The sequence below is a fragment of the Giraffa tippelskirchi genome, chromosome 7 (assembly GCF_054371585.1).
Source record: "Giraffa tippelskirchi isolate mGirTip1 chromosome 7, T2T-mGirTip1v1.2.pri, whole genome shotgun sequence".
NCBI lineage: Eukaryota > Metazoa > Chordata > Mammalia > Artiodactyla > Giraffidae > Giraffa > Giraffa tippelskirchi.
The window spans coordinates 21,485,502-21,629,680 of NC_137281.1; the positions used below are offsets into that span (position 1 = coordinate 21,485,502).

Below are 144,179 nucleotides of genomic sequence, written 5' to 3' on the forward strand. Positions count from 1 at the left end.
TCTTTTGGTTGCAAGTGATGGAAAACACAACTCAAACTGGCTAAAGGGAGGGGAAAAAAACGGAGAGCTCTCTTGTCTCAGGTATAGTCCCAAACATTGCTGGATTCATGAGCTCGTCTGATATCCTAAGGGCTTGTTCTCTCTTCTGTGCTGGCTTCAGTGTCAGATAGGCTCCCTCCAAGCTCTGGCCCCTGCCGCTCCTCCCAGGTCACGTCAGCAGAAAAAGGCTTCTCTTCCCTTATGTTTCTGGCAAAACCCCAGGATTACACCTTGACCATGTTCTGCCTGTGAGTCGATCACAGGGACTAGAGGATGGAGATCACTGCTGGCAGGCCTGGGTCACATGCCCGCAGTCTCAAACCTTAGAGACTGTACGTGGGGGTAGAGAGGCTCTTCAAAGGAAACTGGAGGTGCCACTATCTGAAGCAGGAGCACGCATGACATACAGGAAAAGGCAACATAATTTCTGCTTCGTTTCTGTGCTCCCCAAGCTTAGGAAGGGTCCAGCATGAGGCCTGGGACATATTCATACCTCATACATGTTTATAGGATGAATGGATGGATGGGAGGGACAATGTCTCCCATTTCCTCTGGTGCCCCAGTTGGGATGTTTGGCCAGAGCTGGGCCTCACGTTACAGGCTCACTCTCTCCCCAGAGCTCAGATTCTGGCACACAGGGCAGAAGTGCAGTGTCTGGAGGACTAGAAAGGAAAAGAAGGCAGAACAGGAGAAGGGCCAGCAAAATGAGTTGTGAGGACTGACAACCTCCCCCAATTAAGGGGACGCTTGGGAGCTACCCTGAGATGAAGCTGCCATCCAGGCATATGTGGATGCTGGAGTCTCTGATTGCACAGGCAGAGGTGCCTGGTTTGAAACAAAGCAGGGGGTGGACTCTGCAGGGGAAACTCCCCTGTCTGGTGCTGCCTACTTGCTTTGGCCCAGCTTCCAGGCCTGGAATCTCCCACCAAGACTCCTCACAGCCCAGGGCCTGGGACTCCCAGGGACTTTTCAGCCTTCTTCCCTGAAGTGTCATCTAAGGGAGGAGGATGAAGTAGTAGGCAGTGACCCCTCTATCTTATTAGGCCTGGCTTTGTCCCTGGAGTAGGGAGGGAGATACAAGGACAGCAAATCACCAGACCCAGAAAACTCCATCCACCCTCCATCAGATTTCCAGGGATCAGAGACCCCCGACTTACCTTTGCACCAGGCCTTGAAAAAGTCAGAAAACAAAAGATCAAAAAAAGTCTCTGGATGCAAAAGTGAAATACTGGGTCATGAATATGGTAAGTCATCTTATTAGAATTTCCTGATTGATTGATTATAGACTCACTAATCTCCTAGATTCAAATGTACCTGAGGAATATGTGAAAAGTTGCGAAACTAGTCAAATATTGCAGGACACTTCTGAACTTGTTTTCTTTAAAGTGACTTACCCAACAATTTTTGACTTTAACGTCTATATGAATATTTCATTAATATCCCATATATTTAATATTTAAAAAATTTTATACCATATCTACAGTACTTTGGTACCTGACTTGTATATTTATGTGACTATTGTTAGAAGTGACTAATTGGGTTTGATTAGCTCCATCATTAATATTCTGTCCATAATTTAACATGCTTCAATAAAATACCCTAAAGCAGTGTAATGATTAGATTTCAGGAATATGTGTTTTGCAATTAAGTTCCTCTTGATTTTGATATGCAGATGAAGAAATGGTGGTCTCATTTAAAAAAAAAAACTGCCCTTATTAACTCAGCAGTATCCTCTGAAGATTAGGTAAGAAATCCAAGATTTTCTCTTTGTATATGCTAGTTAAAATGTATTTCAATCAAGCCTATGTGGGCAAATCAGATTTGATTAGTTTAAGTTCACAGTCATTCTATCTAAATGAATAATGTGTCACCTAACATTGCAAAAATTTGATTAATAGTTTATCAGTTAATTAAAAACGGGGTTTAATTTTTCTTTTTTAGGAAAATGCAAGGTAGATATTCCTTGTGTTCATCATAAATGCAAATTATTTCAGCTTGAATCTATTGTTCCTTCTTTGCTTCTTAGCCAACTGGCAAGAAAAATAAAGCTCTTAGAAATATCTCTGGGAGGGAAGAGTAGTGAAACTTTCTTTGCTCCCACCAGGGGCTGTCACTTGTGTCCTGTCCGCAGAGAGCTGGCTCTTGGGTGGAGTTGGCCCCCAGCCTTAGCTTCTCCAGGCATCTCACCTCCTTGACTCACCCTTCTCTCTTCATTCCCCCTGTGGCCACAAAACTTTTCCAGATAACAACTTTGTCACACTGTTCAGTTTAGCTATCTGTAGGGCAGGAGCCGGGGAACCAGAGGAGCCTCTTTCCCCAGGAAACTGAGACTCCCCAGAGCTGAAGGGGACCACCAGCTTCACTCCCAACCCCCTCAGGGCTGGTTGCTCAGGGCAGATAATTAGAACAGCAGGGAGCCTCCTTTGTGGACAGTGGATTCATCACTGAAAGGCTGCTGGGCAGTTTGAGCAAAGGGATAGTTCTTCCTGGTGCTGTTGTGGGGTGGCATGGCAAGACAGGGAAGGGAAGGAAGCCTGCCCAGAGCAGGTGAATGAACAGGTTTGCTGCAGGCAGCCCAACCGCTGGGACCCAGGACTCAGCGCAGACCTGGCGTCAGCCCATCTAAGGGAAAAGGGACTGGGCAATTTATCCACAACTTCTCTTGTCACTGACTGACCTTAATTCCTGGCTTTCCCACCTGTCCTGCACACAGGCAGAGCAGGCTCCTGCTGCCAGAGCTGGTCCCCAGGAGAGTGCTCATCACTTGCTCAGTTGCATGGAATAGAACAGTGAATGCTGAGGGAACAGGGGCAGGGCATCCCTGGAGCCTCCTACAGTGGGTCCTGTGCTTTTGTGTCAGCCCCAGCCACTCTCCTAAATTCACTCTTCGCTTTGGGAGGACCTGCCATCCTCAGCGTTTATCAAGAACAACAATGCCTGTAGGGAACCAACCCTGCCCTGGGCACAACTGTAGGCACTGTGGCCCAGCTTGTGAACAAGTCCGCTCAGTTGCCACGTTCAGTCTTGCATTTCAGGGGCAGGAGACTGACACAGATATGTCAGTTGTGGGAAGGGTGGTCAGGGAGGGCTTCTCAGGGGAGGTGACCTCAAGCTGAGACTTAAAGGGTGAGAAGCAACCTGGAAGATCTGGGAGAATTTTCCAGGCCTAGAGGAGAGCAAAAGTCAAAGCTTCAGGAAAGGAGTAACTCTGGAGTGTGAGGGTCAAGAGAAAGTCTGTGACAAGAGAGTGGGGAGTGGAAGTGACATTGAGAAGGTGGGCAGGGCAAGGTCGCTGAGCCGTCCAGCCCTCCACCCCTCAGGGCCACTGCGGAGCTCCCCACGCAGAGTGCAGCCGGTTACTCCCAAAGGCCCTGAGTCACCAGGGAACAGCAGGCACAGTTTGTCTCACGGCTCGCACAGTAAATCTCGCGAGCTCGAGTTTGACAGCCTCCAAGCCAGACTCAAGGAGTTCTGAGTGTTCAGACCTGTGCTGACAACTTCGGTTCCCTGGGGGTGAACGAGCCCGAGAGACCGTGGCACCCCAGGGTGTTCTACCGGCCCAGTGCTCCCTTTTTTCACACAGAGCCCCTCTGGCCCCATACACGTGAAGAGAGGGCTGTGTTGTGGCAAGGATGGAAGCCACGAGGCCCCTGCAGGAACTCGGCCCACGGTTGTCACCGATTCAAGCAGGCTGGATTTGGAGCTCAGTCTTAACTTGATCTGAAGAAGGCAATGGCACCCCACTCCAGTACTCTTGCCTGGAAAATCCCATGGACAGAGGAGCCTGGTAGGCTGCAGTCCATGGGGTTGTTAAGAGTCGGACACGACTGAGTGGCTTCACTTTCATTTTTCACTTTCATGCATTGGAGAAGGAAATGGCAACCCACTCCAGTGTTCTTACCTGGAGAATCTCAGGGACGGGGGAACCTGGTGGGCTGCCATCTATGGGATCGCACAGAGTCAGACACGACTGAAGTGACTTAGCAGCAGCAGCAGCAGCAGCTTAACTTGATCTGACCACAGCTTCTCTACTGTCTGGAAAGTTCTGGCGACGATCTTGGTCACCTGCTGCCTGTCTCCTCAAACTGGTATTTCTGCTGTGGCTGCACTGGAGAATCAGTCCCTCTCTGGACCTTAATCCTCTTCTCAGGACCCCTCCAGAAGCAGCCTCCGGCCTGGGTTTAGATTCTGCCCTTGTGCATGCAGGGCACCGTGGGCATCTGAGATGTGCCTGGGCCAAGAAACCGAGTGATGCTCTATGTGCCATTGTTCTGGAGTGGGGGACAGGACAGCTGCCAGCTTTATGGACTCTGCCTAGGGGACAGTCATGCATAGCCAGGGTCAAGAAATCCAGGAGCTGGCGGGGTAGGGGAGGTTTCTGAGAGGAAGGTCTTAGCTGTGCCCTACAGACACCTGTAAGGCAGGCCACGTAGGCCGCAAGGAGTCAAAGAGAGACAACCGGGGAGTGGGCTTAAAAGCTAGAGCTTCCTGCCACCATAGGAGCCAAGCACTGATGACATTTATAGAACTGAACACCTGCCACTGAATACCAGGGAGAATGGGGACATGCCAAGAGTTGAAACTTTGAGTTATTTAAGCTGCAAGTTACCTCAAACCATTCTGCACTGGCTCTTGGACAACCCTAGGACCACCGTGGAGGAGGGGATGCAACCCAAGGAGGCCAGTCCAGCCACAGGGCCTGGCCACCTCTCCAACACCCCTCCACACACGCCTGTGCAGGGCGCCTGCCTGTCTTCTCACTGCGGCTGCCCGGGCCAGCCTCTTTGAGCTGCTGTTGTTGTTTGGTCACCAAGTCATGTCCTTCACAACCCCATAGACTGCAGCATACCGGGCTTCCCTGTCCTTCACTATCTCCCGGAGTTTGCCCAAGATTCTGCCCTCTGAATTGGTGATGCCGTCTAAGCATCTCATCCTCTGTCACCCTCTTCTCCTTCTGCCTTCCATCTTTCCCAGCATCAGGGTCTTTTTCAATGAGTCAGCTCTTCACATCAGGTTGCCAAAGTGTTGGAGCTTCAGCTTCAGCATCAGTCCTTCCAAAGAGTATTCAGAGTTGATTTCCTTTAGCATTGATTGGTTTGATCTTACTTTCCAAGGGACTTTCAAGAGTCTTGTCCAGCACCACAGTTCAAAAGCATCAATTCTACCACAGAAGGGATGAGAAATGTATTAAGGCAAAAAAAAAAAAACAAAAAACCCAAACTACAATGAAAAGGATAAGTCCCCAAAGGGAAGTGCTAGGGTTCAAGGTTGGAGGGTAGGTAGGTGATAGTTAGGAAAGATATTCTGGAAAGGAAGAACTCTCATATGGTTTTACAGACCAGGGAGTTCTATGAAGAGTAACCACTAGGCTGTTTTCAACTCTGTTCTTTCTCTTCTGCAGGTGCCTTTTTCTTAATTACACCCAGAGAGCACAGGAAAGTGGATGCCAGCGATATTTATTTTCTGCTCTGAGCCCAGCACAGGTAACTCACCAGGGGCATCTTTCTTAATGAGGGAAGAAAAATGTCAGAACAGCGATCAGCCACGATGCACCCAACGGACTTAAAAATAAGCAAAAATAACATGAACATTCATTTTGCACTAGCTGGCTGTATAGATCATCACCAGATTAGACGAGGAGGATTTCTTTGAGCTGTGGTAAGGTCTGTTACTAGGGATTCCCACGTAAGTGGACATGCCTCGTAGAGGGGATATTTGTTCTGGGCGTTATTTCATCCTGTTTAAAACCAGAGCTGAAGCTGGAGGCTGAGGGCCACATTTGTTCCCCTTGGTCCTCCCGCTGTCTGAGGTCTGCATCCCCAGCCCCTCACTCTGCCACCTCCTCACCCCTCAACCTGGGAGGGCCCACCTTCCATTTGAGGTTATACTTTTTATGTGTGTGGGGGTAGGGGGGACACAGAAGTCCCTGCCTTCCACTTAATAATAACAACCCCCTGTGATCTCGCATCACCCCTAAGCAAATCTGTGACGTAAGGATTGTTACCCCTCTTTCATAGAAGAGGAAACAGGTTTGCATGGGCTTGTCCACTGTGCTACACAACCTCCCCATCTGTTCTGTCAAGAGCAGACACTAAATCCCTCACTGCTATTTATATATCCAGGGTCTGGCCTGGAGCCCATGCACAGTGGTGCATCCTGTCAAATGACTGAGTGAATGGGTGGTGGGGTCCTGCCCCCTTCTGGACCATGTGCTCTGAGCACCGGCATCCAACGGCATTCATGCAGGCTGGGCACACAGTAGGAGCTCTCAGAAAGGGCTGTATGGTGGCTAGAGGTGGTACAAGGAGCAGGGAGCTCCTCCTCGATAATTCCAGGTGAAAGCGGCAAAAGGATGAGAAGTGAATGAGGAAGTCCTTGAAGTAATAAAAGGAAAGTAATGCTGATTGGCCTCATTTAGTGGAGTTCTAAGAAGGCAGAGCCGGGGATCGCATGAAGCCCGTCTCTGGGGCCTGACTGCTCCCCTCCTCTGGCTGAGGCAGGCCACAGTGGAAGGAGCTGTTGGGCCCCCCTGTGAGTGGATCACGTGGGAAAGGCGTCCGGTACCCACCCTACCCTCCCCCTTCACAGAACTGAAAGTGGGGAGGCTATATCTAGAGGCAAACAAAGAGATGAGTCAGTGAGAGATACAGATGGTGAGACAGCAAGAGAGAAATTAGGGCCAGCACAAGGAGAGGCAGGAGGGGGCTAGCAGGGTGGAGAGGCCCCAAGAAAGGGACCTCCCTTTCTTCAAGCTTAAGGTCTCCCTTCTGCCCTGTAGACCCTTCATTACCCTCCCCTCTCTGCCCTGCGCACCTCCCCACACAGGCTCCCCCAGACGAACACATGGGACACATCACCGCCTGCTGGGTGGGTTTGAGCCTGGGTGAGGGTGGTGCCCAGTAGGAGCCTGGGGGCAGAGGAGAGTGCTTGGAGTGGCTGTTCCCCAGGCTCCCCCTCCCGTGGTCATTACACCTGTCACGCGGCACTCTCTGCATGGCCACCTCGGCCTCCAGGGTCAGTAGCTTCTCCTCCCCCAGACCCGAGTGCTGACCCTCCTGGCCAGGTTCACGATTCCTGAATGATGCAGGTGAGTGTGCCACATGCCCCTTGCAGACAGATCCTGCCTGATTCACAGGTCTCCTGGGCTTCTAACTTCAAGAGGAAAACAGACCCATCTGTGGAGGAGAAAGGGCTTCCCTGGTGGCTCAGTTGGTAAAGAATCTCCTGCAATGAGGAAGACCTGGTTCGATCCCTGGGTTGGGAAGATCCCCTGGAGGAGGGCATGGCAACCCACTCCAGTATTCTTGCCTGGAGAATCTCCAAGGACAGAGGAGCCTGGCGGGCGGGCTGCAGTTCATGGGCTCACAGTCAGACACCACTGAACAACTAAGCACAGTACAGTGGAGGAGAAAGGCCTTCTCCAGGCGCCCATGACTGGCTGTTTCACCAATGTGTCCCTACACTGTGATGCCATTGTCCCAAGCAGACAAACCTCAAGATACATAAAAAAAGCCTCCCCTGACTGTGCATGCCAGTGTCCAGACTCTGTGATCTATTTTTAGAATGTAGGACAAGTTTCTCCCAGAATAGACAAGATGCGCTAATCCAGGAGGGAGGCCTGGGAGACATGAAGACGACGAGTCTAGATATGAATTAGTCGTGAGTATATTATTCAAAGAAATGTTGAACAGCTAGGCAAATATTTGATACCTCTGAATTGCAGCCGGTGTTTTCACAGGCAGAATGGCAGCAGCTGCTTGAGATGCCCCCTCCCTGCTGGTCTACCTGGCTGTCACGCTTTTCTTTAGGCGCCACTTGCTGCTCTCTGGGAAGTGATTAAAGCTGTGTGCCTACTCGAACCATGTGTAAGACATGACATGTGCACACACAGACCGGACTCACGTCTCAGGGATTGTGCCTGGTGCACAAATGAACGCAAAATGCTTTTTCTTTTTTAAGGAGAATTTGTTTTCCTTAAGTATTCCATCATATTATCACAAGGGTGAGGTATCTGCTTTAGTGTGGCCTCTTTTGGAAGGAGTCAGAGAGCGTGACCCCTAATCTAGGCCCACTGATCTGTGGTTCCCAGAAAAGGCACAGAGATAAAACAGGTCCTGTCTACAAGGTACAAGTCCCCAGGCAGAGCCTCCAGGTTTGGGCACAGCTGGGAGAATCTTTTCATCCTGGCAGAGAATGGAGAAGTAACCTCTGGCAGCCCGCAGGTGGAAGGCTCAGAAGGCCAGAGACGTCAGGGGCACCTGCACACAGAGAGGTGGGGTCATCTTCGTGCCAGGTACCATGCCCAGGAGTGGAAGCCAGCACTGGCACCTCCACTTTACAGATGGAGAAACAGAAAATTCATGGTATGGCCAAGGTTTCACATGGCGAGTGGCAGAATGACATAGAGGCTGTGTGTGAGAAGCGGTCTGGGGTTTTATGAGCCACAGCTATGGGTCTGGGGCTTGACATAGGTCTGCCAAGAAGGCAATCCGAAGCCTCCTCGAGATCCGTAATCCTTTCAGCCTCACTTTACAGATGAGAAAACGCTGTTCAGAGAGCAAAGGGACCCTGTGAGGCGGGGCAAAGCTCCACAGTCAGGTGCGGGCATTCAAGTCCAGGCGCCGACCACTGCACCACACTGCCTCTCTTGGGATGCCAGCCATTCCTGTTCTGCCTGGGAAATCGGAGCGGCGCCAGAGGGCAAAGGCGTGGGGCTTCCTGGATGTGTTTCGAGGCTTCGGCCTCGAGAGGCTCCGGATGAGGGTGTTCCTAACCCTGCCTCCCCGCTCCGCGCCGCAGCTGCCCGGACGCCGCCACCAGATGGCAGCAGACGCTTTGCGATCGCGCCGCCGGGAGGGAGCGCAAGGCCCGGCCAGGGCGCAGGCCCGCGGAGGCCACCTGCGGCGCACTCCCGGGGAGCGGGGCGGTCTCTTCCAGCCTCCCGCCAGGCCTGCGCCGTCCGCGACCCGTAGCTCAGGAGTTGGCCCCGACCCCCTGCCCGGTCCTCGGGCAGCCGTCTCCCGCGGTTCAGGCGCGGGCGTGCTGGTTGGCTTGGTCCAGGCCGGGGAAGCTGGATGAGCAAGCAATTCCTACGGGGAGGCCGCCGGGGCGGGCGGTTGACAGAAGGCTGGAGGACAGGCCCGACTCGCAGCCCTCCCTCGGCCGGCTGATTCACACTGCTTGCTCTGCGCAGCCCGGACTCTGTGGGAGGGGAGCTGTCACCTCGTTTGACCCCCGAGAAAACTGTGGCTGGGACAAGACTGGGGCCTGGCTGAGGGCGCACTGGTGGTTGTTGACAGAGTGGAACCCTTACCAGATCTCCGCTCCAAGGCCCAAGCTGGTCTCCACATTGACGGCGCCCAGAGCCTGGAGATGAACTAGAAATGATGCATGGAGCCGTTTGGTCAAGGGTGGGTGCAGGCCCCCTGGGGCAAGCCACAGGCACTTTCTGAGCCCGGCCGAGGCCGCGTGCAGTGGGGTGGAGTGGCGGCAAACGGAGGGAGGGCCTGAAGAGCTGGAGGAGTTTGCCATGGGAGCCACGTGCGCTGGCGCAGAAGGGCCATGAACTGGGAGCAAGCATCGTCTGCGCCAGAGAGGGGTTCCGATGAGGGGCGCTTGGCGCTCTAGGCGGACCCTGGACCCCTCAGATGAGCAATCAGCCGCGGGGAGCCGCCGCACTCCGAGCTGAAACAGCCAGGAAGCTGGCACTTGCTGAAACCTTTTAAGGAAGCTGGAGATAGTGTCTCACAGTGAAAGTTGTGAAAGCCACTCATAAGAAAGACCTCGGACCTAGCCATAAAAGCCCACCTGGGCCGCTCACACTTATGTGCCAGCACTAGGCCTGCACGCGGAGGGGGTAGGGGTGCTAAAAAGTAAATAAAATCTAAGAGATTTTTCTAGGGTCTTAAGATTCCAGATAAATATGCTAAAATCAATGGTTTTCTCTATGCCTACTATAAATGATTAGAAATAGAAATGGGACATGGGCAATGCTCACAAGATCAAGAAAACAATCAAGAATAAATTTAACAAGGAAAGTTCAGCATTTATAACAAGACAGCTCTTAGATATTATTAAAAGAAAAGTAAAGGAATTATTTGTAAAACATACCATGTTTCTACATAGGAAGATTTAATATAATAAAACATTAATTCTTCCCAGAATTGTATTTCAGAGTAATTGGAATTACACTGGTCTGTTCTGTCTTTTCTGCCATTAAAGTGGTATCATTTGCATATCTGAGGTTGCTGATATTTCTCCCGGCAATCTTGATTCCAACTTGTGAGTCATCCAACCCAGCATTTCCTAGGATGTACTCTGCATATAAGTTAAATAAGCAGGGTGACAATATACAGCCTTGATGTTCTCCTTTATCAATTTTGAGCCAGCCCATTGTTCCATGTCCAATTCTAACTATTGCTTCTTGCCCTGCATACAGGTTTCTCAGGAAACAGATAAGGTGGTCTGGTATTCCCATCTCTTCAAAAATATTTCACAGTTTGTTGTGATCCACACAGTCAAAGGCTTTAACGCAGTCAGTGAAGCAGAAGTAGCTTTTTTTTTTTTTAATATCCTTGCTTTAATGGCAGAAACTGAAGAGGAACTAAGGAGCCTCTTGAAGGTGAAAGTGGAGAGTGAAAAAGGTGGCTTAAAACTCAACATTCAAAAAACTAAGATCATGGCATCCCATCTCATCACTTCATGCCATATAGATGAGGAAACAATGGAAACAGTGACAGACTTTATTTTCTTGGTCTCCAAAATCACTGCATATGGTGACTGCAGTCATGAAATTAAAAGACGCTTGCTCCTTGGAAGAAAAGCTTTGACAAACCTAGACAGTGTATTAAAAAGCAGAGACATTACTTTGCGACAAAGATCCATATAGTCAAAGCTATGCTTTTTCACTAGTCGTGTATGGATGTGAGAGTTGGACTATAAAGAAGACTGAGCAGCAAAGAATTGAGGCTTTCGTACTGTGGTGCTGGAGAAGACTCTCGAGAGTCCCTTGGACAGCAAGGAGATCCAGTCAGTCCATCCTAAAGGAAATCAACCCTGAATACTCTTTGGAAGGACTGGTGTTGAAGCTGAAGCTCCAATACTCTGGCCACCTGACGCAAAGAGCCGACTCATTGGAAAAGACCCTCGTATGGGAAAGACTGTGGGTAAGAGGAGAAGGAGGCGACAGAGGATGAGATGGTTGGATGGCATCACTGACTCAATGGACATGAGTTTGAGCAAACTGGTGAAGATAGTGAAAGACAGGGAAGCCTGGCGTGCTGCAGTTTCATGCGGTAGCAAAGAGTCAGATACAATTTAGTGACTGAACAACAGTAACAACTTCTGTCTTTTATATATGCTGTTTGTTTCATTTTCTTCTCAGAAACAGTGTAGAAAATAAACCACCTCCTAAGGGCAGTATTTTTGTTGCTACCACTCTTCCCTAATTCTTAGTTGGTTTAGGTTTTTTTTCTATTGTTGGTAGTCTATCTTTCTCTAGAACTTATCGATTTTCCTCTAGATTATAAAGTTTACTGCCATAAATGTATATAGCATGGGGTCTGTGCTTATAACTATTTTTTCATTTCTAATATTTTTGGCTTTGTTGCTTTTTTTTTTTTTCCAAAATCAGATTTGAAGGGAGTCTTTATTTGGGTGTTTTTAAGACTCACTTTTGGGTTTACCTTTATATTATTTTCAGTTTTCTAGCTCATTATTTGCAACTTTTACTTTATTAATTCCTCCCTGCAATGCACGTGTGTGTGGCGTAGCCTTTTTCTAATTCATAAACTGAATACTTAAATGAGTTTCTTTACTTAATTTTTTAATATTAAAATATTTTATTTACTGTAAAATTTCCTCTGATTTTTCGCTGTCCTTAAGTTTCGATGTGAAGTGTTCTCCTCAATTCCTTTTTTGACCCAGATAATTCAGGATAGAGTGTTTAATTTCCAAATAGTACAGGCTTGTTTTCCTCAGTGATTTTTTTTGAAGGGTTTAAAAAAATATTATTGCTTTCTGTATTCACTGGGATATGATCAGAGAATGTGATGTGTAAAATCCTGATTTCATTGAGATTGCCTAATGTTTTGCTTGTGGGCAAGAACATGCTTTATGTTTGGGACTATTTAGGAGACATAAGAGGACAGTGTGAAGTCTCCATTTATAGAATAAAACCTACAACAATTAACTATATTATTCAAATATGCTGTATCTTTGACTACTCAGATCTACCACTTTCAGAAAGAGATACAGGATATCATCATTCAAGAACAAGTGAACAAGGGAAAAAAGAAAAAAACATTTTGAAGTGAATCCACTGAAGGAAAGGCAAAATTTCATGCAAAAAGTAAAAAAGGTTTTATTGGAACTATATGGTGAGAAATGAAGCAAAATATTCTGAAAAAATTTATTCAATATTTACTAAAATTTAGGTGATAATTGTGCTCAGTCCCTCAGTCATGTCTGATGCTTTGAGACCTCATGGAAGCCTGACAGGCTTCTCCATCCCTGGAATTCTCCAGGCAAGGATACTGGAGTGGGTTGCCATTTCCTCCTCCAGGGGATCTTCCCGACCCAGGCATCGAATCTGGGGCTCCTGCCAGATCTGAATTGCAGGCAGATTCTTTACCGCCAAGCCACCAAGGAATCCTAGTAAGGTTATAGTTGCAAGGATGTAATTATGTTTGAGAACAAACAAATATAAATCTAATGTACTTTTCCATATGTGTATTATACTTAAATGAAAAGTGTGCTTAAAAACAGTAAGCAGATAGTAAGTTGACTTTTTGGAAGTATTGTTGTTCAGTTGCTAAGTCATATCTGACTCTTTGCAACTCTATGGACTGCAGCATGCCATGCATGAGTTTGCTCAAACTCATGTCCATTGAGTCAGTGATGCCATCCGACCATCTCATGCTCTGTTGCCTCCTTCTCCTCCTGCCCTCTATCTCTCCCAGCATCAGGGTCTCTTCCAATGAGTTGGCTCTTCACATCAGGTGGCCAAAGTACAGGAACTTCAGCTTCACCATCAGTCTTTCCAATGAATATTAAGGGTTGATTTCCATTAGCATTAACTGGTTTGATCTCCTTGGTGTCCAAGGGACTCTCAAGAGTCTTCTCCAGCACCACAATTTGAAAGCATCAATTCTTCAGTGCACAGCCTTCTTTGTGGTCCAACTCTCACATCCATACATGACTACTGGAAAAACCATAGCTTTGACTGTGGACTTTTGTTGGCAAAGTGATGTCTCTGCTTTTTAATACACTGTCCAGGTTTGTTATAGCTTTGGAAGTATAAAGTTTCCAATAAAATTGTGTGATAGCATGACAGGACACGCTTCATGTTTGACTTTTGTAATACTGCTATGTTTTAGAAAAGGTGGCTTGAGCTATCATCCTAAGGGCGTCCCTGAATGTGTTGCTATTTGTGTCAGTAAGAATTGCACTTGACAGAAACCCAATTTAGCAATTTAAACAAGCTAAGAGTTTATATTTCTCATATGACAGAAGCATCAAAGCAAATAGTGAGGCTGGGGCCCCACTGCCCACAGGGAACATCACAGACATGACTCCTCCAGCTTCTTGTTCTGGCTCAAGTGGCTAGAGCACCTCCATGCATCATATCCATGTCCCAACGCAAACAAGGGGTGGGACTCAGCACAAAGGTTCACACCAGGTTAGTCTATTCCTTACTTATCAGGAAAACAATAACTTTCCACAGACACCCCACAAGCAGACTTTTATATCTCATTGCCCAAAATGCCATCACAGGGATACTCCTAGCTGCAAAGGAGTCTGAGATGTGAAACTTTTTTAACTGAGCACATCATCACCTTGAACAGAATTGGGTGTTCTCAGTGAGAAGGGAATAAATATTGGCCGGCAATTAACAGTTCTGTCACAATAATTAAACCATCTTCTTCAGAAATATTTTTTTAATTTTTGGCAAAATGTCTCTGTTGGTTATTGCTCTTACTCAGTCGGTGGTTCTGTATGTGATTCTTGCAATTCTCCAATATCACTTTTAAAAACAAAATCCAAATATATTATTTGAAAAAGCCAATTAAAATTATACATATTTATCCTATTCCATAAAGTCTACTTTAAAAAAAAGATTTATAGTTTCACTTTGCAATTGACTTTCATTATATTCTATTAAGGGACATTTTTATGGCCACAAAAATGTTGACGCATTTGTCTAGGATAGATGCTAACTGCAAACTGAAAGGAATGTTTGAATGGAGATTAATTTTATAAAAGCTTGGTTCATTGGTACCTAGATTCAAATCACGGCTTAATCTCGTATTATGTGTGAAAATTTGGGCAAATTATTCAACCATTCTGTGCCTTTGTGTTTTTATTTGCAACATGGAGATTATTTATCAGGTATCTATTTCTTTAAAAGAAACCACTCCAAAAATTTTGTAAACAACAACCATTTCCTTTTCTTATGATTCTTTTGGTCAGCAATTTGGGCTGGACTTAGCTGGGTTTTTCTTCTGCGGTACTTCCATGGGGTTACTTATGCAGCTACAGTCACCTGGTAATTCAACTGGGTCTGTTTGTTATAAGATGGACTCACTCATATGTCTGGTGATTAGCGCTTGGCCACAAGTCCTTGACAGGCTAGTTTACTTCTACATGATACTGGAAGTTTTCCAAAAGAGAAAGAGTGGAAACTGCAAAGTCTTTTGACACCCAGCTCAGAAACCACACACACAAAAAACTTCTGCAACATTCTATAGTCAAAGCAGATTTTCCAGACTAGATTCAATGAGTAGAAATAGACTCTACCTCTTAAAAGGCAGAATAGTAGACCCATATTTCAAGGGTATGTGTACAGAGTGGGAAGGATTATTATAGCTATCATGGCAAACAGATAGTAATAATCATGACATTCTCAGATGGCTCAGTGGTAAAGAACATGTCTGTCAATGCAGGAGACATGGGTTGACATGCATTTGATTCCTGGGTCCAGAAGATTCCCTAGAGGAAGAAATGGCAACCGACTCCAGTATTCTTGCCTGGGAAATTTCACGGACAGAGGAGCCTGGCGGGCTACAGTCCATGGGGTAGCAAAGAGTCAGTGGACACAACTGAGTGACTGAGCATGTAGTTTGTGGGAAGGGTTACTATGTACACAGTACTAGACCCTCAGCTGGCCTATAGTAAGCGCTCAATCTCTGTTGCTTTTTAGTAGTAGTCGTAGTTTTGGTATTGTGTTTTATATGTCTTATATAAATAATATCTACTTGGATTTTATTCTTCCCAGCTTGATAGGAAAATTCATAATTTATTGTGATAGACATAAATTTGGTTTAAATTCTTCAAATATATGTATGTATATATATTAACTTCTTCAAATATTATATATGTAATGTATGTATGTATGTGTATATATATATATATATATACATGACCTAGAGAAGGAAATGGCAACCCACTATAGTAATCTTGCCTGGAGAATTCCATGGACAGAGGAGCCTGGCAGGCTACAGCCCATGGGGTTGCAAAGAGTCAGGCATGACTAAGCAACTATCATTCACATGCACACACATGCTGGCAGGAGGGGAGTGATGGTAGGAGGAACTCAGGGAGGACTTCCTGGAGGAGATAATGAACTGAATTCTAAAGTGTGAGTGTATTAGTTTCCTAGGTCTGGCATAACAAATTATCACAAACTTAGCAGCTTAAAACAATGGAAATTTACTTTTCAACAGCTTTAGAGGCTAGAAGTCAAAAAATCAAGCAAGACCAGTTGTGCTCTAAAGGCTCTAGGGGAGATTTTTTCCTAGTCTCTTCTAACTTTGGTGGCCCCAGGCATTCCTTGGTTTGTGGCAGCACAGCTCCAACCTTCACCTCCATCTTCACAGGGCTGTCTTTGTTTCTCTGCTCCTCTTTGAAAAAGACACTTGTTATCAGCTCTAGGGCCTACCTGGAAAATCCAGGTGGATCTCATCTCAAGATCCTAAATTAATTGTATGTGCAAAGACCCTTTTTCCAAATAAGACCACATTCTCAGGCTCCAGAAGGATCTATGTTTAGGGGAGAGACCATTCAACCCACTACAATGAGTAAGAGATAGCCAAGCAAAGACAGGTGGGAAGAATGCTCTCAGTAAAGAGATCGGCACAAAGGCATGACATGGCTTTCTGATCTGGGGAAGCCACAATGTACTCTTACTAGATCATGAACTGTGAGGAGGAATGTGGTAGAAAATGAGTGGAGAGGCAGTCTTGAAGGACAGACTTGGCACCAAGAAGTTTAAATTGTATCACAGTGGTTCAAGATAAAGATGCTGAAGTCCTGAATGAGGGTTGTAGATGGGATGAGCATGTCTGAGAGATGAAATCAGCAAGGCTTGGGGAAAAATTTTATATGGTGGAAAAAAGCAGGAAAGATTGCTGGATTGATTTCTGGTTTGGGAATTGACTAGATGGTGATCTCATTAACTGAATTAGCAATAAGAAGGAAAATAAAGTCATTTGGGGGTGTGTATATGAGGCCAAAAGATATAGGAGATTTATTTAATGTTGGACATATCAATTTTTAAATTCATATGGATACCTCATACGTGAATGCCTAAATAAGAGTTGAAATATGAAACTGACAGTCAGAGATAAAAAGGCCGGTATAAATCTTCAGGGACTGATAGACAATGACCATGGATGAAATCACTTAAGAAGAGCTTAAAGCAGAAGGGCAGGGAACCAAGGACAGAATCCTGGGGGACGCTGATGGGTAAAGACTGGGTGAAGGACATCAACCAGAAAAAGTTCATCAGAAAGTTAGGAGGGAAGCTCAGGACTTTAAGGAGGGAATACTCAGCTGAATCTGCTGTAGGAGAGATCCAGAAAATGCCTAGAGGACTCAGAGGGTACCCTGGGATTGGACATGGAGGTCATCATCAAATTCTGCAAGTTTCTGAAGAGTGGTAGAAACAGAAAGGCGGGCTTGGATTACTTCCCTGACCTGAACTGTGAAGATGTGAGTGCTTCTCAGATGACGAATTCAAACCGCATGCTTGCAAAGTCAGTCCTCCGGGTAAACTACCAGCTGGAGTCGATAAGGGCTATCTTGTAATATAGATCTGCAAGGCTCCAGCCACTGGTACTTGCAGGGGGACAATGGTGGCCTGTCCCGCTCTTCTTTATCATCTGCTAATAATGGGCAACACATAGACAACATCCTTTATCTCCAAGAAACTGTCCTCTTATAGGCACTAAGTGCTTTGCCGATCTTTGATCGTTTAACCCCTACAACAATGAGATGAGTATTATGTTTATTTTACAGAAAAGAGAACTGAGGCTTGAGGAATTTAAGGACACTCAACTCAAGGGCACGTAACCATTAGGTAGTAGAGCCGAATAAAAACTGAGACTGATCTAACTCCAAAACCTGCCATTTCCAGCAGGGTGCTGGTCAGCGCTATGGCTTCCATCCCACTGAGATTAGAAGTCCTGAGAGAGAGTTCTAGCCAAGAAACTCATTCCACCTTCCAACAATCAAATGTAGCTGCTCCATTGTAAAGCAGGGAGGTCAGTTCTCAATGTATTCAATAGCCTTGTAGATTCTCCCTCTTATAGCCCCCAAAGGTGCAAGCTACACAAGTCATCATATATCTGAATTCAATTCTCTCATCGTTTTTTTTTTTAGAATGTAATATACATTCTGAGTAGAAAGATATTCCATGTTTTTGAATGAATATATCTAACATGAAACATAAAATGTCCCAAATTAATAAATGAATTTCATGAAATTCAAAATCATTCCAGAGCTTTCTGTTTATATAATTTTTAATTTGAGTAAAACAAAATAATCTAGACATTAATGGAAAACAGAAATCCGAGAAAAACCTATAAAATGTGAAATAGAACACCGTTGAGGGGCTGGGACAGTGAAGTTGTCTTAGTAGCTAAAAAAACTATTGTGTCACACTAATATAGTTTACATGCTGCTGCTGCTGCTGCTGCTGCTAAGTCACTTCAGTCGTGTCCGACTCTGTGTGACCCCATAGAAGGCAGCCCACCAGGCTCCGCCGTTCCTGGGATTCTCCAGGCAAGAATACTGGAGTGGGTTTCCATTTCCTTCTCCAGTGCATGAAAGGGAAAAGTGGAAGTCACTCAGTCGTGTCTGACTCTTAGTGACCCCATGGACTGTAGCCTACCAGACTCCTCTGTCCATGGGATTTTCCAGGCAAGAGTACTGGAGTGGGGTGCCATTGCCTTCTCCGAATATAGTTGACATAGGAATAGACAAATTCATACAACAAAGAAGATAAACCAGAAAATGACTTAAAGACTTAAACATAAGATATGACACCATAAAATTCCTAGAAGAGAGCATATACAAAACATTCTCTGACATAAATCTCACCAGTGTTTTCTTAGGTCAGTCTCCCAAAGTAATAGAAATAAAAACAAAAATAAACAATTGGGACCTCATCAAACTTACAAACTTTTGAAAAGCAAAGGAAACCACCAAAATAATGAAAAAGACAATGTACAGAATGGAAGAAAATATTTACAAATGATGCAACAGACAAGGGCTTAATCTTCAAACAGTTCATGTAGCTCAACAACAAAAAAACATACCATCCAACTGAAAATTGAGCAAACCTTAATAGACATTTCTCCAAAGAAGACAAATGTCCAGTAGGCATGTGAAAAGATGCTCAACTTCACTAATTATTAGAGAAATGTAAATCAAAGCTACAATGACATATCACATCACATTGGTCAGAATGGCCATCATTAAGAAGTCTACAGATAACAAATGCTGGAGAGAGTGTGGAGAAAAAGGAGCTCTCCCACATTGTTGGTGGAAATGTAAATTGGTACAGCTACTATGGAAAACAGTACGGAGTTTCCTTAAAAAACTAAAAATAGAGCTGCCATGTGATCCAAAAATCCCATTCCTGGACATACGTACCGACAAAATTATAATTCAAAAAGGTACATGCATCCCTATGTCCATAGCATCTTTACTCACAACAGCCAAGTCATAGAAACAACCTAAATGTCCATTGACAGATAAATGCACAGAGAAGATGTGATACAATAGAATACTACTCAGTCATCAAAAGAATAAAAGAATATCATTTGAAGCAACATGAATGCAACTAGGGATTATCATACTAAGTGAAGTAAGTCAGAAAGAGAAAAACAAATACCATATGATATTCACTTATATGTGCAACCTAAAATATGGCACAAATGAACCTATCCACAAAATAAAAATAGACTCACAGACACAGAGGACAGACTTTTGGTTGCCAAAGGGGAGAGGGGGAGAGAGGGAAGGACTGGAAGTATGAGATTAGCTGATGTAAACTATTATATATAGGATGGATATACAACAAGGTCCTTCTGTATAGCTATATTAAATATCCTGTGATAAACTGTAGTGAAAAGGAATATAAAAAAAGAAAGTGAAAAAAGAAGATAAACCAGAAATAGATCCTAATATATATGATAATCTAATATATAATAAAGTTGGTGTTTGAGTCATTGTAATTGAATGAAATATTAAATGGTGCTACTGTTTCTGTATCTCTGTCAGAAAGAAATCAAATCTGACCTTTCAAACTATATTACAAAGTGACAGTAATCAAAACAGTATGGTATCAGCATAAAGAATAGAAAACCCAGAAATAAACCAACACTTATATGATCAAGTAGCCTACAACAAAGGAGCCAAGGATATACAATGGGAAAAGACATTCTCTTCAGTAAATGGTACTGGGAAAACTGGACAATTTTTTTAAATACTCACAATTCCATTTCTGAGTATTTATGCAAAGAAAATGAAAATATTAACTCAAAAAGATATCTGTGCCCCATGTTCATTTCAGCTCTTTACTGTAGCCAAGATATGGAAACGTGTCCATCGATGGATGTATAGATAAAGAACAAGGATATTCTGCTGTTTGTGCATTTGTAACATGGATGGACATCGAAGGCATTATGCTAAGTGAAATGAGTTAGACAGAGACCTGTATAGTAAGGGTGCAATCCTCTATTGAAACAAAGACCTCTTTGTATATAACCTTTGATTATTATTTTTCTATAAATCTACTTAATATTTTTTCCTAGACAAAATAACTTTTATGTAATGAAATATGATTATCTTTTTTGTATGATTTTGGTTGATAAAGTATGGTAAAGTATGCCTAATTTTACTCTAGATTGCACATGAAGTCTTTGCACCATCAAGAACTGAATTTTAATATGTTAAATAGCTAGCTAGTGGGAAGTTGCTGTACAACACAGGGAGCTCAGCCTAGTGCTCTGTGACAACCCATCTGTAGGATGGGTTGGGGGATGGGAGGGAGGTTCAAGAGGGAGGGGACATGTATATCCTTATGGGCTGTTTCATATTGTATGGCAGAAACCAACACAACATTGTAAAGCAATTATCCTCCAATTAAAAATTTAAAAAGGAATTTACCTTTAAGTATCATGTAATTTAGAGGTCTAATTGTATTTTCTTCAATTTTGTAATGTATTTACTGGTTTTATTCATTTTTCTTGTGTTCACTATATTATTGTCACTTTGCTGCTCGCTCCGATTCCTCATCATTCCTTCTCCTATTAATTTGGAAATTCCATGATACTTTTCACTCCAACTGATTGTTTCCTTCCCATCCTTAATAACCATGCTGCTACTGCTAAGTCGCTTCAGTCGTGTCCGACTCTGTGCGACCCCATAGATGGCAGCCCACCAGGCTCCACCGTCCCTGGGATTCTCCAGGCAAGAATACTGGAGTGGGTTGCCATTTCCTTCTCCACTAATAACCATAGAAAGCTGTATTTCTTTACAGATTGTAATAGCTATTTATTGCTATGTAACAAATTAGCACAAAACCTAGCAGTTTAAAACAATAAACATTTATTATCTCACAGTTCTGAAGGTCAAGAGTCCAGGGGCAACTTAGCTAGGTGGTCCTGACTCATCATCTCTCAGGAAGCCGATGAAAGCCCTTTCTTCCTTCTTTCTTCCTTCTTTCTTCCTTCTTTCTTCCTCTCATTGTTCGCCACTCCTCTTCCACTTTCAGTGTCTGGATTTTGCTGATCTTACTGTGAATTAAATTTCAAGTCATCATTTGGTTTTCCTTGCTGTGCCCTGGTCCATCTCTCCATCAGCTTCCTCAAATGTGATACAAGATGTAGTGTACTCTGGAGACTTGTGCCATCGCCCTCATACAGTCATACTTTGTGTGGACATAGGCTTCTTGGGTTACTGTCCTTGCCCTCAAGAGTCTGAAACCAATGGTGTGATTGGGTGGCAGAGCATCGATAAGAAAGCCAATACTACCCTAATTTTTCTTTCCTTTGTGAGTAACCCTCCTTTTTGTCTGGAAGTTTATTATTCAGGAATTACATCAGGATCTAAGTATATGTCTTTTTAATTAATCTTTCCTGGAACTTTATAAGCCCCTTTAATCAAGGCTTTTCTTCAGCTCAAAAAGAGTTCTTTAATAAATTGTTCAGTTATTGTTTTCCTTTCATATGTTCTTTTCTCTTTTTTTCTTTTTCTGAAACCCCTCTCCTTTGAGCATTAGGTTGCCTGGATTTGTCCTCCAAATCTCTTTCTTGTTTTGCACTGAGATGAACTTTACTTCCACTTGAACTCCAAGGATACTGACTTATTTTTCGGCAGTGATCACCCTTTTTCTGAGCTCATCAGTTGAATATTTAAACTGAGAAGCCATTTTATCTTTTTAGTTACGGATAGTCCCTCCCTACCCCCATGCCACCCCCAGTTCATTTTTTAAAAATTTACTTATTTTAATTGGGAGCTAAGTACTTTATAATATTGTGGTAGTTTTTGCCATACATTGACATGAATCAGCCTCGGGTGCACATGTGTCCCCTCAATCCTGAACTATCTTCCCATGTTTATCACCCCATCCCTCTGGATTGTCCCAGAACACCAGCTTTGAGTGCCCTGCTCCATGCATTGAACTTGCACTGGTGATATATTTTACATATGGTAATATACATGGTTCAATGCTATTCTCTCAAATCATCCCACCTTTGCCTTCTCCCACATAATCCAAAAGTCTATTCTTTACATCTGTGTCTCTTTTGCAGTCTTGCATACAGGGTTGTCATTGCCATCTTTCTAAATTCCATATATATGTGTTAATATACTGTATTGGTGTTTCTCTTTCTGACTTACTTCACTCTGTATAATAGACTCCAGTTTCATCCACCCCATTAGAACTGACTCAAATGCATTCTCTTTTATAGCTGAGTAATATTCCAGATGGTGACTGCAGCCATGAAATTAAAAGACATTTACTCCTTGGAAGGAAAGTTATGACCAACCTAGACAGCCTATTCAAAAGCAGAGACATCACTTTGCCAACAAAGGTCTGTCTTGCCAGTAGCCATGTATGGAAGTGAGAGTTGGACTATAAAGAAAGCTGAGTACTGAAGAATTGATGCTTTTGAACTGTGGTGTTTGAGAAGACTCTTGAGGGTCCATTGGACTGCAAGGAGGTCCAACCAGTCCATCCTAAAGGAAATCAATCCTGAATATTCATTGGAAGGACTGATGTTGAAGCTGAAACTCCAATACTTTGGCCACCTGATGCGAAGAGCTGACTCATTTGAAAAGACCTTAATGCTGGGAAAGATTGACAGTGGGAGGAGAAGGGGATGACAGAGGATGAGATGGTTGGATGGCATCACTGACTCAATGGACATGAGTTTGAGTAAACTCCTGGAGTTGGTGATGGACAGGGAGGCCTGGCCTGCTGCAGTCCATGGGGTCGCAAAGAGCTGGACATGACTGAGCGACTGAACTGAACTGAACATTCCATTGTGTGTATGTACCACAACTTCCTTATTCATTTGTCTGCCAAGAGTTGCTTCCATGTCCTAGCTATCCCAGTTCATCTTCTTAAGGATTCTCACTTTTTTGTTGACATTCTCTTTTCCCCCTCAATAGGACTGCTACCCTGGTTTCTCAGTGTGAACATCCTCCCTGAGGTCCTTGTCTTCTCACAGATGTGAAAGTCGCTCAGTCATGTCTGACTCTTTGATGACCCCACGGACTATACAGTCTATGGAATTTTCCAGGCCAGAATACTGGAGTGGGTAGCCTTTCCCTTCCCCAGGGGATCTTCCCAACCCAGGGATCGAACCAGAGTCTCCTGCATTGCCAGGGGATTCTCTACCAACTGAGTTATCAGGGAAGCCTCTCACAAATGGGGTGCTCATTTTCCTGTCTCTTCATGGCTGGGGGTTCCCGGGACATTGACAAAGATTCTCTCCTCAACCAAACTCAACTCAGGCTCCCCTGAACTCTTTTTCAACTAGACTTCGGCTTTTGGACTTCGGTGTTTGTCTCTGCATTGTCCTATTTTAGCAAGAATCCTGCTGAGTCAGTTTAGCCAGAACCCCCACCTTTGATATCTGATCACCCTCGAAATCTGGTTCCTCATCCTCTGTCATCCCCCAGGTGATGTCTAGTCATCCTGGCCTGCCTTCAGCAAGAATCTTGTTGGGTCGGTTTAGCCCAAATCCCCCTCACCCTTGATGTTTGCTTAGTAATTTTCCATCCACTGACCTCCTCACCCTGCTCTGTGGCTATCAATTCCCGTTTTCTCACCGCATTCAGAGTAGAGGTCAGTCTGTCTCCTCCAGTTCAAGACCCCATTGCAGCGGTCCCTGCATCTATCTCAATGCTCCCCCCTGCCTTGAGCAAAATCTTCCGTATCATCTTCAACAAGCACATGCATTAATTTTCTCTTTAACAACATCTGGTCAGGGCAGGCTGCTGCCATCTTTTGGGCAGTGACGAGCCTGCCCTGTAGTTTCAGCCCCAGTGGGCAGCTTTGTGTGAACTGGTACATTGTTATCCTTCCATCAGTGCTGGCCATGTCCTCCCAGGCCTCACAGGTACCCAGGCCTCTCAGCTACCCAGCCCACTAGGTTTCTGGAGGACAGCAAATATACCCAGACAGCCAGTGTCCCATTTAGGGGTGTTGGGAGAGACTCAGGGCAGGGAGGGCCGGCAGTGTCAACCTGTTCCTTCATGCTCCACTGTAGACTGGCCTCGCTCAGAGCTTTGGGGGTGGGGGTTACTTGGGAGGGGGAGGTTAGGTAGAAAGGGCAGGGCCCTGCCTTTGAGTGTGTCCTGGGATGTAGCCAAGAGGTAACCGGGAATCCAGGCTGGAAAGATGACCTGAGGACCTGGGTATCTTAGAATTGCCTGGGGATCTTCTAATTTAGATTAAACCCCAGGCTGTACGTCAGACCAGTAAATCAAATCTCTAGGAATGGGGGCATCAGCATCAGCATTTAAAAACTATGCAGATGGATGCTGCTGGTCAGCTAGGAACAGAAGCACTGGCCTAAGAATATCATCTGAACCAATCTTACCTAGACCTTACTGGTCACATTTACCTGTCTATTTACATGTCTAAGAAGTCACCAACTGCATCGTATCTTTTCTGTGTGCACAGTGCCTGACACATCAATAAATAATTGAATGAATGAATTTGTTTTTTAACTTGACTGGAAAACTACAGCACTAAAAATTCCCCTCAAGCCCATTTAGTCAACAGGCCGCACGCACACACTTTTTCAGATGGAGAAACCAAGGGCTGGCCTGAGTGGAACAGGGACTCCCAGACTCTCTCCCAGCCTAGAAACTGGGCCAGAAGGCTGCCATGGCCATGAAGCCTGTCTACCCATCATTCTGCTTGCCTTATTTTTTATCTCTTTTATATCCTTTATAAACTGTACGTATGTGCGGAGAGGTACACACAGATTGTCCTGCTATAAGCAGTGAGGTAAGGTCACTGCACCCCAATCCTCTCTTGTGATCTAGGAACAGGTGTGGATATAAGCTGAATATGGGCAACTTGAGTCCAATTCAATCATCAAACATTTATTGAACATGTACTTTGTTCCAGGAGTGTTCCAGTGTCCATGTTTGAGATGCAGTACATGGTCTCTAAAGATGGCAGCCAACAGTTCCACTGTGCCTGCATACACACGCCCCTCCTTTCATCAAGAGGAGTCTAATTCTCCTCTCAAATCGGGGCTGGCCTTGCTTTGACAATAGAATATAGCAGAAGTGAGGCTGTGCCAGCTCTGGACCTAGCCATTAAGAGAACTGGCAGCTTCTGATTTGGGTCTCTTGAAGCCCAGAATATAACATACAAAGCCCAACTAACCTGCCCAGAAAGGAGCTGAGCCAGCTCTTTGCCATCTTAGCCACACCAGCTGAGGCACCAGGGGTGATCAATGCCATCTTGACATTCCGCCCTCCAGCCAAGCTCCAAGCTGAATGCAGATATCTCAACAACCCCAGCCAATATCACCTGGGACAGAAGAACTGGCCACTGAGCCCAGTCACCCATGTGGTCACTAAAATTACAATTGCTGTTGCTTTAAGCCACTAATCCGTGGGGCAGTTGTACCAATACATAACTAAAGCATGAGGGAAAACAATAAACAGTAAGCATAATAAATATCATTTATACAACTTACTTTGAGTTGTCAGTGACTCCAGTTTCTTCTGCTTTAGATACGTGAATACCTACCTTCTCATCTCTTGAGGATGAACATCTCCATACTTAGAACCTTCCCCACCCAGATCTTCCTCTTCTGGGCTTGCCCAGGTGGCTGAACAGTCCCCCAGCAGCACGGCCCCCAGACCTGGCCCAGTCTCTCCAGGTGTCTGGTACACCACAGGTGCTTTCTCAGTGCATTAGGCTGGCTGTGTCGGAAAGCCCTCATCATCAACTCCAGCACAGACTATTCCTACCCTGTTTCTCCACCAGGGGGAGGAGTAAGAGATGACAACCCCAGCATTTCTGCAAACTCGGCACGATTTGCTCAAGCTTCCTGCCTCCTATGCCAGGCTTGCCTCCACTCCCTGCCCGGAGGGGCACATGGCAGGGTAGGGGCTCAAGGCAGGAAGGCCGCCAAGCAGCGCATCACCCTTTCTCCTCTAACTCTAGTCTAGCAGCCTCCTGTTCCTCTTTTCTGCCCATATTCACTTGCTCTTTCTGTGATAGCAGCCCCGCGGCATTTCCTGGGGACCCAGCCTCCCAGAGACTGGGTCTATCGGACTCTATTCCCCGCTCTGTGGCTGGCACATTACTAAGCCAAGCCAGTCGGTGTATTCTAACCGTGATCTCAGCGACTGGGACAGGATTTCTCTTTGTAAGGATAACGTAAGCCTGGACCTGCTGGGCTACAACAGGAAGAAAGGTTGCTGGAGGATGAAACCAGCATGACAGGATGCACAGAGGGGGATAGACAGAGGCAGAGAGATGGACAGAGAGACAGGGAAGGAGGTGTTGACAGTGTTTGAGCCCCTGGATCCAGCTGTTCTGGAAAAGTTCTGGTCTCACCAGCAGTAGCAACAGTAGCCTGAGGGATTCATCCTTTCATACTTACATGCCTCCATTTTTAAGAGCACAGGACATATTCAAGGAAACCCAGCATACTTTCCTGGCAGGTATATGCACTATTCAGTTCAGTTCAGTTCAGTCGCTCGATCATGTCCGACTCTTTGCGACCCCATGAATTGCAGCACGCCAGGCCTCCCTGTCCATCACCAACTCCCGGAGTCTACCCAAATCTATTAACAACCATCATTTACAAGAACTAATAAAGTCATTTTATCTGTACATAAGTGATATGATGATGAGGGAGGGGATTGGTTTTGGTCAAGCCTCTTTTGATTACAACAAAAGAGAGAAAATTGATTTCAATTGACTTAAACAAGCAAGGCACTTACTGATCACCTATCCTGCCACAGAAAGAACAGGGGTGATCCTATCTTCAGGAGAGCTGGATCCAGAGAACAGAACACTGTTGAGATGTTTTAGGCATTCTCTTTGCATGTCAGATTATTCTTTCTCTGGAAGTCAGGAACATGGCCTTAGGCAGTCCCCAGTTTACTTCCTTAGAGCCCTATAGCTAGAGAGAACAAAAATCTTTCTCCTCTAACTCCTGTTGGAAAAATCCTGGGGAAGGATTCTGATTAGGCCAGCCTGGGTTACTCATCCATCGTGCGGCAAAGGTCGGAATCTGTTATCACAGAGGTGAGTCCAAGAGCCAGTATTAATCATGTGTCATTGGGGAGGAGGGGAGAACTGGCAAGAGGAGAGGAGGGAGGTAGGAAGACTGTTTACAGCACAAGCAGCCTGAAGTCTAATCAAACAATAATATGGGTGCCCCGAGCCTCAGAACTGGGTTTTGTGGTGGGAGGGGGAGGTCAGCACTGTTAGAAGAGGGGAGGAGAACTTGGAGAAGAAGCTGGCCGCCTTTGAGTTATGCAGAGAGCAGTGTCAGCGTGGCTTTCATAGCATCTAATTAAATATTTGCCACATTTAATTAATTAAATATTTAAACATTAAATAGGGAATCAGATGTGACTTAGTGGACATTCTATCTCAATAGCCATTAACCATTCAACAGAATGGAACCTCTGCAGCCTCAGCCTCCCCTCCCACACAAGAGAGAAGCCTCCAGGAGACACTTGGGGAGAATCAGTAATTAATGAATGATTAAGGCTGTAGTGGGCTTTGCTGTTTTAGAATGTCATGCTCACTTAGGTGGGGGTCTCTTCTGTTGGGTCACAGAGCCAACTTATAGGGAAGTGAAATAGCCAGGAGCCCAGTTCTGGGGCTCACACACACCTACACACACCTGACACCTCCTCCATCCAAAATTAGTTCCAATGCCCCAAATTTCACCATTAGAGATTACCTCCTTGGTTTCAGGCCGTGTCCTGTCCCCTTGACCTACCATTATCCCAGGGATTAGGAGCTCCTTGACAGCCTTAAAAAGGAAAAATGCTTCCTCCAAATGGCCCAGCATGAGATGTGGTGACCTTCAGCTCCCCTTTGGTTAGTGCTCAAGGACCCTCTGATGCACCCACTTCCATCAGCCAGGAGGGCATCTTGAAGACAGCCTCTCCTAGCCCATCTTACAGTGTCTGCTAGGCAGGTCAGCTCCTAGTTATCCTTGGGGTTGAAGTTGCGCCCAGGCAGAGCGGTAGGCTCAGGTTTGTCAGTGCCCTGGATGGGGAGAGGGGAGGTATAATGAGGTGTCAGGCAGCTGCAACCACAGCGACCTTTCCAAAGGACAAATCTGATGGTTTGAGTGGGCTGGGGAATTTCCCACTGCCCTTAAGATGAAGTCCAGACTCTTCAGTCTCACTGCCCTGATCCTGCTTCCCCACCAGCGTCAACCATCATCTCTAACCCCCCAGCCCCTATCCCAATATTCTGTGTCCCAGCCACACCAGCTTTCTGTCAGTTCCTGGAAGCACTGTGTTCTCTGGGTCTTGGCAAACTCTCTTCCCTCTGCCCGAAATCCTTTACTGCCTTTCAGGTTTTACCTAAGATGTCAACTCCTCCAGGAAGTCCACTTGCCTTGAGCAGGACCCAGGGAGGCTAGGGAGGGCAGTCCCAGGCAGGAGCAGCTAGATGGCCATTCAGCTGCCCCTCTGGATTCCCTGCTCATCCCTGATCCCTGCTATGTGGACTGAAAAGCTTAGGGACCCCAGACTGGAGGAAGGCTGGGGTCCAGGAGGGAGGCTCAGAACTGCCACCTACTGGCCTAAGAGGGCTGCCAGGGAAGTGCAAAGGGTCCTTGAGCCCCTCCTTGCCCCTGCTAACCCCTATCTGGGCTTTCCTGAAAGGCATGGAAAGGGGAAGCCGGACTACTCAGAGACCCTGCCAAAAGGTTCTCTGAAGAGTCAAAAAGAAATGCTATGGGAAAAGAATGTGAAAAAGAATGGATATACGCATGAGTATAACTGAACCACTTTGCTGGACACCTGAAACTAACACTGTATTGTAAATCAGCTATGTGCTGTGCTCAGTCACTCAATCGTATCAGACTCTTTGCAACCCCATGGACTGTAGCCTGCCAGGTTCCTCTCTCCATGGGGATTCTCCAGGCAAGAATACTGGAGTGGGTTGCCATTGCCCTCCTCCAGGGAAATCACCTATATCCCAAAATAAAATACAAATTAAATTACAAAAATAAATGTTTAAAAAGAAATAAATGCCACAGTGAGGTTTCGGGAGCCATAGTCTGTTTAAAATATTTACAATGGACAATATAAAACTTTTTAACATATACAATGCAATAATAATTGAAGAATTTATCTAACACAACATTGTAAGTCAGCTATACCCCAATATAAAATAAAAATTGTTCAAACATTTAAAAAGAATGCTACAATGAGGTTTCAAGAGTCATTGCCCATTTAAAGTATTTACAATGGACAATCTAATAGTTTTTAACACCAAGACACATACAATGCAATGATAATTAAATGTATCCAAAAAATATTTGCTCAAAAAGCACAACAGGTGTTGGATGGATGTCAGCTTCTCTCCCTCCTCTGACTCTACACACAACCTCATTTGGAAATGACAGTCCCTGACACCTGGGTCACGTGGCTCCCATGCTCCTTGTATGGTTGGAAAACTGAGGCTCAGAGCAGGGAAGAAGACATCCCACACCAGGCCTGGCAAACCAAGCTACCCACCCCATCCCACCCCGTGCAGCTCTCCTCCTCCCCGCTTCACAGAACTCTGCACCTTCCTCCAGGTGCCAGGTCTGGCCTGAACCTGCCTTCCAGGTTTCTTGGGTGCAGCCACCTCTCCTGTCCCCCTGGGGTGCCAGGCCATCCAGACTCCTTTCCCTTGTATCCCTGTCCTTTATAAATATGCAGTGAGCCAGAGAGATGGGGGGTGGGGCTCTTTTTGAGGGAAAATTAACCACAATGACAAACTTAGTTATTCATGCAAACCATCAGCCTGCTATTCCTGATTATGCAGGACACAAACTGTGAGGATCTGAGTGACTGAGCTTGCTCATCAAAGGCACCATCAGGGCAGCAGCCCAGCCCACCTTGCCGGCCGCCTTTGTACTCTCTTCTCAGCCCCGCGCAGGCCAATGGGCCGCCTCCTTCTGACAGCGCCCGTTCCTGACGCAGGGACCCCTCCATGCTGTATTTTAAAGGATTAATTAACCTTGTGAGATTGGCGGGGAAAGCTCCACCTGGCTATCTGCTGCATGAAAGCTTCCGCTCACCAGAGTATTTTAAGCTCACAGTGCAGACCATATGGTATTTCAAAGAACAGAAGTTGAAAGTACAGTACATATTTATTCCTTCCACAGAGAGCATTAAAGGGGTTTAAGTATTTTATTAAAGTCTATATGTGTGGACATGTGTGTGCACGCGTCTGTGTGTGTGTACGTGTGCTAAGCAAGCGGAAATATACTTGACGCATAGAAAAAATAAATTACACAGATTTATTTTCATCTCTCTGGCAACCCACCCCATAGCAACAGTGAAAACTTGGTCTATGTAAACTTGAGAAAACAAGAAATATTTTATCACATCTTCTCAACTCACGGCCATTGCCAATTTTTCCTGTCTTTTTTGAAACAAGATCAGACTCCTTAGTGTCAGGACTGCAGGCAGAGAGAGGGGAGTCAGGTCGAAGACAATAAAGGGGGCCAAGTCATATCCCAGGTCCTACCTTCAGAAGGCACGAAGTTCAAACACAGGGCCGCCCCACTTCTGCCCCAGGTACTTAAGCTCCCTAAACCTGTTTCCTTATCTCAAACCACACTGCTCTCACAGGGCTGGTGTGTGAATAAAATGAGAAATATGTATACAGGGCAAATAGCAGTCCTGCCTTGAAGGGTCTTAGATCTGGAATTTTGAGAAAAATTTATTGTGGAAGCCTGTTGATTATTTTACGTCTCCCTACTCTTGGAGGCAGCCCCAACATTTTTCTTGAGGTGGCCCCCTTTCTGTCTCCCAGTCCAGGTGGCTAGGTTGGAATTAACCTCACCCCTGACTATAAGGGTTGTTACTGGCCAAGGATGGCCAATCAGAGTCCTGCATTTCCCTGACCTCACTGACAGGGATGGTCATGTTGCCCAAGATAGACAGATGAGGCTTAGTCCTGAGACTTTTACTGGAATTATCAGGAAACAGACTCTCTTTTCCCAACAGACTTGCTAGACTGGGGGCTTGCAGTCCAGTGCCAACCTAGTCTTGGGCAAAACCAAAGCAAAAGGAGAGTCTAGGGAAGATGAAGACTCTGTCCAAAGGACCACTTGTCACTCCTAAACAAGGCAGAAATTAAAATTCTCAAAATAAATTAATAAAAGTTGTTAAGGAAAGAAATGAGACAGAGTTGGCAAGCTGGTCAGGTTCAGCTGCACAAGCTGTCTTCTCTTGACAAAGCCATAAGCCCTTGAAGTCTTGTGTTAGCCCTGCTGCTGTTCAGTCGTGTCCGACTCTGCGACCCCATGGGCTGTAGTCTGCCGGGCTCCTCTGTCCATGGGATTTCTCAGGCAAGAATACAGGAGTGGGTTGCCATTTCCTTCTCTAGGGGACCTTCTTGTCTCAGGGATCAAACCCAGGTCTCCTGCCTGCATCTGCCTGAAATGGCAGGTGGATTCTTTATCACTAGTGCCTACTGAGAATCAATTTGGAAAGAGCTCTAGAAAATACCAAGCTGCCCCTCCCTTCAAACCACTCAGGCTTTTCCTGCATTTCCAAATCTCCCCTGCTGGAAGCAGTACTGAGTCAATGGGAATCTGTCACCTGAGAGAAATGACGCCTTAAACAGTCCTGTTTCTTCAGTTGCTAAGTCATGTCTGATTTGCTGCAATACCATGGACTGCAACACTCCAGGCTTCCCTATCCTTCACTATCTCCCAGAGTTTGCTCAGACTCACATGTATTGAGTTGGTGATGCCATCCTATGTCACCCTCTACTCCTCCTGCCCTCACCCTTTCCCAGCATCAGAGTCTTTTTCAATGAGTCCACTCTTCACATCAGATGGCCAAAGTATTGGAGTTTCAGCATCAGCATCAGTCTTTCCAAGGAATATTCATGGTTGAATTCCTTTAGGAGTGACTGGTTTGATCTCCTTGCTGTCCATGGGACTGTCAAGAGTCTTCTCTTGACAGCATCAATTCTTCGGCACTCAGCCTTCTTTAAGGTCCAACTCTCAAATCCGTATGTGACTACTGGAAAAACCAGAGCTTTGACTATATGGACCTTTGTCAGCAAAGTGATGTCTCTGCTTTTGAATGCAGTGTCTAAGTTTGTCATAGCTTTTCTTCCAAGGAGCAAGCATCTTTTAATTTCATGGCTACTGTCACAGTCCTCAGTGATTTTGGAGCCCAAGAAAATTAAATCTGTCACTGTTTCCACTTTTTCCCCTTCTATTTGCCATGAAGTGAAGGGACCAGATGCCATGATCTTTGTTTTTTAAGTGTTGAGTTTTAAGCTACCTTTTTCACTCTCTTCTTTCACCCTCATCAAGAAGCTCTTTAGTTCCTCTTCACTTTCTACCATTAGAGTGGTATCATCCACATATCTGAGGTTGCTGATATTTCTCCCAGCGATCTTGATTCCAGCTTGTGATTCATCCAGTCGAGCATTTCACATAATGTACTCTGCATATAAGTTAGATAAGCAGGATGACAATATACAGCCTTGACGTACTCCTTTTCCAATTTGGAACCAGTCCATTGTTCCATGTCCAGTTCTATCTGTTGCTTCTTGAGCTGCATACAGGTTTCTTAGGAGGCAGGTAAGGTGGCCTGGTATGCCCATCTTTGCCACAGTTTGTTGTGATCCACACAGTCAAAGGCTTTAGAGTAGTCAGTGAAGCAGAAGTAGATGTTTTTTTCTAGAACCCCCTTGCTTTTCCTATGATCCAATGGATGTTGGCAATTTGATCTCTAGTTCCTCCACATTTTCTCAATCCAGCTTGTACATCTGGAAATTCTCAATTCATGTACTGTTGAAGCCTAGGTTAAAAGATTTTGAGCATTACCTTGTTAGCATGTGAAATGAGTGCAATACTGGGGTAGTCTGAATATTCTTCAGCATTGTCCTTCTTTGGGATTGGAAGGAAAGCTAACCGTTTCCAGTCCTGTGGCCACTGGCGAGTTTTCCAAATTTGTTGACATATCAAGTGCAGCGCTTTAGCAGCAGCATCTTTTAGGATTGATTCAGTTCAGCTGGACGCGCATCCCCTCACTAGCTCTGTTTGCAGTGCTGCTTCCTAAGGAACCACCTGACTCACACTCCAGGATCAGGAGAGGCTGAGGGAGTGGCACCTTCCGCTCTCTGATGCACAGCACTCTTCCGCAAGATGACACTCTGCCAAGGACAGTTTATGGCCTAAAAATTTCATAAACAGCACACGTGTTAAAACATGAATAGCCTTTGAAATCTTCCAGATCTAGTCCCCACACCATTCTACCAATGAAAATACTGACTAACATGAAGATAATAATTACTTTCCACCCAGTCTCTCCCCAATCCCATATTTACCATCTTTATATATATAGGAGAAAAGATATTTTCTGACTGTAAGATATAAATGGAAAAATGCAATTTTCTCTAATATTCTGTAAGTGAGACTTGAACCTCCACTTTACATGATGACAGAAAAGCTAATCTAGTTAGTTTCAGGTTTTCTCAGACACTTGGTGCTTTGTTTAGCCATTTCAGATTAAAGTTAGTTTAGATTTTCCTCCCTACCCTTTTCTCCATGTGAGTTTCATGGGTAAAAGAATTATAGCAGTGGGGACATTGGCAGGAAGAGAGTTCCTCTTGGCCATCCAGTATCATTCCTTGGAAGTTCTGCTCTGCTCAGGGGCAAATAGCTCCTGTCTGACCAAACCTTCTGTAGATAACAACCGCAAAGTCTGACACTAACAGGAGAGTGACTGCAAGGCAGATGTAGGGGGAGAGCCAATACTTAGAGGAAGAAAAGAGCATTGGAAAAGCTTCCCATCTTTTTGGGCTTAATCCTGATGGGAGGCTCCAGTCTGCCCCACATAGAGCAACTAAAACTGATATAGAAAACTTTGAATAGAAAAGTCCTACTGGCTTGAAGAACCAAGGGTCGGGGCAATTATGGGAAGTAAAAAGTGACTGGACAAATCCAAAAGAAGAGAGAGTCATTAAAGAGGAGTCCCAATTCAACACATAAAATAACCAAATCTCATCAATCCCAGAACTACACAGGAGTGAGGCAGTCACCATCATCCCAAGTAAGACTAAAAGAACTTAATTGAGATTTCAGCTGCTATTCTCTGCAGGGAAGAGAGAGTTTACAGTTTGAATTCATCCAAGTTAATTGCCTACTTAAATAAAAAATCAACATTCTTCAGAGGATTATAGACCACCCAGAGTCTCTGTAATGTATCTCCACAATGTCCGAGATAAAATCAAAGTTATCTGGTATATGAAGACACAGGAAAATTTCACCCAAACTCTAGAGTAAAGATAACTAATGGATACCAAACATAAAGTGACCTTGAAAATGAAAAGCGACAGTGTTAGTCACTCAGTCATGTCTGACTGTCACACCATGGACTGTAGCTCACCAGGCTCTTCTGTCCATGGAATTCTCCAGGCAAGAATACTGGAGTGGGTAGCCATTCCCTTCTCCAGAGGATCTTTTTGACCCAGGGATTGAACCCAGGTTGCCCAAAATACAGGCAGATTCTTCACAGTCTGGGCCACTAGAGAAGCCCAAAAGTTGTTGGAATTAGATAATTATTTCAAAGCGGCTATTTTAAGTATGTATATGAGCATAAGGGAAAATCTGATCATGATAAATAAAAAAATTAATTTTCTTAGGAGAGTAATAAAAACTATCAGAGATAAACAAAAAATTGATATCAACTTCCTATGTGTGGAGGGAAACACACTGGTTATAACTGAGATATTTATACCTTCTAGCATCAGCTGAGAAGGCCATTTCTCCATTTGATCCACAGTTATCGAACCACATTAGCCCCTCTTCATCCTCATTTTGCAGGATAAGGGCCCCAATCAACCTATGAGTCCTCTTTTGAGAAATATCTTCTTCCTCTTTTGGGAATGGGAGAATGTGACTGAAGCCCACAAAACATGGGGTCAAAGTAGCTCTCCAAGCTTTTTCCCTTGGCACCCTACACATCTATAGTATAGTAGAGTAGTGTACTCTACCGCAACCATGCCCTGGGACAGGAGAAACATTCTCTGGACTAGATCTTTGAGCATTACGCAGCACAAGTTTCTAGAAAAAGGTAGGTCTTACCCTGGAGCTTTGTTAGAATTCTGTTTGGCTTAATTTCTATAAATTTTTAATTTAAAACTTTATTTAAAGACTTTTGATTTCTACCCATAATGGAGTCATGGAGAATGGATGTACTCTTCTACAATTAACAATTAGAAAATTGGACTAAACATGTGAAACAACTCTTTCCATGCTTTAGACAACAGGCATCAAAGAACCCATCGCTGAGAGAAGGGAAACCATATAAGCCTGTCATATGAACCCCTGGCTTTTTGCACTTTGTAGACAATAAGTGTAGGGATCCAAAGAAGAGTATGGCATTAGAGTTTGAGAAAACTGAAGCAGCTGGAATTTGCAAGACAGAGAACCACAGAATAGGAACTTCATAGAGAAAGAACTTTAGAAATCTGCTTAGCATTCCATTCTCAGTCCATGGTTGAATACTAAGCTATGGTTGAATACCCTATTCCAGGTAAAGAATGACTAGGTTACTGGAAGCTGGAAACTGAATAATTTCCAGAGCTCATATAGGATGAGGAGAAATTTTAATTATGACCAGTCAGAGTAAATAAACAGAAAATCTTTAAAGTGACCAGGAAAAAAAAGGCACCATGCATACAGAGGAACAAAAATAGGAGCAACTATTGACTTCTTACCAGAAACAAATATTTTAGAAGACAATGAAATGACATATTTAAAATGGTGGTGAGGGTGGGGCAGGGGAACACTGCAACATAGAATTCTGTACCTTGCAAAATGATCCTTCAAAGATGAAGATGAAATAAAGATTTCTTTTGAGACAAACAAAAGCTGAGGGGATTTACTACCATCAGACCTACATTACAAGAAGTATTCAAAGAAGTTATTCAGAAGAAGGAAAATAATACCAAATGGAAAGTGAATAAAGCAGAAATGGTTAACATGTGGATAAATTTAAGAGGCTTTGTTTTCACTTAAAAATTTTTAAAAAGATAATTGACTGACTAAGCCTAAAATGTTAGCAATATATTATAGGGTTTATAACATAGGTAGAAATAAGACAGAAAAATGTCAAAAGGATTTGGGGGAAGGAAGAGTATACAATTGTAAAGTTTTTACATTATTTGTGAAGTAATAAAATATTCTTTAAATGTAGATTATTATGATAATGTAACATCATAAACTGAAACAATGACTGAAATGATCAGGAAGAAAACAGAGAATTTCTCTCTTACTACTCAGATTCAACACAGTACTAGAAATCTGGCCAATGAAATGAGACAAAGAAAAAAAATAAAGGACATACAAATTGGAAAGGAAGACCTAAAACGAGCTTTATTCACAGAAGACATAATTGTCTATCTTGTTGTTTAGTCATTAATTTGTGTCTGACTCTTTTGTGACTCCATGGGCTGTATGTAGTTCACTGGGCTCCTCTTTCCATGGCATTTCCCAGGGAAGAATACTGGAGTGGTTTCCCATTTACTGCTCCAAGGGATCTTCCCGACCCAGAGATCAAATCTGAGTCTCTTGCATTGGCAAGCAGATTCTTTACCACTGAACCACTGAGGTAGTCCATCGTCTATGTAGAATAAAAAAAAAAAAGAAAGAAAGAAAAGAAACTGAAGAAACTGTTATGATCAATACATTTAAAATGGCATTTAAGAGAAAACTACTTTGAAATGAATCTAACAAAATACTTATAAGGTTTGTAAAACTCAGCAGTGGCCGCAGGACTGGAAAAGGTCAATTTTTGTTCCAATCTCAAAGAAAGGCAATGCCAAAGAATATTCAAGCTACCATACAATTGAGCTCCTTTCATATGCTAGCAAAGTAATGCTCAAAATCCTTCAAGCTAGGCTTCAACAGTACTGTGCTTCATTGACTATGCTAAAGCCTTTAACTGTGTGGATCACAATAAACTGTGGAAAATTCTTCAAGAGACGGACACACCAGACCACCTTACCTGCCTCCTGAGAAACCTGTATGCAGCTCAAGAAGCAACAGTTAGAACCGGACATGGAACAACGGACTGGTTCCAAATTGGTAAAGGAGTATGTCAAAGCTATATACAGTCATCCTGCTTATTTAACTTATATGCAGAGTACATCATGAGAAATACTAGGCTGGATGATTCACAAGCTGGAATCAAGATTGCTGGGAGAAATATCAGCAACCTCAGATATGCAGATGATACCAGTCTAATGGTAGAAAGTGAAGAGGACCTAAAGAGCCTCTTGATGAAGGTGAAAAAGCTGGCTTAAAACTCAACGTTCAGAAAACTAAGATCATGACAGGTGGTCCCATCACTTCATGGCAAATGGATGAAGAAAAAATGGAAACAGTGATAGATTTTATTTTCCTGGGCTTCAAAATCACTGCAGATGGTGACTGCAGCCACAAAATTAAAAGATGCTTGCTCCTTGGAAGAAAAGCTATGACAAACCTAGACACTGCATTCAAAAGCAGAGATATCATTTTGCCAACAAAGGTCTGTATAGTCAAAGCTATGGTTTATCCAGCAGTCGTTTATGGGTGTAAGAGTTGGACCATTAAGAAGACTAAGCACTGAAGAACTGAAGCTTTTGAACTGTGGTGCTGGAGAAGACTCTTGAGAGTCCTGTGGACAGCAAGGAAATCAAATCAGTCAATCCCAAAGGAAATCAACCCTGAATATTCTTTGGAAGGACTGATGCTGAAGCTGAAACTCCAATACTTAGGCCACCTGATGCAAAAAGCCAACTCATTGGAAAAGACCCTGATGCCAGGGGAAATTTAGGGCAGGAGGAGAAGGGGGTGACAGAGGATAGATGGTTGAATGACATCACCAACTCAAAGCACATGAGTTTAAGCAAACTCTGGGAGATGGTGAAGGACAGGGAAGCCTGGCCTGGTGTAGTCCATGGGGTCGCAAAGAGTCAAACACAACTTAGGGACTGAACAACAACAAAAATATGCTTCAACACTAAAAAAAAAAATTTAGAAAAATTTGAAAAGACCTAAGTAAATGGAGAGATACATCATGTTCATAGAGTGAAAGACTCAATACTGTCAAGATATCAATTCTTTCAAAAGCAGTCTGTAGATTCAATACAATCCCAACTTATATCTCAGCAGGCTTTTTTTTTGTAGTTAATGGAAATCTGATTTTTAAGTTTATAAAGGAATGTGAAAGACTTAAAATGGCTAAAGCAATTAAAAATAGAAGAGAAATTTGGAGAAATTTTGCTATGTGATTTCAAGATTTATTATAAAGCTGCAGTTGTCAAGATAGTATTGGTATATGAATAGACATATAAGATTAGTAGAATAGAACAGAGTCCATAAATAAACTCACACATTCATAGCCATTTGACTATTCACAAATATTCCAAGATGATTCATTAGATAAAGCATAGTCTCTTCAACTTCAACAAATGATGTTAGAACAACAAGAGATCCATATAGAAAACAAACAACACTTGACTCTTACTTTGTGTCACACAAAATTAAATCGAAGTGTTAATAGTTCATAGATCTAAAGATGAAACCATAAAACCTCTAGAAGAAAATACAGAATAAAATATTTATGACTTGGCAGCAGGCAAAAAAAATGTATAATGTCACAAAAAAGCATGAACCATTAAAGAAAAAATAGTAAGTTTACACTTCACCAAACTTAAAACCTACTCTTCAAAATTTATTATTAAGAAAATGAAAAGGCAGGCCACAGACTGACAGAATATATTGTCAGTGTAGGACTGGATCCCAAATACATAAGAACTTTAACAACTCAGTAATAACAGGACAAATCACCCAATTTAAAACTAGGCGTGGGGATGTAATGTGTAGCACAGGAAATATAGTCAATAATATTGTAATAACTTTGTATGATGATAGATGGCAACTAAATTTATCATGGTATAATCTACTAAAACATTGATTCACTATGTTGTGCACCTGAAATTAATATGTCATTTATATTTCAATTAATTAATCAACTAGGGAAAGTTTAAACAACCGGTTCACAAAAGAAGATATACAAATAGCCATGGCCACAAATTACATGAAAAAGATGTTCTGCTTATGAAAGAAATACAAATGAAATTCATAATAGCAAAGTACTACACACTCACTAGAATGGCTAAAATTAAAAAGACTGCCAATACCAAATGTTATTGAGGATATAGAGGAGCTAGAACTCATATACTGCTGGTGGGAGTGCAAAATGGTAGAACTACTTTGGAATATATGGTATCAGTTAAACATAAGATCAAATATATACTTAACCACACAACCCATCGATCCCATTCCTGAACTTTCCAAGAGAAATGAAAACACAGACTTCTACATAAATGCCCATAACAGTTTTATTCACAACAGCCCCAAACTGAAAGCAACCAAATGTCCGTCCATCAAGGGATGAGCAGATAAACAAGTTGTTACACGATGGCGTAACACTCCACAAGACAAAGGAAAGTGCTACTGCTACATGCAACAGCACAGATTAGTCTCGTAGACTTTTTTGCAGAGTGAAAGAAGCAAGACACAAGTAGCTAGTGTAAGTGATTTATATAAAAAGCTAAAAAAGACAAAGCTGACCTACAGGGATGCAAAATTAATCAGTGGTTGCCAGTAATGAGAGCAGGGTTGGAGACTGACTGCAAAAGGAGTAAGAAGAAAACTTTTGTGGTAATGGAAACATTCTGCATCTTGATTGTGGTAATGGTTTCACTGATGCAACCCTTTTAAAAAAACTTAAAATGGGTAAATTTTGTTATAAATTATACATTAACAAATTTGATTTTAAAACATACATATGTTGGGACTTCCCTGTCCATCCAGTGGTTAAGAATCTCTGCCTCCACTGCAAGGGCATAGGTTCAATCTCTGGTCAGGGAACTAAGATCCGACATGCAGCACGGTGCAGTCAAAAAAACAAAAACATGAATATGTTACTTCTTCTTTTTCAAATAAATAGACTTGAAAAAGAAAATAGAAAAACAACAACCTAAAGGCCCATTCTTGGGTAAATCAAATCAATATTCTGCACATGTATAGGATGGAGCTCCATGCAACAGTCAAAGCAAACTAAAAGCACACCTGTGCATAAGGAAGGGTGGTCCTTGTACTTACGGCTTTTCTTTAGGACTGGCTACAAAGCGGGCAGAAAGATGGACTTGAGGGGGATGCGGAGTTGAGTTATTAATACCAGCTGAGCTTAAAGAACACTTGAAGCCTTCTCAGTTTACATAGTGTCCAGAGTCACAGAGGCTTCCCAGGTGGTGCTAGGGGTAAAGAACCCACCTGCCAATGCAGGAGACATAAGATACGTGGGTTCGATCCCTGGGTCAGGAAGATCCCCTGGAGAAGGGCATGGCAACCCACTCCAATATACTTGCCTGGAGAATCCCATGGACAAAGGAGCCTGGCGGGTACAGCCCATGGAGCACACGCAGAGTCACTGGAGGTTTGCAATCCCATCAAGAATCAGGATTGTCATTTATTTGGTGTCAAGAAGGCTCACAAGTGTTTGCTCTAAGTGAGCATCCAAATGTTGAAGACAGGGTTCCCAGCCCCGTTCTGCACTACCTTGCGGACTTCCTTTGTCTGGCCTTCAGTTTCTCAATTTATGACATGAGGAGGTGGGACTAGATGAAAGTTTCCTGCGGCTATGACGCTGAACATTTCCAGGGAAAGTCTGCCCCTTCACTCAAAGCTCAAGGGCTGTGTGTGCTTACTTCACACACACCACCCTCCCAGATCAACCCCACAGGGAGTTTGTGTCCAAGGCTGTAAATAGCTGGCTATTTCTATCCTACATCATCCTTCCCACGTGGGTTGTTGCAGAAATTCCAAATCCTAGTGAAATTTCATAATTAGGTAGGGTCCACATGAAAGGTATATCATGTCACATCAAAAATGTTCTCCCCAAACTATATGCATTGACATCTTTATCACGAGAGTATTTTTAAAAGCACCAATCTATAAACAACCAAACGGCCATCAACTGGGAATGGAATATATAGCCTGTGAAGACTGTAATAACACCAAAAAGTTCATGGTATTATGTAACTTTTTCTTTTTTTGGCCATGCCACGCAGCATGCAGGATCTTAGTTTCCCAACCAGAATCAAACCTGTGCCCCCTGAATTGGGGAGTGTGGAGTCTTAATCACTGGACCAGCGGGGGAAGTCTTTTTTAAAAATGTAACTTTTAGAAAGCGTGTAACACTATGTGTGCCTTATGACTACAACTTAGTGAATATGCATGGAAAGAATGAAATGTTCCAGGAATTTTGATTCTTAGCTGTATCTCAAACTAGCTGAAACCTAAGACAGAATGAAATGACTTGTGCTTCTGAGAGCTGAAGCTGAAGGATCTCACATTATGTGACCAGAAGTCCATCTCTTTCTGGACTATGTTTTCGCAGCAAGGGCTCTCCTCCTGGGAGACAAGGATGGCAGTCAACAGCTCCAGGTTTATCTTTTTATTGATCTAGTAATATAAGCAGAAAGTGAGAGCCTCTTTCTGGCAAAAGTTTTGAATTTCATTGGCAAAACGTGAGTCATGCACCCATCCCAGGGCTGGTTTCAGGGGTGCAGCCTCATAGGACCTTTAGTTTGGTTTAATGCTCTGCTGAGGCATCTTGGAATTCTTAAGAATTTTTGAATGAGAGACCTTGCACTTTCATTTTGTACTGGGCCTTGCAGAGCTGGTCTGGACTGAACCCAGCTCAAATCCCGCAGTCTGAGAACGAGAGGATTGGTCCCTGGTGGAAAATAGAAAACTGTTACCAGGAGGAAGGGAGGCTAAATAGAGAAACAGCGGACATTCACCACAGAGGCTAACAACAGTTGAGCTGGGGTAGTGCTGATTATTACAATTTTTACTGATATTATTACTTTGCAATGTGTCTCTATTTCTCATTTAAATACAAAAAAAGAAAATCCAGTTCCTCCCTTAGAAGTGAGAATTGTCAGAGAGGTGGACTGGGGTAAGGAGCCCAGATCCTACGTGAGGGCTGCTCCAAAGCTTCCAGAGCTGAGCAACATCCAAAATAGTGCCGGTCCCAACCTCATGTTTAGAGTCTGGAGGGGTTGAGATGGAAACATCTGAACCTGATGGATGATTTCATTTGTCACACACTGAGGTACCTTCCCTGGCCCTGGCTTCTGAAAGGCCTCCAGACTGCTATCCGAAGAATAGCAAAGTGTGGTAAAGACCCCTAAAGAATTCTCACTTGTCCATGCTGTTTGAGAAGCAGATAGTTTTCAGATATCTTCTCTCCTTTGACTCCTGTGTTAAGCCTTATTTTTACTCCCTTCTCACTGGGAACAAATCTGAAGTTCACTATGCTGTGCTTTCTGTCCAAGTTCACATCCATAGAAAGTCTAAAAGGGATTAGAACCTATGTATGTAAACTCCAAAGTCCAAGCTTTGCCTTGTAGATCTTTTCTGCCTCAACACAGAAGCCAGATCTTGAAACTTCTGGCCTCTCTTTCTTTACGTGACAGTGAAAACATGCCTAATCCTTCTCAGGTAACCCCTGGGCAACTTCCAACTTTCTCCCTCCCCTGCCAAGACCAAATGCACCGCTTGGTAGAAGGGGCAGCAGGATCAGTGACAAAGGCCCAGAGACCTACAAACCCTCCCAGACAGAAACAGATGTCATCCTGGTCTTGCCTCCCTTGTGAGAAGGTGGATGGAAGTCCTTTTCCTTGCTCTCGGTTTTACTCACCAGGTCCTCCTCCCCACAGAAGACCCTGTCATTATCTTCACTCACCAAATACTGTTTGTTCAGTTCCCTCCTGGGGGATCCTACATAACTGCTGCCTAAGTGAGCTGGAATACATTTCCTAAGGAAGTTTCTGTAGGTACATATCAAGATTGGAACTGTCGAGTCCACAGGTACAAGGCTGGGACCAGACGGAAGCAGTGAGGCACGCAGAGTGCCCGTGTAAGAAGGCCCGGCAGATGGAGAGTCGGCCGGCACAGTGAGGGCCTTACTTTTCTCACCCTGGTCTGAGCCCTGCTAAGGTACTTGCATATTTAATTACGCTACATCTGCCACATACTTCTCCCATCCCTCCATGACAGCACACGTGTCAGTTGGCTGGGGTAGTATGGCACCTCTTTCCTTTACTTTGCCTTTCTCTGATCACCAATGAGGATAAGCCTCTTGAACACCTTAGCCAATCTGATTTATTCTGGGAATGACTTATTCATATCCTTCACCCATTTTTTTAAAAATTCAGTTTCCTTTTTTAGGATTTGATTATTCTAGTTATAGCTTGGAATATAAATATGTTGGTTTAAGACATGAAGAATATCTTCTCCTATCTCATCACATATATATTGATTTTTTCTACAGTAAAGCAACATTTCCCATTTTGGTGTCATCAAATCCATCATTTTCCTCCTCATGGATTAAGCTTCTGAGGTAGTGATAAGTCTTTTGCTATCACAGAGATTTTATCCTATGTTCTAGTTTATTAGCATTATATTCTTACCTTTACAATCAGATATTTAATTGATTTAGAGTTTATATATAAGATCTGAGGTAGGGATCCAATTTTATTTTTTCTGCATTATGGAAAAAAAATCAATATTCCCAGAACCATTTACTGAATAATCTAGATCTTCTCTAATCATTTGTAATTTTTTGTCTATCACATACCAAGTTATATAAATGAATTCATTTTGGGCATTTCAAACTATTCCATTCATCTATTTGTTTCTATACCAATATCACAATATTTTAATTATTTGGTCTTGTAATCTGTTTTAATGCCTGTAGAGCAACACCTTCCCTTTGTTCTTCTTTTTCAGATTTGCTCTTAGCCTATCATGGACCTTTATTTTTCTATATACATTGTAAAATCAGTTTCCCAAGTTCCAAAACAATTGGGCTAGAATTTTTCTTTTACTGGAATTGCATTGAATATATAGATCATCCTTCCAACGTTAAGACATCCCATTATTTATCTACGTATTCAAGTCTATTTTAGATATCTATATACTTGAATTTTAGAGTTAGTGTCCTAAAGATCTTGTGCATTTTTTTGTTAGGTGAATTCCTAAATAGTTTAGTATCATGCAACTTATTTTTATTACAATTTCAAGAAACGTATTAGTATTGCCGAGGGACCCATTGTTGGCTTTATATTCTGATTTTATAAAGTTACCTTTGTTCAGTTCTTTTATTAGGTTAATTAGCCTGTTGATTCTCTTGTTTTCTATGTTGATGGTTTGACAGTAATATTTGACAGAATGGATGAACTTTGAGGACATTACACTAAGTGAGACAAGTCAGACAGAGAATGACAAATAGTGTATGAGAGCCCTTATATGTGAAATCTAAATTTTAAAAAAAGGAGAAACCGAACTCAAGCCCTGTTCAGGGACTGGGGGAATGGAGATGTTATTCACAGAGCAGGAGATCTGGGGGAGAAACAGATTTAGGGAATGGTAGGTTCCACTTCAGATGTTTGTTCAGAGAGGCTTGTGGAACATCCAGTGAGGGGTAGAGTGGGCATCTGGATGGAAGGAAATGGAGCTGAAGGCAGTGGTCTGGGATGTGAGACAGATTTAGGTGTAACGTGTCCAAGCGGTTATTGGTGAATAAGTCACAAAGCACTTATACAAATGCCTAGCACGTGTGTGCTAACTACTGGTAGAACTATCAGGATTACCCGCACAGAAGTGGAAGTTAAAACCAGAGAGTGGACCAGGTCTCCCAGAGTCAGCCTAGAAGCCAGCGGTTCTGAGGCCGGAGACCTGTGCAACATCAACTCTGGAGCAGCAGAGGACGTCAACGAGACAGGAGGAAGGCCGGCTGAGGAAGTCAAGGGGACAAAACCAAGGAGGCGGGAGTGGCTCTACTGAGATTGTAGAGGAATCTGGGAGTGAATATGCACTTCCGCTAGTGACCGAGCTTCAACGAGTTCCACCTCTCCTACAAGGATCTAGTGAACTGCGACCAGCACTAGAGCCGGGAGCTGTTGCGCCGCGGCACAGAAAGGGCCCGCCACGCCCCCGGGGCGGCCACGCCCCCGGGTCCGACCTGGAGGAGCGCCTGCGCAGGAAGGGCCCCGCCCCGGACCCGCCCCGGACCCGCCCCGGACCCGCCCCTTCCGCAGGGCGCACTCTGAAGAGCCCTCGCTCACGGACCCGCCCCCAGTAGCTCCGGTCCCGCCCCTTCCATGGGGCGCACTCCGTAGAGCCTCTGCGCTGGATCGGGCCCCTGGCTCATCCCATTTCGGTGCGGATCCAGCGCAGCGCCCGCGCCCGGCGTGCCTAAAGAGTGAGCAGCCTGCTTAGTCTCCTGGGCAGGCATCGGGGCGGCGTGAAGTCGTGCTCGGTGTTTCCAGCGCGGAGCAGTCGTAGCCGACAGCTTTCAGCCGCGAGCCAGTAGCCTCAGAGGGGCGGGAGCGGGGGCGGGGCCCGGGCACGGTGGGCGGGTCGATATCACGTGGGTAAACACGCCGCACGTGGAGCGCAGCCTGAGCCCTGAAGGTGGTGTCAGCTAGCTGCTCGCAGAGGAAGTCGGGCCGGCTGCCGCGGCGCGCGGCCCGTAGGTTGGGAGACAGAGGCCGGGCCCAGGCCCGCGTGCGCCCCACTGAAGCTCAGTTCCTTCCATTCAGCTAAACCCCTGCTAGCAATGGCGGGCACTGAGGGTCGGCTCAGCGGTGTCAGGCCCGGGTCTAAAAGACGGTAATAAACTTTTGATAACCCGGTGAGGTAGGCACTATCCCATTTCCCAGATGAGGAAAGCGGATCCCTCAGCGGCTAAGAATCTTTTCCAAAGCCATGTGGCCAGAAAGTGGTGCAGCCAAGGTCCCGATGCAGGCAGCCTGGCTCTTTTGTGCAGGGGCCGAGATCCTGCTCCTGGCGTCCTGCTCCCGCCCCTTGGGGCTGGGGCTGGCCTAGGGCACTCGGTGAAGCCTAAGATTCCCAGTTTGTACAATGAGGTAGCAATGGTGCCCGCCTCCAGAGGAGGCTCATAGGCGGCGCTCAGCGAATCGTCACGATAGCTTCCGCCAGGGTGTTGGAGTTGAGGGGATGGAGCTGGCGGGGACCTCTGGCCCTCCTTCTGGCCCACCCTTCTCTTGCCTGAGCCAGGGGTCGTCAGCGCCCCCTGCAGCGGCGCGCTGGGCACTCGGGCGCAGTAGGCGCTCCTTCCCAGAGCCGACTTCCACTCAGGCCCTCCTCCCTCCTTTCTCCTCCTCTTCCTCCTCCGCTTCCTCCATCTCTCTTCCTCCTCCTCCGTCCGCGCCGCGTGACCTGGAGCGCAGCTGGCAGAGTCGGTGGCCGCCAGGGGGCCGGGGTGGCCTGGGAGGGGAGGGCAGAGTGCGCCGGGTTCTTCAAAGAGAGTGTCCTGGGCACAGGAGCTGGGCTGCCCGGCTCCGGGGGTAACAAGCGCTCTTCCCAGGGCCAGGCAGCCAGGGCACCCTAGGGGCCACCATAGGGGCCAAGGTACCAGAAAGCAGATACTTGGGCCCCAACCTTCAGTCTGGTTTTGGGGTTCATGTAAACTGGTTAATGGAATAACCAGATCCCGGCTTTTCATGCAGTGCAGCCACGGACCCCGACACCAGCCTCTCGTACCCCCTCCCCAACCCCATGACCTTGGACAAGTTGCTGAATCTCCCTCTATCTGTACCCTTTTGTCTGAAACGGGGTTGTGGGAGAATTAAATGACTAAACTAGAGCCTTAACAACAGTGCCATACACACTGTTGGGAGCACTCAGGCCAGGACTAAGAACTTGGCTTTCTTGCTGTCTGAATTGAAACCCAACCCTTGAGGTCAGTTCTTTGCTAAAGATCTTTTTATGGAGGGTACTGTGAATGCACCATCGAACAACCACTTGCCCTGATGCAGTCCCTGAGACGTGTCAGGACAGTCACACAAGCCTGTGTGGTGGCCCAGAAACTGAAGCCTTCTATTTGCCTCCTCCCAGCTCACTTACCTGCTAGCCAGCGTCAGCATGTCTGTCTCTGATAATGCTACTTGCTTTGTCCCCACCCCCACCCCAGGACCAAGGGCCACACATGTTTGGCTGCCCCTGTTTTGATAGTGCCTCCTTGAACTGTAGTGGAATGTTGGATTCATACCTTTATTCTACTAAGGAGAGCAAGTCTATGCAGAGTGGTCTTCTGGGTGGCAAACAAACGCTTTGTGCGTGAGAGGCACAGGCTAGGTGCTTTGGCTAGTGAGGACCCTCCTGATCTCTGTCTTTTTTCCTCCAGGCCAGATAGGGGATCTTGGGTGCTGGTCTAAGGAAGAGGAAGATGAAGTAAAACACAGGGAAACCTAGCAGACATCAGAGAGGACAATTGCAGGGTCTGAGGGTGAAGCAGACTTCAGTGTTAGGCTGCTCCTACCCTGAGACTAGGTGTGGGGCAGGCTTTCCCACAGGGGTGTCTAGAACCTCCCTGCATCTTGGACCTCCACAGAGACCAGCACTGTGGAGTCAAGGGCACTGAAGGGCTAAATGACAGTGGCCACACACCTACAGTAAGATGAACATTGTTGGAAGCAGGATTTTTGCAGCTATCTCAGAGCATGCTCACATCTTTGCTGTCAACCATTGTTTGGGAGAGTTTTGTCATTTTTTTCTGTGTTTGCTGCTGTTTTCTCCACACTAGCATCCCTTCATCCTTTCTGTGAGACCAGGTAGTTCACGTGGCACTAATTCCATCCCGGCTGGCTCCTGCCTGGCTAATCAGAGCACTACATCCTCCTGGACACAGTGATTAGAGAAGAGACAGGCATGTAACCCACTGGACCCATGAGACTCATCCCCAGGCCTTTGGCTAGAGATTGAGGAGGGGCTTGCTGGTAGAAATATCAGCTTGGAGATACTGGCAGATGTCACATGGAAGATGAGATCGGCATAGAACAAAGCTAAGCTGAGCAAGGGTATTAGATTCCAGAGGACAGCATGCAAACACCCAGATCCAGCCATGCCATGCCTGAGGCTAAATACGTCCCTGGGCTATCCAGAGGTCTGTATCCAAGAATTTCTTTTTTTCCCCTGGCTGTTTGAATTGTGTTTCACTTGCCACTGACTGTCTTTCTGTCATATGACCCTCCGGTGGAGCCAAGACGGCAGCCACCATTTCTGGATGAGAAAGAAATGTGAGCCTTGGGTCAGGGTCACATGGCTCATCAGAGGTGGACCCAGCCTAGAAGTGTCTCTCCTGGGGTCTCTAGCAGGGGCTCCTGCCTCCTCTGGCCTCTCTCTAGACCCCCTGCTCTGGCCTCCTTCTCTTGCCTTCCTGACCAGTGGGTCTGTGGCCACTCAGCCCACAGGTGACCTTGACTCTGTGTTCACTGGGCTTGTGCCCTCTAGGTCTGTCTTGTCTATAACTGTATCTTCAGGGCCCAGCATAGATGCTCTTGGCAAATACTGGTGGAGAGAATTAATGGGAATTGTAATTCCTGTGGCCTGCTGGGATTTGAAGGTGGGGATTTCCGAAAATCAGGAACCCCCAGAACTTCCTCTCTCAGACCCTGACACCTGCCCTTGATGTGCACGGCAGCCTCATGCCCCCACTTCTACTGACTACCTCAAAATCCTCCTGGTGGCTCAACTGGTAAAGAATGCCTGCAGTGTGGGAGACCTGAGTTCTATCCCTGGGTTGTGAAGATCCCCTGGAGAAGGGAATAGCTACCCGCTCCAGTATTCTGGCCTGGAGAATTCCATGGCCATATACAGTCCATGGGGTCACAAAGAGTCGGACACAATTGAGTGACTTTCACTCAAAACCCTCAACCATTTCCCTGTACCATCTCATGCATGGCCATGTGGCCAGTCTTGAGTAGTTGAGTGAGGAATGAGTTTTCACTCTTCTTCCCCACCTTGGATCCCTCTGCCCGACTCCAAAGGCCCAGGCAGCACAGAAACACCCTGACAGGCCATGACTGCTCCCCACCAGCACACCAGAAGGGGTGAGTAGAATTGTTCAAGAGGTGAGGGCTTTCTGCCCATAAGCAGGCTGTGCACCTCCTGAAATGTGCAGCAGCACATCTGCCCAGAGAAAAAGGGAGGCCCAGAATTGCAAGCTTTGTTATTTTTATTTTTTGGTGTGAGGGGCCATCTGTGCAGTTTTGAGCTTGTCTGGAGGAAACCAGGATTTGTAGATGAAATTCAAATGTAGGACTTCGCAGGCTGTCACGCTGAGACTTTCTCCGGGAACTGGGGCGGCCATGCTGATATTTTTATAGCAGCAGAGTGTGCCAGAGGCCAGCAGCTGCTTGGGGTAAGTGAGCACACAGGGCCCTCCAGCAACTTCTCAGCACTGGTCTTCTCTCAGCGTGGGCTCTACCAAGGGTGCCAGCCTGGGTCACCAGCTATGCAAATTAGCCCCCAATGCCTGGGAAGAAGGGCCCTGGAGGGTAGAAAGACGGGTGCAGCAGGGAGGAGGTTGGCAGTGCTGGAGAGTGGGAGCCAGAGCAGCTCTGACCCCCTCCATCGTCACCATTAGTTCCTGCCAAACAACCTCAATAAACACTAAGTTGCAGATGCATCCTCAGGATATACCACAGCCCCCACCTTCAGCTGCATGGCACTCTTAAGCCCCCTGCTTAGAAATTCCACAACTGCTCTGCCTGAGCTACAGGTGGATATGACTACATTGGGATCCCTTCTAGGGTCTTTCCACAAACCAGGGCTACCTGGCATGGGGATGAAGGTACATGCCAATGTGAAGTGTGCAGGAGAGCCATCCAAACCCCATCCTGAAAGCCCTCTGTGAGGTGTTCCAGGTGAGGGTCTGGTACAGGGCTCTGCAGCTTATACACCGCCCCACGCATCCTGGGCTAATGAAGTTGGTGTTCAGACAATGGCAGAGGTGTCAGGTGTGCACATTTGTCTCATTCATTTGTAACAGGAAACAGTGTTTATCACCTACACACTTTCCTTGGGCTTCTCTCCTGGGCCAGAGGTGCAGCAGCACATTATGGGTTAGCATAAGGAGAAGAAGGAGAAAAAGACACTGAGGTTTATCACACTGGAGTGTGGAAACTCTTTGAGGCCATTGCTGACAACTCCGCTTGGGTTCTGAGGTGGAAGGATGACAGCAGACGTGGGCAAATAAATGATTCATGACAACTTCAGTCACTGCTGTGCCCCCAGCACATACACCCTTTCTAACTGATGCTAAAACAACAAAATTTAGTAATAAGAGATAGGGACTTTGGGAGAAAAGCAACTCAGCCTCCTTTTTTCTTTCTTCAAAAAGAACCCTTAGGTGAGGGATGTGATTTAAGGTATACCAAATAAAGCAAGAGGAATTCCAGAAAAACATCTACTTCTGCTTTACTGACTATGCTAAAACCTTTGACTGTGTGGATCATAACAAACTGTGGAACATTCTTAAAGAGACAGGAATATCAGACCACCTTACCTGCCTCCTGAGAAATCTGTACAGAGGTCAAGAAGCAACAGTTAGAACTGGACATGGAACAACGGACTGGCTCCAGATTGGAAAAGGAGTACGTCAAGGCTGTATATTGTCATCCCATTTATTTAACTTATATGCAGAATACATCATGCAAAATGCCAGGCTGAATGAAGCAGGAGCTGGAATCAAGATTGCTGGGAGAAATATCAATAACCTCAGATATGCAGATGACATCACCCTTATGGCAGAAAGTGAAGAAGAACTAAAGAGCCTCTTGATGAAGGTGAAAGAAGAGAGGGGAAAAGTTGGCTTGAAGCTCAATGTTCAGAAAACTAAGATCATGGCATCTGGTCCCATCACTTCCTGGCAAATAGATGGGGAAACAATGACAGACTTTATTTTCTTGGGCTCCAAAATCACTGCAGATGGTGACTGCAGCCACAAAATTAAAAGACACTTGTTCCTTGGAAGAAAAGCTATGACCAACCTAGGCAACATATTAAAAAGCAGAGACATTACTTTGCCGAGAAAAGTCCATCTAGTCAAAACTGTGGTTTTTCCAGTAGTCATGTATGGATGTGAGAGTTAGACCATAAAGAAGGCTGAGCGCCGAACAATTGATGCTTTTGAACTGTGGTGTTGGAGAAGACTCTTGAGAGTCACTTGGATTGCAAGGGGATCAAACCAGTCAACCTAAAGGAAATCAGTCCTGAGTATTTGTTGGAAGGACTGATGCTGAAGCTGAAACTCCTATACTTTGGCTACCTGATGTCAAGAGCTGATTCATTAGAAAAGACCCTGATGCTGGGAAAGGTTGAAGGCAGAAGGAGAAGGGGAGAACAGAGGACAAGATAGTTAGATGGCATCAATGACTCAATGGACATGAGTTTGCACAAGCTCCAAGAGATGGTGAAGGACAGGGAAGCCCGGCATGCCGCAGTCGTTGGGGTCACAAAGAGTGAGACACAACTGAGTGACTGAGCAACAAAATACTGCTATGCATGCACGTGTGCACGCCCACACACACACACACACACACACACACACACCAAAATACTGCTATGCATGCACGTGTGCGCGCCCGCACAGACACACACACACACACAGACACACACACACACAGACACACACAGACACACACAGACACACACACACAGACACACACACACACACACACAGACACACACACACACACACAGACACACACACAGACACACACACACACACACACACACACACACACACACACACACACACACACACACACACACACACACACACACACACACACACACACACACACACACACACCCCCTCCCTGCCTGTCAGTCCACCCAGAGGACTCATTACCCACATAAGAGTACCTGTACATGAAGTTATGGAGAAGCAGGGTGGAGGAGGGTGGGGGGAGGGCCTGGTTGGAGACACAGCAAATGACCATCGCCAGGCAGGACTGCTGTTAGCATCGCCAGGGAGAGCCAGTGTTCGCAGATGATGGGGGAGGGGCCCAGAGGAGGGCTTCCAGGGCCTTGCTGGGCTCCAGGATCGTGCTGGGCCTGACTAACTGGGCAGACAGACCTTTTCTCTCTCTTTTTTTTTTAACAGAAACAAAAGAATGAAATCATTAGCATCAACTGAGTACATTCAGTGTAGATTACTGACGTGCCATTGTTGTGAGGATAAAAGAAATATAATTAATAAAACCCATCCAGACAGCCTTTTGTGCTTCCCATAAATTCTTTATTGGCTTCTGCATCCATCTCGTCCACAGACAAGCCCTCTCTTTCTGCTGCCCTGGACACCACTAAAATGAACAGTGCAGAAAATCACTCCTGAGATCTGGAAACTCGTCTTTTTCCATGGTAATTTGTCTTCTCATGCCTCAGTTTTCTCAATCACAGAGGCAGATTTAGAGCATTTTTCCAGTAGCACAGGGCAGAATTCCATTCGGGGAAGAACAAAGCCCACCCTAAGGTCGAGGCTTTTGAGGGAGGCCCAAGGTCCCTCCCACTCAAGACCATGTTCAGGCCATCTGGCAGAACCAGGAACTTTTCAGGCACCAGCCTTTGGGTAGAGGTCAATTTTCTGGCAGCAGCCCTGGAATCACACCTGCCCAAACTCTGGCCTTGACGTGCCCTAGCTGGGCTGAAGGTCAAAGGTCACCCTAAGGGTCACCAGGAAGCCTGGAGGCCTAGGAGGAGGTGAGGCAGCTCTCAGCCCCCAGGAGGCTTCTCACCACCTGCTTGCCAGTCTGACGTCTGCCGGCCGCATGCTGTTGCCTTCCTGACATCTAGAGAAATGAAACTCCTTTGCATAACAGGAAGTAGGGGGTGGTTCCCTAAAGTGTGATTGCGAACCTGAAAATACCCTAAACCCATCTCTTATCACCACCTGGAAGACTAGAGTCTGAAGAGAAACAGAAAGCAATTCAACCCTTCAGAGGCACGTGCTGTGGCCACACTGCCTGCTGGGTTGGTGAGGAACCAGAGGCCCAGGGCAGGCAAATGATGAGCTAAAAGCCCTATATGCCTTTGAGTGAGGGCCAGCTGAGATTCTCCTGTAAAATCCAGAAGTCTGAAACTTGCCTGTGGGAGCCAGGCAGATAAAGAACATACCTTTGGACACCAAGACACTTTGTCCTGAAAATTAAACATGTTCAAATATTCTGTGCTTCAGAGAAAAATTTACCCTCTCCACAACTTTTCTTGAGACATTCCACTTGCTTGATCTATACTGTTTTCTCACTTTTGATACAGTCACAGGTCCCCTAAGTAAAGATCAGCAGGGAGTGTGGTGGTGACACCGGTTCTCTGCAGACTGATGGTGCTGCCCAGATCTGGGAGCCGTGTCTGTATGTGAACCCTCCCAAATGTTAAATGTTGGCTCAAATGTTTTCAAACACCTTTTGCAGCCCAGACACAACAAACCCGGCACACCAGCACAGGATGTACAGCCCTGAGGTGGCACCTCTAGATCCGTCCTGTCTGCTGCAGGGACCCACATAGCCTCTGGGAGGGATGGAGGACACAGAACTCCAAGGGACTCACTTCAAACCAAGTCATTACCTCACATAGATCAAATGTTCACTGTTCCTCTCTTAACAAGAGATAGCTCGGTTAGGTACTTAGCAAGGGAGACACAGAGAACCTTCGATGACCTAGGCTGTGACTGTTAGGATATGTTAACTTTGCACTTTTTTTTTTTCTATTAAGGAAGGCACTGCTAGGCTGCTTCACCACAGTCCTGGAGAATGGATGATCTCTGTCTGATGATGCATTGGAGCCTGGGCACTTGCTTGTCATCCCACTCTTGCAACCCTCCCAGGACTCTGTGGCTCCTTTGATCAGAGAAGGACTGTAACAGAGATAGAGGCCTGAGCTTTTCAATCTTAATGTTGGTAGCATATATTCTCCTGGGCATGGAAAAGAAGAAACTTAATGAAAGTGATTATACATGTAAAAGGATCAATCTATGTACACATGGAGAAAATATTTAATATGCCAGACCCTGAAATTATGTGCTAAGCAATGAAATAAATTGGCAAGGCCCCACTGAAAAATAAAAACAAAAGAGCAAGTTCTTATGTGCATTTTAAACTACTTAGAAATGATACAGTTGAAGGAAACAGCAAATATTTTCATTTATGCATACGTTAGTTGTATGAACAGAAAAAATTCTGGAGCAATGTACACTCTTTTAACACCAAAAGAGAATGACATTTCTGGGGAGTTTTCACTTTTGATGTTGTATGTATTTGTAGTATTCTAACATTATAACGAACATGCTCCACTATTGTAATTACAGGAAAACCAATAAAGTTAAATAATAGCAATTTTACTGGGAAGAAAAGATGACATTACCAAAGGTCTGGACCAGATGTGGGAAGGGAGGAACTCTCACACTCCTCACCTTGGAGAATAAATTGGCACAATTTGGGGAAGTAACTGACCACATCTAGCAAGTTGCAACAGCACATGCCCTTTGACATGGCAATTCCATGTCTAGGAATGTGCCCTAGGTAATTAACACACATGGCACACGTGTGCACAAGATGTGGACTGCAGCACTGTCTGTGATGGTGAAAAAAATTGGAAACCTACACATATACATATAAGAGGTATATATTGTGGCATATTCACTCAAGAGAAAGCTCTTATCACAGTTGAAAATGAGTAAACCTATCCTTCAGGTATCAACGTGAGTAAATGTTGAAAATAATGTTGAAAAAGATAGCAAGTGGTATTATGATGTGTAAAGGTTTTTTTTTGTTTGTTTGTTTGTTTTTTGTTTTGGCTGCACGAGCTATTCATTGTGGCATGCGGGGTCTATCTCTAGTTGTGGCTCATAGACTCTAGAGCATGGGCTCAGTAGTTGTGACCCAAAGGGTTAGTTGCTCCAAGGCGGTTGGAATCTTCCCAGACCATGGATCGAACCCACACCCCTTGCATTGGAAGGCAGATTCTTAACCACTAACCACCAGGAAAGTCCTGATGTATGAGATTCTATTACACTTATGTGAATTTTAAAAACACCCAAAGCAGTGTTTCTGTAAATCTATTGCTTATGTATCCAGATATAAACGATAGAATTCTAAATATGTATGTGGAAATCATCCACCTGGACCTCAGGGTGGTGGTTTCCTTTGAGGAGGAAAGAAACACTGTGGGATTAGGGAGGGTTACCAGGGGGCCAGCAAGTGTGTCTGTGTGAGAAGTCAGTTCAGTTCAGTTCAGTTCAGTTCAGTCGCTCAGTCGTGTCCGACTCTTTGCGACCCCATGAATTGCAGCACGCCAGGCCTCTCTGTCCATCACCAACTCCCGGAGTCCACCCAAACCCATGTCCATCGAGTCAGTGATGCCATCCAACCATCTCATCCTCTGTCGTCCCCTTCTCCTCCAGCCCCCAATCCTACCCAGCATTAGGGTCTTTGCCAATGAGTCAACCCTTCGCATGAGGGGGCCAAAGTATTGGAGTTTCAGCTTCAACATCAGACCTTCCAATGAACACCCAAGATTGATCTCTTTTAGGATGGATTGATTGGATCTCCTTGCAGTCCAAGGGACTCTCAAGAGTCTTCTCCAACACCACAGTTCAAAAGCATCAATTCTTTGGTGCTCAGCTTTCTTCACCGTCCAACTCTCACAACCATACATGACCACTGGAAAAACCATAGCCTTGACTAGACGGACTTTTGTTGGCAAAGTAATGTCTCTGCTTTTAAATATGCTATCTAGGTTGGCCATAACCTTCCTTCCAAGGAGCAAGCGTTTTTAATTTCATGGCTGCAGTCACCATCAGCAGTGATTCTGGAGCCAAAAAAATAAAGTCTGACACTGTTTCCACTGTTTCCCCATCTATTTCCCATGAAGTGATGGGACCAGATGCCATGATCTTAGTTTTCTGAACATTGAGCTTCAAGCCAACTTTTCCCCTCTCTTCTTTCACCTTCATCAAGAGGCTCTTTAGTTCTTCTTCACTTTCTGCCATAAGGGTGGTGTCATCCGCATATCTGAGGTTATTGATACTTCTCCCGGCAATCTTGATTCCAGCTTGTGTTTCTTCCAGCCCAGCGTTTCTCATAATGTACTCTGCATATAAGTTAAATAAGCAGGGTGACAATATACAGCCTTGACGTACTTCTTTTCCTATTTGGAACCAGTCTGTAGTTCCATGTCCAGTTCTAACTGTTGCTTCCTGACCTGCATACAGGTTTCTCAAGAGACAGGTCAGATGGTCTGGTATTCCCATCTCTTTCAGAATTTTCCACAGTTTATTGTGATCCACACAGTCAAAGGCTTTGGCATAGTCAATAAAGCAGAAATAGATGTTTTTCTGGAACTCTCTTGCTTTTTTGATGATCCGTTGGATATTGGCAATTTGATCTCTGGTTCCTCTGCCTTTTCTAAAACCAGCTTGAACATCTGGAAGTTCACGGTTCACGTATTGCTGAAGCCTGGCTCGGAGAATTTTGAGCATTACTTTACTAGCATGTGAGATGAGTGCAGTTGTGCGGTAGTTTGAGCATTCTTTGGCATTGCCTTTCTTTGGGATTGGAACGAAAACTGACCTTTTCCAGTCCTGTGGCCACTGCTGAGTTTTCCAAATTTGCTGGCATATTGAGTGCAGCACTTTCACAGCATCATCTTTGAGGATTTGAAATAGCTCAACTGGAATTCCATCACCTCCACTAGCTTTGTTCATAGTGATACTTTCTAAGGCCCACTTGACTTCACATTCCAGGATGTCTAGCTCTAGATGAGTGATCACACCATCATGATTATCTGGGTCATGAAGATCTTTTTTGTACAGTTCTTCTGTGTATTCTTGCCACCTCTTCTTAATATCTTCTGCTTCTGTTAGGTCCATACCATTTCTGTCCTTTATCGAGCCCATCTTTGCATGAAATGTTCCTTTGGTATCTCTAATTTTCTTGAAGAGATCTCTAGTCTTTCCCAATCTGTTGTTTTCCTCTATTTCTTTGCACTGATCGCTGAGGAAGGCTTTCTTATCTCTCCTTGCTATTCTTTGGAACTCTGCATTCAGATGGGAATATCTTTCCTTTTCTCCTTTGCTTTTCGCTTCTCTTCTCTTCCCAGCTATCTGTAAGGCCTCCTCAGACAGCCATTTTGCTTTTATGCATTTCTTTTCCATGGGGATTTTCTTGATCCCTGTCTCCTGTACAATGTCACGAACCTCTGTCCATAGTTCATCAGGCACTCTGTCTATCAGATCTAGTCCCTTAAATCTATTTGTCACTTCCACTGTATACTCATAAGGGATTTGATCTAGGTCATACCTGAATGGACTAGTGGTTTTCCCTACTTTCTTCAATTTAAGTCTGAATTTGGCAATAAGCAGTTCATGATCTGAGCCACAGTCTGCTCCTGGTCTTGTTTTTGCTGACTGTATAGAGCTTCTCCATCTTTGGCTGCAAAGAATATAATCAATCTGATTTCGGTGTTGACCATCTGGTGATGTCCACGTGTAGAGTCTTCTCTTGGCAAAAGGTTTCTGGAGGAAAGGTAGGGTCAGCTGTGCTAAGTGTGGCAAAGATGCCCCATGAGATGAAGGCTATAGGGTACCACATGGCCATTAGCTTTGCCACGTGGCCGTGTTAGGTGGCCTTGGCAGAGTAGTGTGTGGTGAGTGGGCAGAAGCCCCACTGGAGGAGCCTGAAGGAGGAGGGACAGCAGGTGTATATGATACTTTCCAGGAGGCTGCCCAGGAAGGGCAGGAGTGAGATGGAGCTGAAGCCTGGAGAGGGCCAGGGGGCAGGCCTGCAGGGAGGAGCCTACGGAGGCTAAGAGCACCTCAGAGCACCTTCACGTGTTCTTGGATTCCTCACTGCAGGGCTACTCCTGGCTCGGGCCTCAGTCTGACAGCCTACCTTTGTAATACCACCACCAGCACCAGCAATAATAGCAAGGGCAACCATCTATTATTGTTTCTTTTTAACGTTCTAGATTCTAGGCTAAGACTTTTTATGCATTCTCCCATTTAACCTCCTTCTTAACTTATGGAGCAAAGACTGTTATTATCATCCCCATTTCACATCTGAGGATTACTAGGCTTGGAGAACTTAAGCATGGTGCCCAAAATCACATTGTGAAGTGGCAGGGAAAGGTCCCAGCTCCAGGTAACTGCCTCCAGAGCCCAACGAAGAAATGACATCAGTGTGGGTCCAGGAGGGTCCTCTTACTGCAGGAGGTGAGGTTACAGCTGGCTGAGGTTGCAGAGGTGCAGAGGCCAAAATCACTGTTGTCTTGGAGTGATGCAGGGCAGTCCCCACACAGGGCCAGTTGGAAACTACTTTCCTCAATGCCCCATCACCTTCCTGCACACTTTCTTGTGGTACAGACGCATTACTCTGGGCTTGTTTCCTCAACCTCTGTGTCCACACATTGCTCTGAGCCCTCACTCTCCTCGTCTCACACCAGCTCTTCAGCCAGGGGTATCAGCCCCGTCTTGAGCTTAATGTACAGAAGCTCTTTGTGATGTAGCCTCTGTCACCTCATCTCCCTTTGTTTCCTTCCACTCTACTTTTCCAGGACTGCTTGGAAGCACTCAACAGCCCCCCTCCAGGGCACAAGCACAGCTTTCACTCCATGCTCGTTTCACACCGCTGCCCTCTGGATTCCAGCTGTTCTTCTGTCTCCCAGGCTCTCCTGAGCTCTTGGACTCTTTCTGGTGTGCTTTCATCTCCAGAGCTAGTACAGCCTAGCACACATCAGGGGCTCCCATGGGAGGCCAGCTCACTGTGTCATGCCAGGGAAGCCAGCATTAGACACTCAGATGCTACACAATTTTTGGAATTGGCACTGATCAAGAAAATTATTTGAGGGGGCAGAGAGAGTGTTTATTGAATAAAGGACAGCATTGCCCTCTTGTCTGAGGCTCTTGGGAAATAGTACCTGTTAGCTTGTGAAACGGAGCACATTAGTGTCTTCTGAAGTTAAATTTGAAATTGGGATGAGGTAGGAAAAATCTATGCACATTGAATACAAAATGCAATTGTCTGTCATTGCAGGAACTAAAGTATCTGCCACAAATTATATTTAAGACTCTATTGTCACAGGCAGATTAGCTAATGCTTGATTTTAAGTATAGGCTTCTAATGCTGTTACTCCTGGTTAGCTCTGCCTGGCAGGTAACCTTGTGGAACAAATGACTGTATTGCTTGAATAACATATTTGATCAAACAGGACAATTCTTTCAAAAATTGAGTTCTCTGTGGCAATTTGAGACCTGTAATCAGCAAATTAGATGATTACAGCAAGGATAAAAATAGTCTTCTAACAATGTCCAAGGTATAAATGTGATTTGAATTTCAAAATGCTAAACATGTGGTAGGAAAATGCACGGTTGGATAAATATGACTAGACATTATCAGATTTGATTTCTCTTTCCATCCCTGCTCTGAGGTAGAGCCTAATTTTACCCAAATAAACTTCAATCTCTTTTGTGCCTGAGTTGGAGAATAGAAGTGTATCCACACACTAAGCTCCAAGTCTTAATGGACCCACAACTCTGCTTACTGGTTCTTGGTCTCAAGAACAAGTCAAGGTGAAGCTCAGCATCTCTTATTCTCCCACTGGTATAAAATGACCTCTGTGAAACAGGCTGTCCAGGTTCCACACATGGGAGATGGCCTTGGAAAACCTTCAACACCCACCACTTGAAGACCCATGTTTTCTTTCTTGGGCACAGGAGCCATAGACCTGACAGCAGCTGTGATGAGGGCTGATGTGTAAATTCTGTCAGCTGGGGTGCGACATGAGGATGTGGTGTGCTCTACCACAATCAAATCAGTCTTCATGATTGGTTGATAAGTTACCTTTCCCTTCTCTGGGTCCTTCCTGCTGACACATCTCTGCCTCATAGCATTTGTTCACCAGGGGTGACTAGAGCTGCCACTTCCACCCCTGCTATCAAACAGATATCACCTTGCCTCAGTTGGTTTCAGATGAATTGCAGAACAAACATGATCTGGCAAATGGGTATCGAGCCAACCAGTGATGGGCCAAAGTTTGTACTGGAACAAGCTCCTTCAAGAGGGGAAACTTGATTTTACTTACTAGTGGCTTAGAGAGTTTCTGGCAGAGTCACAGAAAATATTGGATACTATGGATTTCACTTACCCATCTGGGATTTATCCTTTATTAGCACAGATTATCAAGAGCTGCCTGTGGCAACACTGCCATTTAAAAGAATACTGATCTCCAGAAATACAGCACTCTGACAATTTACAAGTAAGGCAGCCTCATCTTAGCATACGCAGTAACTAACACTCTTTGCAGTATGACGGCTCGCCAGTCCATGAAGTATTTACCTCAAACATGCTTTTGAGCCAGTGTTTCCTCACATCTGCCAAGCTCTCAAACTTATAAAACAGAAATGTATTTAGTGCCATATTTTTGCACAGAAAATGTCAAATGTAAATTAACCCCTTTTAGGAATTTTCAAGTCACAAATAATCACCATTAAAAAGTCACTACTTTAAAGGCAAGAGTATCTCTGAGATGAATAATTAACTAAGAGTATCATTTGCTAAATGCCATTACATGTATATTTATGATGCATTTAAGAAAACTGCATTAAAATGACAGAACTATAACATCACAATGTGAAAAAGTAGGATCTCTCTCAAATTTCATATAAATATGGTAGATTAAAAGTGGCTATTTTTCTTTCTACTTCAGATAGATTTTTGCAAAATAACAAATACCAAGTTGAAATAAATGATATTTATTTGCTCATTCACCCTCCCTTAATGAACTCATACACAGACCAAAACACTGTGAGAAAATGAAACATAAGACTTGACAAGGCCACCACTTTGAGAATGTCCCACAAAATGTGATGTGAACTGCGCACAATGGGCCTTAAAGTGGACAGTGACCTCTTCTGTTAGCAAGGCACTTGGTGAGTCCATCAATGATCAGGGAACAGACTTTACGAACATCACGGCCTTGAGTTACATGTAATTTTACTTTGCATTTTCTTCTTTAAAGTAGTTTAGGCTACTACATTAACAAATTCTCCAAATAAAGATTCTTTAGGTTAAGCTTTGGATAAGGACGCAAAGAGTATTAAATAACACTAATCACAGATACTTTATGACCTTTGTCCTGTGCTCAGGAAGGAATCACGCATAAGAATCCTCTTGGATGCAGATGCGACTTTACTACTATCACCATAGCCAGCCAGTGAGCCCACCCGGGGTCACCACTGCACAGGGCATTGTTGGAAGATGCCAATCAGAGCCTCATTCTAGCTCAGGGGCCCTTGGGAGGCCTGTGAGGCTGGCACCTGAAGCTCACTTCAAAAGTTTTCTTTTAATATATTTGTTTGAAAGGCTTGAGCTTTGAGAAGCATGAAATTAATTAACAAAGAGAATTTGATACAGCCACATTCAAAGTTGACTCCTAACTTAAATTACCAGACATAGCTCATAAAACCAGCTGTCTCAAAGACAGTGTTTTATCTTTATTAAAAAACGGATAAACATAGCAGCACTTGCAAAAAACAATAGTTCATAAAAGGCATTGTACACTGTCAACTGGATAGTATGGAAAGGGGAGGCCCCCAGCACAGCTGGTGGTGGGCTGTACATCACAACACTCACAACCACCTGTCCACTTAATACGACTTAGCCCAGAACAGCCATGGGGAGACCAACAGCAACATGGCACTCCTCAACTTCAAGCCTTTGTTATTTGTGTGAATAGTCAATCAAGTCAAGTATCACCCTCCTTAGCAGCATCTGGAGCACTCATTGGTGTTCTGGGGGTGGCTGGTGTACTTGACCCACTTATTAAAAAAATCTAAGCATTCAATAAAAACACTTCTCCCTGTCCAATGCCATCCACAGAAACCTTCTGTCGCGGAAGAGACATGCTCTTCCATTTAAATATCTGTCAAAGCTAATGCACGCCTCTGCTGCCGTAGACAGGAGAGAGCCTGGAGCAGGCACTTCTGCATAGCTGTCTTTGGTGAGGATGCTGGTATGCTCATGCTGTTCCCTGCCCACTGCTCTGCTTCTTACTGCTCTGTGGGGGGGTGAGGACTCCAGTGGGGAGAGGAGAAATCCTGTTTTCTTCAGATAATATGGCTTTCTTTGCTTGGGCTTTGTCCTGTTGATAAGAATAAAAGCAAGAAATAGAAATGTTACAATGGAAGAATATATCCTCTGGGCTTCACTTACTTTGTGCTTTTTCCTATGTAGGTGAGTGAAGGAAAAAAAAACAGCAAAGAACAATCTAAAAGCCTGTGGTCTATATGATACTTAAGAGATAGGATCTGTGGATCCCAATTTTTCTTTTCCAAGGAATTAAAAAGAACTGGAGTCTTTTTAGAATTATCTGGAGCCTGTGTGAAGCAAAGTGAAAAGGCTGCCCAGGCAGTTTTAAGACTTTGTCTGGGAAACAAGAAACAGTACTGACCAGCAAATCCAAGCTGTTTATATGGGTCTGGATGTTGTGTGCATCTTCAGCAGGAACTCCCCTGAAGTGCTTAAGTTTTGAACTTCCTGTCTCCCTTATAACTATGGCAAATGGAACCATCCACTTGACACACTTCTCTATATCACACCACTGATACCCTGCAATGAAAATACATGTTACGCTTGATTTGAGACGAACAACGGGTTTGTAAATTTCATATATCTTGTTAATGGACTGGAGAGCCAACATACCTGAAACCTTTTGCATCAGTTCGGATGAAGAGAAATGATACAAGGCAGAAGCAGCAAGTACACCATAAGAAAATTCTAAGCAGCCGACATCCAGGACACAGAGGTCTAAAAGCTATGGAAAAGAACAGAACACTAAGGGACATGCCAACACACATTCCTTCTAGAGTTACTCAGTCTAGTGGTGGGTTAGGGTGCCCCACAGAGGTAGTAGAGCCACTTACCTCTGCAATCTGTATGAAGATTTGCTGAGGGTACTGAGGCAGGAGCACTTCATAAAAATCATTTAGATATGCAACCTGCATGTATACATTCAACCAGGACACAATGGTCAGGGGACTTAAATGCCACTTAAGGGCCTATGGGAAAACAGAAAACAGACCAATGGTTGAAAAGAGAAAAAGACATTTCTATTCCCTTTGGTCCTCTAAAGTGTTAGTTGCTCAGTCGTGTCTGACTCTTTGTGTCCCCACAGACTGTACCCCACCAGGATCCTCTGTCCATGGGATTCTTCAGCCAATAATACTGGAGTAGGTTGCTATTCCCTTCTCCAGGGGAACTTCCCCACCCAGGGATTGAACCCTGGTCTTCTGCATTGCAGGCAGATTCTTTACCATCTGAGCCACCAGGGAAGCCCCTCTAGAGGTGTTTCAAAATGCAGCCATTTCCCCCGCCACAATGTGTCCAGCTGGAGAACACCTAGCCAGATGCATTCATGCTGAATGTAGAAAAGATATTATGTATGTATTTTTGAAAAGAACTGAAAAATTAACTTGTAACATACCTTCATAATGATTAATTCCATGGTAAGAATTTCATCTCCTGAACAAGCCCCATCTGTAACATAAGCAAACTGGTGCAACTTTGGAGGATAGATTTCCTAAAAGGAAATAAAAGAAGATACTACTAGCAAAATGCCCATCTCTTACAGTTTTAACTCATATATTGTACCTCTCAAATTATTTTTTAGTATGCTAACATAGAAAGAAAGAGAGGGTACACTGATGGGATAAATATAAGAGCTACTCTAGTGGTTCAAAATGCATTAATTGTGAAAGAAATGAAACACTCACCCTCATCAATCAATCAACATTTTACTTACTGAAGAGTTCTGAAATTTTCACCTTTTTCAATACCTTTAGCAATGTGTTTGAAAGTTGGGCCCATCTACCCTTCTAATCACACCAAAATTTTAATCCTCTTAGGGAGAAGTTCAACTTTTTTGATTAAAGGAATCACATTAACCTAACCATTTTAAATACTCATACTTTTCTTGTTAATTTCTAGCCTTTTTTTATGTGTGGCTAAACTCTAGAAGGCTTCAAATTAGAAAAATACAAATACAGACAAATAGTTGATCCCTTCCCCTAATCTCAGTGGAGCTCAAGAAAAGCATGTACTACATTAAAAAAATTTGAAAATTTTTTACCTCAAGTTTGGCAGCAATAAATAAAGATGAAATCCCAATAAGTTGTAAAAGTGTTTTTACAACATTTTGTTGTGTTGCCATATACCGATCAAAGAAATCCTGTGCCAAGTAAAATGTCTCTCTGTGAAGTTTATAGACTTCACATACCTGAAAAAACAGTAAATTTTAGAATAGTTACTTGAGGAAAAAGAGAAAGACAAAAAAACTTGCCATGATTTTGGTGAAGGATAAAACCAAAGCGACAGAAGCTGGCTTTTCGTAAAGGATGGTTACCTTGTTTGTCCCTAAGCACATGCACAATGAAAAACTGGAACTCAGGATAAGGATGAAGTGTTCTGTGATCTAATGTAAGAGCAGAACCTCACAGGCTACAGAAAGAAGGTACATTCACAGTCCAGTAAAAGTAGCATTTCAAGGAAAAGCAAAATTTTCTCAAAGAAATATGTCCCCCTTTGTAAGTTTCATTATGATGTGAGGAAAGAACTACAATATTTCTTCACAATGAACATCATCAGTATGAAAGTTTGAAAGCTGGAAGATAGGTTTATTTATTTAAAGACCGCAACACTAAAACACTGTTAATCTAATCACAAGAGGCAAAAGCTTTATTAAAAAGCATTAAATGAAAGACTCAGAGACCTAGGTTCTATCCTAGGCTCCCCTTTAGAAAAACCGATTATAAAATTGAGAAGTTATAAATTAGTCCTGCTTTGTTTACCTCACAGGACTGCTGTGAGATATGGAAAAATGGTGTACATGATGGAGTTGAAAAGGACCAAAGAAATATCTGACCTCAATTAATTACTATCACCAAATGTTTGATTATGCATTTAAAACTGCTATTCCTAAACAGTATATCCCAAATAAGTACACTTCACAGGGTTATAATAAGTAGAAAAGGCACCAGAGGAAACAACAAACAGAACATAACTAGAAAACTCTATCAATCACCAAAGAGTTTCTAAGTCCATGTGGAACCATGTCAGTCTTTATTAAGTAACACAACTACAATCGGATTAGAAGTGAAACCAGAGCTTCTGTTCTCTAAGGAACAAACTTTCAGACCTATTTTACCCAGCTCACCATCAGACACACTGGGTAAGCACTTCTTTTCTTGCTACACACTTCTTGGCTGGGCTGGGGGCTGGGAAAGTTAACATCACTGCAGATAAGACCGCCTGTGAACTGCGGACTCACATTTTGTTCCACTTTAGACATAAAAGTTATCATTCTTTTCTATCCTTTCAATAGTATTACATGACTTTTTTGATGGACTTCCAGAGGAAATCATTTCTTTAAAGTATCAATTGCATCAATGGCATCAATTGCATTATATAAAACAGATCCACTAAGTCACAACACCTTTTGAGATGAAGCCTAAGAGATTAAAGCATACTACATCTAATGCTTCAAGGAATTATAAAAAGTTCCAAAAGGCCCAGGAGGGCTATGTGCCATGGTGGGTCTACAGACAACTGTAAGGCCTATAGTTTTTAAGCAGGCCTGCCAAAGAATCTGTACATTTGTACATTTTCTATGTTGACATTTTCAGGGGCCAATAAAGAAAAGCAAATTAAGAATGATAAAAAGATGTTTTTATGTAATATCTTACATGGCCTACTATGTAAGCTATTGTTTGGTCGCTAAGTCTGACTTCTTTGCGACCCCAAAGAGGAGATCTGTAGGCCACCAGGTTCCTCTATCCATGGGATTTCCCAGGCAAGTATACTGGAGTGGGTTGCCATTTTCTTCTCCAGGGGATCTTCCCTACCGAAAGGCCTCCCAGGTGACTCAGTGGTAAAGAATCTGCCTGCCACTGCAGGAGACTTGGGTTCAATCCCTGGATCAGGAAGATCCCCTGGAGGAAGAAATGGCAACCCTTTCCAGTATTCTTGCCTGGAATCCCATGGACAGTGGAGCTTGGCAGACTACAGTCAAGGGGGTTGCAAAGATTGGACATGACTTAGCAAGCACGCACACACATGTAAGCTGTACTTCATATACACTATTTCTAATCCACACAAACTCTGTAAGGAAAATACTGCTAGAAAACATTACAATGAGGAAATCAAGTTAAGTGACTTGCCTGACTGAGTTACAAAGATGTAAAGTGGCAGCAGGAGATTTGACTCTAGGACAAGCACAGTTAGGGCACACATACCCCTGTCAATACAAACTTTCTGAAGGGTACACAGCACAGTTTGTTTTTAGAGAATACAAAGACACTCAGCTTCCATATATACTTTCATAAAATGGATCTGCCTAAGATACGCTTCCACTCACAGAAGAAAGCTCATTTTGCACCCACCCAAGGTTTACAGAGGTGTCCAGGTATGTTTGTTAGTCACTCAGTCGTGTCTGACTCTTTGCAACCCCAGGGACTGTAGCCTGCTAGGCTCCTCTGTCCATGGGATTCTCTAGGCAAGAACACTGGAGTGGATTGCCATTCCCTTTTCCAGGGGATCTTCCTGACTCAAGGATCGAACCTGGGTCTCCTGAATCGCAGAAGGATTCTCTACCATCTGAGCCACAAGGGAAGCGGTGTCCAAGAAATGTCCCTTAATCAAGCCACTATTGAGACACCCACACTTCCTCCCAGAAAGAGGTGTACTGCCTATACAATATAACTTCTTATATTTAACAATTATTTTCTATAACTTATAATCTTGTTATTTGATCGATTTTTGTATGATAATGTGAAGTATGATAGTATGATCAATAGAAGATTTGAACAATGCATTTTGTTAAGATAAACTTCTGTGGGGAAAGAGAAATGGGTCCCAAGGAGTTAAAATGAAACAATATAAAATTTCTGAGTATTAAAGATAAATTTGCTCATACATTTTTAAAACATTTGGTAGTAAGCTATCAAATAGCTCTTATCCACTTTCTACTGTGTACCCTTATAAAGCAATTTGATTAACAAAAATCAAATACCAATATTTATAATTAATTGGAAAATACAACTTTTGCAACTATTTAAACTTTTGAGAAAAAAAAATCAGATGCCAACTTAAAAACATCTAAGGGATAAAGAGACTTCAGAAATTCTTTTAAGGAAGCAAAAAAGTTAAACCACTGTCGTGTATATACCACAGTTCAGAGACACAGACTATGTCAATGGAATCAAACACATGAAGAGATTACAACATCACAAAAGAATCTAGAAACGGTCAATGCTTCTAGTTAACCAGAAGGCTCAACCTACCTCCATTAACCAATCCAGAAGAACCGCTCGCATCTTAGGCTGCAGAAGAGGGTGCCGCTGCATAAGGTGCTTGTCCCTCAAGTATGTCTTTTCCTTGTTTAACATGATTTTCCACACTTCCTCTCTATTTGCCCAGCTACGGAAAAACAAAACCAAGCAAAACACAAAAGACAGGCGTCAGTATGCATCCAGCTAGCGAAGTGGAAGTGCACACAGGGAGTAAGAGATCCAGGAGGCACTCGGCGGTCAGCTTACTTCAGTACAGGCAGTGGCGACGCTCTGGATGATGATGGCGTGCACCTCTGAGGTTTATACGCAGCGTGTGGGTACAGAAGTTCATCCTCTTCCTTGTCAGGTGTGGGAATCAGGGAGCAGGGGTTTTCACAGGCGGTATTACTGTCCCAAGGCTGTAAAATAAAGACACATTAAAAAACGTTTGATGTAAACCAGCTGTTTTTACATTCATTGATTTGTAAAACAGCCAGTAAAACAAAAAAAAATGTCTTCACACACCTAGAGCAATCTCTAGGCCTAAATCAATATTCCAGCCTAAATTAAGATGGAGATAGCATGGAAGACACAGGACTGACTCCAAGCTTTCATTTTCTCAGGAGTCTGTGCAGTAAGTACCCAAGAAAACTAGTCAGTAGCATTTTATTCTCCATATCATCATCCTCATATGAGGTGCATGAGGGCGCAGGAAGGGTAAGACAAAATGCAAACAGTCCTTATGTTACCAAAAAAGAAAATCTACTCGCAGTTCAGTAAGACACTAAGCATGACTCCGAAAGGGTACTGTGAGATTTGGTCACAATTCAAAGACTTGGGTTTTTTAACAAGCACAACTAACCTAATAAAATGTCTTAAAAGTGAAAGACAGAATTTCCAATAAAAGTATTTACATAAGCACTCCACAACCACAAGTATAAAAGTATAAAACACAAGTATAAAACTGATTGCCATCTATATTTAGTCTCCTCATTTAACAAAAACCCACCAAATGTGACATCTTGCTTTGGTTGCAGGTCAAGCCACATATATCACATAACAAGGACCTTTCGCTTTCCTTAATTCAAATGGAAAAAAAGGAGTATCTGCCTACTTAAAACCACATCAAGCAACAGTCACAGGATTTACTAAGAAGTCTATAGAGATAAAGCCTAGATATTCCTGAAGACCTTTGAAACCCACCCCCAAAGCCTTGTATAGTAATAAATGCTAAACCATCATTAAAAACCCAAGCAATGCTTCTTTTAAAAAGTCCAGACATTTAATTCAATTTTTAATATTTGGAAAATGTCATTTTGCCATTTAAAGTTTTTTCCTTTTAAAGCTACTAAACAACTATGATTGTTTTTTAAAATTATAAAATAGTGAATTTATTGAAGATATGGCATGTTAATCCTGCCAGCATGGAAGCTCTGTTAAAGGTCTGAGACTCGTAGCAATTTTTTTTAAAGCAGAAAGATCGTTAATGTTGACTGGAAAAGAGACAACCAAGAGGACTATAAATGAACATGGAAACTTGGGCTCTCCAAGTGCTGCTTGGAAGATATGGGACAGGGTGGCTATCACAGCACACTGGCCACTTTCGGAGGAAGCCAGAGCACTTTCAGGGTACTGAGAAGAGCGAAGTGGGATAAAGCTCTCCTCCATCCAATGTGCAAAGAATTGGGCATGCAAATTAACCATGACAGCTCTTGCCAACAGCTGTTGGAGAAGGGCAACATCCTCTTCCAGTTCTAGTATCATGTGCTGGTATCATTTCCTTGACTCAAAAGGGTCATGTTACAACTGCCTTAAGTTGTATTCATTCAAGAATGAACTCTAGTTTTGAAAGCAGAAGCTGGGTGTCACCCTCTACAGCCAGATGGCTGAAATAGTTGAGAGCAGACTTTTGGAGATAAAATGGTAACAGTTCCCAACCTGCAGTACACAGACAAATCAGGTGAACCACAAGCAGACAAATGGTCCCCAAAGTTGGTCTTTGACCAGTGTATGAAGCAGAATAATGAAGTCTATATTCTTTAACTTGAATGTATACCATGTCTCAAAGAAAGCAAGATCAATCTGACTTTAGGAAGGAAGGGGATAATAGCAGGGACCAATTTTGATTATTTCTAACCACCTCTGACTCTTTATGCCACTTTTAATGAAGAATGAAACTACCTTATGCAAAATTATGTTCTGAGAAGTAACTAACAGAAATTCCAGGATTCCATTTCAACAAACAAGTTGGGTCTCATGCAAAAAATTGAACAAAATGGATATGTTAAGTAGACTTTAGACAAAAGAGTATTATTTTCATTGGGAAAAACCCAAGGTAAGAATCAAAGGTTCCATGTGGTCTTGATGAAGCTGTATCACGGAGTTCAGCATGAGGGCTACAAGTAGCTCAGGGCTATTGAACAGGGCTGAACTATGGTAATTCCACAGAAAAATTCTGTGTAATTAATTGGCAAAAAGGTTGTTATCCCACAATTCTAGCTTCATGAATACATATGAGAAATACAGAGAAATACATATGACACTGACTGCTTCGTAAATGATGGGTAATTTTCAAGCTATCTACTTTAGACAATGTGTAGAAACCTGTTGTCATTAATCTCTGAACCATGAAAATGCCTTCTAGTGGGAAATAATATGGCTATTCACATATTACATCTATCAGCTCTCTGCAGTCCAGGGACAGGGCCAAAGCCCTGTCTTAGGCTTCCTAGGCTCCGCTCCAGTTATCTTTGGAACTGAAACTACTCTAAAACCCAAAGAAGTCAACAGGGACAGCTTTGCTTCATCCTCAGTTAAAAATTCCAATTTAAAACATAGCTGGGAAGACAACCAATCTTGAATTTCACAAAGTTGAGATTCATTTTAGTAGAGACCCACAAAAATTAACTTGCTTGGTTTGAAGTCTTTACAGGGAGAAAAAAAGAAAAAAAAAAAAAAGGAAAGAACTTGAAATGCACTGTCTTACTTCTTTTCCTAAAGCAAAGTATCTCTTCTTCTAATACAGCAAGTAAATCATCAAGCTGTTGTTCAATATTAAGTGCAATCTCCCCAGAAATGCTAATTACTAGGGTCTTGTGTACAGTAACAACAGCTTTACCATGTGTCCCATGGCTTTGAAGACCTTCACTCTTCCAGACCCAGCTGCTTTGGCTGTTGCTCACTGTCCTACAAAGTGATGTACTGCCATTGCTAACCTCATCAGAACCACTTTCCTTGGCTCAAATACTATTCCTGCTCAGTTTTTATCTGTTATGGTGTCAGAAAGCCTAATCAGTTAGTTTGGAGATAGACTGCTTCCCCTACTGGGGCCATAACTACAGTCTCCAGCCATTTCTGGAGGCAGAGAGATAATACAAGCTTTTTCTGCTAGGAACTTCTGATATTATGATGCTACCATGAACATGCAAGAAATATGGCGGGAACTCCATGAAGGAGGGGCAAGAGAAATGGACTGACTAGTCAATTTTAAAAATATGTTGAGATGAACATATCATTACACAGAATGTCCAACTAATACTCTGGTGGAGGTCAGATCAAGCTCCAGGTAGCAGTTATCACTGTAAGTAATTGCTGAAGAGGCTAGAAGAACTATCAGAAAGGGGGAAAGAGTTTGAAACATGACCTAAAGGGGGTGGGAGCAGGGAAGCAAAGTCCTTAAGCAACATGAGGAAATAAACACAAGTGTGGATGGGGGAGAAGTTGCTTATGAGCACACACAAACCCCCATCATCACAGTTACCCAAAGAGCTCTGTGTCAGGAGCCCTCCCACAGTTCACTAGCCTACAGCCTAGGCTATAGGACAGACTCCGCCCCTGGCTTGCACAGGACTCTGGGTTACTTTCCTCCTCTAACTGAATCTCAGTTTCCTCAAGGGCAAAAGGAGAGGACTGAGTTATGTGAGGTTCATTCTGGTTCTTCCAGACATCAGCGCATATTTGTAATCTCAGGGATGTCAGTCAGGAACACAGTCCTTCCTGGAATCCCAAGACTGGCAGAGGTCAGTGCCCACTGACAGGCACAGGGCTCAGTTATATGAACTGTGGCCATAGTTAGAGAAAAAGCCTTCAGCAGGAGGCAAGCAAGTATGAGACTCAATTTGACCCCAAACAAGGGGAGCCTCAACTTCGACCCAATCAGAAAATGTACCTACCTGACTGCCACACTGGCTTCTCACAGTCCTGTCAATTTTAGCAATTTCTTCATCTGGATCCTGCAAAAACTAACATAAAACAACCCCCATACCCCAAGGAAACACACCAAACAGCCCAAAGACAAAAACACGGACACAGAGAAGAAAAAGAAAGCTAGTAAGGTTATGATCACCATTTCTGCCAAACGCTCCCCCCTTGATCCCTTATCAACAAATACATGGGCAAAACCCATTCTGGTACCCAGGTAAGGTGGGGGGGTGGGGTGGGGGAGGTATCCTCCCCCACCTGTCTCCTTTGTACTCACAACGGCTACATTTGCCTTTCTTTTCCTGGAGCGAGAAGAGACATCGGTGCCACTTTCCTCTTTCATGGTGTCCGGTTCCTTCGCATCCCTGCAAAACCAGGATGGCACAGAGGTATGAGTTCTACCCAAATCTCGGCCCACCCCTCCCCCACCACTGCACACCTTCCCCTTTCCCGCAGCGGCCAGGCCACTCACCTCTCCTTTTCCCTCGGCATGGCGCTGGGCGCAGGATCAGACCTCAAGCCTGGGGGCACGAAACGGCAGTGGGGTGAGGACGGCAGGCACAGGGGTCCAGGGCCCGCCGGCCTGTCCCGAGCACCCCTCCCCCTCCCGCGCGGGCGGCGGCGGCGGGAGCCTCCCGGGCCGGTCGGGAAAATGGCCGATGGGCCCGGGGTGGCCTGTCACCCGCGGCGCCACCAGCGGCCCGCGACGCCGGGTCGGAACCCAGGGTGGGTGGGGGGCTCAACGCCCCTGAAACTCTCGCCGGCCCATCGCCTCCCTGGGGACCCCAGCTGCCTCAGTCTTCCCCTCAACACTTCCCCGTAGCCCGCTTCTGAGTCGCCCTACTGGGGCACCCCGCACTGACGCCTCTGGGGACCCGGCGACCCGGCCTCGCCCCACCCCCACCCAGGCCCGGCCCGACCCGACCCGACCCGGGCGCTCCAGGAGTTCTCGCCCGCTGCGCAGTCCGGCAGCCCGCGGCAGGGTCCTCACCCGAAGCTGTCTCCGCGGCAGGCAGACAGGCGGCACGAGCCGAGGCCGGAGGCAGGAGGCAGAGGCGAGCGGGAAGCCGGGAGGCGGGAGACGGCGGCGGGCCGAGCGCGCGGCGGTGGCGGGATCCGCGCCTGCCCCCTACACCGCGCTGGCGGCCGAGCCGGCTGCTCCTGCGCCCGGCTAAGAGCGGGACATTTAAAAATCCCAGCGCGCGGAACCGGCCCCCGGACCGCCCTCGCGCCCTCCCGCCACCCTCCGCCCCGCCCCGGCCGCCTCGGAGCCCCTCAGCGGCAGCCAGAGGGCCCGGCCCCGCCCAGCCACCGCCCTCAGGACCGCCCTGCGCGGCGCAGGCCCGCCCAGGCGCTCAGGCCCGCCTGGGGCGGGGCCAGAGCGGGGCGGGGCTAAGTGACAGGGCCTGCGCGCCGGAGGGGAGGGGCCCTGGGGCCGTGGCGGGGCCTGCACCGCCCAAGCTGCGGAGCCCGCGCGGGGCGGGACGCGGGGGCCGGCCGGCGCGCGCGGTGGGGCGGGGCTGCGCAGGCGGGACGCGGGGGAGGTTGGCGCGAGTGAGGCGGAGGGGCGGGTCGCGGGGCTCTTGGGGCGGAGTCGAGCGACGCTGGAGCGGCAAAAAGCCGCGTGGCCGGCACTGGTGGAATGTAAACACGGCGGGCGGCGAGACTTCGGGCCCCGACTGAGGGGTCGGGCCACTAGACCTGACGTCCGTAGGCCTGCAGCGCGCGCGCACTGTCTCTCCTGGCACGTCTCCCCCGCCCCCGAGACGCAGGGTTCCGTTCCTGAGTCAGGGTGGGATGTGCCCAAGGTCACAGCGCATCGTCACAGAGCCTAGAACCAGGGCCTCAGGCCGCCAGATCGGGGGCCGCCTGTGGAGCAGCTGTTACTCCTGGACGTGCGTCCATCCATCTGTCCATGCGTGCGTGTGTTCATTCAGCTAATGCTCTAGCACCTTACCTTCCATGTGTGCCCTTCGCCACAGATTTTCCCCTGAGCATCAGAAAACCTTTTTGATGCTGGGATTCCAAGCGGCCCTCTTTACCTTAAGTATTTACTTCAGCAGGCCGTAAAATCCAATCCACATTGCATGCCCTACAGGACTCCGCGTGGACCTACCCTCACCCCCTCTCGGACCTTTCCTTCAACTGCCTCTCATCAGAGCTTCTCTGGCCATCCTCTGTCCTTTCTCATCTCTGGAACCTTGGGACCTTGTAATCTGTTGTCCCTAGCTCCGGTCCCTTCCAGCTACACCTTTCCTGAGAATTTCCAGGTCTTCCCCAGGAGTTCCTCTCCACCGCATTGCCCTGCTGTGGCTCCTTCACAGCACTTGCCGCCATATGTCTCTTGTCGGTGTTTGGTTCTCCTCTCCGTGCCTTGTCCGTGTTGTTCACTGCTGTATCCCCCAGCTCTTGGCATAGTGCCTGGAGGAAGGGAGGCACTTCAATCTTACTTGTGAAGGAATGCTTGAAAAACATGGTGACCAAGCCCTTGTGGAGTTTATAGGCTAAGGAGACAAGTATTGAACTATTATCACTTGAAAGTACCTACTGTACTAAACTTCCAGAAGAGGCATATAGCAGAGGGCTCCTGAACACTCTCAAGGCCCTTCCTGATTTACAGTCTCAGTCTTGGGCCTCCTCCCTCCATGACTGTCTTTTTGAAGTTACAGCCTGGATCTTACTGGAGGACATGGTTTGTGTCATCCTCAGAGGTCCCTGCTAGCAGATCCTTGACTTTCCAGGGGCTTTGAGGTCAAGACTGCTGAGATGTCTTGCTCAGATTGGCTTAGGTAGGCTTAGGTGGACTCCTAAATTCCCAGCCTTGTGCCCTTAGGTAGTAACAATAACGAGTATCACAAACATTTCAAAAATAACAGCTTTGTCCTAAATACTTCAAAGTGTTATCTCAACTAAACTTCACAATAATCCTATGACAGTGAAACCATGATTGTCTTATTTCACATATGGCACTATCTACTTCTTAGGGTCACTGTAAGGATTGTCTGGGTCGTGAAGAAGTTTTTTGTACAATTTTTCTGTGTATTCTTGCCACCTCTTCTTAATATCTTCTGCTTCTGTTAGGTCCCTACCATTTCTGTCCTTTATTGAGCCCATCTTTGCGTGAAATGTTCCCTTGGTATCTCTCATTTGCTTGAAAAGACCTCTAGTCTTTCCCATTCTGTTGTTTTCCTCTATTTCTTTGCACTGATCACTGAGGAAGGCTTTCTTATCTCTCCTTGCTATTCTTTGAAACTCTGCATTCAAATGGGTATATCTTTCCTTTTCCCCTTTGCTTTTCGCTTCCTGTCTTTTCACAGCTATTTGTAAGGCCTCCTCAGACAGCCATTTTGCTGTTTTTTGCATTTCTTTTTCTTGGGGATGGTCTTGATTCCTGTCTCCTGTACAATGTCACGAACCTCCATCCATAGTTCATCAGTATTCTGTCTATCAGATCTAGTCCTTTAAATCTATTTCTCACTTCTACTGTATAGTCATAAGGGATTTGATTTAGGTCATACCTGAATGGTCTAGTGGTTTTCTCCAGTTTCTTCAATTTCAGTCCGAATTTGGCAATAAGGAGTTCATGATCTGAGCCACAATCAGCTCCCGGTCTTGTTTTTGCTGACTGTACAGAGCTTCTCCATCTTTGGCTGCAAAGAATATAATCAATCTGATTTCGGTGTTGACCATTTGGTGATGTCCATGTGTAGAGTCTTCTCTTGTGTTGTTGGAACTATTCCAAATACTGAAAGATGACACTGTGAAAGTGCTACACTCAATATGCCAGCAAATTTGGAAAACTCAGCAGTGGCCACAGGACTGGAAAAGGTCAGTTTTCATTCCAATCCCAAAGAAAGGCAATGCCAAAGAATGCTCAAACTACCGCACAATTGCATTCATCTCACATGCTAGTAAAGTAATGCTCAAAATTCTCCAAGCCAGGCTTCAGCAATACATGAACCGTGAACATCCAGATGTTCAAGCTGGTTTTAGAAAAGGCAGAGGAACCAGAGATCAAATTGCCAACATCCGCTGGATCATCGAAAAAGCAAGAGAGTACCAGAAAAACATCTATTTCTGCTTTATTGACTATGCCAAAGCCTTTGACTGTGTGGATCACAATAAACTGTGGAAAATCCTGGAAGAAATGGGAATACCAGACCACCTGACCTGCCTCTTGAGAAACCTGTATGCAGGTCAGGAAGCAACAGTTAGAACTGGACATGGAACTACAGACTGGTTCCAAATAGGAAAAGGACTACATCAAGGCTGTATATTGTCACCCTGCTTATTTAACTTATATGCAGAGTACATCATGAGAAACTCTGGGCTGGAAGAAGCACAGCTGGAATCAAGATTGCCAGGAGAAATATCAGTAACCTCAGATATGCAGATGACACCACCCTCATGGCAGAAAGTGAAGAAGAACTAAAGAGCCTCTTGATGAAAGTGAAAGAGGAGAGTGAAGAAGTTGGCTTAAAGCTCATCATGCAGAAAACTAAGATCATGGCATCTGGTCCCATCACTTCCATGGGAAATAGATGGGGAAACAGTGGCAGACTTTATTTTTCTGGGCTCCAAAATCACTGCAGATGGTGACTGCAGCCATGAAATTAAAAAACGCTTACTCCTTGGAAGGAAAGTTATGGCCAACCTAGATAGCATATTAAAAAGCCAAGACATTACTTTGCCAGCAAAGGTCCATCTAGTCAAGGCTATGATTTTTCCATTAGTCATGTATGGATGTGAGAGTTTGACTATAAAGAAAGCTGAGCGCCAAAGAATTGATGCTTTTGAACTGTGGTTTGGAGAAGACTCTTGAGAGTCCCTTGGACTGCAAGGAGATCCAACCAGTCCATCCTAAAGGAGATCAGTCCTGGGTGTTCATTGGAAGGACTGATGTTGAGGCTGAAACTCCAATACTTTGGCCACCTAATGCGAAGAGCTGACTCATGGAAAAGACCCTGATGCTGAGAAAGATTGAGGGCAGGAGGAGAAGGGAACAACAGAGGATGAGATGGCTAGATGGCATCACCTACTCAATGGACATGGGTTTGAATGGACTCAGGGAGTTGGTGATGGACGAGAAGGCCTGGCTTGCTGCGGTTCATGGGGTCGCAAAGAGTTGGACATGACTGCGCGACTGAACTGAACTGAACTGCCAATGCAGGGGACATGGGTTTAGCCCCTGGTCAGGGAACTGAGATCCCACAAGCTGTGGAGCAACTAAGCCAGTGCACCATAACTAGAGAGAGCCTACAAGCAGCAATGAAGACCTACCACAGACAAAAATAAATAAATAAATAAATTTATTTAAAAAAAGAAAGAAAAGACAAAAACTGTGGTGATAGCAATCAGACTCCTCTGGGGTGGGAGTCCTAGGTACTACTGTACACATGTTTTATATCTTGATCTAAGCAGTGGTTGCATAGCTATGTTCATAAATAAAAGTTCAATGAGCTATATATTTGTTATTTGTGCACTTTACTGAATGTATGCAATACTTCACTAAAAAATAAAATGGTTAATTTTTTTTTAAATAATTGAAAAAATTAAAGCAAGACCTTAATAATCTTTGCCCACTTGGGAGCTTCCAGTCTGAAAGGGAGGCAGTCATATAGATTGGCAGTTGCACTACAGAGTGATAAAGACTTGGATGGGAAAAATTCTGGGGGCTACGATTTCATGCGGAGTTGGGAGCAAAGGCATTCAATCTACTCTTGGACATGGCTGCTTGGAGGAAGCAGCATCAAGGCCAGAAAGATGAATGAATTCGGCAGGAACGATACGAAAGATATGTTTAAGGCAGCAGAAATTGCCTGCATAAAGACTTGGAGTCTTCAGAAGTCACCAATGGTCACTTGTCTGGAGCAGTTCACCTTTGCCTCTTTGAGTCCATTTCATTTTGTGTCCAAGCACTGACAGCCTTGAGGGAGACTAAGGATTACACTAAAGGTGACAAAACAGCTGTTGTGTAGGGAGGACAGCACCTTTCTTCTGCCATGAGACTTTGGGAAATTTCCTTAACCTCTTGGTGCCTCAATTTCCTCATCTGTAAAATGGGTGTGATTTTAATTATCCCAACCTGTGAGGAATAAATGTATTAATATGTATAATGGATTTGCTATAGTATCTAACATATAGTAAATGTTCAGCATGTAACAACTATCATTATTATTCATAAAGAAATTTGGGGCATTGGCTTAGCTTCATATGTGGTTTAGGCCCTGATGATGGTAGAGGTTAAGGAACCAGGATGCAAGCATTAAGAAGTAAGCCCACAGGGGTTGCAAGAGCCAAGTTCTTCCCAGATAGGATTCCTTAATCCAGAGCCTGCAGACAGCCTTCAGGATCCCAGGAAACTGCCTGCTGGCAGTGCCAGCCCATCAGGTCACACTTTCCTGGGCAGCTGGTGCATAACTTTTACCAGCTCCTTAAAGGTACACACGAAAGTTAAGGAGCACTGTAGAGGTAGATCGAGAAAGGCGTGGGTTGTGACCAGGAGGAGAGATGGCCCATGCTTTGCTTTCAGGCAGAGCTGGACAACTGTGGCTGCCTGGCTGAGCCAAAGGTGTGTGTGGGGGGTTGGGGGTGGGGGTGGTGGACGGGGTGGGGGAAGGTCCTACACAAGGAAAACCAGGAGAAAGAAGGTCAGACTGGCTGCACCCGTGTGGGCTGCAGAGTGGGGGCCAGGCAGGATGAGCAGGATTCAGCGCCAGGGAACTGAGTGTGGGAAGACCTCAGAGGCTTGGCTCCTGTCCTCCTATAGCCCTGGGGACTTATCTGCACAGGCCTGCCAGGTCAGTCGGAGCCCCAGGCCCAGCTATGCTCCCCAAGACTTGCTTACTGTTCAGACCAGGCTCACACTGTGGTAGATTCCAAGGCAGGAGACTGGCAAACCAATGGGTGGCCCAGCCCTGGCCTAACCCTCTCCTGCACTGGAAAGCAAATCCAGTCAACCCTTTAGACAGAAGTTCTGATTAATTAAAAAACTCCAATGAAAACTAAAATTTACCTTTAAACTCAGTGTATGATAGAACAATGATGGCAGCTGACATTTATGGATTCTGTCCTAAGCTCAGAGTTGCAAGGAACAGAGACTAATTTGAAGACATTTCATGGAGTGGGAGTGTGTGACCAGGTTTGTGGGGAGGAGGGGCAGTTATGTAGCAACAAGCAACCCCCTTAGTATGGGCTAAGACACAAGAGAGCTTTGTTCTGTGTCTAACCACCATATTCCCAGCTTTCAGTTAAATCGTCTCATCTTGGGTTTTCTGAAAGCAGTCACAGCTGCAAGATACAGAGCAGGGGCTTGGAGAGAGGAAGCCCTGGAATCTCTCTTCTGGTCAGGGACTCACATTTTCCTTACAGCACCAGCCTCTTGAACTTAATGGGGGAGGGGGACTTGGCCAATCAGAGCCTCGCATTCTTGACTATGTGATTGGGTCAGGGGTAGGCACGTGACCCAATCTGGGCCAATAAAAATCCTCTGGAGTTGCTAAGCTGATGGGAAGAGGTCTGGAACTAGGAGGCCATCTTGCCACTCAAGGCGACCTTCCTTTGAGGGAGGTCCTTTGCTGGGAGGGGGGAGGTTTGCAGGGAAGCAGAGCCAGAGGTGAGGGGAGGCAGCCTTGTGATTTGTTGAGCTGCTGGATCTAATCAAGCCCAAGACCAGATTACTAGGAATTTTCCAGATGCTGGAGCCAATTATTTTCATGTTTATTTAGACAGTAGGGTTTGGATTTCTCAACTTGCTGTGGAGAAAGTTATGGGTGTCATTTGCGCCCACCAAAGAGCCTCTGGTGGTCTCCTGGACTCATTCAGGCCCTTGTCTGTAAGGTCTGTAAATCTGTAGTGGCATAGCTGGCTGGCTGGCATGTGGTTCTGGCAGTGCCAGGGCTGGCTGTGGTCTCAATTCCCCTGGAATCCTGACTTTCATGGCGACCTCCTTCATTACTTGCTGCCACCAGTCACATAGAACTCCTCTTGTTAATCAGCCTGGCAGCCTCAGAACCCCCAAGTGCAGGTTGGTTTGGGTGGACTGGCTTGACTCTGGCCTCCAGGAGCTCCCAAAAGCACCTCACACCTTCTGGAGGCAAGTTAACTCTACCTGAGCAAAACTCACCTAACATGATCAGACAGAGGGTACAAGCTGATGCTCCTGGTCCACAGAATATTAACAAAAGCTTGAATCCTTGTACACATGAGGATTTCCGACTTGTTGAGCAACAGGATGATTTAGCCAAGTTGGGCCCATGTCTGTGTAGGGCAACAGCAGGCTGCTAACCACTTTGGGTGGGGCAGCTTCACCCTACGTCTTTACTCCTTTCGGTATCAACCTTGGCCTCCTACTTGTCTGACTTTGAGACCCTGCTGGGAATTCAGAGCTGAACCAGAGCCTGCACAGCAGGGTCTTGGATGAGAGAGGTCAGGATTAAATAAACAAGAAGGAGAGAAGGAAGAAGGCATTGAGGAGCGGGTAGATTGGGAGGAACCCAGACCTGAGCATTCCCTAGAGACCAGCACAGAGTCTGAACAGCCAGGTTTGCTGAATAAATAAGTGCATGGATGAATGTATAGGGGGCAAAGGTGAGAGGTACAGAAAGCCTTTTCCAGATGGTGATGGGAAGCTGAAGAGCCCAGGTGCGTGGAATGGAGGGCACATTCCTTTGCTGCAGCCTACATGGGGCTGGTATCAGGGTCACAGAGGGCTAGGCATAAGTAGCCTCCACAGTCAAGGCTGGGGCTTCCCCACCTCCCACACTCCCACCCTCCCACCCTCTCTTCTCTATCTGAGAGCCTCTCTACCTTCAACCTTTCACTGAATTATTTTTCCTACTTAAATGTGTTTGTTTAAAAAGGGAAATCTACTGTCCCTATCCTAAATGAAAAACCAACATCACCAGCCACAAAGAGAAGGGAAGCTTCAAAGAGTTGATAACCGCAGACAGGACAATGTGAGACAGGCCATGAGCCTGAGGCCTGGTCTCTTTCTGTTTAAAACAGGAGATGACGTATGATTCCGTTTATACCAGGTAGTAGGGTAGTCGAATTCACAGAGACGGAAACTAAAAGGGCGTTTGCCAGGGCTGGGGAGCGGGAATGGGAGTTATTATTTAATGGGTACAGAGTTTCAGTTCTGCAAGATTCAAAAGTTCTGAGGATGATTTGTGGTGATGGTTACACAATATTGTGAATGTAATTAATGCCACCAAATTAGACATTTAAAAATGGTTATGGTGGTTAATTGTTATGTGTATTTTACAATATTTTTTAGAGGAGTTGAGTAGACATTAGAGAACTGTCAAAGCCATCTCTTTCAAACTGAGACTTCTTGATTAGTCAGAACATGTGAAGAATTGAAAAGAGAGTGACTCACTCACCATGTGATATGGTATTATTTCAAATCAATATGCAAAACTGTGGTCAGAGGAAGAAAAGGGGTAAGCCGGAAGTTTAAGAAGGTGTGCAGAAGGACAGTCCCTCTGCAGTGTGGGTGTCCGTGTGTCCTGCCATGAGGCCCTGAGCTGCTACAGGCTGTTGTGAGCCCGTGCTGACGAGACACGGGTCCCAGCTACAGGGTTCCCAGCTCAGCATGATCTTGGGAAAGCTCTTCACCTCCTGCTGCCTCAACTTCCCCCTCTGGCCAAGAGGAAAGGAAAGGGTGGACATGAGGTTGTAGTGGGGCGCTGTGTGGGAGAGCACTCTGCAGGCTCTGTCCCCTGGCTTCCACAAGGAGCCCCCTTGGGTTCTCTCTGGTCAGTTTTGTTGAGGAGATCTATGAGTTTGGGTCCAGTGTCTGGGACAGTTAGTTGATCAAACTCCCTGCTTTCACGTCCTTCATGATGCTGGCCAGTGGAGGAATCCGTGGTCTTGCCATTGTCTCTTTAAGTGTCCATTGACTGATTTCAGGGATGAATTCTGTCCTAGGAGCGTGAAGGTTGAACAAGCGTCCTGTCCTCAAGACGCTCACGCCCTGTGGAGGAGAAAAGCAGCCCACCTGTCACCACAGAGCAGTAAGAGAAATGCATGGAGGGACACATCTAGCAGAAGCGGTCCTGCTCCAGCTCAGGGAGGAGAGAGGGGCAGAAAGTGGAGTCACCAAAACTGTCTTTGTCAAGGTCACCAGCACCTTCCATCTTGCCAACTCCAAAGGGCACTTTCCAGGCTTCATTGCTCAGGCCTCTTGGGAGTGTTGGCTGTGATAGTTCACTGCACTCCCCCTGAGAACACCACTGCCCTCTCCTGGTTTTCTTCCTCCTTCCCTGGTGCTCTTTCTCACTGCCTTTGCTCCTCCTTTTCTCAGGCGATGTGGTTGTTCTCCCTCCCTGGGCTGTCTTAACACATCCAGCTCACACCTCTGCCCAGCCCCCTGGACCACTGCACATGTCAGTCTCCCAGCCTCTCAGTGTAAGGTTCCCAGAAGTGAATTCTGGTTATCCCCTTCCTGCCTCAAAGTTCCTCCACCTGGTGCCACCATTCATTCAGTTGCTTAAGCCACAGACTTGCTCTTCATCCTTGATTTTTTCCTTTTCTCTCATCCTCTGTACTGCATGCATCAGCCAAGCCCAATAGCTCTCTGCCCCCCAAATATCTCCAATTCATCTACTTCTCTGCTTCTCTACCCCATGCTTGAGGGAGGCCACTGTCTGCTTCCTGGACAGGAGCAATGTCTCCTGAACTACTTTCCCATCATCACTGCCTCTTGCATGGAATGGCTAGTCTTCTCAAATTCACTTCCATAATCTCGATCAAGCATGCCCCTTTTGAAAACCATTTGTCAGCTTCCCACTGATTGCAGCAACACAGGGCCCTGCCTGACTCAGCTCCTGCTACTGCCCTCTCATCCTGCAACCCTGGGCCCTCTTCCCACCTCTTCCTCTGCCCCAGCCTGGCAGGCTCACAGCCCCTTTCTCTGCTATGCCAAGAGCTCAATTCCTTTGGTGTGTTTGCACCTGTTCTCCACCCACTCCCCACAGTCCCTCAGTGTCAGTCTCCTTCTTTAATATCCCCTCCCCAAGGAGGCCTTGCTTAGCTGACACCACTGAAATTCAGTTGTCTCCATCGCAGGACAGATATTTTCAATTTTTTAAATTAAAAAAAAATTTTGGCCATGCTGTGTGGCTTGTGGGATCTTAGTTCCCCATCCAGGGACTGAGCCCTGGCCGCTGCAGTGAAAGTGCCCAGTCCTAACCACTGGACTGCCAGGAAATTCCTAGTACAAGTATTTTCTTCCTCAGTGTTGCCAATTTTCTCTCAGCGTCTTTTTTGTATTTTAGATCACAAAAATTTCACACGTACACACAAGTAGAGAGATAATAGTACAATGAACCCTCATATGCTTGGTCTATAGATTTAATAATTAAGATTTTGCTGGGACTTCCCTGGCAGTCCAGTGGTTAAGAATCCACCTTCCAATGCAGGGGATTCAGGTTTGATCCCTGGTCAGGGAACTAATATCCCACAAGCCACAGACCAGCCTAGCCTGTGCACCACAGCTACAGAGCCCAAGTGCCACAACCACTGAACCTGCACACTGCAACTACTGAGCCCATGCGCTCAAGAGCCCATGCACTGCAAAACAAGAGAAGCCTGCGTGCTGCGGTGAAGAGCCAACACAGCCCCCACCAAAAAAAAAAAAGATTTTGTCATATTTGCTTCTTCAAGCTGGCAGCTTTTTTTCTTTTTCTTTTTGCTCAAGTCTTTTAAGGCATATTTGAAACATTATGTCATTTCACTTTTACATGCTTGAGTATGCATCTTTGAAAAATATGGATATTTTCTTGCATAACCAAAATGCCAGTGACAGACATAGCAAACTGGATGGTTCTTGGTGTCATTCAGTACTCAGTCTAAAATCAGGTTTCCTGGTTATCTCAAATATGTCTTTGAACCACTGGTGTGGATCACAACCTAAACAGGATCCACACACTGCATCTGGTTCTGGTGCCCTTTGCTCTCTTTACTCTAGAGCAGCTCCTCCTTTTCCACGTTTGCCTCAGAAGCCAGGTCAGCCTCCTGCAAGATCATTCCATGTTCTGGTTTTGTCTGTTTGCTTCTCCACGGAGCCATCTTTCATGTTCCTCTCTTCCCTGTACTTCCCGAGGGTGGAAGTAACCTGCTTAAATTCACATCTGTAGGTGAGGCCATGGGCTTCCTGTGTCATCACCCTGGAGGCCTATGGTGCCCCGCTATCCCTTCTCGTGATGCTGAGATTGGCCAGTGGGGTCAGGTGGTGACAGCCTCTTTCTCCCATCTTACAGCTTCCTATCAGCCCTTCTCCTATTGTTTTTATCCATTGATAAATGTTTCCTGAATCAGTTATTTGATGAGGGTTTGCCAAATGGTGATTTTCCTATTTCCTTCATTTCTTCCAAACTAGAGGTGCACCCAGAGGGGATGGTATGTGGGAGCAGTCCCTCCTGAGGCAGGCAACTGGGAGTGCATTTTCCGTAAAGAACTTAAAAAATAATTTTAGTTGTTATTTTATCATCACCATGGCCTTGCCATCCTAAACAACATCAGTGATGGACCACTGCTCCTGGCAGGGGCAGAGTGCGCCTGCCCAGCGCCCCATGACATACACTGCTGTTGAGAATTTATTCACTGGAGTCTTCTGTAAAGAAATTGTCCCTGTCAATTAGGGCTACTTGTTTGCCCTGAAATACAGCTCATACGGTAGAATAAATGTTGAATTCTGAATTCTCTCCTTTTAATTAGGCCCCATATTTTCATTCTTCATAGCACTTGAGATATTTCATAATTGTGCATTTGTTTACTTGTTCGGGGCCCTTCATCCTTCAGGAGGAATCTGCACAAAGGCTCGTGGGAGGCATTCGGTCTTCAGACATTTGAGTGAAAGATTCACAGATGAAGGCTGGGAGGGGTGAGCCAGCAGTGTTAGAGGTGGGGTAGCAGAGGCGAATGTAGGATAGACACAGCACAGCACATTCTGGGAGGACAGGTGTGGAGTGTGTCTGGGGCCAAGGGCGAGGTGGAAAAGGGGAAGTGCTGAGGCCGAGGGGGGCCCAGGGACAGGAGCCAGAGGAGCACCCAAGCTGGACTCTATCCTGGGGCCACGGGGCCCTAGAATCTCTGTGGCCACCCCCCAACACCTGCCCCATGGCCTCCTGGATGGAGCCTGCTCCTCGGGAAGCGCACCCAGTACGGAGATGGGGCTGTGCTCCACGTAAGCACTCGCCTTGCTCTTCTCTCTAATTGCTCTGTTTTCCTTCCACTTCACAAGTGGGTTGGCTAGTAACACTGAAGTCTGTTTTATGTACATATAGATAGCAAACACAAAATGTGTGGTAAGCTGTGTTCCATCTTTATGTTATTAACACACAAAAGCAAGAAAGCTCCAAGTTAGAGCATCTGCAATTCAGCCAAGTATGCAGCAAGCCATATGGTGAAAACTTGAAAAGGAAGACAACAGAAGCGCGTCACCCGGCCTTCGTCTGAAGAGCTCCCTCAGCAAGTGCCCTGCCTGTCCTCTCTGAGGCCCGTCAGCCTTCATCCATCCATCCATCCACCCATCCATCCATCTGTGTATCAAAGCTTCACTGCAATCCTGTCATATGCCAAGTACTGCTCCTTTACTAGCAACGGAAGAACCATGACAGCAGAGATCAGAGGGGAGAGAAGATCAGGACGTAAGTAAGTAAACCAACATGTGAAAAAGATAAGATGTTTCCCAGCTGTTATAAGAGCTCCTAAAGAAGTGATTGGGTGATGTGACAGAGTAACCAGAGCAGAAGCAAACCGCTTCAGACACGTGGCTTCAGGAAGGTCTTTCTCAAGAGGAGACAGGAGCTAAGACCTGAAGCATAAGTAAAATGCAGCAAGTAGAGCTGTGGGAACAGTGTCCCCGGCAGAGGGAACAGTGTGTGCAAAGGCCTAGAAGTGGGCACAAATTCAATGTTGTAGTGGAACAGCAAGAAGGCTGGAGTATAGTGAGTGAGGGGTGTGGGGAGAGAGGGAGTGGAGGGAGAGGAGGCAAGGTGTCGTCAGCTGCATGTAGGTGGGAATTTGGTTTCTACTCTAATGTTATTAGAAACCCTTGAAGGGATTTAAGTAGGAGAGTGGTTCATCTGATTTACATGTTGAAAGGTCACCCTGCTGCTGAGGGGAGTGTGGACGTGGAAAACAGGCGTATCCTGGAGCCTAGGGACCAGTGGTGCAAGCCAGGCAAGATGGCAGCTTGGCCAGAGTTGGGGCAAGGTGGAGTGGACATGGGGATCAGATATGTTTGCAGATAGAGTGAGGGTTGGCTGAGAATGGGCACCTATGGCCTTGGGGCCTCAGGGGCTGACAAGAGCCAGACACGTTAGCTGCGAAAACATAAATCTCTGCAGCAAGGTGCCCCATCTGTGTCATTCTTTGTGGAAAACCTAGCTTTCTTTCCTGTCTCCTCACCTCTGTGGTCATAAGCATAGTGACAGGCCACTGTCCTTCTTCTGGCAGGTGGAGATCTGGGGAGGAGAGGTGACTGCGTGAGACCACACAGTGACAGGGCCACCTCCAGATGACCCTTCTCCAGAGACTGAAGCTAGCCCTGGGTGTCAGACTGCCCTTCCCAGGGCCACCTGGCTGTACTGCACTCCAGCTGGTAAAGAAAGCCTGGCCCTTTCACACCAGCAAGGCCTCATGTTCGTGTATAGCCATAGCCGCAGGCCTTTGCATCTTAGTCATGTGAGTGCCCCTTTGCCTTATCCTAGAAGAGAGGCAAAGGCCTCCCTGGTGACTCAGCAGTAAAAGAATCCGCCTATAATGCAGGACACCCAGGTTCCATCCCTGGGTTGGAAAGAGCCCCTGGAGAAGGGAATGGCAAGTATTCTTGCCTGGAGAATCTCCTGGACAGAGGAGCCTCGCAGGCCGCAGTCCACAGGATCACGAAGACTCGGACACAACTGAAGTGACTGAGCATGCACCACGTAACAGAGGCAAACTGCATGCTGCAGCTTGGGTTCTGTGGAAGCACACGTCCAGAGGTGTGTTAGGGAGGGCCCGAGGGACTAACACCTGGTGAAGGAGGGAGGAAAGCAGAAGTGGGCTTTGGAGCTGCCCGGTGCTGGGCTAAAGCGGCTGGACCTTGCTATCTCTGCTCCATCCGTGACCAGGCTGGTGGCTGGAGGCTGAGGGCCTGCAGCGCTGCTGATAGCCAGGACAACAGGACCTTCTTCGGAGGTGTGTTCATCATACTTCACTAACTCAGACGTGACTGATTTGGAAACCAGCAGTTGGGCTTGCGCTCAAGGGTCATCCTCCTTTTCCTTAAGCAGGGCTAGCCACAGGTCCAAGGCCATGAGCAGCAGGCTCAGTGGGAGCCCCATTTATAATACGTGCCAGCAGCTAGAGGAGCAAAGACAAATGCCCCTTCAATGGAGGCATTGAGCCAGGCCCTATTAGACAGCCCTGGTCAGTCTATTAATAATTCAGTTCTTTAGAACCATGCACTGTGTGTGTTCCCAGTGTGCTCAGGGCTGTCCTGCCCTCATGGGGTCCACAGGCTCGTGAAGCAGGGAGACATCAATCAGATGACCACACCAAGGACCACATCGTGAATACTGATAACAGCAAACATTGCTGCTTTAGTGCATTAGCTACATCATCTCAGCAAGTACAAGATATGACACAAACACCATCAACAACCTGATGCTGGTGCTAGTGTTAGCCTCTCTTCAGATCAGGTCACAGCAGCCCTCAAGGTCACCGGCTAGGAGACAGTAGAGCACAGGTTGTTGTTGTTCAGTCGCTAAGTTGTGTCCGACTCTTTGTGATCCTATGGACTGTAGCACGCCAGGCTTCCCTGTCCCTCACCATTTCCTGGAGTTCTCCCAAATTCGTGTGCATTGAATTTGTGATGCCATCCAACCATCTCATCCTCTGCCGCTCTTCTCCTTTCGCTTTCAGTCTTTCCCGGCACAGGTACCTGTTCTGAAAGCAGGAATGGAGTTATCTGGAACCTGATCTTGTAGTTCAGATGGTAAAGAATCTGCCTGCACTGCAGGAGAGCTGGGTTCGATTCCTGGGTTGGGAAGATCCCCTGGAGAAGGAAATGGCAAGCCCCTCCAGTATTCTTGCCTGGAGAATCCCGTGGACAGAGGAGCCCGGTGGGCTACAGTCTATGGGGTCGCAAGAGTTGGACACTACTTAGCAACTAAACCACCATCACCACCTGGACTGTGGAGGCAGGAGGAGGGTGGAGGTCCAAGATGGCTCCTCTAAGGAGTTGAGATTAGTTGATGCTTCACCCAAGAGGTACAGGATTGGAAGGAATTGGCAGAGAAAGGAGGCACTCCTAGTGAAGGGAAGGGCATGGAAAAGGCCCTAGGACAGGCGCGACCAGGAGTTGGAAGGTGGCAGGGGCCCTGGGTGCTCAAGCTGGGGTTCAGGCCATGGTGAGTTCTCCCTTCTTCATACTGAGAGCCATAGGAGGAAATCAGAGAGGTGTCCTAGAAAGACTCCTTGGGCTGCCCTGTGGAGAATGAGCTTCTAGGGGAGACAGATGCTGGAGACTACAGTGATCATCAGAGAGATGGTGGCTGCCGGGGCCCGGGTATGGCAGGGCTGCGCAGGAAGAGGGTAGATTCAGCCCTGTTTGGAGTAAGATCAACTCGGCTTGGGTTGATTTGTGGTAAGGAGCAAGAGTCCAGAGATCCAGAGTTTCTTGCCTGCAGAGCTGGCCTCTAATGACACCCTTCACTGGGGTGGAGAACCCAGAATTCAAAGTCTGGGGAAGTAACACAAAGATAAAAATGACCTTTTTCCCTCTGACTTTTTCATATCAAATATATTAAAACATTGAAGGAATAGTGTAATGAACACCTAACCTCCACTTAGAATTCCCAGTTGTTAATATTTTGCTATATTTGCTTGTTCTCATTCTTTCTACACACACACACACACACACACACACACACACACACACACACACACACACACACACACACACCTTTTCTGCTGTACAATTGTAGACATCATGACACTTCACCCCTAAATATTTGTACCTTCGAAGAATAAGGACGCTCTCCTCAATAAAACCCATAGCACTTTCAAATATAAGAACACTAACAATTATCTCATAATATCACTTGATACCTAATCCATGTGGAAAAGCCCCAGTTGTCCCCAGGTTTTGCTTTCAGCCAAGATCCAGTCAAAGTCCCTACTGCTTTTGGTTGTTGGGTCTGCTCTTTGTTCTCTTTCAATGCAGAGCAGCCCCTACCCCATACCCACCCCCTTTCTTCCCATGACTTTGGCTCTTTGACAAGTCTGGGCCAGCTGTCTTGTAGGACACTGTGAATTTGTCCACTCTGAATTTGTCTGATAGTTGCAATTCTTTTGCTTTTTCTTTTTTGAAAGAGCTTTACTGTGATATAATTCACATGGCACATAGTTCACCCATTTAAAGTCGACAATTAAATGGCTTTAGTTTATTCACAGATATGTGCAGCCATCCCCACAGTCAGTTTTATGAAATTTTTATCACCTCAAAAAGAAACTCATTACCTATCACCCTTCTAAGCCCCTCTCTTCAGCCCTAAGCAACCACTAATTTACTTCCTATCTCTAGATTTTTCCTAAACTGGCTTTTAATAGACTGGAATCATTATATTAATAGTATATGGTATTTGTATCTGCCTTCTTTCACTTAGCATAAAAGTTTTCAAAGTTCATCCTTTTTATGTTCCTTTTTATGACTGAATAATATTCCATTGTGTGAAAATACCACATTTTGTTTTGGTTTGTTTCTACATCTTGGCTAATAAAAATAATCCTACTATAAACATCTGGGTACATGATTTTGTAGGAACATATGTATTCATTTCTCTTGGGTGTATACCCAGGAGTAGAATTGCTGGGCTATATGGTAACTCTATATGGGTTTCCCAGGTGGTGCAGTGGTAAAGAATCCACCTGTCAAGGCAGGAAACACAAGAGACATAGGTCAATTTCTGGATCAGAAAGATCCCCTACTCCCCTGGAGTAGGAAATGGCAACCCACTCCAACATTCTTGCCTAGAAAATCCCATGGACAGAGGAGCCTGGCAGGCTACAGCTCGTGGCGTCTCAACGAGTCAGACACGACTGAGAACATGCACACATGGTAACTCTATGCTTAATCACATAAGGACCTACCAGACTTTTCCCAAAGCAGTTGCTCTGTTTTATACTCCCATCAGCAGTATATGAGGGTTATGATTTCTCTGTATCCTGACCAACACTTGTTATTATCTGACTTTTGGATGCAGTTATGTTCAGTGTTCCACAGTGGAGGATTTTCTCTAGGCCCATCTGACCATCCTCTCCCGCAGCCTCACCTCACCCCAGACCATGGATGATGCAAATGGTGCACTGGACTGGATGGCACTGCTGTCTTACTTTTGTACTTTGCCAGATCCTGCAGTTACCTAACACAATTTCATTCCATGTCCCCAAAGACCCCCAGGAAGCAGCCAGGGCAGAAGTTCTTAAGTTGGGGAAACTGAGGCCTCAGAGAGGTAAAGGTTGCCCAAGGGATCCAGTGCAAGAGACCAGCTTAGGGCTCTGGGCCTGCCCACTGGGTGCTAAGGCTGTCACTCTGCAAGCCATAGTGGGTAGCACGGGGAAGCTGGCAGGAAAGAGGAGTTTGCTGAGAGCAGATGACCTATAGAAATGAGCCCACCTTTCAAACTGGGTCCTTGAGCTCCTTCCACAGAATGCCTACTGATGTTCCCACTGCTGCTCACCAAGGAGACTGCTCGTGCTGCGGGGGCCTAGAGTCTCAGGAAGTGTCCAGGCAAGGATAAAACAGTCCATGAGCCTGACCTTGAAGGCCGAGGGCTCACCTGGCAAGGAAGCTGGGTCCACATGTGGATCGCAGCCTTTGATGTCCTGTCCAGATTGCAGTCCGGCCCCTCTCCTCAAGATGGCGCTGCGTCAGACTAGGCTGCCTACCTGAGGTGGCTCTTCCTCGTGGTATGCAGTATTGGGGGGTTTGCTTCCCTGAACAGGTGAGGCTACAACAGGCTTATGTTTGCCCTGGCAGGGTCAGCCCCTCCTAGGGCCCAGTCTCCCAGTGCACCCCTGCACCAACTCTGCCACTTGGGAACCAGATGCATCTGAAAGTCTAACCTCTTCTTCTTTTCCCTCACTGCTTTATTTCCTGATCTGTGCATCTGTCCGTCTTCAACTGTCAACATGATTCAAGGCCCGGTCAAATGCCACCTCCTCCAGAGAGCCATCCTGTCTTTGCTCTCCCTGAATGTCCTGTGGAGCAGTACATTTGCACCTCATTTTGATGCCTAGCACTCTGTGCTCTAGGTGGCCTGTAACTCCGGTCCCATCAGATACCATGGCTCTCCTTAAGGACAGGAACCTGGTCCCACTTACCTTGGCCTTCTGTATTGATTTGGTCAGAATTGTTTTGGTTGCCAGTAGCAGAATCTTAGTGCAAATTGGCCTTAGGAAAAGGATTTTCTGATTCAGTTACTTAAAGTATGGGACTTTAGGTATAGCTGGGTTCAGGGCCCCATTCATCAGGGCTGTGTCCACTTCTCGGTCCTGATGCCTGGCAGGCTCTCTTTGGGTGGTGGCAGAAATGGCCAGCTTAGGTATCCCAGCAGACACCCCTGACTTGATGTCCACTGGTCTGGCTCACATTATGTGCTCATCTTGGGCTTCGGGGTGTTGCTATGGACCAAGAGTGAGAGGAGGAGTGCTTCCCGAGGGAAATCCTAGCAACTGGCATGCAAAACAATAGGAGCACCCTGGAGGTAAACTTTCCTCACTCCTTCTTCCCTCTCAGTGACCCATTCAGGGGTGTGCTCGTCTTATTTACCTCCCTCCAGGCTATTTCTCACACTTGTGTCTTATTCTCACCAAAAACGTGTCCCTTTCCCATCTCTTCCCTGGTCTACCAGTCCCTTCTCCCTAAAGAGACAGCTGAGTGGTTTTTCTAAGACATAAGTAGATCGCATCCTGCTTAAAACACTTGATGGCTCCTCATTGTCCCCGGGATGAAGCCTACTCTTCTTTAAAAAGCATGTCCAGCTCTTGGTAATCTGATCCTGTGCCCCTCCAGCCCCATCTCTCTTTGCTCTTTCCTCCCTCTGAGACTTGTGCAATAGGCTCTTCAAACTTCAAGCTGCCCCAAGCCACTGCTTGGGATACCCTTTCCCAGCTTGTCTGACTGGCAAATTCTTCTTCAATACCTAGCTTAGCCATCATCTCCTCCAGGAAGACCTCCAGGACTTTACTGAGCAGTTAAGAGCGCCCTCCGTTGGGTTCCCAAAGCCATTCACCCCCTCTGAACTAGGCTGACTCTGGTGGCACACTCTCTGGCCCCTGCATGCCCTGAAGGTACTTCTTCTGGGCCACCTCCCCAGTGCCTAGCCTGGTGCCAGGCCCAGTGATGGCACCTGGGCAGTGTCTATTGACAGATCTGAGAACTGGAGAGACTGAGAAACCTGGGTGTGCCTTGCCTGCCTTGGGAAAACAGACTTACAGGCTTTCTTCTTCAGCCCTGTCAGCTCTCAGCTTAGGTGCCACCTCCTCCACATGGCCTTCCCTGCCCACCCTCTGACCTGTTGCCCTTCAGTCACCTTATCATAGTACTGGTTTTCTTTTCTTCCTAACATTCAACCCAGCTGTTGTTTTCCCTGTTTATTTTCTTATTACCTCTCTCCTGAACCCCCACGCCCATGATTTTGTCAGCTTCCATGAGAGCAGATTTCAGTACCTATCCTATCCAATACTTGCATAGCCTCCCACACCAAAGGGCCCCAATTCAGTTCAGTTCAGTCACTCAGCTGTGTCCAACTCTTTGCGACCCCATGAATTGCAGCACGCCAGGCCTCTCTGTCCATCACCAACTCCCGGAGTTTACCCAAACCCATGTCCATCGAGTCAGTGATTCCATCCAACCATCTCATCCTCTGTCGTCCCCTTCTCCTCCCACCCCCAATACTACTCAGCATTAGGGTCTTTTCCAATGAGTCAACTCTTCGCATGAGGTAGCCAAAGTATTGGAGTTTCAGCTTCAACATCAGTCCTTCCAATGAACACCCAGGACTGATCTCCTTTAGAATGGATTGATTGGATCTCCTTGCAGTCCAAGGGACTCTCAAGAGTCTTCTCCAACACCATAGTTCAAAAGCATCAATTCTGCGGTGCTCAGCTTTCTTCACCGTCCAACTCTCACATCCATACATGACCACTGGAAAAACCATAGCCTTGACTAGACGGACTTTTGTTGGCAAAGTAATGTCTCTGCTTTTAAATATGCTGTCTAGGTTGGCGATAACCTTCCTTCCAAGGAGTAAGTGTCTTTTAATTTCATGGCTGCAATCACCACCAGCAGTGATTTTGAAGCCCCAAAAAATAAAGTCTGACACTGTTTCCACTGTTTCCCCATCTATTTCCCATGAAGTGATGGGACCAGATGCCATGATCTTAGTTTTCTGAACATTGAGCTTTAAGCCAACTTTTTCACTCTCCTCTTTCACCCTCATTAGTTCTTCTTCACTTTCTGCCATAAGGGTGGTGTCATCTGCATATCTGAGGTTACTGATATTTCTCCCGGCAATCTTGATTCCAGCTTGTGTTTCTTCCAGCCCAGCATTTCTCATGATGTACTCTGCATATAAGTGAAATAAGCAGGGTGACAATATACAGCCTTGACGTAGTCCTTTTCCTATTTGGAACCAGTCTGTAGTTCCATGTCCAGTTCTAACTGTTGCTTCCTGACCTGCATACAGGCTTCTCAAGAGACAGGTCAGATGGTCTGGTATTCCCATCTCACTCAGAATTTTCCACAGTTTATTGTGATCCACACAGTCAAAGGCTTTGGCATAGTCAATAAAGCAGAAATAGATGTTTTTCTGGTACTCTCTTGCTTTTTCGATGATCCAGCGGATGTTGGCAATTTGATCTCTGGTTCCTCTGCCTTTTCTAAAACCAGCTTGAACATCTGGAAGTTCACGGTTCACGTATTGCTGAAGCCTGGCTTGGAGAATTTTGAGCATTACTTTACTAGCATGTGAGATGAGTGCAATTGTGCGGTAGTTTGAGCATTCTTTGGCATTGCCTTTCTTTGGGATTGGAATGAAAACTGACCTTTTCCAGTCCTGTGGCCACTGCTGAGTTTTCCAAATTTGCTGGCATATCGAGTGCAGCACTTTCACAGAATCAAAATGAACGAACTCTGGGTGGTCACTCCAGGTGGGGCATTAGATATACCTTTGGAGGAAATTGTCATGATTCTCAGGTTCAGGGGGCTGATACCAAACTGGGGGGAAGTTCCAACAAGGTTGGTGATCCCTACCCCCCATCCTCCATCTGGGGACCCCTGTTTACTCCAGAGCCCAAGCCTTTAGGTGGCAGAGGCTAGTCTAGAGAGACAAGAAATGGCTCATTCCAGGTTGGGCTTCTCAAGACCTAATTCTCAGCAAAACCACCTATGATACCAGAGCAGAGCATCTGCAGGTAGCAGTGGGAAGGGCTGAGATTTCCAGGGCTCTGCCCTCCCTCCAGCTGACCTAGGCTGCACATAGGCTCCCCCAACCTCACCATCCTGTCTATACCACCTTGGGCCCGATTTCTCTTTCTCCCCACCCCATCCCCACTTCCCTGCCTAGCTCTCTCTGGCTCCTCCCTTTCCTCTTGCTTCTCCCCACCCACCATGCAGCAGGTGGCACACAGTAGTGCAACAACATCTGCTGGCTGATTTCACTGACATTTTCCTCTTATTGGGAAAGGGAAGGAGATGCCCCTCCACCCTTCCCTACCATCTTCCTTCATCCCCAAGATTCCTGATGCAGAGTAGCTTGACACTTAGGTGTCAGTCTGCCCCTTCTGTTTCATTTATCTGTTTATCCACTTGTCCACCCATCCAGCCATCCACCCATCTGTCTAACCATCCAGCCATCCACTGGGCAGGGACTGGCCTGGCCTGGGATTAATGTGATGCATCAGGTCGGGTGGTAAGTGGAGGAACAAGACAAACGCACACCCAGGTGTACTGTGAAGGGAGGACTACAAACTCAGGTGCCCCAGGACATGAAGTGGGCTAGATGTACAACCGGGCCTGGTGCCTGCACAGGTATGGAGCCTCTCAAGCCATCATGCTGACATCACAAAATACCCCTCAGCCTTCTAATTGTCAATTGGCTGCCAGTCTGTGACTCTGGCCTGGAGCTGCTGGCAAGATGCTCTGCTGCAAGGGAGAGCTCATGAGGTTGGGGCAGGAGTGGGGACACTCAGCAGGACTGTCAATAAAAGGGGGCATTTGAATTGGGCCTGAAGGTTGAGCAGAGTCCACAAGCCCATGTCAGGGGCTTTGCAGGAAGAGGCAGTAGCCTGCTGTCAGCCCATTTCCTGGCCAATGTGTTATTTTCATATGCTCAGGGGAAGCCATTTTACTGACCCCTTCCACCTCCATCAACTCAGAGGATGAAGGAAAACAACTGTCTGTTGTTCCTCTCCTTCTCCAGTGGGGCACCCAGTGGGGCTGTGGAGAAGACACACATGCATGAGTGTGCATTTATACACACACACACACACACACACACATAAATGTGTAGTTTGGCGCGGGGACCTTGTGTGTTTATTCAGTGATGCAGCTTAGAACCAGAAGTAACAGTTAATGCTTGTTAAATAAGCAAATAACAGGAGAAGGGTACCTATTGAATGAGTGAACTAATGTATGTATGAATGAAAGGAAGGGATAAATAAGGAGGGCTTCATAATGGTTTGGGTTGGGTGGACTGTCCTGTCTCAGATGATTCTTTTAAAACAATCATTAACTTTTAATTACAGAAAGAAGCATGAATGCATTCCCATAGTAAGTATTATATAGACACTACAGATAAGGCCCAAGCACCCCTTTCTCACCAACTCCAGAAACTCCTTCACCCCAGAAGGAGATATGGTTGATAGCTGGGGGCTTCCTTCCATGCTCTCTGCACATTTGACATATTTGTGTGTGTGTATGTGTGTGTGTGTGTGTGTGTGTGTGTGTGTGTGTGTGTGTGTGTGTGTGTGTTCATGCACACACCTGATCACAGTGTATGGCGTCATTTTGTAAGATTTTTTTTAAAAGTGAAAAAAATTAAGAAAAAATGGCAAAAATAAGTGAAGTCACATTGTGTGTTGTTGGCATCTTACTTTGTCTTAAACGTACTTTCTTTGTCAGGAATAGCATTTCCAGAAGTTTTCTCTACAGGAGAGTGCATCTCAGACTTCTCGCCCACTGCTGTTGTAGCCCATTTCCACAGTTTGTCTGCTGCTCCCCTCCTGCTGTCAATTCAGCAGGTTCCTAAATACTTGTTCTTAGAGAGAGTTTCAGCGATCTCTTCGTGTCATGGCTGGGTCATAGGTTGGCGTGACTGTCACTGTCCTGATGATCCCAATGGAAACAAGACCCCTTCCCTGCTGTCCCTGCCCACAACCCACCTGTTCTCTGATCTTTGGTGCCAGTGAGCCCCCAAAAGAACAGGACTTGGAGATCCAGGAGCTGCAGGGCCTGAACATCAGTGTGAAGGGTCCATTCTCCAGAGGAGTGGTCCTCTGACCAGGTCTTGACTAAGGTTTGGAGGTACTTTTCTAGTACCTGTTATGTGCCAAGCCCAGGCAGGGCACTGAGGCATGTTGCAGCCTCATTCTGCCTGTTGGGCTCCCAGTCCACTATTCCTTGGCTCAGTGCTGGGCTGGAGGCTAAGGCAAGGACCAGTGGGCCTGGAGTGAGTGATTTCTCTGGGACCACAGAGGCTGGGTGCCCGAGGGCTTGATGGTCACCCGGCCCCGTCTTTCCCAGCATCTCCACAGCCTGAGGCCCCACTCTCACACCCCTGACCCTGGATGGCCCGGGGCAGCCCAGTCCGAGCCCTCCAGCCCTCCCCTGTCCTCCGCTCTCCTTTCAGCCCGTGCTGGAAAGCGGCTCTAATTCCGGTGGGCACCACAGTTTGCAGCTCCTCGGGCAAGCTCAGCACAGGTGCCAACTGTTATTTCACTCTCCCAGCTTCCATTTCCACAGCTCGGCACCTGCAAAGCCCCCCATTAGAGTCATGCCAACGAGAGGGGGCTGCGGCTGTATGTACGCGTGCCCGCCTGCGAGCCCACGTGCCCGTCTGCCGGTGCTTGCAGGAAGCCACGAGGGAAATTTCCAGCACAAAGACCGTATGCCTGAGAGAGGGGGGGAATTGCTCAGCAAACTTCAGAAGCGATCAAAATGTCCTTTCCATAAAGTCCCAGCTTAAAAAATGTTAGCAGGTGCGTATACAATAGCGAGTCAGTTGGGATGGGTTACTATAGAATACCATTTCCGCTCACTCCAGATTATGAATTCAGAGCATAATTTTCTGTAAATTGTCATTCTTGTCTGGTAAGGAAAGCTAATTTTTTCCTCATATGGAAAAAAAAAAAACCCACCGCTATCCTGGGCCACTGCTCCCTGGAACAGGGCCTGCTGGAGCCCCCACCTCCAGCCCATCTGGACAGTCCCAGAGGGCTGACGCGGGGTCCCCTGGAGCAGCTGTGGCCAGCAGCATCTCAGGAGGCATTTATTCCCAGGTTCGTCAGAGGGGCGGCCACGGGTTGGTGAGAGGACTTTGGGGATAGAAGAAAGGCCGCTCATCACAGGTGCTGAACCTCTTCTGGAAGAAAGGCGGAGAATGAGGGTGGGTTGTTCTGATGTGCTGCAAGTGAAGACGAAAGATGAGGGTGGGTGAGCGGGAGCCGTGACTGTTGCTGGCAAGGCTTCGAGGCTGGGTTCACCCTAAGGTCTTTCTTTCTTTCTTCCTTCCCTCCCCTCTGTCCCTTCATCCCTCCCCCTCTTCCTCCCCTCCTTCCGTTCCTCCTTCCTTCTACAAGTGTTTATTGAGCGCCCAGTGTGTGAGGGCTCTCGTTCAGGCCCTGTGGTCACAGTAACGCTAATTATCTTCTGTTCTGGGGAGGAAGCAGATTCACAAGGGGTGGTGGGAGAGGAAGGAAATCACAGGGCGACTGGAAGGGCCCGGTCAGGGAAGGCCCCCAGGGAGGTGACAGCCACGTGGGGTGAGCTGCTTTCCCACCATGGGAGTGAGGCCTGGAGGTGGAGCAGGCGGTCTGATTCTAGATGGGAGAACAGGCCAGAGGGGCTGGAGCCCAGGGATGGGAGGAGTGGAGAGACCAGGCTGAGACGCAGCACTGGGCTGGTTGGAATCTAAGTGCAGGGAGAACTGGATGGTTTTGAGCAGGGGAGAGACAGGGCTGGTTTCTGTTACAAGCTCCATCAGGCTGCTGGCTGGAAAATTGACAGTAGAGGGTGGTGCTGTGGTGGGTGAGGGTCCCTCTGGCTGGGAGAGCCACAGGCCCCTCACCAGACCTCTGGTTCTTAACCTTGGCCTCCAAGGCACCCTCGGTGGGAGAGTGAGGGTGTGAGTGGCTTCATGCTAGCTCCTCCTCTCTCTTGATGGAACTCAAGGAAAGACAGTCCCTCCAGGGTGTTAGAGCTTCTCTCTTTGTTGTGATGGCAGGAAAAGTCTTCAAGGCAGGGGAAAGCTTGGTGCTTATTCTACTGTAGATAGACCCATACTCGTCAGGATTCATTTCGGTAAAAGTGACAGAACCCTGAGTCAACAGGCTCAAGTGAAAACTGAAATAACATCAACGAATTATTGGCTCTTGTCATCAAAACATCTATGGACTTCAGGTATGGCTGGCTCCAGGGGCTTGAATTCTGCTGACAGGACTCTTTCTTCTTTGTCCCTGCCTTTCTCTGCATTGGCATTATTCTCGGACAAGTGGTCCCCAAGTGGTGGTAGAAGAGCTGTTGACAGCTCCAGACGTAATCTCCTGTCAGCTGAGGAGATGCCTTTCCTCAAATGAGATTCCTTTTGAGAGTCCAGGAAGTGAAAGAGAACAAGAAGCACTGCTTTGGCTGGAGTCGGAGGTGCCCCTTCTGCTCCCTGTCCTCGTCCCCTTGGACTCCAGGCTCCGGAGACCACACCTGCAGTCTGTGTCTCCCCTGGCATTCCACCTGTCTGTTCTGGCTCCCTCTGCTAAGGACCTGAAGATTCTCCTGAGGCTCCTCACCTGAGGTGGGGACCTGGGCCAGAGCAGCCTCTGGGCATTCCACACACAGCTCACCGGGGTGGGGGATGACCTGGAAACTTGACATGCTCTTACCCCACCAGGGCCCTCACATTCACATAGTAAAGGAGGTTTATTACGGGGAAGTTCACTTCATCCACCTCCCCATTAAAGCATACACCTAGAGCCCCCATCCTATTTCTGCCACTAGGATGCCAAGAAACCACTGTGGTTTGTCAAGTCAGACCTGTGTGCTCATCAAGAATGCAGGATCTGGGCACAGATGGCCTGAGTTGTTAGCTGTGTGACTTTGAATAGGTTACTTAACCTCTCTGAGCCTCAGTCTCCTCATCAGTGAAGTGGCGATAGTATTACTAGGGCCATGTGAAGACTAGCTAAAGTAACAAAGAGGGCACCTGGAACATAGCAGGTGCTCCACACACATTAGCTATGATCATCATCAGGTATCACACGGGGCCATGTTGGTCTGGGGTTTGATTGCAGGAACTGATTCCAGCTATCTCAAACCTAAAAGGGTGTCCCTGGAGAAATTTGACTTCCCAGATGGACATTTCCTTCCTCGTGGTATCTTTCACTCAAGACTCACAGCCCTGGGAACAGGCTGCAAGTCTAGCTCAAGGCCCCTGCCCTCTCCGTCTCAGAGAACCAACCCCACACAGGTGCAGTCTGAGCTGTTTGGTTTAAAAGTCACTTTTTCATTCACCACTCAGCTCATGCTGGCACTGATGTGGTGAAATGCAGGGAGCATGGGCGGAGAAGCCTGGGGCTTGGGTCCTGGCCGGGTGTCCTGGAGTTAGCCCCGAGAGTTCCCCCTGTAAAACGTGTGGGTTGGGCCAGACCTTCAGAGCAGTAAGAGCGCCTGAAGCCGTGATGTTTAATCAGCATTACACTCGGTGTCCTGGCTCCATCCTCCCCCACTGCTGAGCTCCAAGCTCCCGGCACTTGGTAAGCTACGCTGCACAAGGAATGCAGGAAAGGGCCAGCAACAGGCCTTCCAAGGAAGAAGACAACTCCCACCTTTGTCCTGGAGCATTGAGACTCTAGGGGGCATGGCGCTGAGGCTGACCCCTTCAGTGTACCGCCTTCTTTCCATCCCCAAAGTGGAGGTGAGACACCTTGCTCACAGGCCACTGTGATGCCGTGGGAGTCCCACACCACGTGCTCTGAGTGTGATTGGAAAAGACACCAGCACAGCCGAGATGTTATTACTGTTATTATTGACCATAAAATACTTGACAAATGATACTCGATCTGCAGGCGAGGACTCCTCCTCCTTCCTGGGAGAGATTTGAGGGCTGGTTTAAGAGTCTTTTGGAGCCACAAACCCCAGCAGCGGGAGCAGGCTCTGTGGAAACTTTCAGGAGCAGAGCTGTTCGGGGGCTGGGAAGTCTTTGATTACTTACATCTGTTTTTATGGAAACTTCTGGGAGCTGCGGAGGGGAAACGGAAGTATAAACAGTGCAGACGGCAGTGGCCTCCTCACCAGATTGTTGATGGGGAATTGCCCTCTCGGCTTCCCCGCGCCCCGCGTACATTTGGCCCTCGGTCTGTGGCAGGAGTTATTAAATGCTATGAGCACACGGAGAGCAGGATGGAGCCGCAGAAGAGGAATCAGGGTTTTATGCCCCTCGGTTTTGTGCAGTAAAAGAAAATATCCCCATTAAGTGCAAATTAATTGGCTCCTGTAATTGGCGTGTGTTGCTTCCCCCAGCCTCTTGGTGTGCTGGGAGGGAATCAGAGGCCTGTTCGCTGGGCAGCAGAAGACCTAATGCCCTGGAACAAGGTGGGCATCCACGCAGGCCCACGTGGCTGATGAATTGTCTCCTGTGTTCCGCCCCAGGCCGCTTCAAGGAGTGTGCAGCAGATGCATAGAGCTGCCTACCAGGCTCTCAGCTTCTCACCCATCAGCTGGGGGGCTGCCATCCTTGTTCCCGTATTGATGTTACTACAAGAGGCTGCATCCTGGTCAGGCACTGTGGGACACAGAGCTCCAGAGAGAAGGTCCCCAAGCGAACTGACAGGGTCAACCCAGTCCAGACCCGATATCCAGGTCAGGGCTGTCACACACAGTTGTGCGTGTTGTACACAGCACCATCTGGCCAGAACATTTTCTGCATTCGTTCACCATGTCATCTGCCCCTGGACTGTACAAGACGAGGAGGGCACCTTTTCCCGACAGCACCAAGCTAACTGGCAGAGACCTGGTTCCAGTGTCTGGTCCCCTGATTTCCCTGACAGCTCAGTTGGTAAAGAATCTGCCTGCAATGCAGGAGACCCTGGTTCGATTCCTGGGTCAGGAAGATCCCCTGGAGAAGGGAAAGGCTACCCACTCCAGTATTCTGGCCTGAAGAATTCCGTGGACTGTATAGTCCATGGGGTCGCAAAGAGTCGGACACGACTGAGCAACTTTCCCTTTCCTTTTCCCTTTCTCCTGACTGTAGACTCCATGCAGCATACTTGCCTGAGACCCCCTGCCCCAGACATACCACTGGGCCTGTCTATACCATTTTTCCAGCTGTGGCTCTCCTGTCCTCTCCCTGTGCATCCAAGCTGTCCCCACCCTTTGAAGCCCATGCAGATGCCACCTCTTCCTCTAAGCTCTTCCTGTTGTGCTTTGCCTGTTGGCCCCTCCTTCCTTCTGGAAACAGTATCACCGCACCCCAACACACACACACATGCTCTTTTTGGGGAATTGCTCCTTCCTCACTCCAGCCCCGCAGTCATCGTCCCTGCTCCCACCCCAGCCCTGCAGCAGCTGATTGGTTCCAGGTGGCCGCACCACCCAAGCCAGGTCACTCAGAGCTATTCCCTGAGCTGTCTTAAAACTGCAGCTGGAACAAGGGATTTGGTCCTTTTGTGAGAGATAAGGCTATGAGGGCCGGCAAGGGCCGTGCTTCCTTCCCTTGCTGAGAAGGCTGACCTTGGAAACTTACAGAAATGGAAAGACGAGGCAATCCTGGTCCCTCGGGCTGGGCCCTGACATGGAAGAGGCTAAGCAATGCCCTCTCATGGTTCAGGGAGTTGTGCATACCTGAGGACTGTGAGCAGCCCAGGATCCTGAGAGGGTCTAGAGGAAAAGTGAGTCAAAAGACATAGAAGAGGGTGGCCTCAAAACATAGCCCCTTGTCTGCCCACTGCAGCCCTCAGCTTCCCCTCCTGCCTCTTCACATGGGCACAGGCCCAAATCAACCACTGGAAAGAGCCCACAGAATCTTTTTGAAAATTCTCAGGCCACCCGTTCAGGAGTCAGACTGGAGTAAATCATGTGGGCAGGGCCAGTGGGACTGTGAGGTTTGCCCATAGTGGGTGTGGGGGCTGTGACACAGGGACCCTTTGGGGCCATGGGGCCTCAGCCTCCCTGTTCTCTGATCCATTTCTGGGGAGGAAATGGCAGGAGCAAGGTCCTATGAACATTGGTGATGTCCTTGCCCTGGATTCCCAGGGAATAATCTCAAAGTGTGGGATGCTGAGGGGTAAGACCTTCTATGCCCAGCCAAGGTGGGCTCAAGCGATCGCTCTGCCACTTACAGCTCAGTGTGAGTTCATGCAAGCACTTCCCTCTCCCAGCCTCAAGCTCCCCAGCACAGCGGCAAGGGCAGGGTTTCATCAGGATGTGGGGAAATGCCAGCCTCTCACACGCACCTGTCCCTTCATTCAGGAAGCAGGTTCTTGGCTTAAAGCTTTCACCAGCTCACATCCAGATGAGGCCTCCACGTTACCCTTGAAATGCCCCAAGCCAAAGAGGCCTGAGTCACTGGCCAGACAGCCCCTTGGGGAAAAGCCTCCCTCCCCCCCGGCAACTCTCCCTGACCTGGGAGCCCCAGGAGGACTGGCAGCACCTCCCGCATCCCTGCTTCTGCCGCAGAAGCTGCCCTGGTGCCGACTGCCCCGCCCAGTGTGGGCTCAGTTGGATGGAGCTGTTGGAAATTACAGGCTGAGCAATATGTTGAAAAGTGTCCAATTGTGTCTACAATGCAGCAGATGTCTCCATTGCCTCACACAGAAGTAGTGTCAGAACTCTGCTCTATGGCGGCAGGAGCCTGGGGGAAACAGTGTGTGTTCATAAAGGCTGCAGACTCCGGGGGGCTTCCCGGCAGACACCCCTTCTCCCATTGCTGAGTCCTGGAATCTCAGAGCCTTAGGGGCTTTCTCTCACACTGAATGTCCTCCTACAGTTTCTCGCAGTTCTTGGGGTAATATCCAACTCCTTTTCAGGGCCCCTGTTGCCCCTCCCTCTGCTCTCTCAGACTCCCATGCCCCAGACACAAGAACCTTCTGTCTTCTAGAACATGCTACATTCATTTCTACCAAAGGCCCTCTGCATTTGCTGTTTCCTGTCGGAAGAGCTCATCCTCCAGATATTGACATGCCCGACTCTCGCCTCATAAGAGCCCTTCCTACCCCACCCCCAAGGCAGTCTGTTACTCACTCTGCTTTAATCTCATAAGATCACTTTTTTCCACCTGCTCTCCAAGCTTTATTTGGGTCCTGGCCATTGCACCTTGCAGCCAGACGTGGCCTCTGTGACAGCAGAGGTGGGTAGACCCTCATACCTCCAGGTCAGCGGTTGTCCACTGCGTGAAGAGAACTGCATGCGTGCTGCCCCCACCTCTAGGCCGGGACGTGGCTCTGGCACCTCTGATGGGGCAGCCTGGAGCTTCCGTTGTTTCCTTCCTTCTGTCCACTTGCTCACTGTCTCTTGGTGGAGCCCATGGTGTCATCTAGCAGCTCCAACCTGAGCAGCAGCTGGGCTCTCCCCACCTTTCCTGCCAACTGGACAGGCCTGCAGAGAGGTGGGTGCACAAACAGGCTGCCTTCACTAGGGGTGGAAGTTGTTCTTCCCCTGCTGGGAGCAGGTGCCTCTTCCTGGGGGTAATTCCCATCTGAGAAACATACTTCTTCCAGTCCAAGTGGTTCAAGTGGGGCTGTCCCGAAGGCCCTCCCCAGTTTCACGATGAACCTGTAGTGTGATGGTTATGTGATGCAAACTAAGACCAACAAGAGCTTTTATTAGCACTGTGTGTAATCACAGTTGTGATAAGTGTTGCTATGGAGAAAGGTGATGACAGCCCTTAAGGGGAAATCTGAGCTGCTCTGGGGAAAAGGGGACATGTCAGGGAAGGCTTCCTGTGGGAGTGAGCTTTAAGCTGAGACTTGAAGAATGTGCAGGAATTACCTAGAAGAGGGAGTGAAGAGGATTCCAGACAACGAAAAGAATGGCATGTGCAAAGGCCCTGTGGCCAGTATGAACACATAAAGACTGGTATGCCTGGGGTGTGGCACATTGAGACAGAAACAAGGAAAGACTGAGAGGTGGGTGATCGAAACTCCACAGAGCCTTGTACGCTCGTGAAAGGTCTCTGGGAAGGCCCTAAAGGTTTAAAGTGTGTTTGTGCTTTGTGGAGTGGAGGATACAATTTGTCTTTCTGGCTGCTCTCTGTCCATGGCTGCTAAGTGAAGATTCTTCTGAACTTCAGCCTTCAAGGAGATGAACCAAGACTGCTATGGCCCCGAGTGTTGTTCTGGGAGCCCAGATGTTCAGGAAACTGACCAAAAGTGTCCTTCTCCTATCTTCTTTGACCTTCCCCATCTTTTCTGCTCTCAGCCACCTCTCCTCTTAAGGTCACCAGAATCATGGAGAGCTGGACTCCCCATGAGGGGTCCAGGAGGAGGGGCCCTTGACAGAGCTGAGAGAGCATTTCCTCCTTCATAGAAGACATGACACACTCCATCACTTCACCCCACCACCGACTCCCAGGGCTGTAGCTTCCTAACTCACCGCAGCGTACTTACTCAGGCCCCAGAATCCCAGGGGAAATCACAGGGCTGAAATGTATGTGTAGGTGAGTTTAAATTTTTTCTAAACTAGAAGAGGAGGATGGGGAGGGGGAATGAAGAGAAGAGTGGAGCTGACATTGTATCGGCCTGGGGGGAAGCCTGGTCTGCCCCAAGGAGGAGAGCCAGTAGGTGGGCAGACAGCACAGGGGAACACACAATCAGAGGGTCAGCATAGAGAGATATCTCTGTGGGGCTCCTCTGGAAGCCTGAGCAGAGAGGCTCCCCCTTGTGTGGGACACAGAATAAGTTACTTAACCAGGGTCATGTGGCCCCTGTACCCAGGCCATCACTGGCTGGAATCCTGGTGCTAAGGACTGCAAGGCCCTCTGGCTGCAAGAGTATTTCATCTGGGGAGAGAGAAGAAAGGCTTCAGCCTTATCCCAGGAGTGGAGTGAGAGGTGTGGTCGACTCTGAACATATCCCCTTATAAGTCTTCTAGAGCTGCCTTAACAGACCGCTATAGAACAGCAGACACTTATTCCATCACCCTTCTGGAGGCTCTCAGTCCAAAATCAAGGTGTCAACAGGCCGTGCTCCCCCTGAAGGCTCTTGAAGAGGGTCCTTTCTTGCCTCCCACTGGCTTCTGGGGGTTCCCCCAAGTCCCACCACATTCCCCATCCAGAAATCTTCCATGCGGTCTGAGAAGGAGGTGGGGTCAGCCTCAGTGTTTACTGAGTGAAGCTTTTTCTTTCTTTTTTTTTTTCTTTTTTACTATTGAAACCTGATTAAGCAGAATCCACTAAAACTGAAAAAGAGTGTACCAGTGAGGCAGCATTTGCACCTGTCAGTGCCTGAGGGAGGGGAACCCTCCCATGCATGCCAGGAGCTGCCACAGGCAGGCTCACACACATGGGCAGCAGAAGCAGGGCAGGTGGACACATGGCCCTTGCTGTGGGGTAAGAAGGAGCAGGTTCTCCCCTCCTGGCCTGGGATTGAGTGTAAGTTGGATTCTGCCTCCCTAGACACATGTATGTACGTACTTGGAAGTAGTGCTGGGACATTCATCCTCAGAGACATCAGCATTAGAATGAGGAGAAGGGAAAGCAGGGCTCTTAGCCTCATCTATGATATCTTTATTGTTCTACCTGGAGAATGTCTTTAAAAATAATTTTAAAAACCATAATCTCCACTAGCCACAGTGACGTCGGTTCAGGCTCTCCCTTCTCTTATCCAAGGGCTCCAGAAACAGCTGTGAGGTCCAGATCACCCCTCCATGGGGTCTTGGGCCCCAGATGCATGAAGGAGGGGTTTGAAAGGGGCTGGGGGGCAGGCCCAGGCAACCATGGCACATGCAATGTGCCCTAGAGGTCAGTCTCCATTTTTCTCAACCAGGCTGAACTTGATCTTGCAGGTCTTGTGTTGCTGTCCCTGAGCAGAGGCCACTGGAGGGGCAAGAAGTGCAAGATCTACTGTGAGAAGGGGGGTCCACACCCCTCTTGGCTTCTGAGCTCTCACAGTCTGGTTAGTAGCCTTACAGTCTGCGGTTGCAGAATATTCTTGTTGTCATCTGTGGGGATGGCCAGCCTGGAAGGTATGAGGCCTTCTCAGCTGGCTGCCCTGAGGGAGTACCCTGCCTGATGCTAAAGGAATATTTCACAACTATCAACCATGTTGATGTGAGTTTTCGTGATGTTGACACTTTCCCTCCCAGCTACAGAAAAGATATGATATTGATTTTTAAAGTTTTTTTAAAAACATATTTACTTATTTTTTGTTGCACTGGGTCTTTGTTGTGGTGCAAAGACTTGCTGTAGTTGCAGCGAGTGGGGGCTACTCTCTAGTTGTGGTCCATGGGCTTCTCATTGCAGTGCCTTCTCTTGCAGAGGAGCACAGGTTTCTAGGGTGCATGGGCTCAGTGGTTGTGCTGCATGGGCTTAGTTACCCCATGGTATGTGGAATCTTCCTGGACTAGGGATCGAACTCTGGCAGGTGGATTCTTAACCACTAGACCACCAGGGAAGTCCTCCTGGTATTGATATTGGAATCAAGAATACCTCCCCTCCAGAGGTATTCATTCCCTGGCTAGTAGCTAGTTCAATCTAGTTTATAAAGTGCAGGAAAAGGCAGCTTCTCCGACACTCTACGACTCCCAATTCACCAGCATGCGTGCATGTCCACAGTACCACGACAAAAGCCGTGTGACCTCAGGAATCTGCAGGTTTGTGGTGCATCTTCTGTTACTGACAAAACATCTGAAGAGTTCCACATACATTCAGGAATCTATTACTTGCAGAATTAGTGTTTTTGAAAGTGGGCATATAATCCAGTGGCTGTGTGGCACCTCAGAGCCCTCCACTGTTCAGGCAGTCGTGGGCAGCAAGCTGGGGAGGGAAGGGCACTCCTGGTGTTGCCTAATCTCCAAGGGTGTGAATCATGGCTGGCTCCTTGAAGGGGCCTTAGGTTCCTCTTTGACGAATGGAAACATACTGATTAGGGCTGTGGACTTCCCAGGTGGCACTAGTGGTAAAGAAGTGAAAGTGGCTCAGTCGTGTCTGACTCTTTGCGACCCCATGGACTATACAGTCCATGGAATTCTCCAGACCAGAATACCGGAGTGGGTGGCCTTTCCCTTCTCCAGGGGATCTTCCCATCCCAGGGATCAAATCCGGGTCTCCCGCACTGCAGCGGGATTTTTTTTTTTTACCAGCTGAGCCACAAGGGAAGCCTAAGAATACTGGAGTGGGTAGCCTATCCCTTCTCCAGGGAATCTTCCCAGCCCAAGAATCAAACTGGGGTCTCCTGCATTGCAGGCAGATTTTTTTATCAACTGAGCTATGAGGGAAGCCCTAGTGGTAAAGAACCTGCCTGCCAGTGCAAGAGATGCAAGAGAGTAGGATTCAGTCCCTGGGTTAGGAAGATCCCCTGGAGGAGGTCATGGCAACCCACTCCAGTATTAGGTCATGAGGAGTCAATGAGATCAAACTACAATAAGAATCAAGAGTATTGTATGGGACTAATATATACCCACAACTGCATATAAAATAATCAACAGCAGAGGCTGTGTATGCTCCAGTACATCTGTCAGTGTGGAAGGGCTAGTGAGAGCTTGGGGATGTATGTGTGGGTATGGAAATGGGCCAGTTTTGGGGGGTGGGTGCGTGTACATATGGTAGTTGTAATAGTCTGCTAGGCTGCCATGACAAAATGCCACAGACTACAGGGCTTAAACAACATGTATTGATTCCTCACAGTTCTAGAGGCTGGAGGTCGAAGGTCAAGGACACAGGGTTTTTCCTGAGGCCTCAGTCTTACAGATGCCACCTGCTCTGTATGTCTTCACAGGGTCTTTCCTCAGTGCGCAGGTGGCCCTGGTGTCCTAATCTCTTTATGAGGACACCAGTCAGTTTGGATCAGCAACCCCCGCCCCCATACACACCTTAATTTAACTAAGGCCCTATCTCCAAATCGGAGAAGGCGATGGCACCCCACTCCAGTACTCTTGCCTGGGAAACCCCATGGACGGAGGAGCCTGGTAGGCTGCAGCCCGTGGGGTCGCGAAGAGTCGGACACAACTGAGCAACTTCACTTTCACTTTTCACTTTCATGCACTGGAGGAGGAAATGGCAACCCACTCCAGTGTTCTTGCCTGGAGAATCCCAGGGACGGGGGAGCCTGGTGGGCTGCCGTCTATGGGGTCGCACAGAGTCGGACACGACTGACGCGACTTAGCAGCAGCAGCAGCTATCTCCAAATACATTCATGTTCTGAACTATCTGGGTTAGGGCTCCAACATGAATTCTAAGGGTACCGTTCAGCTAACAGAGTGTTAGTCGTATGTGTGGAGTCAGTGTGTGGGCTTCACTCCTTCACCCCCACACTCTACCCCTGCCGCCTCTAGAGCAGGAGCTGCTCTAAAGAATGAGGCAAAGGCCTTGATTATCACAGAGAGGACCCTTTTGTCCCACCTGGGATGTCCCAGCCTTATTTTCTTTGAATTTAATTTAGTTTTATGTGTAAGATTCTGGGTACCCAGCTCACCTGCCTGTGAAAAAGTTTCTGTCCCTTTGGGGCTCCCCGTGCTCCAGCATCATGCAAAGGGTCTGCTGTCTTATGTGATCATTCGAGGGTCCCCTCTAGTTATGCTGAGATTCCTCCTCTTGGCCACTCTCTTGGGCCTGGGCCTTTTGGGGGGCTCAGAGCATCAGGGCAGAGGCCTAGCACCCACCCCCCTCACTGAGGTCCATGGATCTGGAACCTGAGCACCCAAAGTTTACTCCTCTACCTCTGTGCATGTGGACCAGGGGAGTAAGTGGTCTTGCAGGACTGCTACCCATGTAGGGGGCATCAGGAAGTGGTGGGGACTGTGGCAGACTGCAGAGGGTAATGTGTACATGTCCAGATATGTACATGTCCAGAGGTGGCTGTGGACTTGGCATAGTCCAGCGTTACCACATCTTTTCATTTCAGATAAACAGGGAATCTTTAATTTTTAATGTAATTTCTCCAAATTTTTAAACATTGTCAACTATTTGAAATTCTTTTAAACCATTGCTTTAAAACAAGCAAACATGCCCCAAGCAGATGAAGACTTGACCCAGTTTTTCCCACTGGGAGAAGAATTCAAGTTCAGGGCCTGGGAACTCAAGGGGACTTTTGATGCAGGTGGAAGGCTCCACCCTACTTCAGAAAGGTCTTATGAATATGAGGTTGAGACCCAGGCCTCACCCTATGGAGCTTTCCTCTCCCCATGCCCAGGAGAAAGTTAAGGCTGGAGAGGGAGGTGTCTGGCTCAAGGACACACCAGAAGTGGATGGCAGGGCTGGAACTCAGTGTCACCTGGCACCCCCACAGGCCCCTGGTTCATTAGGAATGGACATGTAAATGGTAAAGACGAGGAAGCCTTTGGGGCCCTGATCACAGCCCTCCTGCTGTACACTGGGAGCAGGCAGAAAGGCCCGGTGGCTGAGGTGTGGTGTGGGGAGAGGTCCCAGTGGATGGAAAAGAGGGTTGACATGGGTGAGGGGTGGGTTCTGCCCTTTCTGGGCCAAGTGGAGCCCCCAGGGCCTGGGACACATTATACTCGCCCATCTGCTGTACCACTTTGGGGTGGGGTAAAGCACGATCATGGATCTAGGACTCCAGAGTGGGCGAGGCTGCAGGATGGCCCTGAAGAGATGATGCTTGATATTACTGTCACCCAGTTTAGCTCCAGGCATGGCTGCTTCTGGGCTAGCAGACCCACTGGCCTCTCTATATCCTCTCTCCACACTACACCTCAGCCACTGGGGCTTCATGCCATTCCCAGCCTGTGCTGAGCATCTTCCAAGTCCAGTTTCCCTGCCTGGAACACCCTCCCTCCAGATTGTTACACAACTGGCCCTTTCTCCACATTCAGGAGGTGTCAATCCCAGAAAGTCCTTTCCTAATCCCCCTCCCCTCCTGATCAGTTACATCACTTGTGTTGTTTTCATAGGACTTATTGCTTTACAGAAGCATCTTTTTTACTGTGGCCTAGAAGGTCGACTCCATGAATCCAGGGATCTGTTCCCTGCTCTATCTCCAGAGCCTCAAATAATGCCTTGTACATTGTAGGGGCTTGATAATTATTTGTTCAGTGAATTATTCAAAATGGATAAATGGATGAATGACAGGTGCACAGATGGATGGATGGGTAGATGGACAAATGGTTTCCTAGAATGTGAATGAGTGCATGGACAGAGAGAGAGGGAGAGACAGACAGATGGATAAGTTTGTGGGGTAAGTTAGGTTGAGAGAATGGCCACAGCAGGCATGAGTCCCCAGGCTTGGGACTGTGATGAATAACAGGGATCATAGCTCAGAAGCTGTGCTCCAGCCAGGGGCTGCTTTTCTAAAACAGAGGAGCCAGCCCTGAGTTTAGTGATTTGGGCTTGGCCCCAGTCCTGTTGCCCACTCACCAGCTGACTTCAGGAAAGTCCCAGGGTCCTCTTTGTGGTCCATGAGTTACAGTTCCCCAAGCTGCCTTCCTCACAGGATGGTGGAGACTCAAAACAGACCCACTCTGTGGCAGCTTTGGCAAGCTCAGAGTGTCTGCCTGGAGACACATATGCCCAGGGAGGCAAGAACAAGGATGCTCAATGGTAGATTCATGCACAACCAACAGATGGAAACTCCTTAAATATCCAGCCGCTCAAAGTGCGATCTCTGCATGTTGTAGGGCATTGAACAGCACTCAGAGGCCAGCCAGCCCCTGTGGTACCTGTGTGAGCCTAGAAAGGCGAATCCCTGCCTCTGGACTGACACAGCAGGTCTGGCCAGTGAGCAAGACTGATTTCAGCTCCCACTCACCCCTTTCTTTAAGACACAACGTGATAATAATACATGACAGCCAAAGAAGGACCTTCAAGGCACAAAAAAGAGTAAAAGGCAAATTGAGGAACGATATGGTGCCATGGTGCTAGAAAAAAGCCCCAGAAAACAATTTCTGTGACTGCAAATCTATCTACTTATCCATCCATCCATTCATCTATCTATCTATCTATCTATCATCTATGTAAATGCATAGGATAAAGGTCTGGTAGTGACACCCCAAACTGGGTGATAACAGAAAGGTCTGAAGTACAATGAGGCTGAAGGGATCTTAGCTTTACTGCCAATTTCAGCTATCAACCAGGGGCTGTTTTATATAATAAAACATCACAGGCCTCCCCAGTCCCAGGTCTTAGTAGCTGCTGGAACCAGAAGTCTGTGCTGAGCATTCAAATGGCACCACAAATGTCACTCCTTCTCAGCTAATTATCAGGAGAATTCTGTACCTGCCTGTGAAGATGGAGGAGCTTTGTTACCAGGACCTGTAGGGGGTTTTATGAAGGTTGTTTGGAAGTTGTTAGAAATTTGCTGGTAATGATGCTTTGGTGAAAGAGGCTGTTTTTAAAAATATCAGCAAAGTTGCTGAAAGTCGCATTCATTATGGGAAAGTGAGAACCTAATATGTGGCTGGTGTTACTGCAGAGCTGGAGCTCCCTGGGGTGACTGCATGGGGCGAGTGGATGCTTCCAGCCTGCCCCAGGCCAAGGCCCTGCGGGCAGGAGTGTGAGACACTGGGTGCAAAAATGAGCCCCTGGCAGTCCTCCCACACCCAACCCCACTGCTGCCCTGAAAACCTGGCGGGGCGGGGGGAGACAGGACAGGCCCAGGTCCACTGACCCTTCTTTCTTCCTCTCTCTGTGTTTTCACTTTCACGACAGTACACGAATGCATTCTTCTAGGAAGCAATAGTTTGAACTGGACATGGAACGACAGACTGGCTCCAAATTGGGAAAGGAGTACGTCAAGGCTGTATATTGTCATCCTGCTTATTTAACTTATATGCAGAGTACATCATGCGAAATGCTGGGCTGGATGAAGCACAAGCTGGAATTAAGATTGCTGGGAGAAATATCAATAACCTCAGATATGCAGATGACACCACCCTTATGGCAGAAAGTGAAGAAGAACTAAAGAGCCTCTTGATGAAAGTGAAAGAAGAGAGTGAAAAAGTTGGCTTAAAACTCAACATTCAGAAAACTAAGATTATGGCATCTTGTCCCATCACTTCATGGCAAATAGAAGGGAAACAATGGAAACAGTGACAGACTTTATTTTGGGGGCTCCAAAATCACTGCAGATGGTGACTGCAGCCATGAAATTAAAAGACGCTTGCTCCTTGGAAAAAAAGCTATGACAAACCTAGACAGCATATTAAAAAGCAGAGACATTACTTTGCAAACAAAGGTCCGTCTAGTCAAAGATATGGTTTTTCCAGTGGTCATGTATGGATGTGAGAGTTGGACTATAAAGAAAGCTGAGCGCCGAAGAATTGATGCTTTTGAACTGTGGTGTTGGAGAAGACTCTTGAGAGTCCCTTGGACTGCAAGGAGATCCAAGCAGTCAATCCTAAAGGAAATTAATGCTGAATATTCATGGAAGGACTGATGTTGAAGCTGAAACTCCAATACTTTGGCCACCTGATGGAGAGAACTGGCTTCCTGGAAAAGACCCTGATGCTGGGAAAGATTGAAGGCGGGAGGAGAAGGGGATGACAGAAGATGAGATGGTTGGATGGGATCACCGACTTGATGGACATGAGTTTGAGTAAGCTCTAGGAGTTGGTGATGGACAGGGAAGCCTGGAGTGCTGCAGTCCATGGGGTTACAAAGAGTTGGACATGACTGAGCGACTGAACTGGACTGAGGAAATAAAGTGAAAATATTACCCAGAGGAATTACAGCTCTCTTTGATCAGCACCCAAACTCCCCAGGCTACCTCTGTCATCAGTTTGCTTTGTGTCTTTGCAGATATTTCACTGCATTTAGAGCCAGGTTTCTCAACCTGGCACTATTGGCCTTTGGGCCCAATGATTCTGTGTTTGGGAGGGCATCTTGTGCCTTGCAGCAACCCTGGCCTCCACTAGTTTTGTGCCAGTAACAGTAAGAGCTCCTGCCTAGTGTGACAACCAAAACTACCTGCAGACATTGGCACATGTGCCCTAGGGGCCAAAGTCACTCCCCATTGTGAACCTAAAAGGTTCTTTGTGCAGCTTCCAACATCTGTAAAAGTTGGGGGCAGGAGACTCAAGCAACACCCTGACACCAGCTGCTGTCCTATAATTTAACTCAGCTCTGAGGCTATTACTCTGAGGCAGCGTCAGGTCCTGTAGGTTAAGGGTTCACTCCCTTCCCTCCTTTCCCTCCTCCCCCCTGCCCCCTGCCCCCACCACTTAGGGTGCCAAGTCCAGGCTGTAACCTGTGCTTCTGACTGCCTGGCTGTAAAACGAGGTTCCCACGACCTCCTCCTCGGGTTTGATGAATTTGCTTGAGCGGCTCACAGAACTCAGAGAAACATTTTACTTTCTAGATGACCAGTTTATTATAAAACAATATAACTCAGAAACAGCCAGATGGAAAAGATGGCAGAGCGAGGTCTGGGGAAAGGGCATGGAATTCCCTCACTCTGCATCTCCACGTCAGCGTGGAAGCTCCCTGAACCGGAACCCATCCTTTTCGGGCTTTTATGGGGGTTTTCTTTACAAAGGTAAGACTGATTGAATCATTGGCCATTGGTGACTGATTTAACCTCTAGCCCCTCTCCCCTTCCCGGAGGTCAGAGAGTGGGACCTAAAGTTCTAACCCTCTAATCACTTGGCTGGTTCCCTTGGCCATCAGCTCCCACCCTCAGGTGACCTAGGGGCCTTCCAAAAGTCATTCATTAACACAGCAAAAGACAGCTTTGTAGCTCTCCACACTTAGGAAGTTTTAGGGGCTCGGTGTCAGACAAGTGTGCTCAGTTGTGTCCAACTCTGCGACCCCGGGGACTATAGCCCGCCAGGCTCCTCTGTCCATGAAGATTGTCCAGGCAAGGATACTGCAGTGGGTTGCCATGCCCCCCTCCAGGGGATCTTCCCAACCCAGGGACTGAACCCGAGTCTCCAGCATTGCAGGTGGATCCTTTACCATCTGAGCCACCAGGAAAGTCCCAAGTGTCGAACAAGGGGAGAAATCAAATATTTATTTCTTATTACAAACCATATTGTCATAGAATCAGTGCCCAGAGGATTGGTAGAATTACTTTGTGGGGTTGGTTTTATCTTTAAAAAGTTAATAAAAACAAAAATGCAGTCTTGCGCATGCGATTCTTCAACTGTTTCCAGCCCAATGGTGTATCAGCACAGACAGGTGTACCTCATGCTTCTTCTTTTTTCTTGGTGGGGGTCGGGGGTGGCGAAGGGGCTGCCTTGGGTCTTCACCAGTGTACCAGCTTTCTCTAGTTGTGGTGAGCAGGGACTACTCTCTAGTTGAAGTACGCCAGCTTCTCATCGCCGTGGCTTTCCTTGTTGCAGAGCACTGGCTCGAGGGCGAGCAGGCTTCAGTAGCCGTGGTGCACGGGCTTAGCTGCCCTGTGGAATGTGGGATCTTCCCGGACCAGGGATTGAACCTGTGTCCCCTGCACTCATTTAACAAATGAGGTTGTGTTCACAGGTTCGCTCTCTCCTGGGGGAGCGGTGCCTCCTGGGTCTGTGAAGCCCGCCATGGCGCACATCCCGCCCTGCCTGTACCCGCCAGTGGGGCCCAGAGCACCGGTCCAGCCCTTACCCTCAGCGCTTCCTGTCTAGGTCAGCCACCTCCCTCACAGCCCAGGCTGCTAGTCGCCAGGCAGGGATTTGTCAAGATAAGATCTTTAAGTGAAAACCCTAGATTTTTTTTTCACATGTTTCAAAACTTTTAAAAACACCAAACAAACCATCTGTGGGCCAGCTCTTTGCTCCTTCTGTTCTAGGTAGAGCCTTACAGTGCAGGCCCTGCTCATACCCGCCAGGCCGCTGCTGAACTGACACCACCCCAACTGGGACGATTTTGTTATTTTCGTTCCTCAGGATAAGCAGAGGATGCTGAAAGGTGAGGTCACCTGGCCAAGATCAGGTCAGGTGGAGCTGGGCTTTGAACGCAGGCTGCCTGATTCTCAGACCCTTTGGTGTGAGAGCAAAACACCACAAGACAGCTGAGAATTCCTTGGCAGCATCCTTGCTGGATGCATTCTCTGCCTGCATCCCTAATCTACTTCCTATAGGTTCTGTGATCCCTTGTCCATCAATTCACCATATCTGAGCCTTAGTTTGCCCAGTTACAGTGAGGGGCTAATGTCCCCAGCCCTGTCCACTTCACAGAATACTTCGGGAGCTCCCAGAGCTACAGTGCCTGAGAAAACACCTTGAAAATAGCCTGTGCTGTGCATGGAGAGAAAGGCAGAGTCAGCTCACGTTTAGGGTAGTTCTGTCCCCGCTGTTCCTATTATTAATCCAGGAGGGCTTTAAGGGTTGCAGCACTGATATTTTCTCATCCTCCTTGTCTAATTTTCTCAAACATCAGGCAGATATGAAGAAAGCTGCATTTTCAGATGCAAATTTTTCTCTGAACCATGGAAGCTTTAAAACTACCAGATGAAGTATAGAAAATGCTCGACAATTTCTTTAAGAATCTTTCATTCTCTGGGTTAGAATATCACGCGTGAGTATATGTGTGTGTTGTGTGTTTTTTTAATCCTGCTATCATGAGCAGCAGGTAGCAAAATGTTGATCTTTAATGTGTTAGTAAAACAGCATACATTTGAATATTGGCTTTTTCTGCCATCTGCACCAGTTGACACTGTTTTTCATACCAGCTTATTACATTTCTTGTACAAACATACTTTTGGGTGTCTCTGTTGATTTATGCTAGAATTCCTCTGGTATTTGTGTTAAAATAGCATTTTAAAACTTATAAAATATTGCTATTTATTCCTTCTTTGATTCTTTGCCACTTGACAAGCTCTGGAGCAACTTACATTTCCCAAGGACTAAGTTTCGATTGTGGTCCTCTCTCTGGAGCAGACAGTAGACTGGGAGGGGCCAGGCAAGATGGCTCAGGTTCAGGCCACTGGGCACCCGTAGGGTGTGGACTCACCAACCCCCACTGGGTTCACTGGTGCAGATTCTCCAGGGTTATTTATAATCCCAAAGGAGAAAAATAAAGGCAATATGGTGGGCCTTCATAAAGCTCAATCTGTTCAAAAACCTTTTAGTCTTAATTCTGTCCTCTCCTTTTGATGTCAAATTTTCCTTTCTTTGATGAATTGAGAGAGACTTTGGATTATAGCTTTCTTTTCTCTCTCTCTCAAATAGCTTTCCTTGGCAAAATCCTGCATTTTTCAGTTGGCTTGGGGGTAATTTTACTGGTCTGTGAAAGTCACTCAGTCATGTCCAGCTCTTTGCGACACATGGACTATACAGTTCATGAAATTCTCCAGGCCAGAATATTGGAGTAGGTAGCTGTTCCCTTCTCCAGGGGATCTTCCCAACCCAGGAATCGAACCAGGTCTCCTACATTGCAGGTGGATTCTTTACCAGCTGAGCTGCCAGGGAAGGCCTTACTGGTCTCTGGAGTCCACAGATCTGGCCACTTGTGCAAAGCTGAGATGGGCACTGAGCCCCTCTGCAGAGGTGGTGGATAGGACTGGGGCTGGGGTGAGAGGTCTGGTCCTCACCCTCAGAGTGGGGGTTACTCTGTGGCAGTGGAGAGCGCCTGCAACCGGCTGGCGCATAGATGAGACATTCTGCTACTCTAAAAAAAAAATCTGTGCAAACTGCTACAGATGGAAGGAAGAGCCAATATTCAGATTGGAGGCTGTTTTGCTAACACGTTAAAGATTAACATGCTTTTACTGGCTGCCGCATACTATAGCAAGATGAGCTTTTTTTTTTTGAAAAAGAAGGAGAAGCAGCAGCAGCCTGCTTAGGGGAGTGCCAGAGTGGGAGTCCTGGGCAGCCCCTTGCTGCCTCCTTTTTCACCCACAGCCGAGAGAGCCCAGGACCCTGAAGAGCAGCCTCATCTCCAGCTCTGACACCCTTACCCTTTCACTCAGACACTCAGCCCACCTTCGTGGGCTTCACCCAGACTGTGTCTTCTTCCTTCTGGCTGGCAGATTCTAGTACTCTTTTATTTTATTCTATTTTGGCCTTACCATGCAGCTTTCAGGATCTTAGTCCTCTGACCAGGAATTGAACTCATTTCCCCTGCAGTGGAAGTGTGGAGTCCTAACCACTGGACCACCAGGGAAGTCCCTCTAGTACCCCTTTATTAAGGCTCAGCCCAAATATAATGATGGTACATATGCCCATATATAATGATGAGTAGAACTAAGATTTATTATGTGCTGACATCCATGATAAGCACTTCTCTGCTTGGCCCTGCTGAATCCCTCAAGAGGCATTCCAATTGCCCTCACTTTACAAGAGGGAAAATGAAGCACAGAGAGATTCATGAAACTGTCCAAGCCATACAGCTGGGAAGTGGCATTTGAGTCCACACAGAGGGGTCCAACGTCAGACTCTAGCCCCTACAGCAAAGCTCAGCTGCTCCCCACCCTGCTCCCAGCCTCTCATCCCCGGCCAACAAGACCCTCCCTCTCCGGGGTCCCACACCCACGGTGAGCTCACATTCTTATTTTAGGGGCAGATGTGGAGCTCTTGCCTCTTCTTAGCCTGGGCCTGGTGACAGAACAGGGTTGATATGGGACTGTCTGTGAGGAGCCTAATTTTAAATTTTGCAAAATCGGGCACAAGGTGTGGACCTGGTCAGGGAGGTTTAACACGTAACAGAAAGACTGACAAGCAGACCTGACAGCTCCCGTCAGGCCAGTGTGTGTGTGTGTGTGTGTGTGTGTGTGTGTGTGTGTTGGGGGGGGTTGGGTGGAGGTGGGGAGGGAGGTGTTGGGGGGTATCCATTCAGAGGTCTAGGGTCCCGTCCTAGTTGGTTTTTTAAAAATTTATTTATTTTTTAATTGAAGGATAATTGCTTTACAGAATTTTGTTGTTTTCTGTCAAACATCAGCATGAATCAGCCACAGGGGTGTCCCCTCCCTCTTGAAACTCTTCCCTCCCATCTCCCTCTCCATCCCACCCCTCTAGGTTGATACAGAGCCCCTGTTTGAATTCCCTGAGACATACAGCAAATTCCCATTGGCTATCTATTTACATAAGATAATGTAAGTTTCCATGTTACTCTCCTAGTTGTTCTCTTCTTGCAAGATGCTATGGGCTGACTCCTTTGAAAAAGGACCCACTCTGAGCGTGCCACCTTTATTAGGAGCCGCTGGGCCAGGCGCCCTCTGATGGTCAGTGGTGGTAACACAGCTGACCTCTGCTCTCCAACCGAAAGCTCCAAGAGAGCTGGGACCTGGGATGTGTGGGCATCGGGCAAAGAAGGGCCATCCAAAAAAAAAAAAAAAGAAAGGCCTTCCAGTGGGGAGAGAAGGGCCTGGTGGAGAGGTGAGCACTTCCCCATACTCTCCTCAGGCTGCCCACCGGGGGGTAAAGCCCCTGAAAGTCCATCTTCTGTGCCCCCTATGGGTAGGGCCATCCCTTATGTGGCCAGTGGTAGGAACAGGCCAGGCAAAGAAAGGGGACCCTAACGGTGGCTCTCTAGTGAAGCAGAGCCGGACCAGCCCTGGGAGATTCAAGAATGCTGATGTCTGGGAAAGCACTCCCCACCCATGCCCTGGGGGCAGCTGGATGGGCAGGGATGTAGCAGGAGGTGCAACACACTGGCAACCAGCAAATCTGGCTAAACCAGGCCCCTGCCACTCCTTCTGTACCTTGGAGCCTCATTTCTTTATCTGTGAAATGGGCACACTGGCGATCTCAGAGGTCACTTCTTTGTGTGTCTGGACTCAGATTTCAGAGGACACCTCTCCCCAGGGTGATTCTGGCAGTGCCCAAATCTGGTCTGAAAAGGGGAGATTCTCTCTGTGGGTAGAGGAGGACAGAATGGCCATGTGAAGGCCCATGTGGCCTGAGGTAAAGACTCAGCAGGAAGCAGCCTGGATGTCCCCACAGCCATGGGCCCCAGCCTTGGGCTCTGACAGGGGCCCACGATCTCTTTTACGTACCTGGTGACAAACATCATCAATCAGCTTTTGTCCTAGACTGACTGTAAGCTGCCCCTGCACCTAGCAAGTTGCCTACACACAGTCAGGGTTCAACGAGTGATGAATCCTGGGGACAGAAGAATCTCGAAGTCATCCCCGCCAAACCCCTGCCTAAAGGGACCATGGAGCCCCCTGAAGGCCCATTCCAAACTCTTCCCAGGTCTGTGACCCAGCAGATTTTGAGAATGAGTATTTCACAAGTCCTTATCCAGAGCAAGAGTATAAGGCAGAGGCCATATACCACATGTCTAAATATTTAAGTTACAAGCCAATATTTTAAAAAATGTTTAAATATGAATAAGATGTGTTCTACACCCCTAACTCTTGATGAATATAATTTCACAAAGACTTGCAGGGCCAGGTTCCACTTTAGAAATCTCAGATTTGGGGGCTTCACAGTGGAGCATGGCAGCCTGGATAGCGAACCTGACCTGCCTCTCACCTACCCTCCCTTCCCACCCTCCACTCTACCCTCTGTTCTCCCACTTATGTGCATGAGGGCTGGGGTGCCTGGGTGCTCACTTTCTCTCCCACAAACATCCCTGGGGCCAAGGGCAGAGCTTCTCAGCTGGGACACTACTGACCTCTTGGCCCAATTGTTGTTGTGGGGCCATCCTATGCACTGTAGGATGTAAGCACCCTACTTGCCAACCCTCCTCCAGTTGTGAAAATCAAAAAATGTCTGCATGCGTGCTCACTTGCTTCAGTCGTGTCCAACTATTTGCCATTCCGTGGACTGTAGTCTGCTAGGCTCCTCTCTCCATGGGATTGCCTAGGCAAGAAAACTCGAGTGGCTTGCCATTTCCTTCTCCAGGGTATCTTCTTGATTCAGGGATCGAACCAGCATCTTTTATGTATCCTTCATTGGCCATGTGCTTAGTTGCTCAGTTGTGTCCGACTCTGCAACCCCATGGACTGTAGCCCACCAGACTCTTCTGTCCATGGGGATTCTCCAAACAAGAATACTGAATTGGGTTGCCACGTACTCCTCCAGGGGATCTTCCCAACCCAGGGGTCAAATCCAGATCTCCCACATTGCAGGTGGATTCTTTACTGTCTGAGTCACCAGGGAAGCCCTGACAGGCGGGTTCTTTACCACTAGCGCCACCTGGGTGGGGGGACAGCAAAATCACTCCTCCCACCCCCTTGGGAATCACTGACCTAGAAGTGTGCAGTCCTGAGGCCCGCTCAGGCCAAGGGCCGTCTGGGCAGGGAGTCCCAGAGTATGGTCAGGAAGGGGCTGGGCTTTGGGTGGACACATCCCCCTGGCCAGATAGAATCCTCATCCTGTAGGGAGGGGCTGGCCAGAGGAAGGCTGTCTGCATGGCTACAGCGATGGAAAGACCATGGAGATAGCTGGTCCCTTCACGGTCCAGTGCTGGCTAGCTCAGTGCACTTTCAGAATGGAGCTGAAACCCTCCCCCCAATACCCACCCTCCAGCAGCCTGCCCAGGTCCTAGAGAATGGATGACTCCTTCCTCCCCGACTGCCTGTGGGGTCTTTAAGGCTGTGTAGCCCCCAAGTCACCCCTCAAGTACGCTCCTAACTTCATGGAAGTCCCCGATTCCTTCGGTGATCCACCAGGGCAACACATTGCTAAATTTTGGCAGTGCAGGGGGGGAATGGTGCTTATTTTAATAGCTCCAAGTGCTTTGCATACGTACTTAGAAAAAAAAATATAGGACATCGGGCCTATGTTTTCACTCGTGTCTTAGGGAGAGGATAGGAGTTTAGAGGTGATGATTTGCTACTGGCCAAAGATGGTGCAATCAGTGAGAATAACGACTACGGTGAATTGAAACCAATGAACTGTGCTTATGTCTGTGACTTTATAAGGACATTTACAACAAAACAAAGCCTCACAGTCACCGCTGGATAGGATGAACATGTGTTTAGGTTTGCTGAGTATTCTGATTTATACCCATTGCCCTTTTACTTGCACACGTATCCTAGTTTGCACGATAAAGTCACAATAAATCATATGGTCACCCCACCTTTGCAGGATGCAGTCTTACTAAATCATTATTTTGAAAACTGGCAAAGAGAATGGATGCAGCATTACTCTATCTTTCCTCTCCAAACTGGATCTCAGGGGACCCAAGTAACTGTTGACTTAACAGGAACAAATTCAGCTTCACAAAGTGAATAAGCACATGAGGCCTAGTTCTTCCTACTGATGAAGACTCCTTAAGGGGCCAGCCCCAGAGGGGGCCACTGAGATTGTTCGAGAAACACTGACTGACCCTGTGGATGCAGACTTGCAGGAGACATGCGCACAGGGGCTTCCTAGTGCCTGCCCTCCCCTTCCCCCAATGCTGAAGCTCACAGCTGTGTTCAGTCTTGGATGCAGTCACACAAACGAACTTAAAAAGGACAAAACGTAAAGCCAAACATCTGGGCCCCAAACCCAAGTGTGTGACACAGAGGGGAGGACATGCTCCGTCACAGAGGCGTGTATAAAGTGGAGTGCGGAGTGCTCAGCCGTAGTGGCCAATGTGGGGCTACAGAGCAAGGACTGTCGAGAGAACCAGTGCTCAATTTGGTTGCATTAATAGAAGCACAGTGTCTGAGACAAGGGAGGTGAAAGCCTTTTCTCCCTGCTGGGCTCTGCAAAGCATGGCTGAAGCTCTGGCACAAAGGATGTCCAAGCTCTGACGAGGTTGACTTAATGGATAAGGGCTGTGGAAGGCTGGGAGCTTGCTTGCCCCCTGACCTACCACCCCTACCCCCCGCCCCCGCCACCCTGCCCCTGTGGGAAGCAGAGTAAATGGGAGAGGAGCTCCTCTGGTGTTAGCTGAGACAGCCTGGGGCCTTCACAGAGCTCTGGCCAGGTGAGGGAGAGGTGAGAGGAGGGAAGGGTGTGTGTGAAGGGACCACATGCCTCCAGGCCCCCTCTGTGGAGCCTCTGAACTTCCCTATATTTTTCTTGCTAAGGCTGCCATAACGAAGTGCCACAGGCTGGGTGGCTTAAACAAGAGCGATTTACTTTCTTCCAGTTCTGGAGTTTAGAAGTCCAAGACCAAGATGTCAGCAGTGCTGGTTTCTTCTGAAGCCTCTCATCTTCACATGGAGATGGCCTGAGTCTTTACATAGTTGTCCCCTTCTACGCGTAAGTGGCCGTACATCTTCTTTTTATGGAGACGGCAGTCTAACTGGGTGCTGGCCCCCTAAAGACCTCATTTTAACTTAATTGCCTCTTGAATGCAGCTCTGTCTCCAAATACAGTCACATTCTGAGGTACATCCCTACATATGAACCTTCAAGCTGCAGACGTTCAAAGATGCTAATGTGTGTTCGCAGGTCCAATTACGTAAGTTAGTTCACTTGTCTGGTGTACTGTAAGATTAAAAATGTTTCCTTTATTTTTTTGTGTTTGCTTTTTATGTGTTATTTATGTTAGGTTTATAAACCTGTTACGGTACAGTGCTGTATAGTTGATTGTGTTAGTTGGGTACCCAGGCTAATTTTGTTGGACTTAGAAACAAAGTTATTGGAACAGAAGTTGTTCACATGTTGCGGACTTACTGTACTGAGGGTAAGGACTTCAACATTTGCACTACAGGCTAAAGAAAAGAATGGGGCTAACGTGTAACTTAAATCTTTACAATCCCTTTATCTTAAACATCAAGATTAAAATGGACAAATTCTCATTTTATTTCAAACATCTCTACGATCTAAATTCCAAAACTCTCCATTTTCTCTATTCTCCCAGATTCATATGAAAAAACTTTCCCCAAAATTGGAGGGGACATAATTCAGCCTTTAGTCAACCCAGGGACAGACCCATGTAAAGAAATTCCACTTGTTCAGAGAGGCAGACCCTCTACTGGGAACTGACCAGCCCCTGTCCTTGTACGGCCTCAGCCCACTCCCAACCACGTTACCCTAAATGTGAGGCTGGTTCCCCCAATATGTCCTCATCACCAGCCAGGCCTGGATCTGTCTCGGAAACTTGCTCCTGTCATGTTCTGTGCCCAGAGCCCAGCAGCATGCTCCTTCTCCATGCTATTCCTCTCCTCCAGTTGGCCCCTGTGTCTGCATACATTACCTTCTGGGTCACGTTACGACCCGTCCTGGAACCCTGACAAGCTCTGGCCCCCAGCCCAGCCCCCGCTGCCGCTCAGTTGAAGTAGCGAGAAGTCTGGCATTGGGAAGCCCTGATTCTGGTTTCCCTGGGCACTGTGGGGCTCTGCCCAGCAGGTGCCCTCATCCCGGTCAATGTACCATCTCCTCGCTTCCCTGCCCGTCTCCACCTCTGCCTGCCAGAACCCAGCAAGGAGAGCTCTTCCAGGTCCCCTTGTCAGGCCGCAGACCCACACCCCCCGGGAAGGGCAGGGCCCCGGTGTCAGACACCCGGGAGCCAGGCCTGCCAGGCCACCACCACACATCCAGGGCCTTGAAGGACCCGCCAGCGAGACACGGAGTCCCCATCCTGAGTGCTGTGGGGGAGAGCACTTTGCTTTGTTGAACATTTGTTGGCTTTTTTTTTTTTTTCCTTTTTAATGTTCAAGCTGTCAAAAAAGTATGTTTGCTGAGTTTGGCTGTTTGTTTTGGATTGTTGTTCTCTGGAACGGCCCTGAAGGGGAGGAAGCGCCTGCTCTGCACAGCCGGGATGGTGGGCAGTGAGCCGCTGGGCGGCCAGTGCGCCAGGGACGGCTGTCCTCGCTGTGTTCATGGAGCAAACCCCGGGGGCTTAAGGGAACCAGGCACCCGTGATGCCAGCCCTGGCCTGAGCCTGCCCTACATGGCCTCAAAGTGGCCCTGGCCTCCTGCGGGCCAAGCCCCATCATGTGGGCGTTGGTTGCCCCTTCCCTGCTCTTTCCAGCTCCACTTGCATCCATCTCCCTCCTCTGTGTGGCATCTGGACTTGAAGTGACATTTTGTGTCATGAGCTGTGAAACAGTCCATTGACAGCACCAGATTTGGGAGAATAAAAGACATAAAACCAGGCACACATGGATCTTAAGGTGCACTCTGATTTCAACATGTTAAGTGGGTGAGAAAGAGTTTATAACCAAAGAAATCTGACAATAATCCCTTTGCTGAAGGCCTCGCAGCCAGATGGCTACAGAACTGAGAGAACACCTCCTATCTACCCCCACAGCCCCACAGACGCCTTCTGTGCATGGCTATGGAGCAGGCTGGCTGCCGGAGGCATCTTGGTCTCAAGAGTGCCTGCCTCACCTTCCCCAGGAGCTCAGGCAGTGAACAAGAGGCTGGTCTGGCCCACTCTGGGAAAGGGGCCTCTGAACTGGGGAAGGGGGCAGACACCCGGGTCACAGCACCCCAGCCCTGTCCCTGTGCTGGAGGTGACTGCACTGCTGGGACAATGGCAGGCCTCCTGTGATGGTGACTCCACTCTGGGCCTGGCAAGTGGACATCTGCTGGTGTGGGCAGCCCCAGGGTCCACGCCATCCTCCCACAACAAGATCCTCACTTCCCCTTCCTGCTCCATTTGAATGGGAGGGGATTTTAAAGTCCGAGGCCCCTATAGCAAGATGGACAGCCAGTGTGAGAATGGCCAGGTGAGCAGAGGGAACCTGGGTTGTTGTTGTTGTTGTCATTCAGTCACTAAGTCATGTCCGACTCTTTGAGACCCCATGGACTGCAGCCCCCCAGGCTTCCCTGTCCTTCACTATCTCACGCAGTTTGCTCAGATTCATGTCCATTGAGTCAGTGATGCTGTCTAACCATCTCAGTCCTCTGCTGCCCTCTTCTCCTTTTGCCTTCAGTCTTGCCCAACATTGGGATCTTTTCCAGTGAGTCAATTCTTTGCATCAGGTGGCTAAAGTATTGGAGCTTCAACTTGAGCATCAGTCCTTCCAATGAATATACAGGGTTGATTTCCTTTAGGATTGACTGGTTTGATCTCCTTGCAGTCCAAGGGACTCTCAAGAATCTTCTCCAGTACCACAATTTGAAAGTATCAATTCTTTGACACTCAGCCTTTTTTATGGTACAATTCTCACATCCCTACAGACTATTAGAAAAACCATAGCTTTGACTCTATGGACCTTTGCTGGCAAAATGATGTTTCTGCTTTTTAATATGCTGTCTAGGTTTGTCATAGCTTTTCTTCCAAGGAGCAAGTGTCTTTTAATTTCATGGCATTAGTCACCATCTGCAGTGATTTTGGAGCCCCAAAAAATAAAGTCTCTGGCTGCCTCCACTTTTTCCCCATCTATTTGCCATGAAGTGATGGGACCGGATGCCATGATCTTTGTTTTTTGAATGTTGGGTTTTAAGCCAGCTTTCTCACTCACCTCTTTCACCCTCATCAAGAGGCTCTTTAGTTCCTCTTTACTTTCTGCCATTAGAGTGATATCATCTGCATATCTGAGGTATTGATATTTCTCCCAGAAATCTTGATTCCAGCTTGTGATTCACCCCTCCCAGCATTTTGCATGAAATATTCTGCATATAAGTGAGCAGGATGACAATATACAGCCTTGTCATACTCCTTTCCCAATTTTGAACTGGTCTGTTGTTCCATGTTTGGTTCCAACTGTTGTTTCTTGACCTGCATACAGGGAGCCAGAGGCATTAGGAAACTTGATGACATTAGTGGAGCTCCCGCCCTGAACTGCCTGAAGGCAAACTTCCTTAAGCATTTATTTACAAGAGCTAATATGTTTCTTTCTTTTGCTTAAATATCAGTTTTATTTGGGCTTTATAACTTACAACAGAAAGCATACCCACCAATACACTGAACTTGCATTCCTGTTTACCCTTGAGATGCTCTCCCTGAATCTTACTGTAACCTACTGCCTCGGTTTCCTCATCTGTGAAATGAGGATGATACCAGCACCTACAACATAGTTTGTTGTGACAGTTAAATGAGTTAAGACTTGAAGAAGGACTTAGAAGAATGCTTGGGGCTTAATAATTGCTACAGGAGAGCTGTGATTATTACCACTGGAGTTACCATCTAGGTGCCTCGAGGCTGCTCATCCCCTCCACTGGTTCAGCCCCAGACAAGCCTAAGTTGGTCTTAGGCCTCACTGGTGGAGCCAAAAATATTAGAGAAACTCCTGGGCTGGGGCTGGCTTGAATTTCCAATAATTTATCAAGAATCGAGAGCCAGATTTCCTCTGGGAAATATTAGATCTTGGGTTTACAAAGTGCCTTGGTTGTAAATATCCATAAAAACGACAATGTGTTGGGCCATATTTATTCTTAAGCCAGTCAAAAGATCTTAGTGCATCTGACTGTGTAAATCTGTCAGCTCCTGAACCCTCTCATGCTCTCAGCACGCCCTTCCATGGGGTTGTGGGCAGGCAGGACCCCCCCCAGCCTGGACCACCGACCCTGAGCAGGAGTGGGGCACCTGCCTGGGGGTTGAATCCTGCAGGCAAAACCAGGGCAGGCTCCAGCCCAGTGAGGGAAAACCTTCACACAGGTTGGTCCCAGGGCAGGGAGAGAAGAGGGGAGGCAGCTGATCTGACTGCTCGATGGAAGTGGCCAAGTTGGAAGAGGCCAAGCTTCCTCTGGTGGCTGAGAGAGGGCTCGTGTTAACTCTTTCAAGAGCATCTTCTGAGCCAAAGCCCTGAGGCTCCCTGACAAGCTGGGGCTTCACCTCCAGACACCCTCCATCCTTTGCTCCTTCCCTTGCTCCTTCCCAGCTGCCTTTGCCCGGCTCTACCCGCTGCCTGGAATGCCCTCCTCTCTCTGCCCTCGCTGACTCAACTCCACCCTTCTCTCTGAGCTGCCCTGGTACTAACAATACCACCGTGTGTCTCCTCTTTCTTGTGTGTGAGAATTAGTGTGCCCTCCTTGAGACAGCCTGGGGGCTAGATCTCTTGGCCATCTGAGCACCCAAGACAGAGCTAGGCCTGTCACCTGGTCATACTTTTTGTCTCTTTGATGATGAAAACCAACAAACAGATATTGTCACCATTTACTGCCTGCCCAACATGGTAAATTCATTTAATCCTGATTCCATTTAAACCCAAGAGGCTGTGCAGGGGTTATACTACTTTTGGAGATGTGAAAACTGAGGCTCAGAGAGACTTTGATCAACTAGTGACTAGCCAAGCTGAGACTGAAATGAGGGCCTCCATCCTGCCCAGCCTGAAGGTCTTCCTCTGCGGCTGTGAGCCAAAGGGTAAAACAAACAGAGGAAATAATTCCTGAAGTGACTTGTGTAATTCAGGAAGAGAGGGCTGCTATTTAGGAAATATTTAGGATTTGGACTTTAGTTTCAACCCTCTGTTTGAGTGTAGACATGGTTCCTGAGGTCCTGGGCTAGTTTCTAGAAAACTGATTTCTGCCTTGGGAAATAATGAGTTGTATGAAATACAGAAATCATATAGGAGTTTGTAAGCAGCAACTGACACAGGTAAATGTTCGCAGTTGGCATTCAATAAAAGTTTGTGCATGGCATTGATCAGTGAGGCCCATAGCTCCATGTGGGCTCCCTGAAAACAATGCCCAGTTACGGCACAGTATGTCCATCCCTTCTTCAGATGCGGTGCAGGCACAGGCAGAGTTTTTAAGTGCAAGAAAGAGATCAGAGCAGGCACAGCACTGGGGGCCGTGTTCAGGTGGCCAGGAGGGAAGGTGGGATGAGTTAGACACAAGATTTCATAGCTGAAGACATCGGGGATTGGAAAAGGCCTGAGACCCCTCCCGTGCGAGAAGTCCTCACCTTCCCAGGTAAGCACTGCCCGCTTCCATTTGCCAGATTGCTGATGAATCACGGCTTCTTCCTCACACATAGACACTCTCTGCATTTTTATTCCAAACGTTTAACTTGCCGAGTTGACAGAAAGGCTATAGATTTCCCCCCAAATATCCATTTGCCTTGCCATTTATCTACTTCGATCTGAAATACAGAACATGATGGGTACCCTAGGTAAATCAAGCATTTCCTGTCTTCCGAAATGGGTTTGCAAACGCTTATTTCATGCCATTACCATTTTTCTGTTTCTAACAGTAAATCAAAAAAGTATGGCCCATTCATCCACTTTAAAAGTAATGCCTTTCTTATGCGTAATTACACATACCCAGTGGAGATCTGTGTGTGTGCACTGTAAATCTATTCCTTTAAAAGGTTTCCCCTTAAGTACATTGGTGACATAAATTGGTGTAGAGCAAATTTATTTATTTAATAGGTTTATTCTTTTAACTGGTCTGATAACCATTACTGTTCACTGTTTGGTTTGGGGGGAGGAGGGAGTCCTTATTAATTTATCTGATTTATTTCTATGGCAGATATTTATGTAAAAGGGTTTCTCTGGAAATGAGGGTGAGTGTAATTTATTGCTTTAGCAGGTTTATTCTTAACTGGCCTTCAGGCGATCAGCACAGTATTCATAAGAAGAGTCTCTTAAAATAATTGAAATAAGAAAAGGAGGTGCAGCTGACTAGAGCAAGGGAATTTTGGAAGTCTGAATTTATATAAAACTTACCCCGCATATCAAAATAAAAGAGCACAAGTCACAAAACTGAAGTGGTTAGGGGAAAGGGGGAAGGAAGGAAGAGAAAAGAAGGGAGAAAGGAAAGAAGGGAGAGAAAGAGTGAGTCTCAGTAATAACATCTCTAAAATGTTTTGGCAAATTGAAGATAAAAGAGAATCTGCTAATCAAGCCCATGTAAACTTGTTCACTTTTGTAAATCTTGTTTGTAGCTTCTGATGGTGTTGGAGTGAAAGCAGACAGGCCCAGCTGGTGGAGGCGAGGGAGAGAAATGCTGAATTTTTAGCAGCTCAGGTTTATTTTTAGGCATTTAAGAGTATCTTTAGCTTCCCAGTAAATGAGTCCATCAGAAGGCCGTATATGAAATAATCAGGATGTAAAAACACAGAACAGAAATCGGAGGGGCCCCTGACCAGAGTGTGCAATGCAGGTCCCACCCCCACACAGACAAGCCAGGTGAGCTCACTGCTCCCCCAACCCCCAACCTCCCAGCCCAGGTTGCCCAAACCCACCAGGAGAAGGCTACAGGGGCAAAAAGCACCCCAGGAACAGCTCACTGCCTTCTAACACCCGCTATTTCTCTGTCTTTGCTTTGGAGGGTAGTGAGCTGGGACGGAGGCCAGAGATCCAGTGACCTCCTAGGAAATAGGAACTCAGTCTGCAGGGATGGGGCTGAGAGCTACGTGAATGACTATGGCCTGGAACTTGCCTGGGGGAAAGTGGACAAGGCTGGGCCATCACCATCAGGAACCAAGCCTTTCTAGATATGGAAAGGTGAGGGAGCCTTGGAGTATATTTGGACTCCAGAAAGACCTGTGAGGTCTCCTGTTTTTTTTGAGGCTCTGCCCAGCAGAAGCTGGTGAGCAGAGGAGACCCATTTGCTGGGCCAAACACAATGACCCAGCCCATCTCATCATGAAGAGCCTGGTGACACATCAGAGCCTCAGTTTCCTCTTGAACTCCTGGATCTCCCCTAGGAACACAGGCCCCGTGCCTGCTCCTCACACCTTCACATTCCCGAAACACTGACATCCTTTATAAAAGAAATACATGCTTAAGCTTGTGACAGGCCCTGTGCTGGCTTGGGGGTGATACGGTTTTTTCAAACTGTGCTCAGCCGCTACCCATAAAGTGAGGTCCATGTCCTGGGGGAAATGGACAGACCAACAGTGAGAAAGGACGAACACTGTTGCAAGTCAGTTTCTGTCAACTGCTGGGGAGGCCGCAGTGCCTCTTCGAAGCATTCATCCACCCATTTTTCCCACGACCTTGAGGCTGGGCACATGGTAGGTGTTCTTTGGTGAATGTTGAGTGACGGGTAGACCCAGTGAGACAGGCAGGGCACAGAGCGGCATGCCCGCTTCACAGGGGCATGCTAAGAGCTGTGTAAGACACCTGCAAAGTGGCCTTGGCCCAGCTGCCTGGCTCTGCCCTGAAGACTGCAGATGCTGCTGACCAGGGCTAGGCTCCACATCTCTTCCAGATGACCCGGGACAAGGCTCAGCAGCCTGCTGCATCCCTCTACACTTCTACCTTCATCGCCGCAACCTCTGCGCATGTTCCAGAGCCTTGGGATCTTGTGCCTGGTGACTCCTTAGGTAACGGGACAGCTGGTTTCCTGGGCAGGTGAGCAGGCTGGGAGGGCCCTGAGAACAAGTCCAAGCCTTCTCTGAGCAGAAGGCAGTCTTGTATGTGGGCACGACCTTCAGTGTTGTGGCGGTGAGCAGAGGCCAGGAAGCAGATGTCAGTGGCCTGGACAAGGCTCTGTGACCCCCAGGCCCTTCCCTGCTTGCCTACCAACCAATGTCTTAAAATCCACCCTCCAGCCTGTTCCATCATAGTACCTCTTCATTTCTAGGCTTTCTTGGAGGCCTCTTCATTTTCAGAAGACTGCTTCTAATTTTTTTTTTCTCTCTCTCCTTCTCTCCCTTAGGAAGCATGGTTGTGCTGTGCTTTAAAGCTTTCAGCGGTCTTGTTCCACGTGTGCATCAAAACATCAGACAGGTTACATTTACCAACAACACATGGAAAACATCAGTATGGTCACTTCCCACCCCCCACCCCACCGCTGGCCTGACCAGAGGTCACTTTCAAGCCCATTGATGAGCCTGGAGTGGTCAGATTCTTTCCTAAAATCAGAGAACCGACGAGGCTCCCAGGCTCCTGCCCTGCCTGCCGAGGATTTAAAGGACATGTACTGGGTAAGAAACGACAAACTTCGCCAACTTGACAACTCTGCAGTGGTTTATTGTTTGTCTGCCTTACACATCTACTTTCTTGTTTGAGGAACAACGACGGAAATGATTGTGTATGTGTTCTTAGGACAGTACTGGGGGAGCTGGCCCAGCCTCTGTCTCGGACCGCCCCCACCACCACCACGTGCGGGTCTGGGTGCCCCACGTGCTCAGGGAGCCCATCAGCGTGGTCAGTCAAAGGCCAGAGAGGTCCTTGAGAGCGACCCAGCAGGGGCCACCCCAGAATGCCACCTTCCAGCCCAGTGCCTCTGTCTGAGGGGCTTTCACTCTGGCTGCTCCCTCTTCCCAGATCCTTTCTTGGCTCCTTGTTGTCATCTGGTGCCGGGTACAGATGTTCTCTCTTCAGAGAGGCCCTCCCAGACCTCCTGCCTCTAAGTGCCTTGCTCTCTCTCCTTATTTTCTTTTCTTCCCTGCCTGTATCATCATCTGGATTACCATTTTTCTTCCTGTCGTCTCTTCTCCCGAGCAGAAGCTGGGTTCTGTGACAGCAAGGACCTTTCCCTGTAGTTGCTGCTCAGAACAACGGTAAGCATAGGACCTGGCACCTACAGCAGAAAGCCGGTCCCTGTCTGTGGAATGGGCAGGGTGAACGAGAGACTTGCTCTAGAGATGGGCCACGCTGAGCCTGCAGCTGAGCCAAGACACCAAGCCTCCAGGCCATGGGACTGGACAGTTACACAGTTACATGCCCCTCCCAGCCCCACCCCCAGAGATGCTTTCCCTAGATTACTCTCATAAAAAAAAAAAAAAAAATCTAGTTGATTGAAGGATAAGGGTTGAGTCGAGGGTAGTTTTTAAGACGCATATTCATTGTGGTTGCCTCACCTCTCTCCTTCTCTGGGCTCCGAGCGCTCGGGCCTCTCTCGCTCTGTGCCTTTGTCCACGTGGCTGCCTGTGCCTGTCCTTTGACGGGTGGGCCAGCCCTGGACTCCTAGCTAGCTGGTTGACCTGGGCGAGGCAGCCAGCCTTCTCTTCCTTCTCCTCCCCTCATGGAGCACGTTTGCCACCTGGCCTCTGTTGCTCTTTCTGATGAGAGCACCCCAGCTTTCCTGGGGAAGGAAGCCTTCTTCCCACTCCCAGACCTTGCCCTGGGGGCCAGCTGTCACATTCCGTGCCCTCCCCAGCCACAGTGAAGGTTTAGAGGTGCCACAAACTGGGCCCAAGAGAGGGGAGCCTCCAGGATCTGAACTGCAGCCACAGGAAGAGGCTCTGGCTTCTGCCTGTCCTGGGCATTGGGGGCGGAACAGGGGCTGTGACACGTGGGGTCGGCGTCCAGAGGAAGGGGCGAGGCCCTGAGGCAGCCCAGCTTGGGCCTCAGTCCTTTAGGACAGTGAGCCTCCTACCACGCTCAAGCAAGTTCTGCCACGTGCTGCCAAAGGCCGTTGTCCCATGTCCTGTGCAGACATGTCCTTTGGACACAGAGCTGCATAGGAGAGACCCCCCAACTCCACAGATATGTGGAGTGATTGTACCCAAGAGCTCTGATGACCTTGGTCACCCATGTTAGCCAGCAGTCGTGATCGCTTCCCCACAGAGCCTTGCTAGACCCTGGATGTGGCTGTGAAGATGTCCTGACCTCTAGGTTCCCAAGATCCAGAGACCTGACAATGAAAAGGATATGTGTGGGCTGGCATGAGGAAGAGCTGGGGGCCTAGAAAGCACCCTACAGCCAGGCCCACCAGGCCCTCTGGCCTGTGAGTCTTCCTGTACCTGCATCCTATTGTCTTTGTCAGCCAGGTTCTCAGAGTGGCCCCGGGGGAGGCAGTGGGACTGAGACACCACCAATCAGCACACCTACTGCCACCCCGTGTCAATTTGCGCTGATGGCAACGAGCACATCTTTGTCTGGGTAGAGGCTCATATTCCCACTCTGGAGCGTGGAGGGTAAGCACCTTAAGCTGCAAACATTGTTATTCATAATAGGTTGGCAAATATTTTCAGATTAAGTGCCAAACTTTGGAATTATGTCCGTGAATCCTTCAGCTTTCCACCATCATTGTTCTTGCTTTGTTCTTATGCAAGGAGGCCCAAGAGTGGGAAGGCCTGTGCAATCTAACCTCCCTCCATTGAAAGAATCTCCTCACTCATTTCCCAACTCTGAGAGGCTGCTCACCACCTTCAAAGGCAGAAAGCATTGCCTGGTGGGGCTGTTCTGACTGGCTGGGGATGTTTCAGGTGACTTAGCCCCATCTGCCCATCTCGTGTGCTGACGGCATGCATTCACATAGTCATTCAGTAAATTTCCTCACTCTCTTACCGGGTGCCTGACCCTTTGTTCAGAGGCAAAACCCTCTGTTCAGAGCATGGCCCCTGGGTTGTGAGAACCTCACCTCCTGGGGAAACAGACAAGAACACACTCAGCTCTTGTGTCGGCCAGAAGATGGGGGCGGGGGGCTGGGAATGCAGAGTGAAGAACTGGGGGCGCTGAGGAAAGCCTCGAGGATGCAGCCTGCATCTGTGGAGTTGCGAGCGATGGCTCAAAGTCGAAGCCCCTCCTCACAGGTGGGGCAGCCACGCAGATCAGGCGGAAGGCAGGTAGGGGAAATGCACTGAACAAGCAGGCTGAGAGGTAATGCCTTACCGTGGTGATTGACTGCTGCGTTCTCCTGGAGAGCCTCTGTGCAGCCTCAGTGACTCTCCACTCCCCTGACAGCCCCCTGCCTCTCAGACCCCTCCTTGCTCCCAAGCCAAACCCTGCACAACAGATCCCCTGGCCCCTGATGCCCTCCCCAGAACATGGCATGTCCACTCCCCTACAGCCCCAGCCCAGACCCAGGGGTCACTCCTGAGGCCCCTTTCCTCCCCTCCCCTCATCCAAACCATCACCAGGTGGGTACACCCTACAGCATGTGTCCTGTACCCCATCTGCTCTTCTCCCCACCCTGCAGCCACTGTGCCCCAAGCCTCTCTCATCTCTCACTCGACCAGACCCCCAGCCTCCCGTCTCAGTCAGCTCCCGCAACACCACACCGCAGGCTGGGGTCTCAAAGGGCGGAATTGTACTTCTTGCAGTTCTGGAGGCTGGAAGTCTGAGATCAGGATGCCAAGGTGAGGTTCTGCTGAGGACTGTCTTTCTGGCTTGCAGACACCACCTTCTTGCTCACGTAGCTGAGAGAGAAAGGAAGGCAGAGAAAGAGAGAGAGAGAGCATGTCTCTCCCTCTTCTTACAAGAGCACAAACCCCATCACAAGGGCCCCACCCTCATGACCTCCTCTAACCCCATCACCCCCACAAAGGCCCAGCCTCCTAATACCACCATGCTGAGACCTAAACCAGTGAATCTAGGGGAAATACAATCACTCAATCCATAATACTCGCCCCAGTCCTTTACTCCTCGCAGTTCCTGCTCCTCACACAGCTGGGCCATGTTTTAAAAGTCTATCTGATCAGTTTTTTGTAGGCCCAAGCCCCAACCCTGGGTTTCTCTGGTGGCTCAGATGGTAAAGAATCCACCTGCAATATGGGAGACCTGGGTTCGATCCCAGGGTTGGGAAGATCCCCTGGAGGAGGGTATGGCAACCCACTCCGGTATTCTTGCCTGGAGAATCCCTATGGACAGAGGAGCCTGGTGGGCTATGGTCCATGGGGTTGCAAAGAGTCGGACATGACTGAGTGACTTTGCACAGCACAGCCCCAACCCTGTTGGGCCCAGAAGGCCCTGCTAGCCCAGCCCACTGTCTGGTCCCAGCTGCCCTGACTCTGCCTGGACCTTGGGAGCCTGAGGTACAGTGTTTGAGAGACTTGCTACAGTCACACAGCTGGTAACAAGGAATGTTGCTGAAGAAACGAATGAACGAGGCCTTGTCCTTCCTGACCTTCACTGATCCCGGTCCTCACCTCTCCAACCACAGTAGGCAACCCTGCACACGGGTTCTTGGAGAGCTCCCTCCTTGGGCTTGGAGGCCCTGTCCTCCCTGGGCAGCTGCCGCTTACGGATGGTTCCCCACCTCTTCCCACACTATGGAAAGCACCTTTCTTATGTCCAGCACCTTTAGGATTAGACAGGCAAGGCATCTAGAGACAGGCATCTAGTCAAGTAAACAATCCAGGCTCATGGGCTGTCAGGGGCCCTTTGGGTGACCGTGCTACCTCCTTCAGGTCACATCTACAGGACTGTAGGGAGCTATCAGATCTTCACAAGAAAGGACTTGCAAAACGGTGGGGTTTGGGGCAACACATCAGACGCAACTAGGGGTTGACGGTGCTATCTTGATCAAAAGGTATTCCTCTAGTAACTGCTTATAGTCTAAAGTTGATCTCCGTTACTTTAAAGCAAAATAATGAAAGGAGACCGAGATCTTTGCCCCTGAGCATGTATTAGGAAAGCTGGCCTAATGACAGGGCTGGCCCTTGTCATGATTCACCCAGGTCCCCAGTGGTGCCTTCTCTAGCCTTCACCTTGGGGTCTGCACCTGGGTGGGGAGGGGGAGGCAAGCAGGTGACAAGAAACTGGCCTCAGTGACACCTCACTACAGCAGCTCCTCTAGCCGGTGACCAGAGAAGTCCTGCCCACCCGAGCTTAGTCTTTGCCTCTGTTCAAGGAGCAAGGGGAGGCAGCAGGAGCATGCTTCCTGCCTGTTCTCCTGGGCTTTGAACAGCAACTTCCAAGTTCTCAAAACAAGCAACAAAAGCCTGCCCTTGAGAAGGCATCTGTAACCAGGGTGCAGCAGGCTTCTGGTGAGAGGACTTCCCTCCTAGCCACCTGTTCAGCTGCTTAGGGTAAAAAGGGAAGAGGGGCCAGTCAGCCCCGGGGCACAGAAGAGGGTGGCCCCAGAGCCAGAGCAGACAATGTCGACTGTAGTCACATTAGTCATTGCATGTAGGACAATTTCTAGTGTCACTGGGGGCCATGCGGACATGGTAGAAGCCATTAAGCATCCTGTTACATGAAGGTCTCGTTGTTCAAAAGGTAAAGAAGAAGATTTGGCCTCCAGGCAAGTCTCTGTCCAGGAAAAAGGGCACTGACCACTCAAGGACTCTGATCTGTGAGATGGCTCTTTCCCTGCTGCCCAGTTGGGATCTTGGCCCTGTGCTGTAAGCCCCAGGCTCATATGTCAGGTGCTGAGCTCAGGAGTCATCAGTGAGACTTCAGTGAGTCATCAGTGAGACCCTGGTGAGAGGGTAAAGCTCCCCCCTTCTGGTGGGAGGAGGCAGAGGGAGATGCTTCACCCATCCCTCCCAAACTCCAGCAGAGTGTGTTCCATGTAGGGATCAGGATGCTGGCAGGAAAAGGGGGCCCCCACCTTGTTTCCACTGAGCGCTGGCTGAGTTCAAGACTGTGTGTCCAGCAGAGGAAGTGAGCTGACATCCCCTCTGAGGGCTTGGTGTGTGCTCCTGGGAGCCAGGGGTGTCTGTGGACATGGACACAGAGATGGAGCGCAATCTTTGTCTAAAGGTGGAGGATGCTGGTGTGTCCTGAGCAGTGGAGGAAGTCTGCAAAGAAAGACGGGGTCACATGCCCACAGCAGTCCCCTGTTGCCCTCTGAGGATGGGGACCTCAGCAAGTCCCCAGGCACCAGGGAAAGGGACATGGACGATGATGAGGGCAAGGGGCCTGGGATGGATGTGTAGATAGAAGACAGACCTTGATGGGGCAGAAAGTATCCTAGGTTACCCCTCAGAGGGAGTCTTTAAGTACAGAAGGGGCCAGGGTGATGTTGACAAATTGCCCAATGTAGCAATACCCCCAAGGGATTGGAAAGAGAAACTCCACATCAAATGGCTGAAGGCAGTACTTGGTAAAATAAAGTAATTTTACTTTTTCCTTTCATAAGATGAGATGGCATAGAGAAGTAATCACAGACAATGCTCACAGCCCAGAGCTGGCAAACTCACAGTAAGAGGTGGCTCTGTTGATTATCTCCAATTTCGAACACTGAAATAACTTTAAAATATGCTTCCATTTTCCAAGACAATTCTTTTAGAGCATTTTTAGGTTCACAACAAAATTGAGTGAAGCACGTACCCCATGCACCCGCATGTGCATAGCCATTCCCTTCATCAGCACCAACAGCAGTGTGGTCCTTTCAACATCACTATCACCCAGAGTTCACAGTTTATATTAGGGTTTACCCTTGGTGTTGTACATTCCGAGGATTTTGACAAATGTACGGTAACACGTATCTACCATTCGAGTATCACACAGAGTATTTTCACTGTCCTCAAAATCCTCTGTGCTCTAGCTACTCATCCCTCTGCGGCCTCCCTTTTAAAAACCACCTTTTAAAGAGCCCCAGCCTTCACTTAGTACAACTTGTTTTGAGTGTTAAAAATTGAGGAATTCCCAGGAACCAATTAGGAGGGTTTTGAACTACACAATTAGAGCTGTCAGATCAGAGAAGCCACTCGCCTTTTACGATAGCCTCCACTTCGCTCCCCTATCGCCTCCAGCAGAAAACAGAAGCCATCAGACCTAAGGGTCCCTCATTCCAGTTAGAATTACAAGGAAACAGGGTGAATGCTAAGCTTCCTACTGCCTCCTCAGAAGAAACGTCCCTTCCACTCTTCCACAGCCCTGAGGCTCGATCTGCTCAGAGAGAGCCCTCCTGACCCCAGAGTTCTGCAGATACGTGCTACAAGGGAACAGAACACACACACACACACACACACCCCACTCAAACTTCTTTTTTACTTAACACCACAGTCCCTGCCACATGTCAGCATCTTGGTCTGACTGTAGCATGTTCTAAATGTGCACCAATAAAATTAACATGGGATGCAAATAATTTAGGAAGTGAGACTGGAAATTCTGACAAAGATGAAGGATTTCATGAAGTTGATGAAAATGATGGTAGGGAGAGTCTGGAGTCATGTGAAAAGCCTTTGAGCATTTGGCTAAGTTAGACCAGATAAGGATCAAAAGAAGGATGCTGATGTGATAGGAGTTCAAAAGAGAATTATTTGTATGTCAAATAGTTGAAGCCTCACATATCTACTCTTAAAAATGAAACAGAAATAAAAATATAAAAGTTGTAAATAGTATATGCGATAAATATATAGCAAGATAAATAAAATGCAGTTATAAATAAGAAATAAAAAATCATAGTTGATTCATTCTTTGTCTTAAAATTTAGAGCAGAATGGAGGTATAATTTAGATTTTAATTTAAGGAAAATATTGAAAATAAACTTATTTTCAATAGTTGATAGGTTTAATTTTGAAGATAATAACCAAATCATGTTTTGTATTCACTTTAAGTGGATTCTTTTTGGCCTTTTTGCCCACTTCTAGCTTCTAGCTCTCAGCGAATGAAGATGTTCTATATCAACCTTCAAGGGTGCGTTCTTTGCTGTTGTTGGATTTAGTTTTTGTTTCTGATTTTAATAAAACTATAAATGGTTACATTGCTAATTAAAATTATTAATGTATTAATTTCTAGCTTTTATTTTTAAATTATCTCAAACTTACATAAAAATTGCAAAAATAAAACAAAGAATTCCTATATATCCTTCACTCAGATTCTCCAAATGTTTTAATACTTCCAAACTGTTTTGGAACAAAACATTCTCTCCTGATAGATAAATAGAAAATTTCCTTCCTGAAACACTTGAGAATAAGTTGCAGATGTAATTCCCTTTCTTCTTTAATATTTCTGTGTATATTTCCTAAAAACATGGAATTCTCCAGACAAGAATATTGGAACGGGTAGCTATTCCCTTCTCCAGGGGATCTTCCCAATCCAGGGGTTGAACCCGGGTCTCCTGCTTTGCAGTCAGGTTCCTTAGCGTCCGAGCGACCAGGGAAGCCCTTATTTCCCACAACCACAGTTCATTTATCAAAATCAGGAAATAACCACTGATTTGGTACTACAATCTAATCTATGGGTCTTATTCAGACTTCACCGTGAGTCGCTGTTCTTACCCTGTGGGAATCTACTTTACGTGGCAACTTGACTGATGTCTTGGGAAGAGTTCGAAGGAGATGGGATTCATTCATATGTTCATCTATCCATCCATCCAACATTTACTGACCCCTTGCCATGTGCCTGGAACTCTGTGTCAGTGGTGGGGTGAGGGGGGGCATAGTGAGGGGGGCAGAAAGGATTCCTACATAGACTTTTTCCTTAAAACGACTATTTAAACCAAGAATCAAAATGTCATGTATAAAATAACACTTGCGTGCTCTTCATTGCAGTATAGTCTGAATAGCAAGAGGAAACGCTGAGTGCCAAGCAGAGCAGCAAGCACTGGAGGTCCTAGTGAGAAGCCACTTACATGCCAAGGGTAGAAAGTAAGTCTAGAAGCATTCAGGGTGCATCCACATTGGCAAGGTTTTTAGAGGTCCCACTGGTCTGGAACAAGCCAGATGTCCCTTCCAAGGTAAAGCACATGTAGCAGAAATGTTGTGTCGTCTACTACCAAGAAAGAAACACAGTGCTTGGTGCACCCAGCCCCTGTGACTTTAGGAGCAGCACACGCTCCAGTATTCTTGCCTGGAGAATCCCATGGACAGAGGAACCTGCAGGCTACTTTCATGGGGTTGCAAAGAGTTGGACACTGAGCAACTAAATAAAATTTTTTTTCTTTTCTTCCAGGGAAGTCCACTGGGAACATACATACAAGTTACATGAACAGGTGGCCTAGACCCTCATGATCATTGATCTTTGCTGTGACACTTCTCCCTATGCTCACACTCAGGGCCTGCTATGTTCTGAATATCTGTGTCCTCCCAAATCCACACATTGAAATCCTAATGCCTAAAAGTGATGGTGTTATTAGCTGGGGCCTTCTGGAGGTGGTTAAATCATGAGGGTGGAGCCCAACAAACCTCTAGAATGAGATTTGTTGCTTGTTGTTCAGCTGCTAACTCGTGACCAACTCTTTGCAACCTCATGGACTGCAGCACACCAGGCTTCCCTGTCCTTCACTGTCTTCCGCAGTTTGCTCAAACTCATGTCCATCCAACCACCTCAGCCTCTGTCGCACCCTTTTCCTCCTGCCCTCAATCTTTCCCAGCTCCAGGGTCTTTTCCACTGAGTCAGCTCTTTGCATCAGGTGGCCAAAGTATTGGAGCTTCAACTTCAGCATCAGTCCTTCCAATGAATATTCAGTGTGGCAAAGTGATGTCTCTGCTTTTGAATACATTGTCTAGGTTGGTCACAGATTTCCTTCCATGGAGCAAATGTCTTTTAATTTCATGGCTACAGTCATAGTCTGCAGTGATTTTAGAGACCAAAAAAATAAATATGCTACTTTTTCCACTTTTACCCCATGTATTTGCCATGAAGTGATGAGACCAGATGTCATAGCCTTTTTTTTTTTTTTACTGTTGAGTTTTAAGCCAGTTTTTTCACCTTCATCAAGAGATTCTTTAGTTTTCTTCACTTTCTGCCATTAGAATGGTATCATCTGCATATCTGAGGTTGTTGATATTTCTCCCAGCAATCTTGATTCCAGCTTGTGACTCATCCAGCCTGGCATTTCTCATGATGTACTCTGCATATAACTTAAATAAGCAGAGTGACAATATACAGCCTTGACATACTCCTTTCCTAATTTTAAACCAGTCAGTTGTTCCACGTCCATTTCTAACTATTGCTTCTTGACCTACATACAGGTTTCTCAAGAGACAGGTAAAGTGGTCTGGTATTCCCATCTCTTGAAGAATTTTCCACAGTTTGTTGTGATCCATACAGTCAAAGGGTTTATCATAGTCAATGAAGCAGAAGATGTTTTTTGGATTTCCTTTGCTTTTTCTATGATCCAGCGTATGTTGACAGTTTGATCTCTGGTTCCTCTGCCTTTTCTGAATTCAGCTTGTACATCTGGAAGTTCTTGGTTCATGTACTATTGAAGCCTAGCTTGAAGGATTTTGAGCACTACCTTGCTAGCATGTGAAATGAGTGCACCTGTGTGATAGTTTGAACATTCTTTGGCATTGCCCTTCTTTGGGTTTGGAATAAAAACTGACCTTTTCTAGTCCTGTGGCCTTGCTGAGTTTTTCCAAATTTGCTGGCATGTTGAATGCAGCACTTTAACAGCATCATCTTTTAGGATTTGAAGTAGCTCAGCTGGAATTCCATCACCTCCACTAGCTTTGTTCGTAGTAATGCTTCCTAAGGTCCACTTGACTCACACTCCAAGACGTCTGGCTCTAGGTGAATGACCACACTATCATGGTTATCCAGGTCATTAAGACCTTTTTTGTATAGTTCTTCCATGTATCCTTGCCACCTCTTCTTAATCTCTTCTGCTTCTATTAGGTCCATACCATTTCTGTCCTTTATTGTTCCCATCTTTGCATGAAATATTCCCTTGGTATCTCCAGCTTTCTTGAAAAAAATCTCTAGTCTTTCCCATTCTATTGTTTTCCTCTATTTCTTTGCATTGTTCACTTAGGAAGGCTTTCTTATCTCTCCTTGCTATTGTTTAAAACTCTGCATTCAGTTGGTATATCCTTCCCTTTCTCCTTTGCCTTTTGCTTCTCTTCTTTTCTCAGCTATTTTTAAGGCCTCCTCAGACAACTGCTTCGCCTTCTTGCATTTCTTTTTCTTTGGGATAGTTTTGGTTACCACCTCCTGTACAATGTTACGAACCTTCTCCATGGTTTTTCAGAGTCTCCTGAGGAGGCGTGGATCGGTGGTGGCCTCTTACAAGGACAGAGGCCCTGGCAGCGGCGGTCCTGGGAGATGAGTGTTGGCATAAGTCTTTTCTGGAGATTGCCAGTAGCCCTACCATAGAGCCTGTAGACTCCAGAACCGGCTCACCTCAAGCCAAACAACAAACAGGGAGGGAGCATAGCCCACCAATCAGCAGACAATTGGATTAAAGATTTACTGAGCATAGTCCTGCCCACTGGAATGAGATCAGTGCTCTTTTTCTAAAAGACCCCTGAGAGATCCCTAGCCCTTTCCCCCACGTGACAACACAGGGAGAAGGTGGCGGTCTGCAACCCTGACGAGCACTGTCACCAGACACTGAACGTGCTGGTGTCATGAAACTAGACTTCCCAGCCTCCGGAACTGTGAGAAATAAACATTTGTTGTTTATAAGCCACCTAGTTATAGCAGCCTGAAAGGACTAAGACGTGGCCTTATGGGCAGGGGAAGGGGAGAGGTGTCCCCATGCCCAGCTGAGCTAAGAATAACTGCTGCCCTCAGGGCTGGAACAAGGGCAGAACTCATCTTGGGTGAAAAATTTATCAGTAGTCAAGATAAAAAATATGTTAATATAATATTTAAAAAGTCAAAATTAATGCAAAAAATCCATGATGAGCAAAATATCAAAGTTTTAAATAAAGACAGGATCAGTAACAGTGCTGTGCTGAGCCGCATTGCAGCCTGAGGCAAAAGGAAAATCAGTGATACTGATCTGTGGAAAATGGGCACCTGTGGGCCAAACTTTGGATTTATGTAAAGGCCCCCTAAAAAGCGTCTCCTGCAGAGGAGGCATTTAGCAGCTAGGTAGACAAGATGATTCATCCTATAGAGCCAGCATCAGTCACCTCATGCTTGGGCAGTAAGTAGTTCCATGAATGGTGTAGCTGTGGTGGCAAATATCAGGCTATGCATGGGCCCAGCATCAGAGTTCTCTCTTATTAAGGATAATCTGGCTACTGCCAATGCTGAATACCTTACTTGCCATTAATATAGACCAATACTGTGTCCTTCATATGACACCATTTCTTAAGGAGACCAGGCAGCCACTGGTGAGAAGTTAATGACCTGAGATCCTTCTACCATAGAGGACACAGTGAGTGGTTCTCACCAGAACTGACACTTACTCTAGATAAGGATTCCCTTCCCTACCATAGTGCCTTCACCTGCATAACTATCCAAGGACTTACACATCCCTAGTTGATTGGCATGAGATCAAGCAACTTTACCTCAAGCCAAGAGATCTGTTTTGATTCAAAGCAAAGGAAGTAGACAATGGGTTCATGACAACAAGATTCATCCAGAAGCAGCTGGCCTTAGAGAACATCAGAATGGCCTATTCAGGGCTGTGTGGAGGCGAAGCTTCGGGACAGTACCTTGTACAGTTGGGGTGCTACCCTCTAGACTATAGCATGTGTTCTCTGCCACGTATTGACCCTATGCTCCCAACAACTGAACATATGGGAGTGGGAACCAAGGAATGAGAGCTGGACTGGCTCCTTTCCCCATCGCTCTCTGTGACCCACTTGGGAAATGTGTGCTTTTTGTCCCTACTTGGGTTGGGTTCTGGCAAATCAGCAGTCTTGGTTCTCGATGGGAGTGGAGGGAGTGGAAGGAAAGTGGACTCTTCTACTGAGGGACATCACAAATTCCACTGAACTTCAAAACATAACTATTGCGTGGTCACCTTGAACTTCTCGTGTAAGTGAGACAGGCGGGAGGACAGAATAGGAGTGATTAGGACAACTGGGTTTCCACATGCAAAAGAATGAAGAGGGATCCTCTACCTCATACAATTTACAAATTTTGACTCAAACCAGATCAATGGCCTGAACATAAGACCTAAAACCATAAATGTCTTAGAAGACAACATAGGGGTAAATCTTTATGACCTTGAATTTGGCACCGAATTCTTAGATACAATGCCAAAAGCATGAGCAACAAAGGGAAAGATAAACTGAACTTCACCAAAATTTAAAACTTTTCTGCATTAAAGGACATTATCAAGAAATTAAAAATATAACCTGAGGAAAGGAGAAAATATTTGCAAATCATATAGCTAGCAATAGTTTAATGTTGTTGTTATTCAGTCACTAAGTAGTGTCCTACTCTTTGTGACCCCATGGACTGTAGCACGCCAGGCCTCCCTGTCCCTTACCGGAGTTGTCCATGGAGTTCTCCAGGCAAGCATACTGGAGTGGGTAGTCATTCTCTTCTCCAGGGGATCTTCCTGTCCCAGGGATCAAACCCACATCTCTTGCATTGCAGATATATTATTTACTCTCCAAGCCACCAGGGAAGCCCAATAGTTTAATATCCAGAATATATAAAGAACTCTTACAAATCAACAACAAAGAGAAACAACTCAAACAATTGTCCAAAGCACATGAAAAGATGCTCAACATCACTAATCATGAGGGAAGTACAAATCAAACCGTTATGAGATACCACTTCTCACCTATTAGAATGACTACCACTGGAAAGAAAAAAAGAACAATTGTTGGCAGGGATGTGGAAATATTGGAGCCCTTGTACAATGTGGATGGTGGTGTAAAATGGTACAGTTGCCATTGAAAATAAAGTATGGTGTCTCCTCAAAAAATTAAAAATAGATTTACTGTACAAACCAGCAATTTCATTCCCAGGCAAGAATACTGGAGTGGATTGCCATTTCCTTCTCCAGGGAGTCTTCCTGATCCAGGGATTGAACATGCATCTCTTATGTCCCCTGCATTGGCAGGCAGGTTGTTTACTACTACCACCACCTGGGAACCCCCTCTGCTTCTGGGATCACCTCTCAGATAAGCTATCCTTGCTCCAAGTCTTTGTTTTCAAGCTCTACTTTTGGGAAGGACCTGGGTTAAGACAGTGTCTGCAAACTCCAATTTGCCCTGGGAAAGAACTAAAATCTTCAAGTGGGATTTTTGTCCATGAACATAGAGTACTTAAAATACTTGGTGTTTATCATACGACCTCGGTTCTTTAATTTGGAGCCAGTATTGAAATTCCATGTAATCACAAGGGTACATAAATGTATCAAATCGAGAACATATAGAAAAA

At 46.9% G+C, this 144,179-nt stretch overlaps 1 protein-coding gene and 3 long non-coding RNA genes across 11 annotated transcripts; 3 read left to right on the forward strand and 1 right to left on the reverse strand.

The window, feature by feature from the left end:
• Positions 1-60,740: 60,740 nt before the first annotated feature.
• CCNE1 (cyclin E1) lies at positions 60,741-72,779 on the reverse strand. 8 transcript variants are annotated; one of them, XM_081512465.1, is made up of 12 exons: positions 72,518-72,779; positions 71,999-72,047; positions 71,804-71,891; positions 71,499-71,558; positions 67,594-67,745; positions 67,339-67,474; positions 64,131-64,277; positions 63,486-63,581; positions 62,926-63,060; positions 62,705-62,816; positions 62,454-62,611; positions 60,741-62,144 (listed from the first exon to the last, which is right to left on the reverse strand). In XM_081512465.1, the coding sequence occupies exons 2-12, from the start codon at positions 72,016-72,018 to the stop codon at positions 62,022-62,024; spliced, it is 1,227 nt and encodes a 408-aa protein (XP_081368591.1). In that variant the 5' UTR covers positions 72,019-72,047; positions 72,518-72,779; the 3' UTR covers positions 60,741-62,021. The 8 variants fall into 8 exon arrangements, with proteins under 8 accessions (XP_081368591.1, XP_081368593.1, XP_081368590.1 ...); XM_081512467.1 differs by having other exon boundaries at positions 62,926-63,000; positions 71,499-71,567; XM_081512464.1 differs by having other exon boundaries at positions 71,499-71,567.
• LOC145514524 (uncharacterized) lies at positions 71,116-98,768 on the forward strand. The gene is made up of 5 exons (XR_014060196.1): positions 71,116-71,743; positions 71,835-71,915; positions 96,527-96,777; positions 97,078-97,184; positions 98,022-98,768. It is a non-coding gene; the product is annotated as an uncharacterized LOC145514524 (long non-coding RNA).
• Positions 73,397-76,834, forward strand: LOC145514523 (uncharacterized). Its single transcript, XR_014060195.1, has 2 exons — positions 73,397-75,354; positions 75,469-76,834. It is a non-coding gene; the product is annotated as an uncharacterized LOC145514523 (long non-coding RNA).
• LOC145514525 (uncharacterized) lies at positions 84,934-89,315 on the forward strand. The gene is made up of 2 exons (XR_014060197.1): positions 84,934-85,182; positions 85,990-89,315. It is a non-coding gene; the product is annotated as an uncharacterized LOC145514525 (long non-coding RNA).
• Positions 98,769-144,179: the final 45,411 nt, after the last annotated feature.

Coding starts and splice junctions, on each gene's coding strand:
- CCNE1 (XM_081512464.1), bottom strand. CDS start 72,018: ATGCCGAGGGAAAAGGAGAG. Junction 71,892..71,998: donor ATGCCGAGGGAAAAGGAGAG/GTGAGTGGCCTG, acceptor CTGGTTTTGCAG/GGATGCGAAGGAACCGGACA. Junction 64,278..67,338: donor TTCTGGATTGGTTAATGGAG/GTAGGTTGAGCC, acceptor CTGTTTTTTCAG/GTATGTGAAGTCTATAAACT.